This window comes from Malania oleifera, chromosome 9, assembly GCF_029873635.1.
Source record: "Malania oleifera isolate guangnan ecotype guangnan chromosome 9, ASM2987363v1, whole genome shotgun sequence".
Classification (NCBI taxonomy): domain Eukaryota; kingdom Viridiplantae; phylum Streptophyta; class Magnoliopsida; order Santalales; family Ximeniaceae; genus Malania; species Malania oleifera.
In genome coordinates, this window is record NC_080425.1 from 38,744,894 (window position 1) to 38,889,072 (window position 144,179).

Genomic DNA, 144,179 nt, shown 5'->3' on the forward strand with positions numbered 1-144,179 from the left:
TTTCATTTTATTTTTTTTTTATTTCTATTTTACTTCTGGATGATTCCTTGTACACTAGTATCTGTTTTTTATTTACTAGCCTAGAGGTGACATCTAGTGGTGAGATAGAAACCTAGGTCTTGTAGCCTACTCAAGATGTGAAGGCTGAGCCACCCATAGAAATAGACTTAATTTATGGACCACTGTTCGAGCTTAATTCTCATTGATGGTATGAAGATAACAAAAGAAGGGTAATAATTGTCCTAATTGACCAAGAAAAGATAGAAATTGAAGAATGAGCAGAAGAAAGAATAAGAAATAGAAATGAACATGAAATAAAATGCTAATGCTTGCTCCACAAAAATATCGCAAAAAAGTCAAGGACATGACACATGTTCTCCACATATAAAGATTCTTCAACTGATTAGTGTCTCGGATGTATTAATGACAAGTTTGTGAATAAGTTAATCTAGGGTGGTCTCAGTTGGACATGGCGAGTAGGTGAGAAGATGCTAGGGTGAAGGACCCGACACCTCATAGATAGGCTAGATCTTTCTCAAACTAATCCACTACATACACTTAGCATTTGTTCCTTTCAATATGTGGGATGTATAATCGTGACACTCCTCCTCACATATGACGAGTGAACCTATTCTTTTTGAGTGTTTTTTAGGGTATACCAGTTAGGCTGAGTCAAAACGACCGTTCTATAGGTGTCCACTGGTATCCCAAATGTAATGAGTCACATACATCACACACACCTCGAGATTTCACCTATTTATACTCGAACTTATATGACCACATTAATTCTGAATTGTACCACTGGTTAACTTCATATGAGTATACTATTCTTAATTGCTATATAAACGATGAAACTTGCATGAGTGACGTGCTTCGAAGTTGTGTGCATTGAATATGAATGAGCTTGTGTGAAATTCAGTTGTATTCCTGTATGCGAAATGGTATGGTTGTGTTGCATAGGCATTAATTTCATGTTTGCTGAAGTTAGTAATTGTGGATACCACCCTTAAAATTCATTCACGTTATTTGCTAGAGACTAGCAAAACGTTTGTTAGCGGGTGTGATTACGCGCTTCAAATGTGTACTTAGGTGTTTTAATCCGAGCATTAGGGCTTATATTTTTAATTAAATACCTAATTACTCTCAATATTTTAACAAGGTGTCTATTTATTATCTTTGGGTTTTATTGAGCAATTTATGAATTTTTGGCATTTTTTTTTATCATAAAAAAACTATCGGGAGCTAAAACCGGTATTAGTTCATAATTTGCACATAACTTTTTCGTCCGAGTTCCGATCGAGACAATTTGAAATTCTGGAGAAGGATGAGAAAAAAATCTACAACTTTTGTGTTTTTAGCTTTGAGAGAAATGGGCTCTAGAAGGGTCAAAATTGGCCTCGTTCGCGAAGAGAAAAATGAGAAAAAAAAAAAGGAAAAGAAAAAAAATAATAATACACATGTAAATTTGATGTGACCTGGCCATACAGGCCGGGTTGGGTTGTCTTTGACGGGCCTTTCTCACAGGTCGTAGGGTAGGTCTCTCCCCCCCTCCCTTTATATCCCTTCTTTTCTCACACAACTCCAGCAAACCCTCGGGGCTCTCTTCCCTGCCTTCCCTGCTTCCCTGCCTCTCCTGCCCCACAGCCCCTCTATTCTCCTTCCCTACTCCAACCCTCTCACCCTCTCTACACTTCCCTCTCTAGTTCTCTTTATTCTTCCTTTTTCCCAGCTCCTTCTCTTGGCCCTCTCTCCCTTTCTCTTCTTTTTTTCTTGCATTCTCCTCCAGTTCATCTCCTCTTCCTCTCTCTTATCCTCTTCTCTTCTCTCTCTCCTTTTCCCTTCCTTGTTTTCCATCTTGCTATCCTTCAAAAGCCATTGCAGCCACCCTGCTCTTGGTTGCTATCCAGAAGCTGCAGTTGCCACCACTTTACCATGAAGTTTCCCCTCCACTCCGGCCGTCATTCCAGCACTGCTCCACAGGCCGAGACCTCCTTCCTCCTTGCTGATGTACCGAGAAGGCCAGAGCACCCTAAGTTGCTGCTGTTTGTTACTGCTACCGCTCCACAGGCCGAGACTTCTGCAACTCCTTCCTTCAGACCACTAGCACCACCCCGAGAAAGGCTACTCCACCACCTTGTTGCCATGCACCAGCCAAGCCACACTCGAAGTCAACCTCCTGCTGCAACTCCAAGCTACCAAGCACAAATCCATCATCCACCATAGCTTTTCTCTCTCTCTCTCTCTCTCCTCTTTTCTCTTTTTCTTTATTGTTGGTTGAATTTTTTTTTATTGAAGTTGATTTGAATTTTTAGATGTTGAATATTATTTAAGGTGTTTAATTATTGTTAAGGTTATTTATTTAATTATTTTCTCTCAATTAGTGGTAGATTTAATTAGTAGGTTGAGCTATTTAATCAATTAAACTAAGTCCGTTTTGGTTCTAAAAAAAAGAATAAAATATAAAAAGAAAAAATTTATTTTTTGTTTTTAGAAATTAAATTAGTTGTCTTTCTTTTTTAAAATTTAATTTTTGTATTTAAGCTCGATTTAGTTTAGGGCTCATCTTATTAAAGTTCGTATTTTTATCGTGTTTGGTTATTGTTTAAGTTGTTAAGGCGTTAAATTTTTGTTAAGTTCGTGTTTGCGTTTAAATTTTGATTTTGATTCAAATTCTTGATTTTGTTAAAGGTTTGGTTTTTATCATTCACATTTGTGTTTGACTGAGTTTCCATTATTGCATGTTTTAATTACGTGTTAAAGTTACCGTCTTTTCTATTTCGAAGTTTAGCGTGTGTTTCAATATCTGCCTGGTTACACGTAGGGTTTCCGTTCTTGTTATTTAATTTGGTGCATGTTAGGATTAGGGTTTAATTTGTGTGTTCGTTTAATTTGTCAAAAGAAATCTCAAACAATCTTGAAAACCCCGAATCTGAACTAAGTTCAATAACCTTTTAATTTTGATTGGAAAAACGTAAAATTTAAGATTAAACTGCATTCCCTAAGGAGACGATCTAACCTTTATGCTGAATATTACACGACAGAACTCCTATACTTAGGATAGCTTCCGAGCTGCTCATTTTTCGAGTGAGTCAAGGAGCACCGTCATGTAAGGTGTATTGGTTGTGGCTCAGCCCTATAATTTGAGCTGGGGAGTGTCCGCCCCGTAAGGATAGTGTAAGTGGCGTCGCTCCACCTGATTAAAGTGAGCACTTAGTGAATCTTTGGGCTACTGGCTTAAGGCAGTGACATAGGCTGGTTTGGCCGAACCTTGATAACAACTTTGGTGTTCTTTCTCTTCCCTATACTCTTTACATTCTAGCACGTGCATGTTTATGTTTAAATTTATTATGCATGGTTTAAATATTCGCATATTCTTAATACCTATAAAATTGGTAAATGCTTAGAAAGACCCTAAGTATTGCTATACTGATTGTGATTTGAAGTCGACCTAGGAAGAAATTTTTAAATACCCAATTCACTCCCCTATTGAGAATACACCATTCCTATCATATCAAGTACTTGGTCTTTTGTTTTCAAGGCATAAACCTAAAGTTTTCTTGAATGGTCATCAATAAAAGTCAAGAAATAAAGTGCACCACTATGTGACCTTACCTTCAAAGGACCACAAACATCAAAATGTACCTACTCTAGAAAATATGATTTTCTTGAAGGAGGGTGACTCTTGAATGAGATTCTTTTATGTTTTCCAACCAAGCAATGAGCATAGTTCTTTAGTGTAGCACTCTTCAAACCAAAAAGTTGATTCTTCCTCACTAAATAGTTAAGCCCCTTTTCACTCATGTGATTAAACTATTTATGCCATAACTCAGTTGAGTTTTCATTTTCTATCACATTAACAATGCCTCTGTATGTTGAGGCATGCATCAAATATAGATTTGAACGCTTGTTTCCTCGAGTTATAACCAAGTAGCCTTAGTCAATTTCCATTGACCCTCACCGAAGATGTTAGAAAATCCCTCATCATGCATCGAGCTTTCTTGCTAAAACCAAATTCAAACAAATATTTGGTACGTGCCAAACATTTCTAAGCTTCAGCTTTGTTCCATTGTTAGTCTCCAAACTGACATTTCCCATGCCAACAACTTGGGACAAGTCGTCATTGTAACGACCCCAAAAATAATATGTGTGTAAGAGTAATCCTAAAAAAAATTAAATAATAATAATAATAATAAATTAAATTAATAATTAATTAATTAATTAATAAGAATTATTAATTTAATAATATAATATATTAGTATATTAATATAATATAATATAATATAATATAATAATAATAATAATAATAATAATTATTATTATTATTATTATTATTATTATTATATATAAGTAAGGATACTTCCAGAAGTATCCTATTTCAAATTCAAGATTTCAATTAAAGATTCATATAACCCCCCCCCCCCACAGTTCTCTCTCTCTCTCTCTCTCTCTCTCTCTCTCTCTCTCCTCATTCTCTCTCCTCTCTAGCTTTCTCCTCCCTCTCTCCATCGAATCAAAAAACGAACAACATATCCGGGTCCCAGCTCGACTCCTGAATACTTTAACCGGAGTGGATTCGTCGCTGGGACGTCATAGATACCACTCTAGGGTTAAGGTAAGGAGAATAAATTATGTCAGCTTATTTTGTAATTTAATAAATTAAAACTAAGATTACAAATACAGAAATGACATATATGATTTTCTGAATGATTTAGGCATATGGAAATTGATTATTATTTATGTAATTGGGAATTTAATTAGCTTTATGTTAATTAAAATACGCCTGAATTAAATTAAATTGTCGGGATTTGATTATATCATATTTTTGGGAATATTGTGGAGTTAAATTAAACTATAGGGATTTGATTATATTATATTTTTGGGAATATTTTGGAATTAAATCAAACTACGCGAATTTGATTATATCAGGTTTTTTGAATTATTCAGGCATATGGAAATGATGTTTCGTTTAGTTATTATATATGTATTTGGGAAAACCAAAGAGAGTAGGGTAATCATCTCATTTTCCAGAAAAATGTATATTATGTGTTTAAGTAAAATTGTGGAGATGATTATACCCTTGTTTTCAACAAATGTATTTTTCTCGGGCAATTATCAAATTATGATTTAAGCGTTTAAAATGTGTGACATGAGAATAAATGGTCATAGTTACATAAACAAATTAACTGGAATATCTTGTGTGAAATAATATAGATAAGATGTGATTGTTACTGTAATGTGATTTTATACTGAGTTTTAATTATTTGCAAAGTTGAGAATTTATAGTGAGATGAAATTATGTACAAAAATGTAATTGTTATACCAAGTTATGATAATGACAATTTGATACCGAGTTATGGATTTGTTAGTTTGATACAATTACGTGGATGATTAAAAATTGTGGAAATACTGATATTGTTAAAGTAATAAGGTAAAGGGGGATGGAAAAACAAAACGCACTAATAATTTATAGAAAAAGGTAAGGGGGAACAGCGAAACGAAACGCCCTGATAATTATAGAGAAAGGCAAAAGGGGACGGCAACATGAAACACCCCAATCCTCGGGATTTTTGTCCGAGGGCTTGCTACTTGGGGGACGGCGATACGAAATGCCTCTTAGCGAGCGCTTGTTATGAATGGCTGAATGGGGGGATGGCGGCACGAGACGCATCAATTTCAGCGAATATTAGTTATGTATAGATGATGTGAAGTGTAGATTCATGTGGATAGGGCTTTTGAGCCAAATAATGAACCGAAATGATATATATGTGTTATGCAATTATATAGGTGAGAACACAGCTTATAAATGTTATCTCATTTACAGTTAATTAAGGAATGTATAATGTTACATGATAACTCATTTGCCACACCCTGATAATAATTTATTTCTTCTTACTAAGAGGTGTCTCACCCCATGATTATCTAATATTTTTCAGATGTCATATGGAGTATAACAATGATCAAAGTAGCGCAGTGAAGCGTGGGTGGGATAGAAGGTTGTGTTTAGAATTATATTATTTTATTTATGTTTTAATGAGTTCAGATATTTATTGTGATAATGGGATTGATATTGTTATATTGGGATAGTTTAGTACTCTGGTAATTTACATTTAAGGTCTTCCGTTGTCTGCATCAGTGAGTATTATAATATGAAATATTCATGTTATTACAGGGGGTATCATAGAAACTAAACGAAATTTTTCAGGTCACCACAGTTGGTATTAGAGCTTAGGATATAGATTTTATAGACTCTAGGGATGATTATTACCAGAATATAGGTATGAAGTGGGATAGGGATAGGAATAGGTAGGCTAGGTATGGTAAGAGCGATCGGATATAAGATGCGTAGCGGAGTAAAATACATCAAGCAATTGGGACTTTGGAGTTTTGTCTCGCAGCTGAAAGCAGAAATTCATCGAGAGTTTTCTATGATTTTTCTGGAACAGCTGGTAGTTTCGGAAAAGTTACAGCAAATCATTGACGTTTTTCTTCCAGAATGCTATACTATGATCTTGTCTTGTGTAAATAGTCACTGCAAGGAATAAGCCACCATTTTCAGTACTAGAATATTTGAAATAAAATTTTGTGCATTTTTGGAATGTGCACACCTTTGCACATTAGAGTATACTCCTAGCTCTCTATGGTTCCTTTATGGTTTAGTGTGTGTGGATCTAAGAGCAACTGAAAGAATATTAGTGGTTATCCTCAGATTTAGATGCTTAGAAATCTCAGGGGTTCTTTAATGGTAATGGTAAAGTTCTTGGGGATACTGGTTATTCTAAGGTTTAATGAAAAGTTATAATTCTTTGGTGTATGTTATTCTCTCTCATATTTCTTGTGCTTAAAGGAAAATATTCAATATTTCCATATTTCCATAAGTCAACCATGGGACTTTGGATCACTTCCTAAGGAAAGTATAGGGTCAAAACTCAATTCCAGTCTTTAATAAAAATGTCACAAAAGTAAATGTAGATTTTGTTCAAATAAAAGAGGAATAGAAAATATTTTTACAGCCCATAAGTCAAGAATTCAATGAATTTAGAATTTCAAAGAGTAAGGATCTCTTTAATTGGTTAAAAAATGGATAAATTTAAATTAAATGGGGCCACACACAAAAGGATATGGAAATAATTAATTCAGGTGAGTGTGAGAAGATCTTGTAATAAGAAATCATATTACTAGCCCTTAAAGATGTATGCAACACCCAAGGGAATATCAGCATGTAAAAAGAAACTGTGATGCATAAGGTGTCTTAAGATCGTCCCATGATCAGTCAGGCCAGTCATCTCAGATTTGGAAGTTATGATTCTTGCATCTATTTAATAAGATAATCTGGTATATTAAGTTGGTGAGCTAAGGAAAAATTTAGTTGGAAACTATCAAAGTTCTTTAATGCATGGAATTAGATTTCAAATAAACGAGCGCACATATATAGTATGGAAGGGAAACTTCTACAGAATAGTGTCAGATTGAAAGAGAACCTTTAAGTTGCAAATGGATGTTTTATTTGCTTGGAGGAGAAAACCCAGAATTGTGGCTAATGGAGTTAGATTCCCTTATTTGACGGTTAGATGGATTTGGGAATGTTTGCTTTCACTTTTGAAAATTGAAGCAAAGTACTCATTACAAAAAAGATAGCAAGATAAAGATTTGGATGGGGACAAAAGAAAATTAGAATGGTGAGTTTATAGAGTTGGGTTTACAAATGAATAACAAACATTCTTGCAATAGTAGCAGGTGATGGTGGGTTTGGAGAAGACGAGTGTAGTTATGCCTCAATTCGCAAAACAGTTATTTCGAGGTTGGAAGAAGGTCATATCCAGTTGTTTAAATTTAGTGAATGGTGGGAGGCAAAGTGGAAGTTTCAGTGGTTCTGACTGTGTATTGTTCTATATGATGAAACATTGTTTGTTAGAAGAGAAGTATTCCTTTCGGTTTATTCAAAGAGAGGTCAACCAATGAAAAAATGTTAGTTGAGGATGTTCCTACTGAAATTGTTGAACCACTGCATTTGGGGCTCAACCCACAGTATGTTGTGTTAGTTGAGGAAGAAAATAGCGGTGGTCTCCTTCAAGTTATTCGTGGTCTTCGTTCTTCATCTTTTGCATTTTTACAATTTGAGGTTGAATTCTTTCTAATAGTGGAGAAATAATGTGGTTTGTTACCAAGAGATTATTTTTTAACTTACAAATGTTAACGGTATATTTTTGCTCATTTATTTATGATGATTTCATTGGGGGAAAATCTTCGAAATTCTAGGATACTATTGCTTAGGAAGCAAGATTTTAGGTTATTTAGGAAATTGGTATTTTTGTTTAATTGGGTTTCTTAATTTAGTTTCCTTGTCTTCTAAGAATAAGTCTATGAAGGCCCACATATACTAGTTTTGAGGAATTGTAATGAAGAATTAAAGTTACTGGATAATGATCCTATATCATTGCATGTAGGAAAGTTTCTTTACCTTATAGTTATGTTTTCGTACGAGGGGTTTTCAAAATCTTTAGTGAGGTGATGCAAGATAACGAAGGCTTCGTTTACCTTAGTTTTGGGAAGTTTTCTTTTCATATATCCTTAAATCTAATATTACAAAATGAAGCATCTATTATGAGGGTCGTGGAAGTGCACCATTTTCTTGTGTTTCAGAAGTTGAATTAGAAGTCAATGATAAGGTCTTGGCTAAAAGTCATTTTGCATATCAACCAATTGTACTGGGGAAATATTTGACAACTTTTGTTTAAGTTTTGGAGGTCACTTAAGTTGGGTTTGGCCTATTGTATAGGGCTTCCACCCATAACAGGGTCAAGAAAAGTGGATGTACTGAGCTTATGGTTGTTTGAGGTTTGGACTCATGTAGTATGTGTAATGAGATTTTGGTGATGTATTTCAATGAGTAGTAGAGTCAAAGATGCATGTGCATAGAATAAATGAAAACGTCCATGTTAGGTTGTGAATTATGATCTAATCCTATAAATGGAGTGGTAATCTATTTATTATACACTTAGTTGATTGTTTCTAAAAGAAAGTAGTACTTGGAGATCCAAATGGAGTGATGGTTTCTTTCTAACTAACAAGCTCTCATGTCTGATATCTCAAGTGCTTGTGAAAAGGATGGAATTGGGCACATGTCTGGGGTTTGTAACAACAATGAAAGAAAATACACGAGTTAAAGAAACCCAAACTTCTTTACCTATAGGTGATGAATTTCTAGATATTTTTCTAGATGATTTATTGGGGCTACCTTCAAAAGGAGATTGAATTTAATATTGATTTTGTGCTAGGAACAGAGCCTATATCGAGTGTTTTATATAGAATGACATTAGCTGAACTAAGACAACCTAAAGTGCAACTAGAAGATCTCCTTGACAAGGAATTTATTCGATCTAGTGTATCACCATGGGTTACACCCGTGTTATTTGCTAATAAATATAAGGGGTCCTTGAGGCTATGCATTGATTATTAAAAGTTGAATCGAGTTACATTAAGAATTGGTATCGACTTCCAATAATTGGTGGACCATTTGATCAATTGGCAAAATCCCAAAATTTCAGAAGATTGGCTTACAATCAAGTTATCACCAATTGAGATTTAGGAATTAAACGTTCCAAAGACGGACATTAGTACATAATATGATCACTATAAGTTTCTTGTGTTACCATTTGGAGTTACCAATACACCTTACATTTTCATGGATATAATGAATCAAGTCATTCAATCATGCTATGATCAATTTATTATAGTTTTTATAGATGATTTTTTATGTATTTAAAGACTCAAGAAGAGCATGAACAACATTGATAATTAACTTTACAGACATTACGGGAGAATTAGTTATATGCTAAACAAGAAATGTGAGTTCTGGACAACTAGTGCGAAATTTTTGGGTCATGTCATAATCAAATAATGGTTATCTATTGATCTCCTCTAATGATGATGATGTATTGAGTTGGGAACCCCCTAAAAATGTGGCTTAAATTCATAACTTCCTGGGTTTGGAAAGGTATTATCGTAGGTTTGTGCGGAATTTTTCTAGAATGATGGTGCCACTGGTTAAGTTGACAAGGAAAGGAAAGAAATTTGTGTGGAGTGAAGAATGAGAATGAGAGTTTTAGTAATTAAAGATATAATCAAATTCCCGCAGTTTGATTTAATTCCAAAATATTCCCAAAAATACAATATAATCAAATCCCTGCAATTTAATTTAATTTCACATTACTCCCAAAAATATGATATAATCAAATCTCGGTAACTTAATTTTACTCAGACATATTTTAATTAACATAAAGCTAATTAAATTCATGTACTTAAATTTAATCGGAAGTATTTTAAAATAAACTGACATAATACACATTTTTCAAGAAAATGAAATAATTACCCTACTCATTTAGTTTTTCCCAATTACATAAATAATAATCAATTTCCATATGCCTAAATCATTCAAAAAATCATATACGTCATTTCTATACTCGTAATCTTAGTTTTAATCGGTTAAATTACAAAATAAGCTAACATAATTTATTTCCCTTACTTTAGCCTCAGAGTTGTGCCTACGATGTCCCAACGATGAATCCACTTCGGTTAAAGTGCTTAAGAGCCGAGCTAGGACCCGGATATGATGTTCGTTTTCGATTTGGCGGAGAGACGGAGGAGAAAGCTAGAGAGAGAGAGAGAGAGAGAACCGTGGGGGGTTCTCTCAATCTTCATTTTATTATATTAAAATATTATAATATTATTAATTGAAATCTCTAGAAGTATTCTTACTTATATATATAATATTATAATGTTATATTATATTATTATACTAATATATTATATTATTAAATTAATAATTTTTATTTATTAATTATTTATTTATTTATTTATTTTAATTATTATTATTATTATTATTATTATTATTTAGGATTACACTTACACACATATTATTTTTGCGGTTGTTACATTCTCCCCTCCTTATAAAAATTTCATTCTCAAAATTTGCTAAACATAACTCCAAATAGAACCTTTGTAAACCTAACAAGTTTGAGTTGAACCCTTAAATATTTCTATTAAAATCTGGTAACCAACACAAAGCAATGGGTTACTTATCCTATCTTAATACCCCTTGTCTCAGCACCAACACTCAACAACTTTAATTTTTATTTTCAATTCCCCAAAAATCTAACACTGACATAAAATTTCTCTCTCAACAGATTATATATTCTGGATCCTTCTTTGACAATGATACCTACAAAATTCAGTAACCAAATTGCAATACAGTTAAGATCCGTAGTAATCACTCCCTTATCATCCTCGAACTCCAAAATAAAATTCCTCCTGAATAAAGAGGTATTTAAGGCTTTTATCATCCAAATTTGTTTCCATATAAGTATGAACGATATAATTTTATTGCAAACATAACAACAACTAATTCCAAGTCATGGGTCAGATAATTGCACTTGTGAGGCTTTAAGTGTCATGATCCCTAGGCAACCACCTTTCCTTTTGCATCAATACACATCTCAATCTATTCAAGGAAGCATCTATAAATACAACATAACAATCCTTATTATTTGGAAGAGTTACTGTTGGAACTATTATTAATTGATGGAAACGATGTTCTGTTTAGTTATTATATATGTATTTGGGAAAAACCAAAGTGAGTAGGGTAATCATCTCATTTTCTTGAAAAATGTATATTATGTGTTTAAGTAAAATTGTGGAGATGATTATACCCTTGTTTTCAACAAATATATTTTTCCCGAGCAGTTACCAGATTATGATTTAAGCATTTAAAATGTGTGGCATGAGAATAAATGGTCATAGTTGCATAAACAAATTAGTTGGAATATCTTGTGTGAAATAATATAGATAAGGTGTGATTGTTACTGTAATGTGATTTTATATTGAGTTATGATTATGTGCAAAGTTAAGAATTTCTACTGAGATTATGTACAGAAATTTAATTGTTATACCAAGTTATGATAGTGATGATTTGATACCAAGTTATGGATTTGTTAGTTTGATACGATTACGTGGATGATTAGAAATTGTGGAAATACTGATGTTGTTAAAGTAATGAGGTAAAGGGGGACGGCAAAACGAAACGCCCCAATAATTTATAGAGAAAGGTAAAGGGGGATGGCGAAATGAAATGCCCTGATAATTATAGAGAAAGCCAATGGGGGACAGCGACATGAAACACCCCGATCCTTGGGATTTTTGTCTGAGGACTTGCTGTTTGGGGGATGGCGATACGGAATGCCTCTCAGCGAGTACTTATTATGAATGGCTGAATTAGGGCACAGCAGCATGAGACGCCTCAATTTCAGCGAATATTAGTTATGTATAGATTATGTGAAGTGTAGATTCATATGAATGGGGCTTTTGAGCCAAATAATGAACTGAAATGATATATATGTGTTATGCAATTATATAGGTGAGAACACATTTTATAAATGCTATCTCATTTAAAGTTAATTAAGGAATGTATAATGTTAGATGATAATTCATTTGCCACACACTGATAATAATTTATTTCGTCTTACTAAGAGGCGTCTCATCCCATGCTTATCTAATATTTTTCAAATGTCATATGGAGTACAACAATGATCAGAGTAGTGCAGTGAAGCATGGGTGGGATAGAAGGTTGTGTTTAGAATTATATTATTTTATTTATGTTTTAATGAGTTCAGATCTTTATTGTGATAATGAGATTGATATTGTTATATTGGGATAGTTTAGTACTCTGGTAATTTGCATTTAAGGTCTTCTACTGTCTGTATCAATGAGTATTATAATATGAAATATTCAGGTTATTACAAGTGGTATCAGAGAAATTGAATGGAATTTTTCGGGTTGCCATAATCATAGCCCATCTTTAATACCCAAAATTACCAGGTGTATAAGATGTGAAGAATTCCTTCCGTGAGTGGCATGAAGTGATGAACTTGTATCTATCACCCAACTTATCTCATCGCAAGCTAGGTTGATCATATTATCATCATAAACAACCATGAGATCATCAGAGGTAGCAATAGCAACACAATCAGTACTTTTGGAATATTTCTTCTCCTATTTAACACTATCACCCTTGTTTTCTCTCCTCCATTTGTAACACTATTTCTTGATATGCCCATTTTGCCACAATAATGACACTCAAGATTTTTTTTATCTTGATCTCAACTTACTTCGACTTCTATCTCAATCCTTTTCACTTTTGTATTTACTTCTCCCCCTATTTACAGTAACTAGAACCTCAGACGGTGATAAAGAACCTTGAGACCTCCTTCTCATATTTTCATTCAACACACCATTCTTGGCAAATTCCATAGTCACAACACCATTGAGAGCAAAATTGATAAGTGAAATCGAAAATGTTTCTGAAGAATCTGGTACGTTAGCAAGCCACCAAAGCTTTATAATTTCATCATCAAAATTAATGTCCATACCAAGCATTTGATTCATGACTCCTTGAAAATCATTCAGATGATCAGCCACATGTGTCCCTTTTTTACATTTCAATTAATTGCACCATATTTTTAAGTAAGAATAACTTATTATTTTCAGTCTTTGAAGCATATAATTTTTCAAGTTTGCTCCACAGAGTGCGTGCATGTGTCTCTTGATCAATGTGATTGTAAACATTTTCCTCAATGAATTGGCTGAATAAAACCACACACTTGTCGATGCTCAAACTCCCATTCCTCATCAATCTTAGATTCAAGCTTTTGAGTAGCAAAAATAGGAAGATGCAAAACCTTCACAAATAGAAGGTCTTTCATTTTATTCTGCCACGGTTGATAATTTGTGCCATTTAAAGGAATCATCCCACTTGTACTAACATCCATATATAATAACACAAGAACACCAAACCTTGCTCTGATACCAGTGTCTTGGGAAGAAACAAGACTTACCAAAAATTCACGGAAGCACAAGAGGAAGTTCTTTCACTCTAAATTAACAAAATCAGTTCTTATTATGACACTATTATAAAAATATATATATATTTTTAGTAGCACAAAATTAGCCCAAAAATAATCACAATCACACAAGACACAATTTTACATAGAAAACCCCTTTAAATCAAAGGACAAAAACTACGAGACTTGAGAGTCCACTCAAAAACTTCACTATGATTAAAGTGTGGGTACAAGATCTCAATTTTTCAGCTATCACAATGAGTACATAACTCTATTTTTAGCTAATATCATAAGTTCTTAAAAATCAAAAAGGCAAAGTTGAGAATTTCACTAAAAATGTTATTATTGTTCAAACCCAATATCTAATGATACAATGTTTGGAGGACCAATCCAACCACTCAAAATCAGCGTCTATGAGTCTTATACCTACTAATAAAAAATCAGTTTGATCGGACCACGGACGGCCCTCCAATCATCGGTTGATCAAAATTATACACTATTGCAAAAATTCATATTTTCTCAATATGATTAATGTTCAAAAGCCGATATTTGATGCTATAATGCTTGGACAACCAATACAACCACTCAAAATTAGTGTCTATGAGTCCTCTATTTACTGACAAATAATCAGCTCGATCAAACCACAGATGGCCCTCCAATCTTTGGTTGATCAAATATGCATATTATTGCAAAAGCTCAGATTTTCTCATCATGATTACTAATCAAAAGCCATATCAAATGCTAGAGTGCTTAGATGACAAATCTGACCATTGAAAGTCAGCATCTATGACTATGGATGGCCCTCCAATCAGCAATTGATAAAAAATGTATACTATAGCAAAACCCAGGTTTTCTCTTTTGCTTCTCCCTCTTTCTACTGCACACTTTTCTCTCACTTTTTTAATGGAATTTTGCACTGTCAATCATAATTTTCTTTACTTGAATGAAGTGTAAAAAGGTTTCTAGAAAAGCTCAATAAAGAGTCTAAAGAAAATGGGCTAAAGGGTTGAATGGGTTTCTCCGTATAGAAGGGATACCCAAACCAAATAAGGAAAACATAAACCACTTTATATTTTCATGTTTAGCTCCCAAGATAGTAAGAAGAAAAATAAATTATATAGTAAATTAATGAATAAATTTTAAATTTTACACATGATTAACATTTTATTTTTCTTAAATTTTAATCATATTATAATACATTTTTATTTTTCAGAGAGAAAATATATAAAAGATATATTTCCTTCCTATTTTCTCTTCCCTTTTTTTCCCCCTCAAATGAAATTCTTGATTCATTATTTTTAATTTCTTTACATTGGAGGTTTGTATGAGTTTATATTGATGAGACTCCAAGTGATTAATAAGAAAGGGTACAAAAGAATATACATTATATATATATATATATATATATATATATATATATATATATATATATATATACACACACATATATGTGTGTGTGTGTGTGTGTTTGTGCGCGCGCGATGCTGATGGCGTAGGGGTGCATGGTAAAGAGGCGGAAGAAATCAAATGATCCTTAGTTCAATTCAGATTTCAGTGTATGGAGAAATTTACGGGCATGGACGAGATTTAAGAGAGAGTAAAGTAACTCCCTAAAATGGCAAATGGAAGAACAAATTAAATTCGCTATTTTTTGAATTTGTGAGTGGAAGAATAATGGGTGATCAATAAAATTTACTGGTTGTTAAACACAATCTCCAGTCTGTCAGGCGCAGAGTTAATTAAGTTAAATTCCCAAATAAGAAAAATAACAACCACTGCCTTCCTATAAATTTTCCTTACCATTGAACGAATTACACGTCGGGGAGCCCTCTTTCTATATAAAGCTTTACCACAGAGTCCTCATTCGTTCTCCTCCCGAATTCCAATCCATCTATTCAAGTTGATAGCCTTTCCTTCAATTTCTTCGATCTTTCTCTAGCTCCCTATTCCATATAGAGAGAGAGAAAGAGAGAAGATTCCTTGAGATTACAGATCCATCGGATTGAGAAATGGGTAACTGTGCAAGCGAGCCCAAGGTGCTGAAAGGTGGCAATGCCGATGCAGTGCCACCAGAACCCATTAAGGAGACGGTGAAGGCTGTTGCAGAGGCCAATACCCCCGAGGAGGTGAAGGTGGAAGAGAAAGAAGACGAGAGCAAGGCTGCCGTTGGCGGGGATGAAAACGTTGAGAAGACCAAGGCGGAGGAAGAAAAGGAGGAAGTAACTGCTTCTGATCTCGACAAGCAGCAATCCCTCGGGTCGTTGCTCAACGAGGTAGATTAATTTACGTTCATTCATACGTACTTACTCCCTTAACTATTAATTATATATGAGAATGGATATTTTAATCAATTCATTTGATATTATTGTTACCTCTAGCAACCTACCTGATCTATGCGAATAATGTATCTATATATGCCATGGCATTGCATGGCATGGCTTGCAGGCTGGGGAGGAAGTGAAGGAAGATAAGGAGGCCGCAACCAGTGCAGAAGAGACTCCATCAGAGCCCGCAACTGTAGTCAGTCTAGAGAAAGAACCAACTGCAGCAGGGACAGCTGATGTAAATCCCGTTGTTGCGAAAGCTGCCGAGGATGAGAAGAAGACTTCCCAAGAGGATTTTGCAGCAGCACCAGCAGCCGAAGAAGAAGGAAAATCTGGTTCTGCGCCGGAGAAGGCAGAAACTAATTAAATTCCGCCATGCAATGCAATGCAGTGCATAGGCTTTGAGGATGTTGTTTAACAAATGGCTTCCAATCCAATACGTACACTATACTAGTAGAAATTAAAATTAAGTTAATTAAAAAGTCCTTCCTAACTATTGATAGTTTAATTTCTTTGCAGTGTTTACGTCTTCTTCTTTTTTTTTTCTAGCTTGGGAGCGGAGTCCATTTTTAGTTCTTGATTGGTGAATCAATTCTTTCCAACTAAGGACTTGTTTGTATTGTATCCACCCCTGCTTTTGATTGGAGCCGATTCGGGTTCTTTTTTTTGTGTCTCTTTTTTCCCTGATTATTTAATTAAAGATTTATTTGTGTTTGTAATGTTTATCCAATTAAGGTTTATTTAATTAAGGATTTGTTTATATATACTTTGTTGAATCTTGATATATGTCTAAAAATTTCTTGGATAGATTAAGCTCCATCAATCGAACTCCACTTGATGCTCAAATTTTAACGTTAAACATACAACATTTGTATGAATTAAAGGTTATGTATAATACAAGTTCAGCTACATAATCAACTTAAGAAGAGTTTATATGGTTCAAAGAAAACCCAAATAAGTTTTTTTTTTTTTTTTTTGTAAGAGTATATCAGCAAAAAATTGTAATTCGAAAGCTTTTAGTGATTAATCCCAGCATCCACCTATTTGTCAAAGGCATGTTAAAAAAAAAGGCATATTCTTAAAGAGATTTATTTAATTATAAATAAATAATGAATTAGTCATAAACAAAAATAAAATAAAATATTAAACTCTATTTATCAATGTGAAATCGTGGCATGGAAACAATTTAATTAGCCATAGTTACAGAAATTTCAGCAGGATCTCCTTTATTTTTATACTTAGTATTAATAATGGAGAATTGTATATGCTTATATTGCAATTAGACCTTTTTATCTTAGTTTTAGAGAAATCTGAACAAGCCAAGTCCTTAAATTTGTGCATGTAAAAAAGTCCCTCCTGTCAAAAGGAGATTCATCAAATGGCTTGCATGTTGTAAGAAAATTAATTATAACATGTTGGAAATTTCATAAAAGACTTTTTTATATTATAAAATATCTATTTTTCAATGATCTTTTATACTAATTAATTTATGTTTTTCATGTACTCTAACACACATGCACACATGTTTCAATTACTTTACATTTAACATCAAGATTTTTCATTCTAAAATGACATATATCGATTTACATGAATGAAAACAACTAATATATTAATCAAAAAATCTTTTAACATAACTGTCACCAATATAAATCAAATACTTGTGACATTACAAATCTGTTTAACCTCAGTCAATAATGCTGAAAAATTCACTATTTGAAATTACAAAATCTTTTAAATTATTGTCACGAATACACAAGTCAAAACAAGCTATCTCATAAGGAAAATGAAATGGTCGTTTCACTAATCCACGAAAGTTGTCAGGTGATTTCACTACAAAAAGCTACTTTCCGTTCCATTGGTCAAAATATTGTAAATCACTTTTTGCAAGGGCTAGCGGACACTATTCCGCAATATTGTAGAAATACCCTCTTTTTCATAGCACTTATTAAACACTACTATGTGCATGTTGTATAAAACTTTGCTATGACATTTAATAATTATCATAATTATATAATGATATGTTGTAATATACTTAATTATAACATTCTGGAAACATTAAAAAAGATGTTTGAAACTGTGGTAAAATACATATTCTCTAGTGACGTTTTTATGACATTCAAAAAAATATTATAAAAACATGTTTGATATTCTTGTAAATTAACCATTTTATAACTTTTTTCAAACATTATGAAAATCCGTTTGATATTGTTTTAAAATACCTATCCTCCAAGAACCTTTTATAACATTTTGAAAATGTTATAAAAAGCTATTTGAGGTTGTTATAAAATATCTATTCTCTAATTATCTTTTCTGCTATTTTGTTCCTGCACATACACATATTTCAATTACATTACATCTAATATCGAGATTCCATTCCATGATAACATAAATATTATTGCACATTAATGATAGCAACTAATTTATTAATCTCATGAATATATATACCAAAACACAAGGTAGTTTTGGTGGCCATTGCACATTACAAAATATTTTGAACATAATTGTCGCACCCCGAACCAGATAGGGTATGAGGTGCGACTTTCTGTAGATATTTCACAGGTGACGTAATAAATGATAACGGGTGAAGGAAATAAAACCTCAAATACTTTTATACTAGACTACTAAATAACTATATTACAGGGGTATCTCCAAATAAATAAATTTACATTCTGGAAAATATAAAAACATATCCAACTGGTATTATACTAATATTTATTCTAAACTAATTTCTCTAATCCTGCCAGCGTGCTTGCTATGCCTACTTCCAGTACGTTCTGCAAAGCTATCTATAAGGTGGAATAATAATTTGGGTGAGACGATGTTTAGTAAGTATGAAAGATTATATCAGTGTGTAGCTTAAGATGAGTTTTACAGTATCAAAATTCATTAATAAATATTTAATACTGTAACTTTAAAACTATATTTTAACAACTATAAAACATTTATAAATAAAATTATTTTGATAAAATATAATTGTAAAAATTATAGCCGTATATTGTAACTGTATATATATACATATATATATATATATATATGTATGTATGTATAAGTATATGTATACACTTTTTTCTGTAAATCATCACTTAGACCTTCTAACACACACACACACACACACACACACACACACACACATATATATATATATATTTTTCCTTAGGCCTTCGAAACATGACCCTATTCACATATATAAATATATAAATATATATACATACATATATATATATATATATTTACTTATTCAGTAAAAACATCCATTATATCTATTAACTGTAAGTCATGTTTACCCCAATAACTAGGTTGTGCAGATTAAAAACTGGACTTAGTTGGTTGGCCGACCAAATTAAATAAAATCGTAACTTTAATTATAAGTGAGATTTTCCCCATTAAGTTTTAGTCCGAAACTAGGTGTGCACTCAGGAGAAACCACTACTGTGTAAATAATGTGGGCGCACTCTGTAAATTGTAAATTGTAAATTGTAAGTTACGATGCCTAACATCTGTAATTTTGTAATCTCTCAGTTATAAGGATTTTTAAAACATACTAATATTTTATGCAATAAAATAACATCATAAAAATCTCATCATTTCTCATTATGAAACATGTAATAAAATAGTATTATAAAAATCTCATCTTTATTCATTATAAAACATGTAATAAATATAACATCATAAAAATCTCATCCTTACTCATTTATTTAATATGTAATAAAATAAGCTCATGTCACACGATTTGGGTGCTAATAATTATTTATTTTTAATAGAATATTATAATGTTGTAAATTACCCAAGAGAATTATAATATTTCTTTAACAAAATAAACTCAAGTATACTCATAAAAAACTGAAATAATCAAATCAACGTACTTTAATTTAACTCAAGTATATTTAATAAAAAGCAGATATAATCAAATCCACGTACTTTAATTTAACTCAGGTAAATTTAATAAAAAGCGGATATAATCAGTCCACACACTTTAATTTAACTCCGGTATATTTAATAAAAAACGGATATATTTATAAAAAGCCGATATAATCCAACCCACATACACTGATCTACTCCTTTAAAATGTTTAAAGATGAATTTTTATCTTTAAAAATAAGATTACAAAAAGTGGGAGAGTGAGAATTTTAAGTGTATAAAAATTCTCTTTCCATCACAAAATCTTTCTCTCACTTTTCCTTCACTTCCTCTTTGAAGATTTTTTATGAAAATGAATTGGGAAACTCTCCTATTTATAGACAATTGGGAGAGGGGTATTATTCTAATTTTGTAAGGGACGTATGAAATTTCTTGCTTAAACTTTAATTTGAAGGGGGGTTGCCAATTTGATTTTGATTTACTGGTCAAAATTTAATAAAAAGGTGAGGGTAACCAGAATTGGTGGGAGGGGTGAAGATGATTATCAAATTTGAAATTGAATAAGGGAGGGAGTACGTGGATGCATGCATGCAAGTAGGGAGAGAGATTTTATCTTTTTTATAGTTAAAATTAATTAGGGGGATACTTTAGTGGAATTTGAAAAAGGGTGGGGAGAAGGAGAAGCAATTTGGATTTGAAATGGGGAATTCAATTTGTGAAATTGAATTGGGGATGATTTGTCAGCTTGCTGCCAACATCCCATCCATATATATATATATATATATATATATATATATATATATATATATATATATATAAAATATATTTATTATATTATTCATTTATTTATTATTATTATTATATTGTTTTCATTTATTTATTTATTTATTTATATTTTATTTTATTTCTTATTTTTGAATTATTACATCTTCCCCTCCTTATAACAATTTTGTCCTCAAATTTTACTAAATATAATTCTAATTAAAATATATTGATTAAGTACATTGTATAGTGTCAAGCTTAAATCTGGCCTCCCAACGTTGAAAAGATGAGAGTATTTCTGACGTATTTTCTCTTCTAGTTCCCACGATGCTTCCTCAATAACATGGTTGCGTTTGAGCACTTTTAAAAATGAATTTTCTTGGTACGCAATTCATGAACTTTGCTGTCTAAAATCTGGACTGGTTATTCTTCATATGATAAAATGTCGTTGACTTCTAATGACTCATAACTTATAACATGAGAAGAGTCTAGAGTATATTTCTTTAGCATTGAAATGTGAAACACATCATCAATTTCTTGGCTCCATGGGTCACACCCAGTTTTGATAATGACAAATACTCTTGGTATTTAACGTTTGCCAAAGTTTGTGTACAGGACCATATTAGGAAGATCAAATTGATGACACATGAAAGCAAAACATGAAGACCCTGAAGACTTTAAATTGTATTGTCAATTTATTTTATGTAATATGGGTCTGTAATAGTAATTAGGTATACGGTCTGTAATAATCTTTGCATGTCATGCATGTAGGTCTTGTAAGCTCAAATGACTGTAGAATGACCATAGGGGCTGAATGACTCTAGGGTACCATTCGGTCAACCGACACCGGATTTTTGGGATTATCTCAAAATGACCTCGATAAAGACCCTAGTATGACCTTAGGTCCCAACACTCACACAATATCATATAATATATAGGAGTGTTTTCTATGCTGAAATTGAACATAATTAGGAAAATTGAGAGAGCTCAGGCGACCGAACCCTTGGAGTACAAAACTCCTCGGACGCCCGAATGTTGACAAGTCAACATGTTGACCAAGCTTTCGGACATCTGAATTAAAATGTGCTTATCTTCCTCAGGCGCCCAAATGCCTTGAAAGGAACTTTTCACCAACTTGGGCGATTGACCCTTTTTAGTTCAAAAAGAGCCCCCTAGGACTAGGCACCTGAAGTCTTGAACAAAGGCTACTGACTTTGATTCGGGTTGCCAAATCATAACTCGAGCAACCGAACCTATTTAAAACGCTTTTATAAATGTTTCTATTCAGGCGACCGAACCAAGGTTCAGCACCCGAATCTTGCCAAGTTAAAATTAATTTAACTGAGGTAAAATTAGGTTAAGTTGGGTTAAATGTGCTTAAGCCTTTTTGAAATTTTCTAATAATACCCAATAGGTCCCAAATAGTTATATTTTTTACCTTGTTTATAAATTGGGGTTCATTTGTGAGGATTAGAGAGAGATTAGCCAAAATAATTAGCAAAAATCTTCTCTATCTCAAAATCCCATTTTGCTCAAAATACTCTCAAATATTTATTCCTTTGATACATCTTGATATTGTGAGAGTTAATTGAGTGGTCTTGTGTTTATTAGATAGTGCTAATACTCCCATTTGATTGATTGATTGTTATACTTTTCTTGGGGAGTTTTAGCTTAAGTTTGTCCCACAGATTTTGATATTATAAATCTTGTGCTGGGATAAACTAAGTAAGCTTAGGATATTTGCATTATTATTGCAAGTGTCCAATAGTTTGGATTTTTGTTGTGCAAATATTTCTCAAACAAGCAAAACATTTTCAAACTAGTATTGTGCGCATTTCATTGAGGAAAATCTACTTGAACTAGTTTGATTATCATTTTCATATCTTAGAAATATTGATTTTCTACTGAACTGTGCTTTGTTTAGATTCCAAGATACTGCTTGTTTTGAATACTCTTGAGCATATCATTGATTATACCATATTGAGTGTTGTTAGCACAACCATTTGCATGACTGAGCTAACATGACCTACATTGTTGATGTGTATGTGATTGATTGAGTATACTGCGCGTATTTGGGTACATATCTACTTTACATGAAAGTATAATCACTTTACCATCTGATTGAGTAATTACAGTTGTATTTCCAGGCGTGGCCTGAGGGGGTTTGATCTAACTCAGAAGGATCTGGTTGGGGTCAACCCTGTGAATTTGACCTAGGGCCTTCTTCACCCCGCAAGGAGAGTTTGTAAAGGTTGAGGTCAACCTTATGCTAATTGACTTGGCTATAATCGGTGCCACTTCAACCTTTAAGTGAGCAATTAGTGGAATCCTCAGGCTTGTGAGTTAGAGGCGGGGTCGTAGGCACAGTTGGTCGAACCCCGATAACATATCGTCTGTGCATTTATTTTCGCAATTTACATTTCTGTACGTGTATGTTATAATGTAAATGTTGCGTATGATTTAATTTTCACGTTATATTTATCTACGCATATTGGAACTGCATAGACAGACCCTAGGTTGTGAATGTACTGTTGCTATTTAGGTTAAACCTAGGAATAAGTTTTAAAATTCCAATTCACCCCCCCCTCTTAGGAATACACCAAAGCTAACACAATTTTTGATAATGTAGGAGGTAGGGCTACTCTGTAAGTGACTAGACCAATCCTTTCCAGTATCTCAAATGAAACGATATACTTGAGGCTTAACTTATCCTTCTTCCCAAACCTCATAATTCCTTTCATTAGAGCAATCTTTAGAAATATATTATCCCCCACTTCAAGCTCTAACTCTCGTCGACGAGTATCAGCATAACTTTTTTTTTTTTTTTCAACTTTGAGCTGTTATTATTTTATCCCATATGAGTTTAATCTTCTTAGAGGTTCTCTGTATAATCTCTAGCCCCAAAAGTCGTCGTTCACCAACCTTATCCCAATATAATGGGGATTGGCACTTCTAACCATATAATGCTTCATAAGGTGTTATTTATATACTTGATTGATAGCTGTTATTGTAGGCAAACTCAATCAAAGGCAAGTACTAAATCCAACTTCCTTTGAAATCCAACACACATGCTCTTAGCATATCCTCCAATATCTGAATTGTTTTCTCCGATTGTCGATGTCTTTGAGGATAAAATGTTGTACTAAAAGTAAGTCAAGATCCCAAAGCTTTTTGTAAACTCTTCCAAAATTAAGATGTGAATCGTGGATCTCAGTCTGATACGATGGATATTGGTGCGCCATGCATTCTAACTACCTCTTAAACAAATAACTCTGTAAGCTTATTCATAAAGTAGTTAATGTTAATTGGAATAAAATGAGCAGTTTTTGTTAAATGATCAACAACTACCCAAATGACAATTTGCCCATTGAGTGTTGGCGGTAACCCTATCATAAAATCCATAGAAATGTGCTCTCATTTCCACTCAAGAATGTGGAGTCTACTGGTCTCTAATGTTCAGACTTCACTTGTTGACAAGTAAGAGACCATTCTATGAATTGTGTAATCTCTCATTTCATGTTATTCCACCATAAAGATTCTTGCAAGTCCCGATGCATCTTTGTGCTTCCCAGATGCACCGTATAAAGAAATCGATGAGCTTATTCCAAAATTGTTCTTTTAATATCTTCATCATTGGACACACACAATCTGGTTTAAAATCTCAAAACCTCATCATCTAAAATATCAAAATTCGCATTCAGTTCATTTTGTACCTTACCTATAATCTTCATCAATTCTGCATCTTTCATCTGTGTAGCCTTAATTTTTTCTAGTAAGGTCGGTTGGATTACTAGACTAGCAATGAGAGTCTGATGATTTCTCTCCACTATTTTAACACCAAAATTTTCAAGATCTTATGATTTAATGTTGAGTCATCATTGCTGAGATTGATGTATTCAATGACTTCCGACTTAAGGCATTTGTTACCACGTTGACTTTTCCAAGGTGGTAGTTGATAATGCAATTAAAGTTTTTGATAAGTTCTAACCATCTCTTTTGTAAACTTTTATGGTTTGTAAAAATCTCGCATCTTTCACCATATAAATAATGTCTCCAGATCTTTAGTGCAAACACCACAACTGCCAGTTCCAAATCGTGCGTAGGATAATTCTTCTTGTACTCCTTGAGTTGTCGAGAAGCATATGCAATGGCCTTTCCATATTGCATTAATATGCACCCAAGCCCTTTCCAAGAGGTATCACTGTAAATCACAAAACCACCTCCTCCTAAAGGAATTGTCAGCACTAGCGTGGTGATGAGCCATTGCTTAAATTCCTAAAAGCTTCTCTTACATTCATCAATCCATTCGAACTTAACATTATTTCTTGTCAACGTCGTTAGTGGGACTGACCTAAGAAACTCCTCATCTCGTGAATATTCTTTGGTCTCGCTTAATCTACTATGTCTTTATCTTACTTAGATCCACATAAATGCCATATTTGGATACCGCGTGTCCTAAGAATGCAACTTTCTCCAGTTAGAACTCACATTTCTTAAGTTTGGCATATAATTTCTTTTCTCTTAGAACTTGGAGTATTAGCCTCAAATGGTTCTCATATTCCTCTGGACTCTTTGAATAAATCAAGATATTATCAATAAAGACCATAACAAATTGATCTAGATATTCATAAAAGACCCTGTTCATAAGGTCCATAAATGCAATAGGGGCATTGGTCAATTCGAATGGCGTGACTAAGAATTCGTAATGGCTATATCTAGCTCTAAATGCAATTTTTGGAACATCCTTTGACTTGATTTTCAATTGATGGTACCCTGATCGAAGATCGATCTTAGAAAAGACTTGTGTTCTTTGGAGTTGATCAAACAAGTCATCTATGTGAAGTAGTGAGTACTTATTCTTAATCGTCACATTGTTTATCTCCCAATAATCAATACACATCCTCATCAACTCGTCTTTCTTTTTAATAAATAGAACTAGTGCTCCCTATTGTGACACACTGGGTCTAATGAAACCTTTATCCAACAACTCCTGTAATTGCTCTTTCAATTTTTTTAATTCTACTATTGTCATTCTATATGGAGTTTTAGAAATCGGTACCGTTCCTGGAAGTAGGTCAATAACTAATTCAATTTCGTGATCGGGGGATAACCCAGGTAAGTCATCAGGAAATACATCCGAGAATTCTCTTACTATTGGGATATCCTCAAGTTTTAATTCTTTCTTTGGTGCCTCTATTACATATGTTAGGTATTCCTGACATCCATCCAAAAATAACCTCAATGCTAGACAATATGGAGAGAGTTATAAATTATTTGGAGAATGAGAATTGTAAAAGGTTAGAAGACTATTGATATTATACACTAATCAAGTGAAATGTCAAGAAATGACATTCAATTTTGGCTTTTTTGGGATGAATGTGAAATTACAAATTTTGAGAATGTATTTTAAAACTATCATGATATTATCTTTAATGCTTTAGAGCAATAATTTAATTTAATTTAGCGTCCTGGTGATAGATGAACAGTTTTTTTAAATATATTTTTCATGGAAAAATTATTTCTCTCTGTTTTTAAAAATTAACTTGTGGTGTGGGTAATGCTCCTATTAAGGAAAGAGAAGTATGTGTCCTCCATCGACGTTTGTAAGCACAGTGCGCCTTCCGCCACTAGTTTTATTCCGCTTCCTGTGAAGTGCTCACCCACTGGGTTTCTCGAAACTCGAAAGCTCGAAGATTGGCGAAGCCCGCATGTTGAAAAGAAAACGTATGTCAGAGCTCTCCATGCCTGTGACCTCAGACAACGAGCAGATCTAGATCCCTCCGTGAGCTCTCAAGAATCGCAGCCTCTATCTTCGTCTCAGGTAGCTTTCCTACAACTTCTCGCATTTCTTTTCGTGAACCTCTTCGCTTTCGTCTCGTCTTTCTATGCCATCTTCTCTCCATTCATTAACGGTATCATTTTTTTCATATTGAGGATGTTGCCAAAACTTGATGCGGCTACCAGAATGCCCTTTCTTTTTGTGTGCTTGATTGAATTTTTAGTTTTTTGCAGTTCTCTTTCTCAATTCCATTTGGTTGGATTAGCGCTAATTACTGCTGCAACATATTGATTTGGTGATTGTTCGCCAAAATTTTCTTTGTATGTGGACCTTACTTCAAGCATTGTTCATTAGTTTGTGCAAGTTCCCATGTTCAATTAGTAGTTACCGGAAAGGGAAACGGCCAAAATGTTTTAGCGGAATGGCGAGGCTGGTATACACGGGGTTATGATTGCTGTTACTTTGTCATGGTCAGAAACAGATATTGGATTCTACCAGTTCTGGTTTCTTCTAAGCAATATTACTTCACTGAGCTGTGTGGTGGTTTTGCTAGTGATGTTTAGTAGGTTAGATTGGTTGTTGTTAGTTGACTCTGTGTTGGTTATTGTTAGTTGTTGCTAGTTACTCTGTTTCTTATAAAAGGAAGAGGATAGAGGAGTAAGGACGGTTGGTCCATTTCCATTTGCACTACTTGAACTTTGCATGGGAATAGCAGACGAGGTACTGTGTGAGAGATTGATGTTGTCATCAACCCCTTCGTCATCTATGGGACTGTTGTATTCCGTCTCCATTTGCACTACTTGAACTCTGCATGGGAGTAACAGATGAGGTATTGTAGATTAATGTTGTCATCAACCCCTTCATCATCTGTGGGGGTTTCAGGTTCTAGCTAGGCAGAGCAGGCACATAATCTACTTCATACATATAATCTAGAAGATCTAGGTTTAAAGCAGATGAAGATCCGGGATAAGAGTTGAGGGATGGGGATAGAGCACTCTCCACCATCAAATGGTTTATAGACTTTAGAACCAGTAGAAATGGATATGTCATCTTTTCCAAAGATGATCTAATTCAAGCAAAAGATCCTCCTGCAGGGGCAGCTTCTAAGGTGCCCTTGATTGTTTGAAGGCCATGGAAGGCTATGTTACCCTCTGCTCCGGTCTAGGTACTAGTTGACAAATCCTTAAGGTAGCTGTACTGGTGTGCTCTTTGTGCATCATCTAAATTATTTTAATTCTCTTTCATCTCTGGGGACACAATTGGTGCCCATGTGACTGCTTTAGAGATCAAGATGAGGGCATGATGAAGAATGGGCTGAAAGATTTTAATCATTGCCCTTTGGAAGATGGACGAGGCCACACAGAAGCGGTGAAATCACTTAAAAGGATGGCCATATGATTAATCATCCATTATGATGGCAAGTGTTGATCTTGGTGCTTCTTCTTGATGTTGACATAGAAAGCCTTGCAAGCCCATTGTGACTAGTATAATTCTCGATTGAATTTTTTGCTCTTTTTCTTCTTTTCCTCCATATTCATCTCACTCATACTTGATTATGTTTCACTGGAAATGGGACATTTAATGGCAAAAGGCACAAGATTCAAGGTTCTAAAGGCGTAATCAAGAAGCCTAAATCTAGCTTTCAGGAAATATTTCATCTGCAATTTGAAACCATAACAAAGTTTTATGAGTTCAAAAAATTTCAGGATGAAAGTATTAAATGAATTGAGGAATTGTTTGATGTGATAAGAGATGGATTCAGATAGGATGGTTTCCAATTTTTGTCAAAATAAATTAGTAATGGAGGGCAATGTTCAAATCAAGAAAAGGGATTGGTGCCCAATCCTAAAGAGCTCAAAGCAGGAGAGACTAAATTGGGAGGTTCTTTGAAGCCCATAGGTGGATTCTTATGTTTTTGAAGAAGAAAATCCAAGGTGATGTGTTAAAAAATGTCAAAAATATTGCCTAATCAATTACGTTCTTGAGAATGGAAAAGTAGGAATTGTTAGAAGGAAGATAAGATATTTGGTATCCAGGGTTCATGATAGATAAATCTCTATGTTCTTTGGATGAATTTATAGCACCAATTTTGTAAAAGGGTTGAGCAAACTGATTATGAAGACATGGTATTGGAATTCAATAAACTGCTATAAGCTGACACTGTTGTAAGTTATCAAGAAAGATTTGAAGAGCTGAAATCCTTGACGATCATTACAAATCCAAGTTTGTCAAAATATTATTTTGTATTAAGTTTATTGAGTGGATTTAAGGAGCAAATTAGGCACATGATATGTATGTGCGGTGAACATTTCTACATGAACTATTGACTAGCTATTGAAATTTCCCATGTACAAGAATCAACTTTAGAAGCTATGTCAAAAAAGGTTAATCTAACCGTAGAAACCTTGTTAATTCCTCATTTCCTGCTACTTCAAACCCATCTAAAAAAGTTTCAAATGTCAGGATTTCCATTTTCCTCAAATGCTCCACAGACTCAGCTGCATCCTCAACCATAGGTTGCATTAGAAACATAGAGGAGAACCAAATTCTATGATTATTCAAAGTTAAATCCTCTAATTCTATGGTCAATACAACTGAATCTCAGATTAAAAGGCAACTAGGATTGTATTTAATATGTGGGGATAAGCATGTACTCGGTCACATGTGCAAAAATCGACTGTTAAACAATTTTTCTGCTAATAAAATGAACATTTAGGAAAAACATTTTAGGAGAACCTGGAAAAGTTTGGAGCAGAGGAAATGGAAAGAAATTTGAGTTTTTTTGATTTGTGCTTTAGCTGGATGAGTGACTCAGAAATTTGAAAGTAGGAGGATTATTAAAAGAGGGCCTATTTCAATTTTTCTTGTCAGTGGCTGTACGCACAGTTTCTTAGACCCAACTTACCAAACTGAACCATCAACTCCACTCAAGGTGATTCTAGCTCATGGAAATACTATCCATTGTTGTGCTAAGTGCCAATTGGCCTGTTTGAACATGGAAACAATGGACATCATAATTGATATCATGATTCTTCAACTAGATAATGTGACGTGCAAGAATATCACGCATGCTAGTACATGCTGCTGAAATAAACAAATACACATGTGCAAATCAGGATTCAACCATGTTCGATTACAAAATTGATGTATATAAGAACTATGAGTTGATTTTTGTAACCTAGTCGATTTTCTTTAGTCTTTTCTAATTGCACAAGCGCTCAACCTTAAAGTGTATCTATATGGGGCAATGACAACCAAAGAAGTTCTCTTGAACGCACAGTCCACTCATAGTCCTGGAGGTGCTATGGGGTGCTGAACTAGCGCTAGCTCATGGCCATCTCATGTGGGCTTTATAATGACGAGAGAGAAAGAGAGAGACAGCAAATGGGTGGTCCCGCCCTTGGTCCTCATTGACCCTGATTCTCCTCAAGATTTCACATCTTCTCCTTATTTCTTACTTTATGCATCTCATGTGTGCTTTTTTTTTTTTTTTTGGATAAAGAAAAGCAAAATTATGAAAAGAGACAAAGAGTTTGCCACCTAAAGGAGCGAAAAAATCCTCAAAAAGAGGAAAAAACCAACAAAAGGAAAAACAAAGGAAAAAAAGTAAAATTTAATAAGAATACCCCATTTTAACCCTTTCATGGAATTAGCAGAAAACTGCAAATTTGCTAGTTCTTGTTGGCCTTTCTTCCCCTTTCTTTTTTACCACCATTCAACTGAACTTCTTTTCTTCTTGTGTTGGACAGCCAAAAGCTCATCTTGTGCATCTATTCTTGAGATTCTAAATCCTTCTCATTATCTCCTCTATAGGTGAGGGCAAAATCCTTGCCTCACGCACTGCCCTTTATGCATACTGTCTTCTTTAAAAATAGGAACACCCTCCGAGCTTTCAATCAGAGATGGTGGCAAAGAAAATATGTCCCCAAGTAAGTTGAATGAATCATAAGCATATTTATATTATGAACCTCGTCCATAAACCATTGTCACAAGCAAATGCATAGCACCAGGACTCCCATCATGCAACACATTGCCCATTTCTTTATTTCATGAGGACAACCACCACTCTTGCTAACCTTCTCATTTGAATTGAACTTTTGAACAGTCAGAGATTTGACAATATACAAATTCCTTTTAGCATTTCTTAAAGATTTTTGTCAACATCCCATCATAATTATGTTGTTTCTTTTAAAAAAATTCATTGCAGTGCCCATTATACTCTAATATGATGAGATTAGAGCTTTTACCCTTACCACTAGCCTTACCACTATCCTTGCATCATGGTCGCCTGCGTTTCTGGATACAACTTTGAAGCGTAAGCTAAATTGCCAAAATTACCTAGAGTGCCAATGCCTTTTACCAAATCCTGCCCATCCAGGCCCACTTGATAGAGGTGCACCCAACCTCTCCTCTAGCTGTGAATCAACCGTTGTACGAAGACATGATTGCCCGATTGCCTGCTTGCCTTTGAACTTTGTTTTTTAGCCTAATTTTTGTCATTAGAAACCTCATCACGAGAACGGGCCTCTCCACCATTATAGACCCCCAATCCCTTTCCTTAGCCCTCATTCAATTTCTCACCTATTGGTTGGGCTTGTTTTGGCTGTAATGAGTTGACTAAAGAATTGGGCTGCTCATCAATCTATCCTTCATTACTGAAAACCTGACCCAAGTGCAGAATAATGTTAATTATCCTTGGTCTAGCCTGCTCTAAGGCTGGTCCAACTCCCTTCGTTTGGGAATCCCCAATTTCGCCCAACACTATCATATACTAAGCTAGAGGCCCATGAATCTCAGGTCCATCTATAGGTTTTTTCATAGATGATTTGCTCGTAGATAAATCAACCTCAAAATGAGCGGTCACCATCACTTTTTTGCTTTGATCACATGAAGTGGTGGTTAACATTGATCATATTAGGGGTTTTCTCAACTTACTCGCCAAATGTCAGAACATCAAGCCATCAATGACCCTCTATATTAGACGTTGACTAGATTTCCAATTTTTGAATTTCCTTCCAATCCACAATTGATCTAAGATTGCTAGAAAGCACATATACTAATACAAGACACGATACCAACATGTTGATACGACAATTTCAAAAAAAAAAAAAAAAATGAGGATATGATGTGGCAAGCATATGTTAATTAATATAGATTATTTATTTAGGCATGCTTTTCCCTTTAGATGACAAATAATGTGGTAGTTTTAATTTAAAATGAAATATGAGCACCATTTATACAAAATTATCAATTACACATTTTATGAACTACACTTACACAATCATCAACTACATTTGTATTATAAAGTATTAGTCCAACGAAAAAAAAACTAAGGGCATAGCTAATGGCGGGCAATGGGCATGGCTCATCAAGATTTTTTTTCAAAAAACAAAACAAACATAAATTAAGGATGTTTAACTTGTGATGGCTAAAGAGAGAGGGAATTTTGAGGGCTGGGGGATCTAGCGGTGCTTTACAAGGCTGGCGCAATGGCACTAGGGCTCCAAAGTCCAACCACTCCATTGTCAAAGAACCTCGACTCTCAATTTCTCGACTTCTCCAAATTTTTGTTTTTGGGATCTTGTTAACAGAATTGAAGGGGGCAACAAAGCACATTGTTTGGTGCAAGAAGTGTGCTGTAGGTGTCCTTGCCATTTCAGGAAGTGTCTCAGCCATGTCCAAAAGTTAAAATAAATTAATTAATCTCTGACATGTGTCAAATACATGTCGGGGAGTGTTGGGCAGGTGTCAGTATCTGAAACGTGTCATACACTGACTCTTTATGCTTCCAGTAGTGTTTGTGTTTCCTAATTTGAGAATTATGAATTGAAACCTAACTTTTGCCATCTAAGCACTTCAAATAAAAAATAGAATAACACTTCCCATTTACCTGTAGACTTGCATCAAGAACCTACTCACCCAAGTGGGCTGAACCATTGCACAATAATGGGATCATAGTTGACCTACTCACAGGAGTAGGTTGAACCATCATGCAATGATGGATCATGGTTTTAAATAGCACACATTGCGTATTGGTTGCGAGTTTTATGGGAAGAAAAAGTTGCGAAATGTTACATGGCGGGAAGCGGTTGTTGGCCTGCAGTACCTATATTGTACAAGAAGCATATGATCTTCTCAAATATGATTTTCAATGTATTTTGAATCACTTTATTCTACCTATAAACACTCTTTAGTTGGAAAAATAAATTTTATATTAACTTCAGTGTAATGCTTGTAGAATATATATATATATATATATATATATATATATATATTTGATTTTCACTACTTTAGAGACCGAAATGTTTAGAAATACAATTAAAAATTTAAAATTTGAAATTAATTAATTAGGGACATGGCACAATTGGATTAAAATATATTAAAAATTTGAATTACAAAACATATATTTTGTTTAAGTATAGTAGTAAATTTCAAAGGTGAAAAATGATATGTATTAATTACTACTTACTAAATATATTATTATTTAAAAATTACAAAACACATATATTGTTTAAATATAATGGTAAAGTTTAAAGGTTAAAATTGATACTTGTCAATTACTACTTTCTAAATATATCAATTACTTAAAAGAGAGCAGAGCCCGTTTTCTTTAACATTATTGGAATCATGGATGTTGAGCCACATGAAGAGTTGAACCATCAAGACCCACACAACTACTCCAAGACTCAAGCCAAGACACACGGAGATGATGCATTGCCGCTGTTCAGTTGCAGGCTTGCAGCGATGAAGTGAAGATTATGAGACCCATGACCCATAAAGGATGGCCAATCAGTGGCCTTGCATGGAGTTAGAAACAGAGGTGAATAAAACATGGATAACTGTGGAGTATTCTACAAGCTTTTTCATGAAGCAATTTCTGGTGTACCTGGCCGGTTTGTGAGGCTACTGCAACAAGCCACGGGTCTATTCTCATCCTTGTATTACTGCCTTATAGAGGATTTCATGCTATGTTTGTAGAACCTAAGGATTTGCCACTTCCTAGAAGTCATGACCATAAGATAACATTAATTACTCAAGGTAAACCTGTTAAAAAAAAGAAAAAGAAAAAAATGAGATTGAAGATGTTAAAGAGATTTTAGACTCTAGAATAATAAGGCAGAGCAACAGCCCATTTGTCTCTCCCCTTATGTTAGTGAAGAAGAAGTAACTGCTGGATTGATTACCATCAAGGCATCAATAAGTGATAGCACAATTACTGTAACTTCTAGATGAGTTGCATGGTGCCGACTTATTTTCTAAGATTGATTTGTGGTCTGGCTGCCACTAATCAGAGTTAAAGAAGAGGATGTATGCAAAACTGCTTTTAGGACACACCAAAGCCTTTACGAGTTCAAAGCAATGCCATTTGGTTTGATCAACACACCTGCCTCAATCCGACCACTCATGAATGATATTTCTTTAACCTTCGGAAAATTGTGTTAATATTTTTCAATGACATATTGGTCTACGGCTTTACGTTGGAAAAACACTTATAGCACCTCAGGGCAGATTTTGTGGTATTGGGGGCAATTGTTCTTTTTGCCAAACCATCCAACTGTGCCTTTGGGGCAGCAGCATATTGAATATCTAGGTCATTTGATCCCTGCTAAAATTGAAAGCGTGATTTTTATTGGCGTAGACCATATACTGCGAAATCTCTGGAGGGTTCTGGCCTTAATTGGATATTCCAGAAGATTTAACAGGGGCTACGATTCCAACACAAAACCTTTTCACAAATCTCTTGAAGCAAGAAATTTTCATCAGACATCAACAGCAAATGTAGCCATGGAAGCTCTTAAATAGGCCACAACAACAGTACCTGTGCTGGCCCTTCCCCGTTTGCAGTGTCTTTTATGGTGGAGACTGATGCCTGTAGTAAATGTAGTCTTTGAAGCTCTTAGAAAGGCCATGACAACAGTACCGGTACTGGGCCTTCCCATTTTCAGTGTCTTTTGTAGGCTGATGCCTGTAGTAAAGGGGTTGGGACACTTTCATTACAGCAGCGCATGCCTTTGCTTATCTCCATTTTAAACTTTTGTTTCTGTTACAAAGTGGAGACTTTGCTTTCTTGGCCATCAGCTTATCATTTGAACAGATCGGCGAAGTTTAAAGTACTTTGGAGCAGAAAGCTGCCATAGAGCAGAAATGGTTAACAAAACTTCTGGGCTACAACTACACCATGGAGTGCAAAAAAGGTTGTGATAATAGGGTAGCACATGTTTTGTCTAGGACTGAGGAGGAAAGGAAGGCTCCTGTTCTGCCATATTGTTCTTAATACAGTCAATGTGGGTCGCTGAGATCTTTTATGGATAATAGAAATGTACAAGAACTCGTTATTTCATTGTTGATTGATTCTATTTCAGTTATTCCTTGACATATCAACATGGTTTCTTAAGGCACGAGGGCGGACTTTATATTGGGGGTTCATGGAGATTTAAGGAGTAAGTTACTTTCTGAAATTCATTCTCTTTCTATGGGAGGATATTTAGGGATTCAAGCAATTTATAAACAAGGTTCAAGTTTATTTTATTGGCCTAATGTAAAATTTGATGTCCATTCTTTTGTTTTGACTAGTGACATTTTTTAATGCTTATTTAGTCATTTAGCATTATTATTATTATGTGGTAAGAGTTATGACTGTGAGTTAGTAAGGGTGTTATGATCATTGGCATTGTACTTGACATATATTATAAGTAGAGGGAGAGACCTATCATTGAAGTTAGGTCTTCCATTTTACCCTTTTATTCAACATGGTATCAAAGCAAGATTTGACCCAAACACTAATTGCATGACCACTACTAAATCAAACCCTAAACATCATATTACCATGCAACCTGCTTGCTGTAGAAGGGTTATCAGCGTCACCAAAGTCCAGGAGCAGGTGCAGCAGTTGCTGGAAAAAAATTGCAGTCACTGGAAAAATCCTGGATGCTGCTGTCCTCTTCAACACCTCAAGGAATACCTCATATTTTGCCAAACTAATCACATAGCAAGCCGCAGAACCTGCTGATCTTCAAGCCCTCAAAATTTCACAGCCAGAGGAGCCGCCGCGCACTGGCTGAAAGCCAGTAGTGCTGACCCCATGTGCCAGCATGTGAGACACATATGAGCAGCCACTTTGCTGTGATTTCCTCCCAATCTTGAATCCTTCCTTACACCATAATACCAAATTGTTTGTCATCTTTTTCGTCCAAAGGTAGCACCTTTTTAGTTGCGTATGTGTGGCTTTCCGGGAATGATTGCTTGCTAGTGCCTGAAGCTGTTGGTCAATAATTATAGACTTCATAGAGGCCTGAAACAGTGGTATATCTGTGTTCTTGATTTGTTTTTATCTTTATTTCTTGTTCATTGTGTGCTGGTGGTTTGCTCCAGTTGTCGAATGTTTTGTTGGGACGGCATTGATAAATTCCAGGAGGAAGTTGTTCGCTGTGTACTTCAGATTTTCTACTATATAGAGGCTGATTGGTACTGTTAGATCTGTGTGTTGGTTTCTTGGGCTGTGTCTAAGTCTCTTGGAGCAGTGGCTGCATTTCTATATTGATTTTGTAGGGTTGTGGCAGTGCTATGTCCAGTTGTTGGTGATTCGTTGTTGGTTGAATCAGCGGTTGACTCGTTTGTGTTTGGTTTGGTTGGTTTGGAAGTTTATTTTTGCTTGTTTTGGTTGGTCCAGAAGTTCACTCTTGGAATTCCAAGAGCATTTGTTTGCTGCTGTATTGAGGTTGTATGTGTAAATTAGGATGGCGCCCTCAAATTCCAAAAGTATGTTTCCATTGTCATGCATTTGTTTTAGTGAACAACGTACTATAACTATCTCGGGAGGAAAATTATTCATGGTTCCTTTAATATATTAAACATCCCAACAGACATATCATCACGTTGCATCTTATGCTCAGAAGGATAATCCTAGAGTTTGTATGTCATTTGGTATCTCTCCCACTAGGCCTTACTCCTTGGATTATCGACTCTGTTATTACTAGTCAAGTGTCAGGTGTAGTCAACTTCTTTTTTGCCCTCTAGTATCCTAAAAAATCTACCTCAAGTTACCCTTGCTAATAGGTTGACAATTACAGTTAAAGGGATAGGAACAATAAATCCTACTCCTTCCATTTCTCTTTCTTCTGTTTTATACATTCCTAAGCCCCCCTTTCAATCTCATGTTAGTTAATAAGCTTACAAAGGCACTAAATTGTTTTGTAACCTTCTTTCCTAATTCTATGATTATTCAAGATTTGAAGACGAGGAAGACAACTGGCACTGTATGTGAGGCTCGTGGACTTTACTACTTTGAGTCACTCTCTCGTCTCTTATTTCCTGCATAGCTGCTGCTACACCGCTTCAAATCCATTGTAGCCTTGGTCATCTGTCCTTGGACAAATTAAAATAACTAGTTCCTACCTTGATTTTTGTGTTTAGTCTTGAGTGTGAACCTTGTCAGTTGGCAAAACATCATCGAGTTCCCTTTGCTTCCTGAGTCAACAAACGGGTAGATAGTCCTTTCATGCTCATCCATTATGATGTTTGGGGTCCGAGTTTTGTCATGTTGAAATAGGGGTTTCGGTACTTTGTTACATTTGTTGATGACTACTCCAGGATGACTTGGTTGTTGTGTTTAATGAAAAATCATTATGAGTTGTTTAATATCTTTTGTGCTTTTTGTTCTCAAACAAAGACTCAGTTTGATATGCCAATCAAGATATTTCATAGTGATACTGCGAGGGAGTACTTTCGTATCCAATTCAATGCCGATATGACTAATTCTGGTATGATCCATTAGTCATTTTGTGCCCACACTCCACAACAAAATGAAGTTGCAAAATGGAAAAACAAACATATTCTTGAAGTCACTTGTACCCTATTGTATCAGAATGTCCCCAACGTTTTTTGGAGTGATATTGTGCTCCCTGCTTGCTCTCTTATTAGTAATATGCCTTCCTCTGTCCTTGGTGGTAAAATCCCATATTCATTTATCTTCTCGAAGGCCCCTTTGTCCATTAGTTAACTCCAAGAACAGATAAGTTGGATCCTTGTGCTATCAAATGTATTTTTCTAGGGTATTCTTATACTTAAAAGGGATATTGATGATATAGCCCTACTTTATATCGATTCTTTGTCTGTGTTGATGTCACCTTTTTTGAGTCTACACGATACTACTTTGATTCCTTAAGTTCTGTTGACCTTAGTGAGTTCCTTCCTCTGCTCTATCTTCCAAATCCTAACCTAATATTTGTGCCCAATCCTCCAACATCTTCATCCAGTTTGAGTCCTTCTAATCCCTTGGATCATCCCAACTTGAAGGTATATGCACAAAGATTCAAGGAAGGAGAGCCTCCTCTAGCTCCCACTTCTATGCCTTCAGTTTCCTTCTTAGATGATCTTATTTCCCGAGGTGTTGATCTGCTCATTGCTATTTGAAAAGGTAATCATATTAGTACCCAATATCCAATATCTAATTTTGTTTGTTATGATTTCTTGTCACCCTCATATTACTGGTTTGTTACTTTGTCTTCTGTTGCTCTTCCAAAATCTATTTCTGAAGCCCCGTCCCATAGTGGGTGGAGGAATGCAATGATAGAAGAGATGCATGCTCTACAGGATAATGATACTTAGGACTTGGCATGTCTTCCTCTTGATAAGTATGTGGTTGATTGTCGTTGGGTGTACACTATGAAGGTTAATTCAGATGGTTCCTTGGCTTGATTGAAGGCCCGCATTGTTGCTAAAGGATATACTCAGGTATATGGTCTGGACTATGTAGACACATTATCCCTTGTAGCCAAACTCGCCTTAGTACGTTTGTTCATCTCCTTAGCCACCACCTATCACTGGCCTTTACACTTGTTAGACGTAAAGAATGCTTTCCTACATGGTGATCTTTAGGAGGAGCTCTATATGGAGCAACTACTTGGGTTTGTTGCTCAAGGGGGAGTTAGGCTTAGTGTGTCGGCTCAAGAGGTCACTATATTTAATCTAGTAGTGGAGAGAAGATTAAACTTGATTATCAAGAGATTAATTACAAAAATAGATTAAGATATCTTGGATCTATTATGGATGCGGAAGGGGAAATTGAAGATGTAGTACATGCAAGGTCTTAAATTTTGATTTCGAAACAAATTTCAAAGCTCCAAAAGTACGGGAATTCCGAAGAAAATTTTGATTTTGATGTCAATTTCGATTTCAATTTGAAAAAATAATTGAAATCAATAGTGAAACATGGAATTCTTTTATGAAGCTTTTGAAATGATTAAGAGACATTATAATGTAAGTTTTAGGACTAATACATTACAAGTAAATACATCTATGCTGTGTATAAGGTGGGGAAGTTGTAATATAATATGTGCAACTGCGTCAAAAATATTTGTAAGATAATGTACATTAAACATATTCAGTGAATCAGTTAATACAAATGAAATTCGTAAATCCTTTAAATATTATTTATTATACAAATAATGATAATTTAGAAATGAATGGTTAAATAAATTGTTGTTGTAAGTTTATTTTTTCATATAATTTCAAAAAGCACTTGTAATAATCATTTGTTTCGATAAAAATAAATAAAATAAATTAAAAGAGAAATTTCATTTCACTCCTAAATCCCTCATTTGAATTTCGAGGAAATTTCATTGCATAGTTCAAATTTTGAAAAGTTTCTCTAAAATTTCAAGATTTCCATAAATTTCGGATGATTTGTTGACATTTCGACAAAAATTATGCAAGACAGAAATTGACTACCATTTTCGGATGATTTGTTGACATTTCGACAAAAATTATGCAAGACAGAAATTGACTACCATTTTGATTTCGAGGGTGATGAAAATCGGAAATTTCGATGGAAAGTTTGACAATTTCGTGGAAATTTAAGATCATGAGTACATGGAATTAAAATAGGTTGGGTAAAACGGAGGAGTGTGTTAGGTGTGTTGTATGATCGTAGAATATGATTAAAATTAAAAGGAAAGTTTTATTAGACGGCTATAAGGCTGACTATGCTTTATGGTTTAAAATGTTGGACAACTAAGAAACAACATGTACCAAGATTAGAAGTTGCTAAAATGTGAATGTTAAGGTGGATGAGTGGTGTAACATTAAAAGATAAAGTAAGAAACAAGCATACACATAGAAATTTAGGCCTAGCACTGGTTGAAGACAAGATTAGGGAGGGGCGGCCTAGATGGTTTGGGCATTTGAAATGCAAGCCTAGTAGAGCACTTGTGAGAAGGAGTGAGTTAGTGAAGAAGGATTCAATAGCCCTTAATCTAATAGAGGAAAACACTTTTGATCGGGTGAATTGACAAAAAAGGATTCATGTAGCCGACCCCTCCCAGTGAGACTTAAGGCTTCTTGGTGTTGTTGTTGTTGTACTCCATCTGAAAGGATTCTTCTTATAGCGTGTGTGGATGATCAAGGTATTCAAAGAATAAAGCATTTCTTGCAGACTAAGTTTTAGACAAAGGACTTGAGGCCATTGAAGTACTTCTTGGGTGTAGAAGTATTAAGATCTAAAACAAGAACTGCTTTGTCATAGAGGAAGTACGTTCTTGATCTTTTAGATGAGACAGGGCTGTTAGGATCCAAACCTGTTGATAAATCCATGGATCCTAATAGTAAGTTAATGCTAGATATGGGTGATTTGTTGCCTAACCTAAAACGGTACCAGACTTTTGTTGGAAAGTTGAATTATCTTATAGTCACTCGACTAGATATGTCTTTTGCAACAAGTGCTGCGAGTCTATTTCTCGATTCCCTGAGAATAAGTCACTAGGATGCAGTAATTCACATTTTGAGATATCTAAAAGGGCACTAGGGGGAGGTCTATTATATCAGGATCGGGAACACACTCATATTTAGGGATATAAAATGCAGATTGGGCTAGGTTTCCTTTTGACTGAAGATCCACAATTGGGTACTGTATCTTTGTCGGTGGTAATTTGGTGTCTTGGAAGAGTAAGAAACAAATTGTGGTGGCCAAGTCAAGTGTTGAGTTAGAATATAGGGTTATGACGCACACTACATTTGAACTTGTTTGGTTGAAGAACATGTTGAAAGAACTAGGTTTTCCACATTCTTAGCCTATGGAGTTGACGTGTGGTGATCGAGCTGTTATTCGTATTGCCTCCAACCCACTCTTTCATGAGCAGAAAAAGGACATTGAAGCTGATTGCCACTTTATTCGAGAGAAACTTGTATAGAACCTCATTGCAACCACTCATGTGAAGTCTGAGTTTTAGCTTGCTGATTTGTTCATTGAAGCCTTGGGAGGTGCTCGTGTGAAATTCATTTGTAACAATCTAGGAGCATATGATATATATGCTTCAGCTTGAGGGGGAGTGTTATTGATTATTTAGTCATTTAGCATTATTATCATGTGTTAGTTATGTTAATTAGTGTGAGTTAGTAAGGGTATTATGGTCATTGGAATTGTGCTTGACATATATTATAAATAGAGGGAGAGACCTATTATTGAAGTTAGGTCTTCTATTTTACCCAATTATTCAACAACATTTATTGGCAGAAATAAAATAGGAGTGTGAAATTGTAGACTACCCTGGTGATGCAGGAGCATGGAGGAATTTATTTCTATTTTCATCTTTTGATTTAGGTTAATTTATTTAGGTAATTTCCTTCAGATTCTTGGATATTCTCTTAAGATTTTTAGGGTATTATTATTTATGATATTATTATTTTTGTGTATTTAAGTTTTCTTAGTTAATTTCCTTATCTTCTAAGCGATGTAAGGTATAAGCAAGCTGCTATTAGTGCTAACCAGATTGGAATTGAGAATTAAAGTTGTTGGGTGTTGGTCCTATGTCAAGTGGTATCAGAGCAGGCTTTGATCTGACATGGCTGTCAGTGTTATTTGACACAGGGTTTTTGATTTTAAAATTGCCATCCGCCACTGCTGCTTCCACTACTGCCCTATCTCCACTCAATCCACATTCATGACAACACGAATCACCCAAAAGAGAAAAAAATAGTGCAAATATGAGTTCTGCAATCCATAAGCAACCCAACATCCCTAGCCTGTATTCTCCAGGCCAAAAGCCCACTGCTTAGAGTCCTATGGGCGTTGGCAGCCATACCTTCCAAATTGACACAGAAAAGAGGCTTCATCCTCATTTTAATTTAATCTCCGAATCCCAACTGAATCCTACTTCAGCCCCAAATTCGATCATTTTATCCAATTGAAGCGGAGTCCATTTTCACTAGAGCCTCCATTTGTCAACTAGGTGTGGTGGCTGTCATCCTGACTTTGCAGCATACAAAATTGCAGCATATCCGGAGTTCATTGACTGTTGAACCACTGCAGGGTCTTAGAAGTCTGTTCCCCACCATTGGTTGCTCCCTTTTATTCTGGCATTGTGCTACTACCAGGTCTGCAAGGGCTTGATGACGAAGGGAGGTCCAGATTTTCTGTGGCTTATAATGACATCTCCCATCACCAGATGTGCATGGGCTTGAAATGAAGTGGTGTTGGAGCAACCTACCTTGGTCGAAGAAGCTGGCCCTAGTTCTGACCACAGGAGGCTGTAAATTCTAACTCATTCACTTTGGTTACCAGAACTGGTTCATTCAAACTGGGCCAGTCTGAATTGGTTCACTTTTTCTGGGCAGACTGGTTCACTTATGCTGGTGTGAACTGGTTCAATCAAGCCAGACCAATCCAAAGGGACCAGACAGGAGAAAAACAAAAGAAAAGGTGACAAAGGACCAATTTGATTCGGTTGCTCACAAGGTGACTCAAATGTATGAGTGGAAAGCAAAATCAGGAATATTGACCACTCAGGTAGCTTCTTTCAATTCTCAAGTTGTTATTTTCAATAATCAGATTGTCTCTAAATTTGAGTAGATGTTCGATGCTATTGAGTCCGCAATTTCTACTCTCTTGTCCTTTATTGATCCAACTCTAAATAAAAAGGATAGCAGTTTGAATGTTGTTTGTGCCCATAGTACTTTGCTTTCTGGTGCAAGCTCCTAGCAAGACGGGTTATGGAATCAGGTTTGCTTTGCTTCTCATCGGAAAAGTAACCCAAGCTACTTTTTGAATGGTTCCCAAGTTGAAAGCAGATTCACTGAATATAGCTATTTTATACTCCTGTTTGAATGCTCATCCATATTCTGTTAAAACAGTGGCAGCTGCTTTCCTAGATTACAGCTGCAGGCCTCATGGACATCCAAATTCCATTATTTCGTATAGGGATGAGATGTTTTTCAGTGTTTTCTTGCTGGAGTTGTTAAGGTTCTTTGGTGCTCACCGTCATATGAGTACTGCATATCGCGCTGAATCCTATGGCCAAATAGAGATGATAAATTGGTGCATTGAAAATTTCTTATGGTGTATGTGTGGTGAGAACCCAAGAATCTAGTGCAGTTGGTTTCTCTTGCCGAATAGTTGTATAACAGCAATTTTTGTACTTCATTGAAAATCACTCCTTTTCGAAGCCTTATATGGTTATTCACATTTACAGCTGGTTCTTGAACCCTATCTCCCTGTTTCTACTGCAACCTTAGATGATTTTATTTTGCAAAGACACTGAATGATTTGAAGAAGCACAATTTACAGCTTGCTCAAAATTACAGATGAAGCAATTTGTAGAAAAGAATTCAAATGAATGAGAATTTAATGTGGGAGAAATCTATTGTCAATTGTTTGTCGCAATAAGTAAGAATCTGAAGCTCATTGCCTGGTATTTTGGACCTTATAAGATTCCCAAGTGCATTGGATCTGTTGCTTATTGTTTTCAATTTCCACCAGGGTCCTTAGTTCATCCAATTTTCAATGTTTCTTTGTTGAAATGAGAAGTGGATACTTGCATGTTCTTCATGTCTCCCCATCATTGATCCCAGCAGTCAATTTCATGCAAAGGTGCATAATACACTGTCTCTCTCAAAGTCCTTGTTCAATGGTTTAATTCATTAGTGGAAGAGACTGCGTGGGAAGATTGATGCTTCTCTCGTCAGGGATTCAATTCTACCTGTTCTGTTTCATTTGAAATAGTATTGTTCTGCTGAGCTGTGTAAGGTTTTTGTTAGTAACAGTTAGATTTGTTATTGTTAGTTGTTGATAGTTACTCTAGGTTGGTTATTGTTTGTTGTTGGTAATTACTCTGCTCTTATAAACAGAAGAGGATAGTAATAAGAACCACAATGTATCAGTTATAATTGATCCTGTTTCCCTGGGGTTGGGACATGACATGCTTTTCATTGAGAAGATCTTGAATTTAGCTTTCCCCCCCTTAAAATTTACAAGATAATAGAACCTAGAAGTTGTTATCATTTATTTTTAATTCCATTTTCTTTAATTTCAAGTTAGTGGGCGTGATATGTGATGAATATGGAAGAATGTATGCTTATGGTAATATTAAGTGAAAAGTAAGATGTAGTCCCAAGAGGGGTTGAGGGGGTTTGAATTGGTTTTTTAAAAAAATTTATTTGAACTCTTTTTATAAATTCCTAACTTATTGTAAGTTTAGTAATCACACAAGGATGATTTGAATTACAATATCAGCTAGGAATCAATATTCACTTTTAAAACTTTATGAATGAGTATATTGATCTTGCAGCAATTTTAACTTAATACACAAATAATAAGCCAATCTCAATTCACAAGTTAGTCAATTAAATGAAGTATGAATTTCAATTACAATATCAGCTGAAAACCAAATTTACTTTTAAATCTTAATTAGAAAGTATATTAACTTGACCTTGTAGCAATTTAAATCCACACCCAATCAATGAATCAATCAATAAGCCAACACAATCCACAAGTTATTTAAATAATATATGAATTGCAGCAGCGCTTGGGTGATAACGGAATTATATGGTTAACTAATTTATTTAATACAATTGTAAAAACTAAGAAAATGTCAGATGAATGGAGGAAAAACACTTTAATACCTATATACAAAAATAAAGGAGATATTCAAAATTGTAATAACTATCGTGGAATTAAACTTACGAGTCATATGATGAAACTATGAGAAAGAGTAGTTGAACAAAAATTAAGGTTAAAAACGAAGATCTCAAAAAATCAATTTGGTTTTATGCCTGGGAGATCTACCACAAAAATTATTTATCTTTTAAGAAGATTAATGGAAAAGTTTAGGGAAAAGAAGAGGGACTTGTATATGATATTTATTGACCTTGAGAAAGCATATGATAGAATACCTAGGGAAGTTCTATGGTGGGTTTTAGAAAAAAAGGGTGTATGTTGTAGGTATACCGATGTCATTAAGGATATGTACGATGGAGTAATGACTAGTGTAAGGACAATAGATGGAGAAACTAGAGAATTTCCAATTACCATAGGTGTACATCAAGGATTTGCTTTGAGTCCTTATCTTTTTGCTTTAGTGATGTACCAATTGACTAAAAGTATTCAAAAGGAGGTTCCATGGTATATGTTGTTTGCAGATGATATTGTATTAATTGACGAAACTAGGAACGGAGTAGGGCTGAGTTAGAATTATGGAGAGAAGTTTTGGAATCTAGAGGCTTTAGGATAAGTAGAAATAAAACAGAATATATGAAATGTAATTTTAGTAAGGATAGGAGGAATATTGGAGACAAAGTTAAACTTGATGATGAAGAAATAAATAGCACTTGTAGATTTCGATACCTTGGATCTATTATGCAAGTTGAAGGAGAAATTGAAGATGATGTAATGCATAGAGTTAAAGTAGGTTGGGTAAAATAGAGAAGTGCTTCAAGTATGCTATGTAATCGTAGAATACCCTTGAAAGGGAAGTTTTATAGGACAGCTATAAGACCAGCTATGCTATATGGATCGGAATGTGGCCGACAAAGAAACATAATATCCAAAAAGTAAAAGTTGCCGAGATGAGAATGCTTAGATGGATGAGTGGTATAACATTGAAAGATAAATTAAGGAATGAACATATTTGTGGTAAGTTAGGTGTAGCTCCTATAGAAGATAAGATAAGGGAGGGACGACTCAGATGGTATGAATACTTGCAACGTAGGTCTTATAGTGCACCTGTGAGGAAGAGTGACTTAGTTACTGTGGGGGGCAGTAGAAGGGGTAGAGGTAGACCTAAAATAATTTGGGAGGAGATAGTGAGGAAGGATTTAATATCCTTGAATCTATCTAAAGAAATGGTCCATGATTGCATAAATTGGAGGAAAATGATTCATGTATCCGACCTCACTTAGTGGGACTAAGGCTTGGTTTTGTTGTTGTTTTTGTTATGAATTGCAGCAGTGCTTTCAAGATTCAAACTTTGTTATCAATTAGGTTTCTTGATCAATGTTCTTCCTTTAATCAAGGTTTCCAGAAATGATTAATCAACTTACTTATTTTAAGGTTTCCGCAAAAGATCAATCAATGTACTCCCTTTATTTAAAAGTTTTCCTCAATCTCAATATCAATTTAATTTCTAGCACTTAAATAAACATCCACGCAATTTATATATGCAAAAAAATGAAAGAGTAGGGAAGAGAGTGAGACCGAGTTTTTTACGAGGTTCAGCTATACCCACCTACATCCTTGCCTTAGGCAACACACCTAAGGATTCCACTATGCCACTCCTTTACGAGTAAGAGTAACCTTACAACACTCTTTCAATATGTTGGAGCCCTCTTCTCCAAGCGATACCTAACGCTCAGTACAATGATTCAATAGCCCTGAACCGTCAAGAAAACAAGAAAATAAGAAAGAAATTCTTGCGTACAAGAATTACTCTAAAAAAGAGCAGATTAGTACAAGTTATAGCACAACTAAGAATACTTCAATTTAAATATCAATGAAGAATAGAATTGAAGCTCAAAGATTATATCATCGGGATCTTTCTTTGGGTTGATCAAACTCTAAGTTTTATGCTCAAAGATCGGTGAAAAATAGCCCAGCAAATCTCAGTAAAACTCCAGCAAGTACGTGAGCAAGAGAGCTTTTGGAAGAGTATGAAAGTTGTATGCTTGATTGTTGTTATGAATTCTTGGTAAGATTTGATTTGTGAAATCATGTATTTATAGGCTTAAAAAGTCATATTTTCGTGTTGCCCAAGTTACTTGGAGTGTTTCCCAAGTTTTTACAAAGTTTGGGGCACAAGCAACTTAATTTGGAAACATTTAAAAGCTGTTTTAAAATAGCCGTTACAAAGTTCAGGTGCCTGACCTCATCGAGGTCAGTCGCCTAGACTTTAAATACAACGTATTATCACAATTAGAACAGGGTTAGGCGCCTGAACTCACAGAGGTCAGTTGCTTGTGCCTATACTGTCTTCCCATTTTAATTCAGCAAAATTGTCAGTCGCCTGACCAGACAAGGGCTGGTCGCCGGGGCAGTTAAAACATTGTTTTTTAAACCTTGTTTCCAAAAACTCTTGCCAACTTGTTTTGATACTTTTGAAAGATATTTTCAAGGATTCTCAAAATAAGGTCTCTAGGTCCATGATTAACCCTAATGAGCTTCAAAGCATTCATTTTGATACTTAGTTGAAGTAATTACACAAGACTTCCTTAAGACTTTAAAACTTTCTAAACTTGAAGTCTTCATTTATATGTTTGCTTTGAGTCCATTTTGTCTTAAGCTTCAATATCCTTTATGCTTCCATAAGATTTGTCTGTTTTTGACCTTTTAAGCTTCCTTTTGTTCACTTGTTGTTGGAGTATGAGCTTTTAATAATCACTTGTGATCTTGGATTCTTAATACTTGAACTTTTGATCTTCATATACTTGATTTCTTGAAACATCATTACTTAAACCACAATATGTTAAATTTACCTTGATTTGTTATCATCAAAATAAGATTTGAAAGCCATGTTAGGCCAACGTTAAGGTTATGTTTGGTTTGTGGAATGCCTATTTTCAAGAATTGATTAGTTATAGTAGGTTGGTTACAATTAGTTTGGCAAATAATGTTGTTATCATAAAGCAGATAACAAAGTGAACTTTTTATAAATCCATAACAAGGAATAGACAAGGAATAGTTGTTCCCTAATTTTACCATGAGAATATCTTTTCTTTTCTTATTACATGTTGGATGAAATAATAAGGAATATACAAGGAATAGCTATTACCTCTATTCCCAAATTTTTCATTGTTTTCCATCTTATTCCAAGGAATAGCTATTCGCAAACCAAACGTAACCTATGTAAAGCCACCTTCTGGTTTCAAGGATTTATATGCTTTTTGTATTGAAATATCATTTTCCCAAAATTTTAGGGCGTACTTTTGATTTTACTAACACTTATTTAAATTTTGTGGATATGTGATCCTTTTTATCTCCCACTGTATTTTAGACAATCTATCCTCTCTATTCTAGGTTTTCTTGTAGCTATTGTTAGAAATCTGTTAGTGTTATACTAGTGATGCATGGCTAGGAATTTCCAAGTTAGTATATGAACCCATTGTGAATTTGTCTTTAATTATGTTGGTTTTCTAATTCTGTTCGCCTTTCATTGACTTTATGTTACATTTTTATCAGCTATGTATATATTTGCTTTAGTTTTGTTTGAGAATGGTATAGGGAAAAACTGTTGCCTCTCTTTCTTCCCTTGAATACAAATGTTCTCCCTCTCCCCCCTTCTCAAATTAAACTAATACTAAGTTTTTCAGGTCCACAACTATCATATAATCATGGCAAGGAGGCAAGTAAATCCTGCTCGGCGTATTGGTGATGGTGGAAGCATTCCATTTGCTGGAACACTACATTCCAAATCACGCCCATCACCTTTACTTTCGATTGGTCTTGTGCTAGTGGTACTTTCATTTCAATTTTTGTTTTCCCCTTCAATTTCTCACTTTCCGCTTATTACTATTTTCTCTTATTATTCTCATTTCTAACAATCATCAATCCTCCCTGGAAATAATGAAGAAAAGTGGCTAAAAATATCTTCTTACTCTTTTCACTGGTCGCCTTTCACGAATTCACCGAGTTCTTGAGCATAATTACACAAGCAGGCCTAGTTTAAACAGGAAACATACTGATTACATTGTTCTGTACTTTTTAGGGTGCATTCCTTCTTATTGCGTATTCTTATAGTGGTTCAGGTTTGTATTTTATTTTTCTACTTTACACATTTTAATCAATATCCTTTTTTTTCGTTTTCAGCATTGTGCTAGTTGATTTTTTTCCCTTGTTGTAGGTAGCCAGGCTGAATTGGAGAAAAGTGTTCTTGTTTTACTACTGGATTGTGTGGTATGTTCTGCACTTAATTTTGCTATGCAATTTGAAATTAAAATTTTCCTGTTGCAGGTGGATCTAGCGCTGATAAAGAGAGTTTAAGTAAAGTTGATGGTAAATCTCTAATATGTCTTGTATGTTACTAGCACTTTATTATCATATATTTCAATGTGATTGTCAAGTGTAGGGGCGTATGTAAGAGTGCTTGGCTATTACTTGTTTTGGCAATATGATTGCTGACTTAATACTGTTGGTTTACTATTATGAATAACATACATAATGTATGTGTGGGTTCTATGGAACCGTAATGTGACCACATGAAACTAGTGGCATAATTAGTGGCATTCTCTCTCCATCTCTCTCATATAAATGTTCTCTTTTTTCTCAAGCCTATAAATGAGTGGAGGGGGGATAATATGCCTGTACTGTTGTTATACATGCCCAAGAATTGATGGAGCAAAGGATAAACAACATAATACTTGGCTGAGCTTGTATTGACTTATTGTGACAAATTAATTAAACTGAGATTGCCTGTCTTTGCCCTGAGTCTCTTTCTTCCTCTAGGAGGTCTTCTAGTATCTTATTCTAGTTGTAGACGACTTCAAAGACAGAGCTTGTGGTGGAAAGATCCTGGGCAGGAATCTCCTTCGGAATATAGTTTTTCATGCTATTATGCCGATAGTTTGGTGGGAGAGGAATTATAGAACTTCCAAAGGGGGTTGAATCTTCATCTGAGAAACTTTAAGGGGTGTTTGGTTCTCGCCTTAAGCAATATTCCCATGGAATGATGTTCCTGGCAATCTCATTGCTGGGAATGGGATGCTTGTGTTGTGGGAGTATTTTTGTTTCGTTCATGTTGTAAAATTCCTGGCAATGTACACGGGATTGCATTTCAAGAAGATGATGTTATACCTTGACATGAGTATAAGCAATGTATGAGAAGCCTTATCTAGTAAAATAATTTTGTATCATTGAAACACATTTTCCTAACCAACATTTATTGATTAAGTTGGTTGGAATCAAAAGATGCTCCCATTAGTAATCTGAAATTATGAACATAATACAAAAAAAAAGAGAAAAATTGAGAATTATCAGCACTAATGTGCATTACAAAGCTTCCTGGGTTACTAACTAGGAGAAAATTCATGATGCTGTTTGACGACGCCTCCCTTCGCTGACTAACCTTGCTGCTTTCCATCATTGCTTCCCTTTGTCAACGTCAATGGAGGTACCTTTCTTGTGATTTGACCTATGCAGGAGATTCCACTTGACCTCTCCTTTTCTCCCGCTCAAGCTGTCCTCTCCTTGTTTTCTTGCCTTAAGCCCTAGTTCGCATCCCCTCTCCTTTCTCCTGCTCGACCATTCTTCTTCTTCTCTCTTCCTCAGCCCTCTTCTCCTTCCCTACCTTTGGCGTTGTTTGTCACATTCTGGGCTGTCTTCTCCGACATTTTCCTCGACTTTTCTCTCTGTTTTTTGGTGTTCGCATACTTCCTTTAGTTTGAAGCTGCCCTCTGTTTGTTTGCTGTAAGGAAAAATCCATTCTCTTGAAGGATTGGCTCGAGTTTTCATCTCTCATGGACCCTCCACTCCTCCACTAATTGGTGACTGCCTTTGACAAGATGTCAATGGATGCGAAGCGTATTGTGGTGTTTAAAAAATGTTCTTTGACTTGATCATTGAAGGGGGAAGTTCTGACGCCCTTAGAATCATTGAATACCATAAGGGAAGAAGGATTTCCATCTACTTGGAGATGGGGAGTTCAGATGGTTCCTTCAATCTTAGGAGGATTTCTGGGCATTGAAAAAAGCTGCCCAGGCAACTTCATGGTTTCGTTGAACAAGGAACAAGGACTAAACTCTTACTTTGTATTTGAACTTGAACAAATTTGGGAACTACCTTGCCCTTATGAAGACCAACAATGGTGGTTGGAGAACCCTTGCATTTTTGGAGAGGTATGAATCCAAGGGCTGGATGAGGATGTCCTCCTTGGCAGCTGAGTTGGGCCACCGACTTTTTCCTCCCGCCAAGAAGGGTATAACATCTTTATTTGTTCAGCAGTTGGAGAAGAAGCCTACAGCCTCCCTAGTGGAAATGAATGCATTCCTCAACCGATCAGCTCCTTTATGCCCTTTCCCTCATTGTGGATAGCCTTTGATTCTATTGTTGAGTGGTGGTTGACACCCAACTCATAGGGGGTGGGGAAGACGAGTGGTCTCATGTGCTCTTTTGCAAGCGTTGTGGGGAAGAAGGGCAGTCCTACAGACGGTTTATTTGATTTCCCTAAGTAGGATAAAGGTAGACCCAAAGCTTTTTGACTTGTTTGAGGATGTCAGAGTCGGCCTTAACTTATGTGTTGGAGCTGCAATACGGGTATTTTTTCGGCCCAGCAATCTCACTTGACAACTCAATGCCCCAACCGAGGCCTTTCTCTCCATTTTAAGCTTCATGACGGTCCTTTTGAAGCTGCTTACAGATAGTATACTTTGGGAAGGTTGTCCCCCTTCAAGATCTCCTCTTACCGATATTTTTGTTTTCTTTTTTATATTGAAAAAGAAAGAAAAAGAAATAAGAATAGCTGCAATTCAAGAGGAGTCCGTTTTGTTACAGGAACCCCCTAAATTGATGCTGAAAGATTAGCCCTTGTTCCAGCCCCTAGCGCTAGCTATGACACTTTGTGTGCCAATTTCTACTTTGAGGATTTGATTGATAGGCCCAATTTTGATACATTGGATGACTTGACTCAAACAACACTCATTTCAAGAATCAGGTATCTATTTGGGTTCTTCGGTAGTTAAAATTGGTAAGCAAAACCATAGGTGTGTCTTTTGAAGGATTTGAAGATTGAGCCTTGCAATTGTTTGAGGATATTGAAAGAAAGAGGAGAGGAGATGGGAAGTAATCTCAAAGAAACCATTGAGAAGTATCAGAAAGTTGGATACCAATAGGGAATTAAAATGCTTTGAATGCACGCTGAATTATGGAAAAATAGATGGATGCTCAGAAATGTCAGAGGCATGCTCCTAGAGCCCTTGTGTTAAGTCATGTTAAGGAAGATCATTTCCTGGAATGTGAGGGGTCTTAACAACAAATCCAAGAGGAGTGTAATTAAGTCATTCCTTAAGGACTGAAGGGGCGATGTAGTGTGCTTACAAAAAAACTAAGGCGAAGTTCGTGGAGTTGCTCTTGATCGAAGACCTTTGGGGCCAAGACGCATGTGATTGGATATCTCTTGGAGCAGTAGGCAACTTAGGGGGTTTTCTTGTCTTGTAGAAGCCTAGTGTTGTGGAATTGTTGGACCGCTCTGTTAGTTCCTTCTCATTCTCTTGTTTGTTCAAAACATGAATGATGTCTTTCGGTGGATTTTCATAGGGGTTTACGGGCTAGGTGAAGGACCCTCCAGATCTCCTTTTTGGAATGATCACTTTGAGATTAGGTGTAGATGGGATGCTCCTTGGATCATTGGAGGTGATTTCAACATGATTGTTTATTTGCATGAAAGAAGTGGCGGCAGCCATGAGACCAATTGCTTCAGAGAATTTCTTGACTTTATCGACGTGAACACCCTCATTGATCTCCTCCTTATTGGCGGCAATTTCACTCGGTCTAACTCCAAGGAGCTGCCTTCCTTTTCAAGTATCGATAGGTGTCTAATTTTAGTAGACTTGGAACTTCGCTTTCCCCACATGATTTAGAGTCTACTTCCTAGGCCCATCTTAGATCACTTCCCTATCACCCTTGACACCGGGGGAGTTAAATGGGGGCCGACCCCCTTTCACTTCAAGAATATGTGGTTAAAGCATGATGGTTTTGATGAGTTAGTGAAAACTTGATGAATAGAGATGATCCTCTATTCATGTCATGGAGAAGGCTAGTTTTGTGCTTGCCTCAAAATTGAAAGGATTAAAAGAAAAGCTAAAGATATGGGATAGAAACACCTTTGGAAATGTCCAAGCGAAGAACACTACTATCCTTAATGGCATCAAAGAACTTGAGGAGCAGGAGATAATCTGGGGTCTTGATGATGAACAGAGGGCCAAAAGAGCTCTACTTAAGAAGGAATTGAACAATATTATTAATAGTAAAGAAATATGTTGGAGGCAGAAGAGCTTTATGGCTTAAGGAGGAGGACCGTAATACAAAATTCTTCATTGGACAGCAAACGCTTATCGCAGATGTAACACCTTATCAAACATTGAAATTGGGGGAATCACCTTAACCAGGGAAGAGGATTTTTAAAAAGGTATTTGTGATTTTTATGAAGACCTTTACACTGAAACTGAGATTTGGAGACCTATATTGGATGGTATCAATTTCAGATCTCTTCGTTCCTATACCGTGGGGTGGCTTGAGAGACCCTTTTAATAAAGCCCTCCTTGGGAAGTGGTTATGGAGGTTCATGAAGGAGAAGGACCACTTGTGGGATCTTATTGTTTCTAAATATGGGCTGAAGCATAATGTTTGGTTAAGACACAAAGGAGGGGACCATATGGAGTGGGAGTTTGGAAATTCATCAGGAAAGGATGGGATGATCTTTTCCAATTTGTGAGATTTCAAGTGGGAAATGGGTCAAAGTTTACTTTTGGCATGATGTGTGGTTTGCGAACAATAATATTAGAGCTGCCTTTCCTTCCATCTACAGCTTGGTTTCTGACAACAATGCCCTTATCAGTCTAATCACTGATCCGGGAATTTTCTGGAATATTCCTTTTACTACAAATGTGGCAGATTGAGAACTTCATGCACTCTTTGACTTTTACAAAAATCTCAATAATTTCCATTACCAAAACATCCCCATCGAACCAAAATGGGCTTTAGACAAAAATGGTGTTTTCACTATTAAATCTTTCTACAAGAAGCTCTCCTCGATGGGAACAAATTGCAACAAATCCATTGGATTCATGTTTGGAGGACAGCAGCCCCTTCATAGGTTGCCTTTTGTGTTTGGAGTTGAAACATGGAAATATTTTAACCCTTGACAATCTGCAGAAAGGGGCTTACAGTCACAAATAGATATTTTCTTTGTATGGCTGATGCAGAATGAGTCAAAGGCTGTGAATCTCATCCCTCACGCCATCTTTTGGTGTGCTTGGAAAAAAAGAAATAGGAGAGCCTTAAAAAGTACAATTACTCCACTTCAGATCTGCAAAGAGCAGTGGATTGCTGTTGTTTCCAGCTGGCTTGGTGGGAAAATTGTTAATGATCTTAATGTAATATTTGATGTTGGTGACACCCTACCGAGTGGTTGATGTTTTGTACCTCGAGATGGCATCCCCTTGATGCCCGGCTAATATAAATTTTTCTTTATATGTGTGTGTGTGTGTGAAGGACAGTGGATAGGGGTGTGGTAAAAGGCTGGCTGTGGGGAGATAGGGAGTGATGGTCTCACACCTTTAGTTTGCTGATTGACACCATTTTCATTTTAGATAACTATAGTCCTTTTATGAGTGTTTTCGGTATTTTCTATGTTTTTGAGAGTGTGTAGGTTTGGGCTTAAGATTAACATGGGGAAGAGTGGTGTAGCTGCTGTTAATGTGCCAAGTGAGTGTTTAGATGCTTAGAAGGGGACACTTTTCTTTCTTGGGGATAGAATCACTCTTATTCAGGTGAATCACTAGTATTTGGTTATATTACTTGTCAATTTTTAAGATTGTTGTGGGGACTGCCAGTAAGATTGAGAAAATTATGAGAGATTTCTTGTAGTCTGGAGTTGGGGGTCATAGGGATCACTTGGCAAGTTGTAACATGGTGTGCAGGTCAAAGTGGAGGCTGGGTTGGGTCTTGGAAAGTTGTTGTCTAAAAACACTGCTCTCTTAGCTAAATGGCTTTGGTGTTTTCCGCTTGAGGAATATTTCCTTTGGCATAGAGTCATTGGAAGCAAGTTTGGGTTGAATTAGAATGGGCAGGATATGAACTTTAGGTTTTTCTTTGAAGAGCTTGTGAGGTCTCTCTCTCAAATTTACCCCTTATTCATTCCCCATGCTAAATTTGTGGTGGTAAAGGGTTCTCGGATTTGCTTTTGGGAAGATTTTTGGTTGGGGAATGCTGTTTTATCCACCTCTTTCCTCGTCTCTTCCATTTGAGCTAGGGCAGAATAGCATTATTTCTTATTTTGCTGTTGTTTTGGGTAGTCCTTTGGCTTCTCAGGATTTTCATTTAAGGAGATCTTTTAATGATAGAGGGAGTGTATGTTGATTTTGTTGAATAATTGTCATATTTCTTTGGGAATGGATTCTTGTTCTTGGTCCTTGGATCTTTCAAGGGTGGATTCATGTAAATCATTCTAGGATTTCTTGACTTATTCTAATTCTTCTTTTTCTCTTTCTTCTATTTTTTTGGAAGGAGAAAGTCCCCCCAAAAGCAAGGCTTTTATCTGCTTGGTCATGCTTAATTGAACTAACACCATTAACTTGTTGCAGATTAGGAGACCATGGAAGGCGTTTTCTCCAAATTTTTATGCTCTTTGTTATAATAATTTGGAAATAATATCTCATCTCTTTCTGCATTGTGATTTTGCTTGGAGAGCGTGGAACAAGTTATTTAGTATTTTGGGTGAAAGTTGGGTTTGTCCCGAATTGGTGGAGCATTTTTTGGCTATTTTATTTATGGGTTTTGGAGGGAGAAAGGATGGGGCTGCCTTATGGAAAAGTGGTCTTTAATTTAATTTAATTAATTATTTATTTATTTTGCAGTGTTGTGGGGATTATGTTTGGAACGGAATGAATATATCTTTTTGAGGAAGAAGTTGAATGGTATTCTGATTTGGGAAAAAAAATTCACTATATGGCATTGTTTTGGTGTATTTGTTAAGAGCATTTCAAAGGAGTGAGCTTTTTGGATGTTCAGTGACGTTAGTGCAATCTGAAAGCTTGATTATGGGAGATGTGGTTTTTTCTTGCTTCTTTTTTCTTTCTTTTCCGGTTTCTCCCAGATTTCCTATAGGGAGATGTCATATTCTCCTTTATGTAAATTCTTAATCTATCAATGAAATTTATTCTTTCGAAAAATATATGAAGAATATTTATATTTTTGACATAAAAACCTGCTAAGAGTATGTACTTAATTAAATCCATGTACTAAAATTTTCGACAATCATAAATTTAAAAAGTTCAACACTTATATAGTCCAATTAACCTAAATAAATGATGGCAATTTGGTCTCTAAATATTAACTATAACGCAATAGTAATATTACTTTCATTTTATTAATTTTTTATTATTTTAAATATAATAATAGTGTGTAATAATACTATATTATAGGGGCATTGATGTCTAACCGGCTAAATAGTGAAGGCAATTATGTCCCAAAAGTAGGATTCCCTTGCAACTTACCCATGGGGGAGGATGGGAATGGGACACCCATCTTTTATGAGAATCTTTTCATTCCTAGGAATATTAGATGCCCGCCATGTAGGATTCTAGTGCCAAAACAAATGTGGGGATGAGATGCCATGGGCATCACATTTCTGGGAAATGTTGAAAGATGCTGCAAACTAAATACCCCCTAAGAGGTATGCATCAGGAGAATTTTTTGCATGAAGTGGTTTATATGCTTACTGAGAGTTTTTGGATGATTTTTTGGGAGAGGAATTTACAGCTTTTGAAGTGGTGGAGTCTTTGGTTGAGAATCATAAGGGATGGATCAGGACAAAATGTTTGGATGGATGAGTATATGCTCCCTAAAGCCTTCCTGCAGTTTGTAGGTACTCTGATTCTTTGAGGCTGTATTTTTATTTTTAGATTTTTCTTTGCCTTTGGTGTACAAAGACATGTACATTTTTTTTTATTTGTTTTTTGTGGGTTGGGGGAGATGGGAGGATATGTCATTGGGTTTGTGGGCGGGTGAACAAATTTCTATCTATCTAAAATTACTGTTTCCTCTGTCCCTTTTCCTTAGAAAAAATAGCTTGGGTGTTTCTGTATTTCTGTTCAGGACCAGTATAGTAGAGTATACATAATCTTATTGAGTACCTAGTGACGAGGGCAGAAGATTTTTGGAACACATATTGTTTATTTGTTTGTTTGAATTGACTTTAAGAGTCAGCAGAAAAGGGCAGCATTCTTAATCTTATAGTGTAAATCTCCAAATATTAAGCACTAAGTTTCTCCTTTGGATGCTTGTTCTAGGATGCCAATTTTTTGATTTTGGCATCGTCTTGTTGAGTATGCAATGAGATGAAAGCAACATTTCCCTGGAATGAATATCTCTATATGTTTATGCAGGTAGTATTTCATGTACATTAGAAGTTCAAAGAGCATTGCCCATTTTAAAGAAAGTGTATGGTGACAGCATGCATAAAGTATTGCATGTAGGCCCAGATACTTGTTCCGTGGTGTCAAAATTATTGAAAGAAGAGGATACTGAGCCATGGGGTGTGGAACCATATGAAATAGACGATGCTGATAGCAATTGCAAGAGCCTTGTGCGCAAAGGCATAGTACGTGTGGCTGATATAAAATTTCCTCTTCCCTATCGGGCAAAATCGTTTTCTCTCATCATTGTCTCAGATGCATTGGATTACTTGTCTCCAAAATATCTCAACAAAACTCTTCCTGAACTGGCAAGGGTATCTGCTGATGGTTTTATTATTTTTGCTGGTAAATAACCTCTTTATTTTTTTGTCTTTTCATTTCATATTTTGGATGGTTTAGTTATTCTTGCTAGTAAATAATCTATAGAAAAAATTCATGTTTTTTCATAGTCTAGATTTTCTTTTGGCATGTGTATCACTGAAGCCTCAAAGCCAAAGTAGAAGTGGACTAGGGCAAGGGTTTTGTTGGGTGAACTCTGGTGCACGACTGTGGATTGGGTTCATCTAATGATAAATGATATTGAAATCAGATCGGCGTCAGGAGTCTGTAGAGTGAGAAAACCCCAACCTGTCCTGCCATATTGTCTTGGTTCTGGGTGTTCATTCTTAAGAAATGAAACTGTAAAGAAAGAATGTGTGACAGCTTGGGTTTATCATCTCTGGTCTTCCTTTCTCCTCCCTTTTTTCTTCCTTCTGTTTCTTTCTTCCCTTTCTATTCTTCTCTGATCTTCCATCTTTCTGCTGCATCCCCTTGCCTTTCTTTTATCCTTCTTTGCTTCTTCTTACCTTCGGTTCTTTTTCCATAGGATTCTTGCTTAGTGGTGAATCTCCTAACACCACCCCCCCCCCCCCCCCCCGCCCCCAAAAAAAAACGGTCTATTCTGTAATTTGTATACTATCCTTATTAATGTCCTGCAGCCTCTTGGTCATTGGTCAGTGACTTCACAGCTTCTGTGTCTGCTTGAAAAATACATTAGTGTGTGGAAATGGGAGCGAAAATCAGCTTAATACCTTTTTGGAGTTCATCTCTGTGTCAGTTTGTGTACACATGCCTCGTGTGTGCTTCACACCCCCCCCCCCCCACCCAAAACAAAAATAATTGAATTCCCCTGATATTCTTCCCAATTTTCTGTTCATAGTCAGTGATTATAAGTCAATGCAACTGCTCACAAATTTAAAAGAAAAAAAATTACATCCTTAATTCTTTTTTTAAATCTGAAGGAAATTTGTTTTTTTACAGTTCTTTCTTATTTATTGATTTTGTATTCAGGATATCCAGGTCAGCACAGAGCTAAAGTTGCTGAGCTATCCAAATTTGGTCGTCCAGTAAGTGATTTGTCTTTTCTTGAGCTCAAATTGTTTTGAGTTACTACTGATCTTTACAATGTCACTTAGAAGCTATATTAATTATGATCATTCTAATAATATTTCTTTATTAATGTTGAAACATTGAATCTATTTAAGATGTGTAAACCTAAATGAGTCAATAGGGTTTTTCACCCGAGGGGGGACTGTAGTGATAAAGGGAATAGAGTTGTGAGAAGGCTAGGGGCAGTAAGGCCTATTCTTCTCAAGTAGATCAGGTGGTTGTTAATGTCCAAAGGGGGATATGGATGAAAAGTTGATAAAGGGAAAGGAGAAAAAGCAATAGGGATATGTGTAAGATGATGCGAGTGATGCTGCCAGTGAGTTTGATTGGATGACTTTTGTGAACAATATGGGTATGTGATCTTCTGATGTACTTGGGGTCTCCGATGGAAAATTTGGTTTGAGAAAGATGGACTGGGTAATGAGCAGTGATGTATGGATGGGATTTTGTCTATTCATGTGGAGGAGATTAACAGGAAGGATGTAGAGGCCGAACAACTATTGGATAAGATGCGATTATGGCTGTCTGGTCCTGGAGGAAATGAAGTTTGTCTAGATGGAGGCTCAATAAAAGTGGAGAAAGGACGGGAACTAGCAAACTTGCATTGTTGTGTGAATTAGGACACTCTTTTTCCTCTTTTGTTTTAGTTGTTTTTTTATTTTTTTATTTTTCTATTTCTTTTTGAGGATCTCTTGTCCTCTATATAAGGTTGTAGTCTCTTCATTCTTCTTCCTCAAATCGTTTTCTTTTACTATAAAAAGTTAGATATATGAAATGTTTTTAGAAAATTCCACGATTTGTTCAAATGAAGAGAAAAGAAGAGAGAAGGGAAAAGTAAGAGAGAGGAGAGAAAATGGATATGAGAGTTTAATATTCATCAAAATTATCTAACGAACAAGTAGGTGCATCCATTTGTAGTCCCTTATAATGGTATTACTAAAAAAAGCCCAAATATGTAAAATGACCAAAACACTTAAATTAATCTAAAAAAAAATTAAAAACTGATAAGTCAGCTCGACACTTACATTAGATCTTCTACATTCCAGCTGAAAGAAAAGCGAGGATCAAGGTATTGGACCAATAATGCGGAATCCATATGTCAAAACTCCTCAGGAAGCCAGCGATATCCATCCCATCCTATTATTAAACAAGGAATTGGTGAGAATGCTAGCAGGAGAGAGGACGCTCTCCACATCAATCATATTGGCAGTCTGTTAGAAATTGGCTTGGGCGCGGACAGAATAGGAACTGTCACAATAGAACTCAGAAGCTTGACTTAAAGAACTTGCTGACAAAGTGGGAGGCTTGAATGTGCTGCTATACGGTAACAAATCCTTGACATTGAAAATCAGGCTAAAATGCATATTAGAAGCATGCCAAACAAGCATTTGGGCCCAACTTGTGAAGGATACAATGGGTAACCAATGCTGCATGTAATTTTTTGAATGAATGGCGAATGTAGTGCTTAGGCTCAGACCATCCACAAAGGTTTCCCCTCTCCCTCCATTAAATGCAATACCTTTATGATGCATTGGTTACCAGTTTGTAATCTACATTAATTTGTGCAAGTTTGCACTGGACAGTTGCACTTACATGACAAACATGCTGGACAAAATCCTAAGTAGACTTAAGGGTATGCATCAATGTATGGGAGAATAAGGTCAATAGGCTTCTGGGCATATCCCTTCATAAATTGAGCTAGGTTCATACCAGTACACAGCAACTAACAAACTATTATATGCAAACTCTAGTAAGGGAATTAGGTAGTCATAATTGCCCTGACGCTAACCAACAAAGACAGCGAAGCATGTTGCCAAGGGTGCAATTGACAATTTTAGTGTTCAAGGATTGGAAAAAAAAAACACAAGATGTGTGTCAAACAATAGCTAAAACATCTTTTAAAAAAAACTAATGAACTTGCATCCCTATTAGTCACAATGGATGTGAGTAGTTGTCATAAGACAAGCTTGTTCAAGGCATTATACTTGACCGTGACCTTTTGTCAAACACATGCGATGGGTAACCATTACGTAAATGCTAGCTTAGGTTTTATTCTGAGTAGGATAATGCCTTAGTGTAAAAGGGGAGTATGACTCCCCTCGGTCACATTAATGTTTCCTAGCTAGAGTTAGAATAGCGTAGAAATCTCTGTTGGGAAGGGTGAGTGTTCATCAATAATTGTAAAATTCACTACCTATTGTAAACATGTTTAGCCTACTTGCCTATGGAGGTGTTATAAATGAATTACGTGGCTTTATAGTTTTGCATGTCACTTGTGTTTGCTTTCATGTTTGTTTGTTGCTTCCACTTTATTTATATTCCATTGTTGTGGATTTGTGCTGCATGGCTGTTCACATGGCATGAAGCGTTCAACTTGGACAAGGTCGGCCATGAATGCAAACAACTTCACAAAAACTAGCTTAGTCGTGTGAAAGATATCACGATCCTACATCAAGCCTGTGCTAGTGAGATCTAGGCCATATAAAGATGATTTAGGCTATCGTGACTATCATCTTTTATGAGGCAAAACCATGAGGGCCCAATTGGCCAAAGTGGAAATTACTTCTCTAGAGTTGGTTGAGACTTTTACACAAGGCATCCCTGTTTGATTGCAAGGAACCAAGTGATATCTTTGGAAAGCCATTAACAGATTCCATAATTGAATGGTGGTCCCTAATAGTACAAGTTAATCGGAGAACGAAATCCATACTCACTCCTCTCTAGGGTTGATGTGGCGCCGACAAAGGAGCATAGAAATTATTATTATTATTATTATTTCATTTTAAAACTTTAGTAGTCTAACAAGTTAACTTTGAGACACGATCCTAGCAACATGCTTCCTTGTTCACTACAAGAGCAACGGTTTATCACTAGTGAAGCTGTGAGCATGTAGTCCCCACCAAAAAATCTCAAACATAAGTGTGGGGAATGCACAATTGAGTTCCATTGAAGAAGACCTGTCTTGGAAGACAGTCCGCAAGCAGGTGACACATATTGTTCTAGCCCTTAATAAATGAGACTAAAATTTGGGCTAGTAGGATATGCATACCAAAACCTCTTAAAACTAGTGACATGGACATTGAGTTTTTTCCCGGTTTATCCTTTTTTTTAAAAAAAAAATATTAAATAATACTTTTTTTGGGAAAATAATTCCCGGAATGACTCTGACGTAATCTCACTACTTGAATAAAGATTTGCCACGTGTCATTCCGGGAATTATTTCCCAAAAGAGTTATTATTTAATATATTTTTAAAAAAATGATAAATTAGGAAATAAATTCTTGTGCGTAATAAATTCTTCTGTGTAATAAATCGGGAAATAAATTCTTTTATGGTAGCGAGATTTGGCACGTGTCATTCCGGGAATTATTTTCCCAAAAAAAAATATTATTTAATATATTTAAAAAAAAAAATGATAAATCGGGAAATAAATTTAATAAATATATACTATACAATATAATTTTTCTCCACGAGAATCATAGAATAAATTTTAATTGATATTTATCAAAATTATAGAAATATATATACCGTGTTACATTTTTGTTTACATATAGCCTCACGCACAATATGCCATGTAAACCACGAAGCCTGTGTGTGGAGGTCAGGAATGGGGTTGAGGTCGTCGTCCTCGGAAGAGCATCGGCGTGCATGAGCATGACATGCATGCCACCAGCTTCTGGGTTTCCACCATAGTCATCAAGTGTCAGCCTTCGACCATCACATTATCCGGAAGAAAAAAACAAGAGTGGGAGAGAGAAAATAAAAAAAAGAACTCGCGGATTGATTTATATACTCGTAAAAACTGTCCATAGTTTGTGAGATGATACAATAAAAAAAATGTCAAATATAAGTCGAAACATAATGAATGAATTTGAGTTTTAAACTTTGATAATAGATAATGATTATAAGATAATTCAAATATTAAGATCAATTATAACAATACAAAATTAAAAGAATATATTATTTTAATATGAAACTGAATATAAATACAACCTTATTATTAATAAAAAAATGTGCGTAGGAAAACCATATTTGGAATTCACTATTTCATTAAACATTACCATTAAAACATATAATATAAATAATATTTTGGTGTAACTTTTTTATGTGTTTTTACTAAGATTAATTGTCATCTATATGTAGTTCAATGATTAGTTTTAACAATAATATCACAATTTAGCACATTATCTTATATTATTTGTTCAGTATAATTGACAACTATTGATATATTCATATGAATAATATAATATTTATAAAAATTGCATGTTGTATAAAAAATTTCAATAATATTATGAACATGTACATATGATATAAATTTATTTGCAACTGAAAAATAACAACTTACTTATAATATATGTAAACAAAAATGTAACGCGGTATATATATTTCTATAATTTTGATAAATATCAATTAAAATTAATTCTATGATTCTCGTGGAGAAAAATTATATTGTATAGTAGATATTTATTAAATTTTAAAAATAGATCCAATCATTTTTGCCCATGACTGATTGTTGGGGTAATTTATTACGTAGAAGAATTTATTTCCCAATTTATCATTTTTTTAAAAAATATATTAAATAATATCTTTTTTGGGAAATAATTCTCGGAATGACACATGGCAAATCTCGCTACTTGAAGTAGCGATATTACGTCAGAGTCATTTCGGGAATTATTTTCCCAAAAAAGGTATTATTTAATATATATATTTTTTTAAAAAGGATAAATCGGGAAAAAACTCCATGGACATTAATGGATTGTAGAGCTAAAACGATTTGGCTCAAGGCATTAGCCACTTTGTTTCTCAAACCCTTGCCTTTTTCCTTGTGTTTGAGAGCTAAAGTAAGCTCCTAAGCCCCAAGTGGCATGATGAGGATTTCTTGTGTTTGTGGGAATGAAGGTGTTCAGAGCCTAGCAATAAAAATATTTGGAAAATTTCTTGGGCGCTAAGGATATTATTGTTGGCTAAAGATAGTTTATGTTAGTGCCACAAATCTCTAACTAATTCACTCTTTATGATTGGTAGAATTTTTCATCCTTGACTCACTTATGTTGAAAGTGAGAGGATGACCTGCCTGAACAAATTCAAACACCAACTCTTGAGGCATCATGCACAATCACAATGAGTCCTGAAAAATCAGGGTGGCATAACATAGGAGTCTCAATCATCTTTTGCTTGATTGTATAAAGACCTGAGTAGTAGTAGATGTTCACTGGAAAACACCTTCTTTATGTTTTTAGTAATAGGGTCCATGGGGGCATTAAAAACCTTCAATAATTGTTGTTACTTGTTAGAAGGTGGCCAGCCTATGAAAACTACGTGCCCTAGATATCATCTTATGCTTGGCCCACTCACTAATAACATTGACCTTTTCAGGATGTAGTTTTAAAAAAATCATTGCATAACAATTGTTTTTACATAATGGTGTCGGTGGCTTTCTAGATTGTCACATGGTGTTATCTTGGGGGTCGTCTGTCTGTTACGATATTGAAATTGTAATAGACCATTAGGGCCAGTTATGATACCTAACAAAGGCGTTATAGACTTTTAAAAGTTGCAACAATGTCAGACTGGCTATGAATGACTAGAATAGGTTTTAAGCCCTATTTTTTGTATTTTTCCCTCTCTTTTCCATTTATTGAAGCTTAGAAACTTAGTTTTAAATTTTAAGTTGCTTTATTTTAGTCAATAATTTTTTTATATAAAAAAATTTCATTTTTGGGTTTATTTTCCTTGACATTTACTATTCTTTTAACTTTTTTTTTTTTTTATAATTTTTTAAATAACTAGCATTCAAATAAACCTATCTTTTTCTCTCATTAAAATTACATATATTCTAAGTTCTTTAATTTTATTTTTTTCTTTTTTATGTTTTTATTGCACCTAATTTGGAGAGAAAAATACATTCTATTGCTATGCATTTTAGTTCTTGTCTAACATATGAACATTTTATATTTTATTTTTTGAATAACTAAAATTTGATTTAAGACTAAAAAAGTACAAAAGATGGCACTCTACAACAACAAGACCAACAACAACAAACCCAGCCTCGAGTCTCAATGTGGGGTCGGTTACATGAATCCTTTTATGCCATTGTATGCAATCATGGGCAATTTCCTCTGACAAATTCAGGATTATTAAATCCTTACTCATTCGTAGTTATTTCCCCTACCCATTCTACTATTGCTCATAGTAGCTAGCTTGCTCCTCCTCAATGACGCTTTATTTGGCCTACATCGCAGATACCCAAACCATTTGAGTCACCCCTTCCCTATCTTATCTTCTACAGGAGTTTCGCCCAACTTTCTGCGAATATGTTCATTCCTTAGTTTATCTTTTAATGTTATACCACTCATCCACCTAGCATTCCTATCTCAGAAACTTTTAATTTTTTGATATGTTGTTTCTTAGTTGCCCAACATTTTGATCCATATAGCATAACTAGTCTTATGGTCTTCTTATAAAACTTCATTTTTAATTTTAAGGGTGTTCTATGATCATACAGCACACTCGAAGCACTTCTCCATTTTACCCAACCTGCTTTAACTCTATGCATTACATCTTCTTCAATTTGTCCTTCAACTTGCATAATGAATCTAAGGTATCAAACTCTGCTAGTGTTATTGATTTCTTGACAATCAAGTTTAAACTTTTTCCCAATATTTCTCCCACTATGGTTGAAATTACATTTTGTATATTTTTTCTTATTTCTACTTATCTTTAAACCTTTAGATTCTAATGCTCTTCTCCATAATTCTAACTTTGATTCTATTCCACCCTAGTTTCATTAATCAAGACAATACCACCTACAAACAACATACACCATGGAACCTTATTTTGGATCTCCAAGTAAGTTCATCCATCACTAGAGCAAAAAGATTAAAGGTGAAACCAGATCCTTGATGAACACCTATTGTGATTGGAAATTCCCTAGCCTCTCGACTTGTAGTCCTAATGCTAGTCATTACTCCATCATACATTTCCGTTTTTATTTATTTATTTTTATTTTTCTGAAACCCACCATAGAACATCCCTAAGTACCCTATCATATGCTTTCTCTAAGTCAATAAAAACCATATGCAAGTCCCTTTACTTTTTCCTAAACAACAACAAGCATTAAGTCCTACTAGATGGGGTCGGCTACATGAACCCTTTCGTGCCAATTCACCTGATCCAAAGTATTTTCCTCTATTAGATTAAGGGTTATTAAATCCTTCCTCACTACATCAACGAGATCAATCCAAGTTACTTTTTCCTAAACTTTCTCATTAATCTTCTTAAAAGATATATCGATTTTCTCTATTTTATATAATCTTTATATTTATGAATTATTAGTTTAAACTTCCCTTATAATCAATAAAGTGGCAAAAATTAGCAAATGCATGCTTCTTGCCAATAGCAACTAAAGCAAGCAAGGTGACTTCCAATATTTGTACTATATTTAAATTGATTAAAATTTACTAAAAATCATTTATAACATTAGTTCATAGATTTTGGGTCAAAACAGGTGAATTTATATGTTTTTAACAAGTTCGTTAATGCAAAATTCAATTTCAATTTGTAAAAAACCATGGAAATTAGTAGTAAAGAATGAAATTCTTTTCTTAAACTTTATAAATGGTTGATAGACATATAAAGTTTAAGGACTATATATTGTAAATGAAATATATCTATGTTGTGTATGAGGTGCAATAGTTGTATTATAATATGTATATTAAACATATTTGTAAAATACATGTGCATTAAACATATTCAGTTTATATAAATGAAATTCATAAATCAATTCAGTATTATTTGTTATAAAAATAAATATAATTTAGACATGATTGGTTAAATAAAATGTTGTTATGAGTTTAATTTTTCATATAATTTTGAAATCTCTCGTAATAATCTTCCCTTTCAATAAAAATAAGATAAATGATGAGAAAAATTTCACTTTGCATCGAAAAATCTCATATTTGAATCCCAATTCTATGGCTAAAATTTCGATCGGTTTCGCTAAAATTTCGAGATTTTGATAAATTTAGGATGATTCGCTGTAATTTTGAAAGAATTTATGTAAGCAGGAAAGCGATTGCCATTTCGATTTCGAGGGTGATGGAAAGCGGAAATTTTGACAATTTTGTGGAAGTTTAAGACCATGACCGTTACACAGACCATTACCATGTTTTAAAACCCTGCTTCAGAGTCAGTAACAACTCCATAAGCAGAAGCATTGAAATCTTAGAAGGAAAACTGAAATTGTATGAAAGAAAACTTCTTCAAATGGACCTATGTCTGTTGTCCAAGCCTGAAGGGAGGCCAAAACCATCTGGATGTGTTGTAGATGCTCTGCTGGGGTCTTACTATAAACGAGAATATTGTCAAAGTAGACCATGAAGGTAACGTTTGGTTGGTGGAGTTTCTATTCCTAGGAGTAGATGGTTTGTTTCCTTTGCCTTGACGAAGTGGATTCTGTGGATCACATCCTCCTTCACTGCCCTTGGATCAGGAATCTCTGGAGCTTATTCGTTTCCATGATTAGTCAGAATTGGGTCATTGGAGCTTCTGTTAAAGGTGAGTTTTGGGCTTGGAAAGGTATCCTCTCCAACGAGTTCAAAAGGAGAGCACTTTCCCTTATTCCTCTTGCTATTTTTTGGGCAGTTTGCAAAGAATGAAACAGAAGGGATTTCAATGGGACAGCTTCCTCTCTGCAGGCTGTCAATGACAACTGGATTTCTATGATCTCTAGTTGGCATCGTGGGATATTTGAGAGGGACTCCTCTATAATTCTGGATTTGCTCAATGTACTTAAGTGATTGGTGTTTTGTTTTTCTTTGTTGTTATCTTTGTACCTGATGGGCATTTTCTTGATTCCTTGTTTTTTTCTAATAAATTCTTTGCTGATAAAGAAAAATGGGATTTGATAGTTTATCTAAAGATATTGTGTTGTTTCCATAATGAAATAACAATGCGAAAACTTTTCATGACCCATAGAACAGACAAGGAATAATGATTCCCAAATTTCACCATGGGAATGGCTACTCCTTTCTTATTCCATGTTGGATGGAATAAAACAAACTTTTGCATGAGTGGCTTCTTTCTAAATAATTATATCCCTACACAATTTTCATTACATTCTTGTTGTATTCATCCTATTCCTAGGAATAGCCATTCCATAAACCACTAAAAATTTACCAATGGAGGCTTTTAACAGTTCATCCACAGCATGCAAAAATGTGCTAGGAGTATTGGACAATCCAAAAGGGATAATTGACCACTCATGCAGCACATCAAGAGTTTGAAAATCAATTTTCCAGTCATACCCCATACCCTAGCTTGATATGGATTTGGTAGCCATTGCAAAGATCAACCTTAGTCTAGCATGAGCTCAAGATGGGGATGTGGTTTATTGAGAGTATGATTGTGAACATAGATATGTCAAGATCCATTCTCTTGTTTTTAGGCTAGGGGGTGTGGGATGGGTTTAAGAACAAGACAAGGGTTACTACTTTCGTTAATAGTCTCTATATCTGGGGTTACTCCTCTTGTCTCCAACTACTCCCCTTAATAATCTCTATATCCAGGGTTCCTCCTCTTGTCTCCATAGCTTATCGTGCCAATTGAGTTCATCCTATAATGGTCCGGGTTGGGTAAGGGAGAAGTAGGCATCAAGTTAGTAGCATATTGGATGTCATTGCAAAGGGGTAAGCCATCATGAAGGTCATCGGACATGAAATTGGGGACTTATCTAGGGGAATAGTTGGCACAGGCTTAGTGTCCATGTCTACCGCCAATAAATCCCTGAACACTAAAGCTAGCTTGAGTGTGACTCTCCATCCAAAACCTCTTTAGAATGGCTCAAAAGTTGAATATTAAGGGTTCTAAATGTATCTTGAGGAGTAGGCCTGTGCAAAGAAGCAAGGGTAGTGGAGGACTTAGGAATGCGTTCTCTAGGTTTCACATGGTCAAGATTGTGAATCTCTATCATAAAGCCATAGTCAGCCTAACTAAACATAGGTGACATACTTGGGAAGAACATTGCACCAAATATCCTCGGAGTATCGATGCATCTAAAGAGGGACTAAGAATCTCTGATTAATTCGGGAATTTCGGCCACAATTTTGTATATATTGGACAAAATTTTGGGAATTTAAAATAAACTGAAAAGGAGCAAAATTTGAGGTTTCATTTTGTTTCTAAATTATTCGCAATCATTTATTCTAATATTTCCCAAAATTTCATTCATAATTTTCATAATTTATTACAAGTTTTCTGTGTTTCTTTGAATTGAATGTAATTTTTTTGTAAAATACGACCCTCAAACGTTCATGTTATTTTATTCAACACGGAACATAGTGAAAATTGGGAATAGTCATTCCTCATCTATTTCAAGTTATGGATTAATAAGAATTTGTGGATTGTGATTCTTTATGATGGCAATACATTTTATTTTTTTGTAAACTATGGAATCCTTATCTTATGACCATTCTATTCCTAGAAATAGTTATTTCGTGATATGTAAAAAAAATCCTACAACTAGAATACTATAAAGACATCAACATCCGACCAACTGTCAAAAGTAGGACATCCCTGTCCATGATTGTGTCAACCCTGACATCATCAAAAGACTCGTACTAAGGTTGTGCTTGCTAAAGCTTGAGTGAGGAGGTAGTCTATGTGGGCAGAGGAATGGGAGAGTGCTGACTAGAACCATGTGGGAGTCCCAAAATTTTCTGGATTGCTTGCCAGTTGATTCTATGGAATGGAGTTGGACACAACTAGCAGGAACAAGTGAGGGTAGGGAACATGGGGCGATTCCTAGTCAAGATATAGGGGCTTCTCTCCTCAGGATATTTTTGCTTGAAGGTCATGCCTACACAAGTGCTTCTGAAGTTGTTTTATCGCCTATTGAAAATGTTCATGCTATTTGTGAATGTCCCAATATTTTTTTCAATAGATGAAGGGGTGAAGCCTGATGGTCATCCTTGGTTGTACCATTGGCTGTGACAGAATAATGACGGGACATGGAAGGAAGGGTGTAGAGCTATGGCCTTAAATAGCGGTAGTGGGTGGCATAGTGTAATGGTAATGGATGTAATGGAAGCTGAAGAAGTGGATGTAACATAGTGGGAAGCTGGGGTAATGGTCGTGAATTTTTTTAAAGCACATACAACCTTATTGTCTATATACCATATCTGCACCTTTTGGATCCTTTGGTTCAACTTATTAACATTTTTAATTTTGATACTAAATTTTATATTGGTTTTTAACTGCTATTATCAGATATATATATATATATATATATATATTTCATTTTCAGTAATCATATGCGTGATAAATAAATTAGTGAAACAAAATGCATTAGTTTATATAATATGATCCGTTAATCTATTAAAATCATGCAATGTATTAAACAGGTTCTATTATTTTATTTGATATAGTAATAATAAAATCTAATAAATTCAGACCAACAGCAACAAGTAAAAGTTACAAGTTGCACTGAAGTGCTTGTGAAAAAAAGGGATTGTGATGGGGCAGGGAGATGAGATTTAGAAATGAGTGGTGGGGTCAAAGTGCACACAAAATGCAATTGAAGGGCAAAGATCTAATTAATGACAACAGAAAACTCAATAGGAGGTGTACCTTATTTTGGAGCAAATTGAGCCACCTACTAGCCTAGAGAAACTCCAGAGTCTATCTGTAAGTCTTAGCAGGGCAGCCTTGTTTTTCCAATTTCCCTTTTTGGAGACTGCTTGGGCCAGCTTCATTCAGATAGATTGGTTTGGATCAGTAATGGACAAGTTGGGTAGGCTGGGGCAGAGCAGTTGGGCTTTTTTGAGCTAATCTGGTGCCACCGGACCAGAGCAGAGTGAGAGGACTAGGATCTTTTCTCATTTTATGTTTGAGAGGCCAAGCTAGGATGTGGCATTCATTCTTCAGATGGACATAGAATAGGACAATGGTGCATTGGTGTGATACTGGAATGCTAGGAGTTGTACATGGAAGAGAATTGGCGGTTGGGGCATCAGATTATCAAAGGTTGCTGCTGTTTGACGGCGAGGCAAGTTGAGGCTGTGAAGCTTTGGTTCTAGTGACTAGCTGTGGGTGTCAATAGAAGGCCATAAATTATGCCTTGTTAATCGCTATTAATCTAGGCTGTACATACTTTCATAAATAGGAGAGGAGATTTAGCTTACCATGTATAGCTTCCTAAAATCACTCTATGTAAATTAGCTGGCTTACTGTATATAGCTTCCTAAGATCACTCTGTGTAATTAGCATGTACAGATTTAAGTTTCCTTGTATAACTGGCACTCTTGCCTATATAATGAAAGACCTTCTCAAAAGAGAGGACAATTCGAACCATTCTGTTATGGTATCAGAGCTATTCTCTAAGAAATCTCAGTCCTAGTTTTCTCAGTCATAGCCTCTGCACTTATGGAGAAGTCAGATAATGTTTGTGTCAAATTCACTGGCAACAATTATACTGTTTGGGAGTTTTAATTGGAGACCTTTCTCAAGCGTAAAGAGCTGTGGGGACATATAGATGGCAGCAGCAAAGGGGAATCTACTGCAGAAAGGTCTGTGGCCAACAAGGCAGCTTGGGATGCCAATGATAATCAAATCGTGTCCTGTATTCTTGATTCTATGGAGCCACATCTGATTCTTTCTCTGCGTCCTCATAGGTCTGCAAAGGCTATGAGGAATTATCTCAAGCAAGTTTACAACCAAGACAACAATGCTAGGCGCTTCCAGCTTGAGTTGGCCATTGCTAACTATACTCAAGGGGATCTATCAGTTCGAGACTACTACTCTGGTTATCTGATTTTGTGGAATGATTATTACGACCTTGTTACAGCCAGAGTCTCTGCAGAAGGATTGGAGGCAGGATTGGCGACAGTACAACACATACACAAAACCAGCCAAAGAGACAAATTTCTAATGAAATTGAGGCCTGAGTTTGAATCTATTCGTGCCTCTTGAGTAAGTAGAGGTCCTGTTCTGACTTTGGAGGCCTGTTTTGGAGAACTCTTGCATGAGGAACAACGCCTCAATACTCGGAATATTATGGAGAAGTCTCGTGTTGCTTCTAATACTGTCTTAGTTGCCTATGCTGCTCATGGCAAGGGGAAGGGTCGTGACATGAGCACCACACAGTGCTATAGTTGCAAGAAATATGGCCATATGGCCCCTAACTGTCCTCAGAAATTTTGTAATTACTGCAAGCAGCCAGGGCACATTATTAAGAACTGTACTAGTCGTCCTTCACGCTCCAATAAGGTCTATCATGTTGTTACTGGTGACTTTCAGTCAGCTATGCCTGCTGCTACTGCTGCAACTTCTGCTGTTGCTTTACTGCCTCCAGCACCTTTTCTAACTCGAGAAACGGTGCAAGAAATGATTGTGAGTGCATTTTCAGCAGTGGGTCTTTAAGGTACTGGTTCTTCATGTCCCTCTTGGATCTTAGACTCGGGTGCTTCTCTAATCATATGACTAATTCTCTCCATGGTTTAAGTATTGTCAGAGAATATTGTGGCTCTTCACATATTCAAATAGCTAATGGTAGTGCTCTACCCATTGTGGCTGTTGGTGATGTATCTTCTTCCTTTAAGGATGTTCTTGTATCACCTAATCTCTCTGTGAATTTAGTTTTTGTTGGCCAGCTTGTGGACCAAAATTATGATGTACATTTTACTCATGGTGGTTGTGTTGTGCAGGATCAGATGTTAGGGCAGTTAATAGTGAAGGGGCCTAAGCATGGACGTATCTTTTCTCTACAACTACTTGTTCCATGAAGCTTACCTTCTTTCTCTGTATTGTCTTTACTTTGTAATAAGTCTAGAGTGTCAAATGAAGTCTGGCATAAGCGCCTTGGTCATCCTAATTCTAGGGTTCTATCGTATTTGTTGAAATCTGGTCTATTGAATAATAAAGAGCATTTTTCTTCCACTATGTTTCCTGATTGTGTAACTTGTAAACTTGGCAAAAGTAAGACTTTACTCTTTCCTTCTAAAGGAAGTTGAGCCACCCCCAGTTTTGAGATCGTTCATAGTGATGTCTGGCGTATTAGTCCTATTATTTCTCATGCCCAATACAAATATTTTGTGACATTTATCAATGACTACAGCAGATATACATGGGTGTATTTCTTGCGGCACAAATCAGAAGTTTTTCATATGTTCAAACTGTTCTTAGCTCTTGTTGACACTCAATTTTCAGCTGGTGTTAAAATTCTTTGGTTCGACCCCGGTGGGGAATATATGTCTCATGAGTTCCAATATTTCTTGCAATATAAAGGTTTTATCTCTCAACGTTCTTGTCCATATACTCCACAACAAGATGGAGTAGCTGAACAAAAGAATCATCATCTTTTAGATGTTGTCCGTACCATGCTCATTAAGTCCTCGGTTCCTCCTACGTTTTGGGTAGAAGCACTTACCACAGTGACCTTTCTTATAAATAGACTTCCTTCCCAAGTTTTGGATTTCGAGTCTCCATATTTCGGGCTTTATCATCACAATCCTACCTAGACAAATCTTCACATTTTTGGGTGTGTATGCTTTATGCATCTTCCCCCACTGGACATAGGTAAGCTTTCTGCCCAATCCATCCGTTGTGTCTTCTTGGGATATAGTGTCACACAAGGGTTATTTATGCTATGATCCAAACTCTAATTGGGTTCTTGTTTCAAGGAATGTGCTCTTTTTTGAAAATCAATGGTTCTTTCCTATGTCTTCCTCACCGGAGTCTTCCGTTGCTTTCTCACCTTCTTTTAATGACACTTTTAGTGCTCCTAGTACTCATGTTGAAAGGTTCTGGCCAGGCATGGTATACCGGTAGAGACCTCCAGTGCTGCCCCCGTCTGCTCCTGTCTTGCCATCTGCTCCTTTGCGCCACTCCTCTGGAGTATCTGGTCCTCCTGACCGTTATGGATTCTTGTCACATATGGCAAGTACTACTACTTCTGCACTGTCTGCCACTCTATCTTCTATTGCTATTCCTACTGGTTACTCACAGGCAGTCAATGCTGGCAGCAGGCCATGCAGGAGGAACTATGTGCTCTTGACGCTAATAAGACTTGGGAAGTGGTGGATTGTCCTGCAGATGTGACTCCGCTTGGTTGTAAGTGGGTCTATTCTATTAAGGTTAAGTCTGATGGTAGTTTGGACAGGTATAAAGCCCGCTTAGTAGCTCTTGGAAATAACCAAGAATATGGAGTAAATTGCGAGGAAACTTTTGCTTCGGTGGCCAAAATGACCACCATCCACACAATTTTGGCTATTTCCGCTTCTCAAAATTGGGGTTTGCACAAAATGGATGTGAAGAATGCCTTTCTCATGGGGATCTCAAGGAAGATGTTTATATGCATCCTCCTGCAGGTTTACTTTCCACCCCTACTTCAGCAGTGTGCAAGTTGCGTTGCTTTGTATGGTCTCAAAAGGCCCCTTGTGCATGGTATGAGAAATTTACTTCTACCCTACTCAAGTTTGCTTTTCTCAAGAGCAAGTATGATTCATCTTTGTTTCTTCACAAAACTGAGATTGGTGTTGTCATTCTCTTGGTGTATGTTGACAACATAATCATCATGGGTACTGATTTGGTTCTGATCTTCCAATTAAAGCAGTATTTACATGACTCTTTTCACATGAAGGGTCTGGGATCTCTTATGTATTTTCTTGGTCTAGAAATTACTGCTGGTTCACATGGTATTTTTCTGTCACAGCACAAGTATGCCCAGGATTTGGTGGCTGCTGCTGGTCTCTAGGACTCTACCCCTCTTGTTACTCTCATGGAATTTAATCTCAAGCTGCGCAAAGAAGAGGGTTACTTGTTATTAGACCCTATAGCCTATTGTACGTTGGTTGGTCAGTTCATGGCTTCTCCTCGGCACTTTCATATGGCCGCAGTTCGATGAATCATTCACTATGTCCATGGCACAGCTTTGTGGGGACTTTTCTATCCTGCTAGTACTTCACTTGATCTTGTAGCGTATAATGATGCTGATTATGCCGGGTGTAGTGGCACTCGACGTTCTACACCAGGTTGGTGTATGTTTCTTGGTCCGGCTCTATTTTCTTGGGAAAGCAAGAAACATGACCATGATTCTAAGTCCTCTACTGAGTCTAAATATAGGGCCATGTCCCAAGCTTGCGTTGAGATACATTGGCTGCAAGGGCTATTGGCTGAACTCTGCTTCTCTCCAAGTGGTCCTACTTATCTTCATGCAGATAATACTAGTGCCATTCACATTTCAGCCAATCCCATCTTCCATGAACGCACTAGACTTATCGAGGTTGATTGCCACGTCATCCATGAGGTGTTTGAAGCTTAGACTATTTCTCTTCCTCATGTATCTAGCAAACTTCAAGTGGCATATATTTCACCAAGGCTCTCACACGGCAACAAAATAATTTTCTTACAAACAAATTGATGCTTATGGATAACCCGCATCAATTTGAGGGGGGATGTCAATAGAAGGCCATAAATTATGCCTTGTTAATGGCTATTAATCTTGGCTGTATATACTTTCATAAATATGAGAGGAGATTTAGCTTACCAAGTATAGCTTCCTAAAATCACTCTATGTAAATTTGATTAGCTAGCTTACGATATATAGCTTCCTAAGATCACTCTGTGTAATTAGCATGTACAGATTTAAGTTTAAGTTTCCTTGTATAACTGGCAATCTTGCCTATATAATGAAAGACCTTCTCAAAAGAGAGGATAATTTGAACCATTTAGTTAGTGGGATGATTAGAGGTTTTGGATGGTGGTGGTAGTGCCAATGCAGTCAAGGACTGGATGGCTGCGTCAATTTGATGATCAGTGGCCAAATAAATTGAGGATTGATGGTTCTAATGGTGGACTTGACTATCTGTGATGGCGGACAAGCATGGTTGAAATGGCGGTGATGGCAGGAGCTTGAGAAAGACTATGGAGACTTAGTGGGAGGGGTGTTGCTGATGATGGTGGTGGCATTCCAAAAGATGTGCAAAAGGTTTTTTCCTCAGAATTTTCAGAGGTTCTGCAAGGCTTTGTGTCACGAGCTAAGCTTGTTCAGGGCATTATGCTTGCCTGTGACCGCTTGTCTCGCGTGCTTGGAATGGGTTTTCATCATGTAAATACTAATGTAGGGTTATTTTCTGCTAGTAGTGTCTTTGTATGCCAAATAAGGCAGTATGACTCCTCGGTCACTTTGATGTTTCCTAGTGCTAGAGTGGGAATGGCCTAGAAAGCTCTTTAGGGGGAGGGTGAGTGTTCATCAGTCATTGTAAAACTCACTAGCTATTATCATCGTGTTTAGCCTACTTGCCTCCCTTTCTAAACACACAATGCCAACAGAGGTGGTGTTGATGAATTTCGTAGATTCAATGTTTACTGCTTGCTTGCCACGGATTTCATGAATGCTTACTGTTTCCGCTGCCATTTGATTGAATGCTAATGAAAATGTTTCATGGATGAATGTTGGCAAACGATAGGCTAGCTAGTTAAACAAGAGTGCTTTAGCTAGCGCCGCACGGTCTTTTCACAACGATGTGAAAATAGTTGGATTGTGACACTTGGTATCAGAGCCAAGGCTTAGTTGCTACAAGAATTCAGTTACTTTTGTTGTGGGATTTGGAAAGCTTTGGTAAATGACCATGACATCAAACAATGCTGAGAGGATTAGCATGCTGGAGGCACAACTTGAGGCAACAACCAACAGTGTGGCCGCGGAGGTGGCCCAGATGAGAGAACTTATTGATGAAATGATGAGATCACAAAAGCATCAAGCAAGTTTGCTAGGTGAGATGTAAGAGGACTTTCGCCATACAGTGGAAACTTTGTAATATCGGATGGTGGATCTAGATGCAAAGCTATATTTGATGGTTCTTGCTATGGGGAACTCCAACACTGTGAGAGTTAGCAAGACCAAGGTACCAGAACCTATGACGTATGGGGGTGCTCGAGATGCCAAAGGGTTAGAGAACTTTTTGTTTGATGTGGAGCAGTACTTTCGCGTTATGAGGATGGCCTTAGAACAGACAAAGGTGGATACTGCGACCATGTACTTGGTTGGTGACGCCAAATTGTGGTGGCGTACCAAGTACAAAGATATTGAAAATGGAAGTTGTGTAATTGATAGTTGGGCAGACTTGAAGAGAGAGCTCAAGGCCCAATTCTTTCCTAAGAATGCTGAGTATAATGCAAGAAAAAAAGCTGAGAGACCTTGAGCAAGGTGGGCCAATCAGGGAATATGTGAAACAATTTTCTGCTTTGATGTTGGATATTCGGAATTATCGGAGAAGGACAAGTTGTTCTATTTCTAGAGGGGATGAAACCATGGGCAAGAACTGAACTTCTTAGGCAAAGAGTTCAAGACTTTTTTATTGCACAAGCTGCTGCGGAATGCTTGACTGACTACGTTGGTGATGATGCCGCTTCGTCCAAACAGTTTGGCGGAGAGGGAAATGGTGGAAAGTCTTTCAAGAAAGGCAAACCCAAGAGTAGGGGAGCCGACTCTAAATCATCAGCCGCAAAGGAAGCTTCGTCATCTCAAGGATTCAACACACCCAATGGAAAGGGGAAGAGTAAAATTTTGTGCTACTTGTGTGGTGGATCTCATAGAGTGAGTGAGTGTCAACACAAGGGATTACTCAATGCCTTACAAGCTTCTACTTCGGGACAAGTGGTGGAAAGAGAGGAGGAAGAGGATGATGCCCCGATGGTAGGTGCAATGCCTTAGGTGAACGCATTGGAAAAGTAGGCAAAAGCACCAAAAGTTACATGAGCAAAAGGGTTAATGTTTGTGGACTTGAGGATCAATAGGAAGAGTACCCGTGCTATGGTGGATACGGGGGCTACTCATAATTTTGTTTCACAGTTGGAAGCATGGAGACTTAACTTATCCTTAGAGAGGAATACAGGATACATAAAAGCAGTTAACTCTGTAGCCCAACCTACTCTAGGAGTAGCCAAGCAAGTGGTTGTAAAGCTTGGACAGTGGGAAGGTCATGTGAATTTCACAGCGGTGTCATTGGATGACTTTCCAGTCATTCTAGGAATGGAGTTCCTAAGGGGGATGAGGGCAATGCTGATGGATTCGATTGGTTCCCTATGTCTGATGGGAGATCACTCGTGCATGGTGCAAGTCGTTGCGATGAAAGGAGAAGACGGGGAGCCCCTTTCAGCTATACAACTCAATGAGGTATAGGGTCAAGGTGAGTAGACACGTCTAACCACAATGGTGGTAGACAAAGAAGTAGGCCAAGAACTGGTGCCTACGACGATCCAAGCAGTGTTGGATGAGTACAAGGAGGTGTTGTCGGATATGCTGCCTCACAATTTGCTTTCACGACGGACTGTGGAGCCTGAGTTCGCGTTGTTGTCAGGAGTGGAACCACCTGCTAAAGGGCCATATAGGATGGCGCCTCCAGAGATAGTAGAGTTGTTGAAACAACTTGATGAATTGGAAGCGGGATGTGTTCGCCCTTCCAAAACACTGTTGGGAGCATCGGTGTTGTTTCACAGGAAACATGAAGAGCATCTATGAAAGGTGTTCGACAAGCTGAGGGGAAACAATCTGTATAGGAAGAAAATTAAATGCTCTTTCGCTCAGTGGAGCAACAAATTCTTTGGTCATGTGGTTGAACAAGGTCGTATCCGGAGAGGTATGGAGAAGGTAAGGAAAATTCAAGAATGGAAGATCCCCACGATAGTGAAGGAGTTGCGTTCCTTTCTTGGCCTTGCTAGCTATCACAGTAAGTTTTTTGAGGGGTATTCGTGGAGGATGACTCCAATGACAAGACTACTGAGGAAGAGGTATTGTTGGCCGCACGTGTGGGATGATGTCATTGATTATACTCAGACTTGTCTCATTTGCCAACAAGACAAGGGGGAGCGAAGGAAGTTTGGTACGTTCATGGCCGCACCAAAGTATTGTTCGGCAAAGGAGATGACACAATTGTTCTTTGTGACTGTTGTGAAACATTGGGGTGTTCCCCAAGTTATTGTTTGTGACCGAGACTTAATGTTCATTGACAACTTCTTGACATAACTTTTCAAGATATTCAAGTCACACCTTAACATCTCTTTGAGTTATCACTAACAGACAAATGAAGAGATTCAGAGAGCTACTGGAAGAGTACTTGTGCCATTTTGTCAACGACAACCAGAAGAATGGTGTGCAACTACTTGATGTGGCTCTGTTTTGCGGCAATGCCCAAAGGAGCTCAACAACCAAAAAGAGCCCTTTTGAGCTTGTTACAAGCCAGCAACCATTGTTACCTCACACAGTGGGCAAGCCATGCAGACGAAAGAGTCCCAGGGCGTACATCTTCTCCAGAAAATGGAGATAGAATGCAGAGTTTGCCCGAGCCTATCTGGAGAAAGTTTTTGAGCAGATGAAGAAGTGGGCAGATCAGGGGAGAAGACCGCAGTTTCATGTTAGCTGCCTCAAGCCGTTCAACACTGACACCGATGATCTGAGCAAAAGTTAGCCCAATAGAGCAAAGTTGAAGAAAGTGCGACCTAATAGATGTGAAGTTGAAGAGATCCTTGCTGATAGAAAGTTTATATCCGCAAAAAAGAAGCTGCAGAAGTTCCTAGTGAAGTGGAAATGCCTTGATGACAAAGGAATCAGCTAGATTTTTGCGGAAGATATGAAGCCGTTCGTGAACAAAGTTAAAGTGTACCTAGCGCCAAAGTCTACGAGGACGTCAACCACATAAGTGGGGGAGAATGTCACGAGCTAAGCTTGTTCAGGGCATTATGCTTGCCTGTGACTGCTTGTCTCATGTGCTTGGGATGGGTTTTTATCGTGTAAATACTAGTGTAGGGTTATTTTTTGCTAGTAGTGTCTTTGTATGCCAAATAAGGCAGTATGACTCCTTGGTCACTTTGATGTTTCCTAATGCTAGAGTGGGAATGGCCTAGAAAGCTCTTTAGGGGGAGGGTGAGTGTTCATCAGTCATTATAAAACTCACTAACTATGTCGACGTGTTTAGTCTACTTGCCTCCCTTGCTAAACACACAATGTCAACGAAGGTGGTGTTAATGAATTTCGTAGATTCAATGTTTACTTCTTGCTTGCCACGACTTTCATGAATGTTTACTATTTCCGCTACCATTTGATTGAATGCTAATGAAAGTGTTTCGTGGATGAATGTTGGTAAACGATAGCCTGACTAGTTAAACAAGAGTGCTTAGCTAGCATCGCACGGCCCTTTCACAAAGGTGTGAAAATAGTTAGACGGTGACACTTTGCACTGTAATATGTTTCTTTTCATGGAAAGAAGGGAATAGGATAAAGGCTGTAAAGCAGCAACTGAGTGGTGGACTTGATTGAGGGACAAAAGGGGGGGAGGGGGTGAGTTGGGGTTGCTATTTGAACTTGAGGAAATTTTAAAAATCATTGAATAGCAATGGTTGTTGTGGAGAACACATGGGCAGATATTGCTTTGATACCACTTGGATGTAGCACAGCAGAGAGGAAAAGGAGCAAAAGGGAAACTGAAAGAGGAGAGAGTAGATATTAGGTTTTAATATTCATTAAACCTATCGAACACAGGTAGGAGCCACTATTTATAGTCTCTTACAATTCCACCCAAAATAAACCCAAATATGCCTAACTGCCTGAAAAACACCCATTTAATATGAAAATAAATTAGGTTTGCTGATTCTGCTTCATCCCTATTGGAGTAGATGTTAGGGTGTGCAGATGATCTCCATCATTGCTGCTACTATTATGCTTTTGTTGCTACATCTATGGAAATAATGCAGATTAAGCAACAGCCTTGTCTTCGATTTTTTATGTTCTCCCATGGGATTTTTTCCCCCAAGGTTGGGGGGTGGGGAGGGGTATTGGTGGTGTTTGAGGTTGACTGTCTTACAGTTGCAATTTATTTTGAAAAATGTGTCTTGGCTCAGCTCAACTCAACAAAGCCTTACCCAATTATTTGGATTGGGATATAAGAAAATTTATTGTAAAATATGAGAGGTTCAGTTAACTATTTTTTTGATATTTTAGATTTGGTTTTTTGAAAGTGTTGCTTGCTCTTTTCCACGAGAACTGGAACACTTACCTTAGTTTTGCTATTGTGCAGTTGCAAAGTTGCGAGCCCACGCTGACTTGAATTTCCCCCACTCAAATCTTATAAGTCCTTTGGTTATATTTACCACTTATATAAGAGCTGTTTAAGAGCAACACATTTTGACCCACTAGCCAAAGGGGATACAGGTTTAATATATTAATACATCAATAACTTTGAGAAATGTGTCTTAGAAAAACTATGACTTAGTAATTAAAATATTTAGTTTTTAAAACCAATCTAAGTTTCTATCACTGTTAAATTTTATAAGATCTACTCACAATTTTTAACTGTATGTTTTTTAAAATAAAATATTTAGTTTTTAAAACCAATCTAAGTTCCTATCACTGTTAAATTTTATAAGATCTACTCACAATTTTTAACTGTATGTTTTTTAAAAGATTAACATACTAAATATTTGTATTGAAAATTATTGTTTATACATTTTTTACCCTTACTAATTGAAGTTCCAGGTTTCCTTGCTTATTATTGTGTGTATTACGTTGCATGTCAAGAAGCCATTAGAAAATTGAACCATCGTTTTTGAAGTCTTTGAATCTGAGCATTAGTGTGCTTGATATCATGGATTAATTTAATATTTTAGATTTTAGAGTTCAATAGTAAGTTTAGGTGACTTGTGTGCTTTTCTTTTCTCAGTGAGCAACTATGTGGTTTATAAAGAAAGGAAACATTCATCCTAATAAAGTGGAAATATAGGTTATGGATTCATAATAGATTAGTGCACGTTATGGTTGTCAAGGAGACATCATCTAATTTGGTTTGTTACGAGTGTTATAGGATTTGAGATTACTCCATACGATTGGTGAGAAGATGGTAGGTTGAGAGAAATTTTGGATTCAACTATTTGAGGATTTGTTTGACATCATTTTTGTTTTTATTTCATATTTTTTGTGTCTGTACAGTGAAGAAGTAAAACATGAAAACACATTTTTTACATTGTTAGTTTTTTGTTTTCATTGTTGGTTTTTAGTTGTTTGTGAAAGAATTAAAAATCAAAATTTATGGTTTTCAATTATTTTGGCAACTTCTTGTTAGAATGTTTTAATATCCGGAATTAACTTTTGAGCACAAAAGACACTGACCTTCCCAGAGGTTTTGTCACAAAAGACAAGAATCATTCCTAAGGTTTTAAAAACTTCAGAGACAATGTTAGAGACATCCCTTGAGGTTTCAAGAATCCAGGGACCTCCCACGAGTTTTGTCAAAAAAGACACAAACCTCTCCTTGTATTTTGTAAAAAGACAAGTCTTTTGAGGGGTGGTGGTTTGTATCTTTTTGATAAATTTTAGGAGAGGTTTGTGATATTTTTGAAACCTTAACAGAGATCAATGAGATTTTAGAAACCTTTGGAGAGGTCTCTGCCCTTTTGCCAAACCTTAAGAGAGGTTCGTGTCTTTTGTCCTTAACTTTTTTCTTGACAAAATCATTCATTTTATATAAACTTTTTTTAAAAAATTAAGATAAAATGATCACATGAATTTAAAATATAATTAAAATAAAAATGAGTATAAATTTATTTTTTATTTTTTTTAAAAAACCATTTACAAAATATATTTACAATTTTTTAATTGTCATGTGCAATAAGATTCTTCTTGTAAAGTGAATTTTGTAATATAATAAAGTAATATAATTGTAATAATTTTAAATTGCACTTTTTAATTTGTATTAATTTGTACTTGATTCAAGGACATAAATAATCATGTATTGGAATAATTTTAAAAATGTACTCTTATTGGAAACCAAATGAAGTTTAAATGCAGAGCTAGGCTAAAATCATCAAATGAAGTAAATTGTTTTAGCCAAAGTGTGACAGATGCATGATAATCAAGGGCAAACAAAATAAAGGCAATTTGTTCTGGTTTGACAGAAAAAGAGTGGCATCCTGGATTTCTATTTGTACTTTTAATTTATTTTTTAATATTTTTTTGAAGGCCAAACTGCGGAGCTCATCTTGGTGGATAAGGTATTTTGTCCAGACCAGGCTAGAAGAGAATGAAACTGCCATGAAGAAGTTTGAACAGGCTTCATCCAAGAGGTCGTACAAGCCTGCGTGCCAAGTTTTCCACCTCAAGTCTTCCTCCTGAAATCTCAGCATCATGATCTGTGCTTCAGCTCCATGGCTAAAATTATGCCTACAGTGCCTTCGACTCCCATGGAGTGTTCTTTGTTTGATGGGAATCTCCTCAGCTCATTTTCTCTTCCAATCAGTGACAGATGAAAGTAGATATATTTGTTGATTGAAAATTGATTGGATAAGTTCTCGGGGAATTGCCTCTGCTCTGTTTTTATTTTTTAATTTTTTCTTTTAGAATTTAGGTTCTTGTTCTCAATGCTGTTGCTAGTAGCTGCAATGAGACTCCTGCTAGAATTTTTAGACCCATTTTAAATATTTTATTTTATTTATCTTTTGTATTGTTATTTCGCTCTGGATGGCTCCCAGGAGAGTGGACTGTCACTCTTTAGAGTGCCTGGGAGAACCAGCAAACCCCTTCTAAGCTCTAATTAACAGGTTGGAATGTCTTCTTTATACTCTGGCAAGAGGAACTCTGTTATTTTCTGGCTGATACTCAAATTCTTTGCTTTTAAAATTAGGAGTATATTTAAACTGGATGAATGAAAATTTTAATTTTCATTAGAAGTCGGATATTGAGGTTATATTTAGTTCAGGGAACTCTTATTCTCAAGAATGGAACAATCATGATACAAGGAGTTAAAATGAATTATTGTCATAAAGTAAATAATTATGTGAACTTTTTATCAGTTTATAATATGGGATAAATTAGGAATGATGGCATAAATTGAAGTGTGTACAAGATTCCTATGGTTACCTTGTTTGGAAAAGATCCAATCTAGAAAAAGACTAGTTGGGAGTTTATCTTTTTGGAAATCTTAGTGCTCATTTGGTTGTGGAAAATAATTTTTATTTATAATATTTTAAATAATTATAGAAGTATTACTTTATTTTCTAACTTTCTAACTTATAGAAAAATTTGAAAAAATATTTTATTATTTTTGAGATTTCTTTTTTCCTACTGTGCATTTGGAAACCATGAAATTCACATGTCGGGTTTGACATAAAATATAGTTGTATTGAGTTTCTTTCAAACATTGAATACCTTTAGTTCATGTGACCTCTAATGCATATGCTCATACTTGGTCACCTAAGACTCTAGGAGGAGCTCCAATAGCTCTTCTCGAGGTAGTTATCTTGGGATATGGACATGGTTTGGGACAAGAGTAGTATCATAATTAACAAGGAGAGCATCTTGATTTTCTTGAGAAGTTGTTAGATCAAAGGAATGGTTTTAGATTCTATAGACCATTTGTTATCCATCACTAGAGTCTCTAGTAATTGATATGGAACAGGAATACTTTGATTGATTTTGTGTCTTATTTTACAAGATGGACAAGAGATCTATTCATTCTTAGGTTGTGAGAGGGGATTTTGAATGTGTCAATCAAGAAGTCATGTCCTCTAGAGTTGTGATAACTCCATCCCCATCCTTCAAGTCTTTCCCCGAAACTTCATCTGCATTCAACCTAGATCGTCTTAATCATATGCATAAAGTAGACTATGTACCAAAATATGACCTTATCCCTCAAACCAAGAGTCCCCAAATTACAAACTCGTACTGTCTATGACCAAACCAAGTATCCTTTAAATCTTCAAAAGAAAATCACTGGCAAAATAGTTGTGTCGAGAGGCGTTAAAGAGATTATCGAGACTTCTCCTTTCAATTCTCACCAACTCTTGGATACTAAAGTAGAACAGTTTGTTACACTAAAGTTCTCCCCCGATCTTCCCCCGAAGTATCTCAACTAGGGATTCACCCATATCCATATTGGTGCAGTTGAGCTGCACCTTACCTTCCACAGGAGGAAAGGTCTTCCTCTTTGCTCCAAGATTGCTCTCTTTGATTCAAAGCTCTATAAATATGAGCATGCTTGTATTGCCACTATACAGACAATTTTGAATGCGGGGACGGTCAACTTTACGGTCTTCCCCAACTTCTGCTTACACTTATCTGATCTCAATATGAGAACTGCTCTGAAAGTCCAAATCCAGATTGTTGGAGCTCCCTAGATCTCTAATTCCATAGCAATTACTCTCCACCATCAAATGATTTATAGACTCTAAAACCATTCCTTTGATCTGGCAACCCCTCGGGAAAATCAAGAAGCTCTCTTTGTCAATTATGATACTACTTTTGTCTTGAGTCATGTCTATATCCCAAGACAACTACCTCAAGAAGAGCTCTTGGAGCTCTTCCCAGAGTCTTGGGTGACAAAGTATGAGTAGATGCATCAAATCCCCAAGCCAGTCATCCTCCATGATATAGTCTATAAAACTATGAAGAATAGTGACATCCATATTTCCTTCCCTAAGGATTGGGAATCTCTGACAAGCTCATTCTCGCAGCATGTCTTTCCCACCATGATGATTCAACCACATCAGGAGTCACAGACACTTTTGAAAGATTAGAGGATCATGATTAGATCACCAGCTATTTCCATCGACCAGACTAATCAAGCATCTCTATGATCTCTGGTCTCAATCCCATATTTCAAGCGAGATGGCTTTCTAGTTTACCAACTCGTAACCAAATCCACCCACAAATGGTTTGACATTGACTATACTTGTAATGGATGCCTTAATGATCCAATGTATGAATCTGATGAAGAAAAATTTCAAGATAAGAAAAATAAGGCAACTGCCAGTGGGAACTCAAAAAGAAATATGAAGACGGAGATCCAAAAGTCGGCATGTTGGGAGAACCATTAGGAAAATTTGACTACTATGTCAAATATGAAGGAAAGAAGGATGGACTGGAGGCCTTGTATCATCTTGGTATTTCTCTTTTCAATGGTGTGGTAGAGAATATTATTCTGGATATCATTGGGGAGACTTTGGATTCTTTTTGTGGAGGTGGATGAGCTTGAAGATGAGGATGCCATGATGAAAAGAACTTGGAGGTTTGTTGGTCTTGAAAGGAAGTCACTAAGGATGTTGTGCTTTCCTTTGATGTGCTTCACCTCAAATTTATACTGTGAGAACTAGTTAGCCCATCTAAGAAGTTGTCCTTGTAAAAGGATCTCTTTCTTGAATTGTATCATCTTTGGAAAAGATGACATTTCCATTTCAATTGTACATATGCTCGATTAGATGGAACTCAAAATTTTCATTCCCCTTTTCACTACCAAGATCTCTTTGAATGTGGAGTGATAGTGCAATTCAGATTCTTTGAATGCTCCAATTTTGTATCTGCAAATGTGACTAGTCCTATATATTTTTCTTTAACTGAGGTTGTACCCTAATATTTGTCATTTGCATCGATTTGCAGGATTCTTTTTCCTTTATCATGAATTTGAAGAGGTGGCAATTGCATGGCCATATCGTTAAGCGACCTTATCACTTCAACGTGTTTGGATTCCTATAGGGGCACATCTTTCTTTTTCAAAAATTGATGTAGTGGTGTCATATAGATTGCTAGCTTTGGAACAAAGTCTGTCATGTCATTGACAATACCAAGAAATTGTTGCAGCTATTTTATCGTCATCTGTGTGTCTAGAAAAGTGTTGAGTTGTGTTGCAATGTGTTGCTACAGTTTGTACTTTACTTGGCTTATCTTCATCCCAAGGAAATCAATTGTTTCGACACCAATTATCATCTTCTTTTTTGATAGCACGATTCCATATCATGCAACAATATCCATGAATTGATTTAGTAACTTAGCATGGGATGCTGTATCTTTTGAAAACAACAGAATATTATTAATATATATCAGGGCATGGTGGAGAATGGGTTGGAAGCTCTTAATCATTGCCCTTTGGAAGATGGATGGGGCCACCTTAAGCCCAAATGGCATAATAGTCCATTGGTAGTGGAAATTGGGTATACAAAAAGATGTCTTGGGTCTATCATATGGATGGATGCCCAATTTCTAGAAAGGTTACCCTCTCTTAGGATTGCACATAAATAAACATTTGGTATCAGAGCAAGGTTACCCTAGACTTAAATTGTCTTTTCTTTTCTTTCCTTTTTTTTTTTTTTGTAAAAGATCACGATGGCACACATTGGTGTAACCTCATTCAGTGAAGGACACTCATCCACATGACCACCCATTTTTTTGTGGTGTCAACTACACATATTGAAAAAAAGAATGCGAATCTTTCTTCAAAATGCTGATCGGAAAGTATGGAAAGTTGTTTCTAGAGGAAATCACATTCCTATGAAAATTGTGGATAAGGAAAATATACCTAAGACTGAGGATGAGCACATAAATGAAGACATGAAAGCTTTTCAAATAAATACTACTGCAATGAATTTGCTTTATTGTGCTTTAGACGTAATGAATTTAATAGGGTCATGACATGCTCTTGGTAAAACTTACCCCATTTATGAAAAGATCAGGAAAATTCTTAGGGGATTACCACCAGTGTGGGAGGCAAAGGCTACAGCCATAGTAGAAGGGCGAAACGTGAAAGCAATGACACTTGATGAGTTGATCGGTTTTCTCATCACATACAAGCTGACAATAATGAAAGACTGAGTGAGCAGAATAAAACTAAGAAAGTAACAACCCTCAAAGCATTATCCAGCAATTCTAGTGAAGAGAGTTGTTTAGGATCAGAAGATAACATGACTCTTTTAACTAAGAAGTTTGGAAAGTTTCTAAAAAAGAACAGGAAGTATACCAGAAAAATTTAGAACTCAAAAACAGAAAAAGGAGAGTCAAGTAGAAGGAAGCAAAAGGATGATCCTCCTATGTGCTACAACTGCAATGAAGTTGGGCACATCAAGCCAAAATGTCCACATCTAAAGAAAGTGTCCAAAAAGAAGAAAAAGGCACTAAAGGTTGGTTGGGACACTCACAGTACTAGTAGTTCAGACTTTGAATCTAGCGACGATCAAATTGCAAATTTGTGTCTGATGGCTCACGAAGAACACGAGGTACAATCTTTTTGTTCAGCTTCTTCATATTATTCTAGTGACTCTGATAATGATGATAGCATGATGTCGTATGATGAATTGCAACAGGAATATCTGTATACTCTTAAAATGCTTGAGAAAATGACTCAAAAAAATTCTAATTTGAAATTAAAACTAAAGGAATTTTCAAAGTTGTTGGAAAGACAAAATGAATCTTATACCTCATTAATAAAAGACAAGGATTTGAAAATTGTTGTGTTAGAAAGAAATTTGGAAGACAAATCTAAAATAATTTATAAATTCACAAAGGGTTAAAATAATTTTGAAAGACTTCTTGGAGCTCAAAGAGATTCCCTAGATAAGGAAGGTCTTGGTTTTAATGGAAAAGAAAACCTTAAACGGAAACACCTTTACATGGGCCACTTTGTAAGAGAGTCAAAATTTTATGTTCCAACTATAGATTCTTATAGATATATTACATGTTTCAAATGTAAGAGATTAGATCACATAAAATTTGATTGTCCATTTAAAAATAAAGATGTTAAAATTAAGAAGGTGTGAAAAGTTAAAGGAGAGTCTAGCACTAACCCCTATGGATCTAAGAAAATATGGGTACCAAAATTAGTCAATTGAATGTCCATTACAGGTATGCTTGAGATCATCCTCTTCAAAGGATAGATGGTATATGGATAGTGGATGTTCTCGACATATGACCGGAGATAAAGCCAAATTTGCGTCCATCACACCTAAGGATGGAGGATTCGTCACCTTCAATGACAATGCAAAAGGTAGAATTGTTGGAGTTGGTAAGGTTGGTAAGGAACCTTCCCTTGTTATTAATAATGTTTTATTAGTAGATTGTCTAAAACATAACATATTAAGTATAAGTCAATTGTGTGATAAAGGTTATAGAGTTTCTTTTGAACATGAAAAATGCACTGTAGAGGATAAATCTGAAAACAAAATATTGTTTACTGCTGATCGTCATGAATGTCTACACCACTAGCTTTGATAATCTTGCCTCTCAATATGTAACTTGCTTTTCTGCAATAAATGAAGATAGTTGGCTATGACATAGGAGATTAGGACATGCAAACATGAACTTATTATCCAAACTAGTTAAAGGAGAATTAATTAACTAAGAAAAAATTGCTAAAGATAAAATATGTGATGCATGTCAACTAGGAAAACAAATAAAATCTAGCTTTAAGAAGAAGAAAACTATCTCCACCACTAGACCACTTCAAATGTTGCACTTAGATCTATTTGGTCCTAATCCAACTCAAAGTCTAGGTGGTAAATTATATGCTTTCTTCATTGTTGACGATTATTCAAGGTTCACATGAGTACTATTTCTTACACATAAAGATGAAACTTGTGAACAATTTACTAGACTTTGCATAAATATCCAAAATGAAAAGGGATACAAAATTACCCACATTAGAAGTGATAAGGGAACATAATTTAAAAAGAATGGTATAGAGAACTACTATAACATAGAGGGTATATCTCATAACTTCTCAGCACCTAGAACTCCACAAAAAATGGGGTAGTTGAGTGAAAGAATAAATCTTTACAGGAAATGGCTAGAACCATGCTTAATGAACATAAGCCACTTAAGTACTTCTGGGCTAAGGCAGTGAACACCGCTTGCTATGTATTGAATAGAGTTCTGATTAGACCCACTCTAAATAAAACTCCCTATGAATTGTGGAGTGACCATAGACCAAATATTTCATATTTTTCATGTCTTTGGCTGCAAATGTTTTGTTCTTAGAGATAATGAACACCTAGGAAAATTTAATGTGAAATCTGATGAAGGTATCTTTCTAGGTTATGCCTTAGATAGTAAAGCCTACAGGGTGTATAATAAAAGAATGTTGACAGTAATTGAATCCATCCATGTAGTGTTTGATGAGTCCAATCCCTTTTTCAAAAAGCCATGAGGATGAGATTGAGACAAGTAACGGATTAGAAAAACTATATATTGAAAATAATGTAGATAAGAACGTTGAAGTTAACGAAACATCTTCTAAAGATAATCAAGTAGAAAGAGAGGGTTATGAGCTACCTAGGGAATGGAAATATGTAAGGAATCACCCCATTGATCAAATCATAGGTGAACCATCACGTGGAATAACTACACGATCATCACTTATAATATAGTTAGTCACTTTGCATTCTTATCACAAGAAGAACCTAAGAAAGTGAGTGAGGCAATTGAGGATGAATCATGGGTGATATCTATGCAAGAAGAATTAAATCAATTTGAGAGAAATAGAAGCTAGACGTTAGTTCCTAGACCCGATAATCATACAGTTATTGGAACAAAATAGACATAAGAACAAGAAAGATGAAAATGGAATTGTAGTTAGAAACAAAGCTAAACTAGTAGCTCAAGGATATAACCAGGAGGAAGACATAGATTTTAAGCATTTGCTCCCGTAGCTAGGATGGAAGCCATTCGGATGTTATTGGCATATGCTGCTTTTAAGAATTTTAAATTATATCAAACGGATGTGAAAAACGCATTCCTAAATGGCTATATTAATGAGGAAGTCTATGTTGAACAACTCATAGGGTTTGAAAACCACAAATTTCCAAATCATGAATATAAATTGACTAAAACCTTGTATGGATTGAAGCAAGCTCCTAGAGCTTGGTATGAAAGGTTTAGTGGTTTTCTTCTAGATAATGAGTTTATTAGAGGGAAGATTGATACAATACTTTTCATAAAGGCTAAAAATGAAAATTTACTCCTAGTTCCAATTTACGTAGATGATATCATTTTTAGAGCAACCAATGAAAATTTATGTAATGAGTTTGTTAGATGCATGCGAAGTGAATTTGAAATGAGTATGATAGGTGAACTTAACTTCTTTTTAGGACTTCAGATCAAACAGGTTCATTGAACATATTACATACACTTAACTGAGCTTCAAGTTATATCATCTGAGTATGTATTAGGATTTCATTTGTACTCATTAGCTTGTTAAGAAGCATTTGAGTTTTTTAGAAAATTGTAATCTTATTATTGTATTAACGGTTCGGGTTGTGAACCGGAGTGAGGAGGAAACTACGCCATTTGTAAGCAGCGAACTGTAATGGGAAGCTCCGTCCCAGATAAAGGAGTGGGATTAGTGGAATCCTTGAGTGAATTGCTCAAGGCAAGGACGTAGGCCGAGTTGGCTAAACCTCGTATAAACTATGTTTGCATCTCTCTTTCCTTATCTCCTTTTAATTTCCACTTGCGTTTAAATTGTCAATCTTATATGTATGTATGTTGTTAAATATCACGTGCACTTGAGAATAATTGGGTATCACTGATTTTATTAAGATATTAATTTTGATTAATTTTATTAGCTAGTTTAATAAATTGAAATTTAAGTATTCCCTAACTTGTGATTATTCTGTTAAATGTAAAGTTAGGGATTAACTAAGAAATATTCTTAAGTAATTTTTTAAAATACCCAATTCACCCCCTCTTGTGATTACACCTAAATTAACATTTGATATCAGAGCGAGGTTACACTAGATTTAAAATTTTTTTTTTTTTTTTTTTTGTAAAAGATTATGAAGGCACACATTAGTGTAACCCCATTCGGTGAGGGACACTCATCCACACAACCACCCATTTTTTTGTGGTGTCAACTATATATATTGGAAACAAAGAATGCGAATCTTTCTTCAAAACGTTAATTGGAAAGTATACCTAAGACTGAAGGAAATCATATTCCTATGAAAATTGTGGATAAATAAAATATACCTAAGACTGAAGATGAATACATAGATGAAGACATGAAAGCTCTTCAAATAAATGCTACTGCAATGAATTTGCTTTATTATGCTTTAGATGTAAATGAATTTAATAGGGTCATGGCATGTACCTATGCTAAAGAAATATGGGATAAATTAGAAGTCACATGTTGACTTTAGTGTAATCCCAAGAGGGGGGTGAATTGGATATTTAAAATTTTTCTGCCTAGGTCAACTAACCAGCAACAGTATTTCACAAACCTTGGGTCAATCTAAAGCATATATGAAATAAACAAATAGATGCAAATGCAATTGATTTGCTTTAGATAAATTTAAACGAGCAAGCACAATATAGTAAAGCAAATAAAGTAAAGATGACATTAGATGTGTTATTGGGGTTCGAAAAATGTGCCTACGTCCCTGCCTCAGCTTGCAAGCCCGAGCATTCAACTAAAGCTCACTTCACGGGTGGAGCGACACCAAATACAAAACCAGGTCAAATTACCAGGGCTGACCTCAACCTTTATAACCAATCCTTACGGGCTATATCAATACCCCCTCAAGCCACGCCTGGAATACAACAGATAATCAAAATAAATTTTGCATACAATATCAATGCTTCTCTAATAAGAGTGTATGTACCAATACAATCAATGCACTTCAATATGATAGGATATATAAGCTCAGTGAAGTCTAATATAACCACTCTCAAGATAATGTAAATATAGCAATCAGTATGTGAGTGTTGTGAATGAATCTTTGAGTCAAGATATGCATGAATGTAACAATCACAAGTTGTAAACTCAAAGATCTCAAGAGCACAAGCAAATATCTCAAAAATAAATTTTCATATATCAAGTGTGAGAGATATTTGGATTTTAGCTTGTCAAAAATGTTTTTCACAAACAAACACAATACGAGCTTTTAGTTTTGCAATAATAATGCAAGACTCACAAGTCCTAGAGAGTTTTCCTAAAGAAGACTTATGAACTAAATCACAAAGGAAAACTCGAGCTTACTGTCAATAAAAATCAATATCTATAAGAGAATATGAGAGTGTAAGCTTATGGATGATTTCAAGAAACTCTCACCAGAGGAATATACTAGCTTTACCATGATCCCAAGAGGTGGGGTGAATTGGTACTTTTAAAATTTAATCCCTAGGTCAATCTCCTAATAGCAGTATTTTCACAACCCTATGGTCAATCTAGTGCAAGTAATGTAAATCAGTTGTAATATGTACCAGTAATCAAATAAAGCAATCTAATTAACAACACAAGCACCAGAAAGCAGTAAAGTAAGAGTGACACGCAGAAATGTTATCGAGGTTCGGCTAATTGCCTACGTCCCCGCCTTGGCTAACAAGCACAAGGATTACCACTATAATTGCTCACTTAAGCGTGTGGAGCAGCACCTATTACAAACCAGGTCAATTAGCACAGGGCTGACCTCAATCTTTACAACCAATCCTTACCGGACTGGATTACCATCCCCTTCAGGCCATGCTTGGAAATACAAAGGTATTCTCTCAAACAAATGGTACAGAAATAGTGCTTTCACGTAAAGCCGATATGTACCCAAATACGCACATTCACATACACATCAATAACATGGATATAGTGTGATCTCAGTGATGCAAGTTTTGTGCAATCTATACTTAACACAAAATAATCAGTATGATGCTCAAGAGTGTTCAACATAAGCAATATCTTGGAATCAAAAACAAAGTATTTCAATAGCACATCAATATTCCAAGTATACGAATCAGATAATCAAACTAGTTCAAAAAGAGTTTTCCTCAATGAAAGATGCACAACACTAGTTTGAAAATAGTTGCTTGTTTGAGAAATCTTTGCACACCAAAAATCAAGCTATTGGACACTTGCAACAAATATGCAAATATCCTTAGGTTGCAAACTTTCCTAACTTGTAAAACAAATATGCGAAATTTGTTGCAAACTTTCCTAACTTGTAAAACAAACCTTGTAAATCCTAGAGCTTATAAGTATTTGCTACGAACACAAGCTTTGAGTTCCTCTTTGGTCTCTCTTAAGTTAGTGACATACCTAGGATGTCATTGAGAGCCAAGTTAGATTAGGAGTAATGTAGATTTCTAGTCTATGCATGAAGTGTCCAACAACCTGTGATAACCGGCAGCGTTTGTGTGTTTTCCAATGTATATTACACAATCTTTTTTTGTACTTTCTGGAGTTAGTGACAGATGTGATGAATGCAAAGGGATGATCTTTTTACATGCTTTCATTTTACTTGCTTTCATTTATAGCTTTCCTGTACTGCTTTCATTTATGGTTTAGACTGTGATGATGTTTAGTGACAAGTTTAGCACCTCTATTGCTTCAGTCAGGTACATGTATTAGGCTACAATCTCCCATAGAGGTTCTCATAATCATTTGTGATAGAGTATACTCTGGTTTCCGACCATACTCCGGACAGCTGGTGCACCCTTGCTACTCTATGCCATCGAACGACTCCTTAGATTGTTTAGCCGAGTTCCAATTAGTTTAGTACGGTAAACTCACTGAACTTAGAGTACGCAGAACAACATCTTAAACGATACTCATGTCTAAACACTGCTTTGTAGGAGTAGGGTTAACTTAGATTTACTTGCTTTCTTTTATATGCTTTCTAGTAGATTGTTAGACTTCAACCATTAAAAAATACCATCTTTTTACTTCTTTTTTTTATACAAGGTTGTAGTAAACTAATTTGGAAGTAGCTTACTAACTGCACTTCAAGTCCTTGATGATCGACATCCAACTTCCCCACTTTCTACTGAACTTGGGATAGTTAGGTTGTATAAATTTTATCTTTGGTAGTTAAGGATCCAAGTCTTGGCGAGCCTACCATTTATCGTAAAAAGAAATTACAACATGTTTGTTTGCATTGTTAGTCTTATGGTTATATTGTCCGTTTTCAAGTATTTTTTAAAAATTGAAAACAAGATTTACGGCTTTGAATTATTTTGACAACTCATTGTCACAATACTCTAATATGCATAACTAACTTTAAAGGATTAAATAACTCTTTTTATACATACTTTCTAATTAAAATTAAATAAAATGGCCACTTAAATTAATATGTAAGTAAAATAAAAATATCCAAAGGATTTTTTTGTCTATTTTTACTATTTTTCAATTATAATGTATAATATGGTTTTCTAGCACTAAAAATTAAGCTTTTAAATATAATTCACTAAAATAATTATAATAATGTCTACTTCTATTTTAATTATTTTTTATTTTCTGTATTTTAATTATTTTAATCATATATTTAAATGTCATTTAATTTCAAAATGAACTTTATTCAACCAAAGTTTAATATATTTTATTTTTATTATTTTAATCATAGTTTTAAATGCCATTTAATTTAACAAAATGATCCATTGTTCAATTGATTTTAATGTATTTTAATTTCAAGAATATTAACTAGTTTCATGGCTTTTGTTTCAGATGTTTAGTTTTCATTTTTAATTTTTATTTTCATAATTTTTTATAATAATATCAAATGGCCAATAGCCCCTAAAGTTAAGCTTGTTGGTCACAATATCAATTTCTAAATATATATAATATAATGACAATAGAAGTATTATTGCAAAATTTAAAAAAAAAAAATGCGAAGTTTTTTAGTCATGTCTTAAGTTTTCTAAATATAACACTCCACCTCCTAAATTTTTAAAAAACTATTCCAAAATATATAGTTTAAATTTATTAACAAAATGAACCTACAATTAATCAACTATTAAGTATGTGAAAAAATGAATTTACTTTTAATATAATGATAATTTTACCTTTTTTCTTCAATTTTGAAAAGATAACTTAAGAAAATAACATTAATTTAATAAATTAAGTTTAAAAATTGTTCAATTAAGTTGAATTTATTTTACCAATTAATATATGCAGACAACATAATTAAACTATCATTTTTAAAAAATTAAATATTTTTAAAAAAAGATAATAATTAGGAAAAGTACTTAGATAATCATATTGTTCCAAATTATTTGTTGTATACAATTTTCATGCAAATTAAATAATTAAATATACCTTTAAAAATAAAATATAGTTCAAAAATCATTCCAGGATTGGTTGCTTTCTGGCCCTAATTAAATCTCATATATAATAAAATAACAACTTGAATAAAATCAGCAAATTGACTTGATCAAAAATCAACCAATTAACATAAATTTAAATTTCCTCATCCATTTAACATTCATATTTTACAAACAGAAAAAGTGTTGATCGATTTTACATCTTTTTTTTTTTTAAAAAAAAATTGATTCATAACACAGAATCAGTTGCCACTTCTAAATTTTCCCGAAACATATTACATTTCGTTTCCCATATTTATTGCATTCTACTCCATTGAATAGATATTTTGCAACCAAACCTAGCAAAAACACAAATAAAACCCAAACCTCAGTGGCACACTACCAGGCTTTCTGAATATATCTAAATTTGGCGGCGATACTCAATAAGAAAAGTTAATAAATTACAAATAATCTTCACTGTAACTCATTGTGGAATAACAGTGCACCAAGGTGTCCATTACCATGCCAATGCCATCATTAACGTCGCTTTTTTTTTTTGTTTTTTTCCTTCTCTGTTTTGTTGGCCTGGCCAAATACAATTATCAGAGTATAAAAAATTATGGCCAAAATTTCTGGGCTGCGATCCTCAACGTATATCTCCTCCCCTTATTATGAAAGCAATCCTCAAATATATCAAGTTAAATTGAAACAATATTTCGAAGCCTTCCATAAATAGTGGAAGACCTACCGTGGTAGTTTACCTGCACACTCCAGTACCCTTCTTACACGGTCATCTTACATCCCCGGATCAAAGGACTGCTGCCACTGCCAATTTGATGAGACATCAAAACAGGCCAAACCCAACAGAGTCTCCTCACTACTCCCATAAATTATGGCAAACTACCATGAATGTATTTACAGAAGTTTGGCAACTGCAGAAACCATTATGCTGCAAATGAAGAGGCCAAACTTAAAAGAGGATGGAAAAAGAATGCCCATTTGGGAATTGTTACCATGAGCAGCACAAGGCAGCCCTAGAAGACAGATGGCATTCCTTCCTCGATTGCACCTCCAAAACATATTCAAATGTCAAATGCAGGCATTGAAAACTGAGTCGCAAAATTTTCGACTCGGGTACGGAGCTCAACAATATCCTTGTTGTTATGAAGACCCTTCAGAAAACCCTTCAGTACCATCCCATGCTCTCTCTGTACCCTGCTTGCAATCTGTGCGGCTCTGAGAAGAAAATCAGCAATTATCTCAAAATCGGACTCCAAACAACCTCTTGATGTCATAGCAGGTGTACCTACAAATACACACATGAACGCCTATTAACAATAGCACAAAATCTCTCTAAAGAAAGAAAGATGTTTTCTTGACTCGCAAAATCGATATGTGATGAGGTTTCACTTACCAATCCTTACACCTCCAGGAATGATGGTTCCATTATCACCAAATATAGCAATTTTATTAAGTGTAATGTGACACACCTCACAGACCTTCTCATAATTCTTACCTAGAAACACAATAAATAAATAAGATGAAAAGAAATAAGTAAAATAAGAAAATGGGGAAGGAATAGGCATGCTCCACATAAAAGCTACAAGATATAAACAATTCAAACGTACATGGAATCACATATGCAGCATCAGCATGCGTGTGTGTGCGTGTTGATTAAAAAAGAGCATACATAAGACAAAGAAAGAGAAGGCAGAACAAAGAGGATAAGGAATCTTCAAACCAAAAGGATAAAGTAAAAGACAACCAACTCAACAGAAGCTTCCAATAGTGCTTAAAATCCTCAAAATAATTTTGCAGTACCAGTACCCATCATGATAAAATGTGTGCATAGGTGCACGCACGAGCATGCATTGAACCAACCCTACCTAGTGTAACTTAAGGCTTGATGATTATGATGATGGTGATGGTGATCAGGCATCAGGACGTGTCTCCATCTTTTCAACGGCAAAGCCAGCAATTTATATTTGGGGGGCTTCGGTATAAATATAATTTCCTTAAGGGGTTTATAAATCTTTGGGAAAGCCCACATATTTGCAAAGAGAACATTTTAAAACATGAAAATATTTTACACAATGTAGCTCCACAGCATCATTTTAATGAAAACTACAATGAAAAATAAAGTGATGCTGAAAATTCGGAGGCTTCATTAGAAAGTATAACGTATCATTTTCTTTGTTCCTTAGTAAAAGATCCTATACACAACATAGTATCTCTACAACCCATTCCATACATCATAAAAAAGAAAGTGCCTCATTTCAAAACATAACTTATATGAAAGGAGATGGCGGCTTTCCTGAGCAAGTCCTATTTGCTCAATAAAATAATGCCATTCAGATTGCAGGACAGAAGCGATTGCAACAAATCTGTGATGGATTTAGTCATTCCTATTTGCAGAAATATAATGCCAATGATGCAGGACATGAAGCTGAAAATTGGATCAATTGATTTGACCCCATTCAGAAGCTGAATTCAAAAAATATGGTCAGGCCAAAACGTCTCTGGTTTAAATTAATTAAAAAGTGATATTATGTGGGGATTTGTTTGCCAGTATGTTTGTCTCGGGGGTTTGAAATTTTCTTAATTTTATTTTTGCAATATATTATTATGCAGCAACACCGTAAATTGGATTGGTTATTTTAATTGAAATGGCTGTTTCCCACCAAAATCTCCCACTCTCCCTTACATTCAACCTCCATCCCCTCCTCTCCTCATCTTGGTGGCAATAACACAGCAGCCATCACCAGCCTTTCACTTTTCTAATACTGTATCCTTTAATTTTCTCAGCTATAATTTCATGCAAATAAAGCACACACAGAACCATGTCCAGCATCTAAATTAGGATTATGTCCAACATCTAAATTCTAGAGGGTTGCCAAGCTTAATACTGTGCATTAAATACATGTACACCCCTGCCCACAGCATACATAACACAATATCGACACCCAATATGCGTGTTTGCATTAGTGGAAACTTAAAACATAACACATCCTTGGTATAAGAACACAACCACTCCCATATCATATACAAATCATAAGCTACAAATAATTTACCAGTTGGTGAAACCTCAACATATTGAACAAAAAACTCAAATCAAATAATTTGCACAATATCAATGATTTGATTAGAAGAGGAAAGCTACCCCACAAACATGTCAACCATGGAAATTCAAAGTTCAAACATCACCTATCTGAAGATTGTCGACACTAACATGAAAAGATTTTAATCTCAACATCCATTCAAAGCAACCAAACCATGGATTTAGATATTTGTGATTTCCATATAGTCCTGGACTCCTGGTCATTGGTTTTTCCTATAAAGCAGCAAATATAAAAAAATAAAATATTGATACTTGTTACAAGATAAGATGCAAAGAACCTATAACTTCCTCTGAAATTAATTCAAGTGAAAACTTCAAAAGTAGTATCGTATCATGGCTTGGAAAAATAGTAGCGGTCGATGTAACAGTAACTGTTGCTGCATAATGACTGCATACATTGCAGATGTTGCATAACAGGTAACAGTTACCTTGTCCATGAATTCATTTTTCAGATTAACAAACTCATCAAAAACATATATAATCATATATTTTGATCCTCAAATCCTACACACAAATGCTTTCTAAATGATTTTTAGTAAAATTTAATTACACATAGCAATGGTATTGAATGATATCCTGCTTTCTTTAGTCACTACTGAAGGAAAGGGAGGGGGAGAGGGAGGATTTGCTACTTTTAACAACTTTTGGTGGCTATAAATGGAATTTAAATAAGAAATCATAAATATAGTAATACATAAAAACATAGAATGTTCAAATTTCAAACAAGCACAAAATGCATTCTGCATAGTTATAGAATGTCTTTTTGATTCCAAATTAATTGGAAGAAAAATTATTTTAAAAATTGAAGCAACTTAAAATAAAAATATCCATTCTTTTGGCAAGGAAAATGGATTTATTTTGGGCTAGTTATCAAAGAAATATAAACCAAATAGAGTAGATCACTAATTTAAAATGGCAAACTTAAAATTGAGCTTCTATGCTTTAGTATAGGAAAAATGGTGAGAAAAAAAATGCAATGACATGGCTTAAAATTCAATTATGGGAATCCACAGCCAATTTGACAGCCTAGCAGCCTGTAATAGTGCACATAGTCGAAAAAAGCTCTTACCGTACCACAATGGACCATAGCAACAAACACGGTTATAAACCAAGAGGCCTCCAAATAGCAATGTAACAGTCTCGGAGGCTACCAAGAACCCTATACAGCCACTTCACACTGAATTTTAAAACTATAATTTTTAAACAATATAGGTCTCAATTTTAAACCATCATACTTGAGCTGTAACTTTTAAGTTTTGAACTTCGTCAAATTCATTCCATTACCATAAAAGGACAAAGTTTGCTCTCCGAATAATATTGCAACTACCTATTGCGGCATAAATTTTTTTGTTAGAAAAAAGAAACATAAACTAAGTTTATATTTTAGAGCCCAAAAATCTAAAGCATCCAAGACACACCTATGTCTGTAGTGCTTAGCAAACAAACAGATAAGTAGTTTCTCTTCATCTATCATTATAATAATGAGTTGCAGCGATGATCTTCGAAAAAGCAATCATAATCCTACTGAATTTTGATTAAAAAGCTACAGGCGGGATTTCGGTCTTCTCTCAGCACATGTTAACTATCCTCAGGCGTTACCTATACCAGTTCTTGATTCATTTCAAGTCAATCTTGGATTGTTCACAGTTTTCTTGATTGTTTCTGAAGAATTTGATCTACTTCATTGTAATTCAATCTTGAATTGTTTCCCTTGTCATGGAAGAAATTTTTGGGCAATCGCTTGAAGAAAGGGATATGAGCCTATGAGGTAATTGATCTTGAATATAATTGGAAACCAGTAAGTTGCAACAGGTGTTTTTTGTTTGGTCACAATGGGAACCAAAACAAAGGAAAGGAACTCTGAATTAAAGAAAAAAGTGGCATCTGACATTCCTTTATCAATAACTACGCTGCTTTTGACAGATGAGAATGTGAAAAAGGTGAAAGTGATGATGATATGAGCATGGAGAATGATGATAATGGTCATGAACTGGTACTGGAGAGCCTTCCAAAAAGTGAAAATTCATGCAAAGGTGCTTCATCTTCTGGAAAATTTTGCAATATTACTATCAAATCCACAAGATTAAATGCTGGTCTTTTAAGAAAACCCCATACTGGTAGCAAGAATAACAACAAAGTTTCAGGTGTTGCAAATATTCTTGTTTCTGCAGCTTCTAAAGCTGTAATTCCTGACACTGCTGTTAAGATGCAAGGTAGCAGTTCAAACATCTACATACCTCTGGGGTGAAAAATCCTCAAAATCCTTGTGCAAAAAATAAAGATAGTATCTCTATTGATATAAATACTTGCCAAATATTCGCTGGGGCATCCCATACGAGCGACACGTTACACTTATACCACCCGGGTGTAGCAAAAAAATGGGCAAAGATGGGCCAGGTCGTTCCCTCAAAGCAACGCGCCGTGTCGGCACCCAGGTATGGTGTCAAATATATGAGGGTTCCCGCATCATTCTAGACGTGAGCGGGTAAAGAAATTAGTTTAGAAGACTAGGATTAGACTAGCAACATGGAATATAGGGACACTTAAAAGCATGGAAATTGTGGACACAATGATGAAAAATTATTTTAATCTGCCTTGAAGAAACTAAATGGGTGGGGGGGAAGCTAGAGAAATTAATAAATCAAGATTTAAACTTTGGTACACTAGAAAACGAAAATATAAGAATGGGTAATAATTATTGTAGAGAAAAATTTAAAAGATAGCTTTGTAGATGTCAAAAGAGTATGGGGTAGATTTATAAAAATTAAGATGGACTTAAGCCAAGAGATAATAAATATCATTAGTACTTATGTTTCTCAAGTAGGCTTCACAGAAAACCTTAAAGAGACAATTTTAGGAAGATACGGATAGTATTATACAAGAACTACAAGGGATTGAGAAACTATTCATAGGAACAGAGCTAAATGGATACATTGGAAGGGATAATAAAGGTTATGAGAGAATACATAGAGGATATGGATATGGAGACAAAAATGAGTCTGGGAAGATAATCATGGACTTTGCTACGCCATATGATTTTATACAATGAATACTTGCTTTAAGAAAAGAGAAGAACACTTAATAACCTTCAAAAGTGGACAAAATAAAAGTCAAAGATTTTTTCTTAACTAGGAGGGCAAATCGTTTATCGTGCAAAGATTGTAACGTTATCCCAGATGAAAGCTTAACCACATTGTAAAGTTTAAGTACTAGATATATGCATTAAAAAAAATGGAACAGAAATAATAAAATAAATCATAAAAGAACTAGGTGGTGGAACCTAAAAAGAGAAAATATAATTAAATTTAAAGATAAAATGATCAAAGATGGTGGCTATAGAGGACGGTGTAGACATAAACACTCTTTGGAGCAGGATAGCTAGCTCTATTAAAAAAATAACAAAAGAGATTTTAGGTGAATCGAGATGAAGATTCTCGAATAGCAAATAAAGTTGGCAATGGGTTCAAGATGTCCAAAACTTGTTAAAGCAAAAAAAAATTGGTATAAAAATGGCAAAAATATAGAAACATGGATAATTTGAAAAGTATAAAGAGGCAAGAAAAAATGCAAAAAAGGTTATTAGTAAAGCTAAACATAGATCATTTAAAAATTTGTATGCTACATTGGATACAAAAGGAGAGAGATATATGTAAAATTGTTCGAGCGAGAGAAATAAATAGTTTAGACTCAGGTAATGTAAAATGTATAAAAACTAAGGATGATATTGTCTAGGTTAAGGAAGAAGACAAAAGAAAGATAGCGAAGTTATTTTAGTAAGCAATTTAATAAAAATCAAGTAAAAGGCTTAAACTTAGAATTGATAAATAAGGAAAATACTAAAAATATAAGATTTATTCACAAGATTAGAGTTAACAAAGTTAAGATTGCACTAAAAAAGATGAAAAAATGGAGAAACTATAGGACTGAATAACATCCCAATTGAAGTTTGGAAATGCTTAGGTAATAACAAAATTATAATGTTAACTAATTTATTTAACATAATCATAAAAACTAAAAAAAGGTCAAACAAATAGAGGAAAAACACTTTAATATTTATATACAAAAACAAAGGAGATATTCAAAATTATAGTAACTATCATGGAATTTAACTTATAAGTCATACAATTAAACTATGGGAAAGGATAGTTGAAAAGAGATTAAAGCTAGAAACAAAGTTTCGGAAAATCAATTTGATTTTATGCTTGGGCAATCTACTACAGAAGCAATATATCTTTTAAGAAGATTAATGGAAAAATTTAGGAAAAAGAAGAGGGACCCACATATAATATTTATTGACTTAGAGAAATCGTATGATAGGGTACCTAAGGAAGTTCTATGGTGGGTTTTAGGGAAATAAAAGGTGTTATGTAAGTGTTAAGTCTATCGGTGGAGAGACTAGAGAATTTCCAATCAAAATAGATGTACATCAAGGATCCGCTTTGAGCCCTTATCTTTTTGTTTTAGTGACGGATCAACTGACTAGGAGTATCCAAAATGAGGTTCCATGGTGTATGTTGTTTTAAGATGATACTGCCTTGATTGATGAAACTAGGGGTGGAGTAGAGTCCAAGTTAAAATTATAGAGAGAAGTTTTAGAATCTAGAAGCTTTAGGATAAGCATAAATAATATAGAATATATGAAATGTAATTTTGGTAATAGTAGGAGGAATATTGGGAACAAAATTAAACTTGATAATGAAGAAATCAATAGCACTAGTAGATTTTGATACCTTGGATCTATTAAGCAAGCTGAGGGAGAAATTGAAGAGGATGTAATGCATAAAGTTAAAGTAGGTTGAATAAAATGGAGAAGTACTTCAAGTGTGTTTTGTAAACGTAGAATATCCTTAAAATTAAAAAGTGAGTTTTATAGGACAGCTGTAAGACCAGCTATGTTATATGGATTAAAATGTTGGGCAACTTAAGAAACAACATATCCAAAAAATAAAAATTTTCAAGATGAGAATGTGTATATCGATGAGTGGTATAACATTAAAAGATAAATTAAGAAATAAACATATTTGCAATAAGTTAGGCGTAGCTCCTGTAGAAGATAAGATAAGGGAGGGATGACTCAATTGATTTGAAAACTTGCAGTGTAGGCCACATAGTGTGCAAGTGAGGAAGAGTGACTTAGTTACTTTGAGGGGCAGTAGAAAGGGTAGGGGTTAACCTAAAATAACTTGGAATAAAATAGTAAGGATTTAATAGCCCTGAATTTGTTGAAAGAAATTGTTAATGATCACATAAATTGGCAGAAAAGAATTCATGTAGCCGACCCCACCTAGTGAGACTTAAGGCTAGGTTTCTTCGTGTTGTTTGTTGTATCTCTGTTGATGGGGGGGAAAATCAGTCTAAGACTGCAGACAGTGAAAAAAAAAATCTATTAATACCACATGAATTCTCTAATCCTATGTTTGGGAGAGGCCTTGAATTTGGATTTGGGAGGATTTGGACAATATTCAATATAAAATTGTATTGAATTTTGTCCAAATCCAAGGCCAAAATCCATACTCCCAAATGCAGCTTGAATATTGGATGCTGAAATATAGGAGGGCTGAATGACCCTCTGACACACAAGGAAGTCAAAGGATTAATAAAAGACAAGGCACTCAGTATGTATGGTTTATGTAAAACAAATATAAAGCCCCAAGACAGAAAACTTCTATAGAGAGCAGTTGGCTTACTTTTGTCTATCAATCGGTAAGTGTAAGATAAAATGTGATGATATATGTTGGATTACTTTTGTTTATGCTTTGAGTTGTGTTCCAGACAGAACACTTCTATGGAAAGATCTGGTTGGTTTTGTCAATGAGATTTGAGGACTTCCCTTTTTGGATGGTTCTTGGTGACTTCAATACTGTTAAAAATATTTCTGAAAATAATGGACCTATTTCAAATATTGGTTTGAATGGCTCAAGACGATTTAAAGCAGTTCCTAATTCACACAGGATTGGATGATGTCCTTTTGATGGACCAATCCTCACTTGGTCAAACAAAAGGAAGGACAGTAATATTTTTTGAAAATTGGATAGAGTTGTCACATCTCCAAGTATGAACCAGTCCTTTCCCAACCTTATGGTTGACTTTAGCTCACCTGGTGTTTCAGATCATTGTCCTCTTATTATAAGGTTTGTAACCAAAGCAGCAGCAGCAGAGGTAAAAATTTCCCATTTAAGTTTCTTAATTGTTGGACAATCACCATGCTTTCTCGGACTCTATCAGGAATAACTGGAATTCCTTATATCCTTTGAAAGCTCCCCCATGTTTGTATTTTGTCAGAAGCTGAAAGCTACTAAAAGAAAGCTCTGAGAATTTCATTAAGTTCATATTTCTAAGATTGATGAAAGGATCAGTGTTGCAAAATCTGAACTGGACCAAAATGCATATTGATGTGATGTACAGCTCAAACAGCCATAATGTTTCAATGGTGAGTCAAGCATCCAGGAAGTACGACAATCTTGTGATGGCTGAGGAACCTATTCTTAAGCAAAGATCCAGAATCAGCTGGCCAAATCTGGGTGATCAGAACAATAAATCTTTCTCTGAAGCTGTTAATGCCAGATCAACTTATTCACAAATCAAATTCTTGACTGGTGAAAATGGGGAGAAAGTAAGTTCTTTTGAAGGCATCAAAGAGAATTTCCTGACCACCTACTCTGGGGTGCACAGTTCTAGTAATTAAATTGCAATGTTCATTTTTTTGAGAGTATCTTGGATTTGAAATGGTCTGAAGACCGTGTGTCTATGCTGGGCAATCTGACTCAAAAGGAGGAATTAAGAGAGCTGTATTCTCATTTTCAGATGACAAAGCTCCTGGACCAGGCTTAACTGGAATGTTTTTATCGATCTTGTTGGAGCATTATTGGAAAAGACTCAAGTTTCAACAGATGCAGTTTGTTCCCTCTTCAATGATTCTAAGCTTCTAAAGCAGATTAATGCAACTTGTTAACTTTGGTGCCTAAGCCTAAAGTCAAGAAACCCACAAATCCCAGTGAATTCAGACCATTTTCATGCAACAATCTTCTCTATAAATTCATTGCAAAGATCTCGCCCACTAGACTTCAAATATGACTGCTTTGCTTTATCAATAATAACCAAGCTTCTTTCATAAAAAGGAGATCTATTCAGGATAACATTCTTCTCAAGAACTTTTACATAACTATCACTTCAACTTAGGCTCTCCCAAAATTGGCTCTAAATGTAGATCTCAGGAAAGCTTTTGATTCAATAAATTGGAATTTTATCATCATGGTTTTACAGGCAATTGGTACTCCCAATAATCTTGTGGACTGGATTAGAGAATGTATCTCAATACCCAATTTTTCTCTTTGTAATAATGGCTCTACTAAAGGCTTTTTCAAGGGTAAGAAAGGAAACAGACAAAGAGACCCTATATCACCTTATTTGTTTGTTATGGCAATGGAGGTGCTAACAAGGATCCTTCAAAGAACTGCTTCCAAGGAAGGTCTCAGCTATCACAGTAAATGCCAAAGGATAAAGCTTACAAGCCTCTGCTTCGCAGATGATCAAATTATTTCCTCTTAGGACAACACTAAGCAAAAAGTATTAAGAATTCCCTTCTCCTTTTTCATGCTCTTTTCAGGGCTACAAACCAATCCCTCTAAATCTGAGCGTTTTACTTAGCTGTTAAAAACACATAAGAGGGGGAGATTCTTCAAATTTTGGGGATTCAAGAAGGTAAACTGCCTGTTAAATACTTAGGCCTTTGTTCGGTAACTAAAAGGGTGAATAAGATGGGCTGCATTATACTTCTCTAGAAAATTTCAGCAAGACTAAACAGCTGGACCTGTAAGTTCCTGTCATATGCAGGAAGATTGAAACTCAAGTCTGTCTTGCTAAGGATTCAGGCATACTGGGGCTCTTTTTTTCTGCCTTCCTAAATCTGTGGTCAAAGAGCTAAACGAGAGGCTAAAGCCTTTCCTTTGGCAAGGAAATGATTGGAAAACTACCAGCTGCAAGGTAAAATGAGCAAATATCTGTAAGCTATTCTGAAGGAGTGTTAAATTTATTTGAAACTTCAGAATGAAGTTGCTTGATTCTTTCCATGCTCATTTGGTTAAGACGGAAGGGTTTGGAGTTTAGATCCCTCTAGGGAATTGTCTTGTAAATCCTTTTTCTCCTACTTGACTTGTGACCCTGATGCAGATCCTTTTGGTTTGTGTTCTTTGATCTAGAAAGCTAAGGATCCCCCCAAAAATAAAAGCTATCATTCAGACTGCAGTTCTTGAAAGAACTAATACTAATGATTTGCTTCAGAAGAGAAGACCTAATAAGGCCCTCTCTCTGGATGTTTGTGCCCTTTGTTTGAGGAGTGGTGAGACCATCTGTTTCTTTACTACCCTTTTACTAGGTTTGTCTAAGAATAAATTTTTTGGTATTTTTGGTGAAGACTGGGTTTGTCCCTCCACCTTGAAGGCCTTTTTGTATTATCACATTTCGGGGTTTTGGTAAAGGGAAAGACATGATAATGTAAAGACCCGGAAATTTAAAAGGATTAAAATAATTTAGAAAAAAAAAAATATAAATAAAATAACAGATAAATAAATAAAAGCAATGGTGTGGGAAAAGAAAAAAAAATTTTAAATTAAAGAAATTAAATTAAATTAAGATAAATTAAATAATTAAATAATTAGTTATTAAATTAAATATTTTTACATTGGATTTAAAATAATAATAATAATAATTAAAATGATATCTATAAGTAAGTTATTATAATATATATATATGATAAGTATAAGTTAAAATAATATATATATATATATATATATAAGATAAGTATAAGATAAATATATATATGTAAAGTGAAAGAAGAAGGAAGAAGAAGAAAGAAGAAGGAAGAAGAAAGAAGAAGATGTCAGGCACCCCCCTGCAAACTTTCCTGCGTTCAGTACGCGCAGCCACTCCTCCGTCTCTGCTTTTCTCCTTCTCTCAATTACTCGGCAAGTTTGCGACGGATCAAGAAACGGAAGGTGCCGTTAGAATCCTAGTTCCGCTGCCAACATTTCTACTAAAGCAAATTTGTCGTGGGAACAACTTAGGCACTGCTCTTGGGAAAAAGTAATTTTTCCCCAATTTCTCAATTTCTGGTTAAATTTACTGTTAAATCGACGAACGGACACCACCACAGGGTCCTAGTCGTCGTCGTCGTCATTCTGACATAGGTAATTATTCAATTGGGGTTTTCTAGACCCTACTCCAAAGCGAGAGTGGAAGTTGAGAAATTTGACAATTTGGCTAAATTTAAGGATATTATTATTTATTTAGGAATTATGGCCCTAGGAAGTATTAAATTAATATTTTATTCATGAATAATTTATTGGAACCAAGAATTTAATTTCAGGATCCAGGTGAGCGCCACAGGTATTTTTTAGAGTCCCTGTTGGCGTAGTTCAAGAAACCACGTAAAGAAAAAAATATATATTAAATCAGAATTTTTATGAATTTAATGAAAAAATAAATTGTGTTATATGTACGTATATATGTTTCAATATGGGTAAAATGTCAACTGTTTAAATTATATTTTTTTCGAACTTAGGGCTGTTTATTAGATATGTATATGCAAAAATGAATTGATGAAAGTGAGAAATATTTTTAGGATAATTAAGTAAGAAATGAAAAGTATTTTCAGTATATAAACATTAAATATTGGTTGGCTTATTTTACAGGCAGTGTATGAATTTTACTATTAAATTGTGTGGCATGAGAATCTGTGCAAATATATGTTAAATGTACGAGATGTAGATTAAGTAAAACAATGAAAATAAAATATGACATGGACAATGTTGCCTGTGTGTGTTAATGCAACCATGTAAACAACTGAAAAATGCTGGGTAAACAGCTGAAATATGCTGGGTAAAACAGGTAAAAGTGGCTGGGTAAATGTGAAACAGCTAAAAGTGGCTGGGTAAATGTGTCACAGCTGAAAGTGGCTGAGTAAATGTGTCACAGCTGAAAGTGGTTGGGTAAATGTATGACAGCTGAAAAATGCTAGATAAAACAGCTAAAAGATGTTGGGTATGAAATGAAATGAAATGAAAAGGGAAATAAATGAAATGGAAATGAAATGTGAAATGTGAACAATGTAAAATGGGAAAAAGTCACTTAAAATGAAATACAATGCAATGTTAAGCCATGAATATAAACAGAAGTGTATGATTAAATAATGATAAAAAAGAATAATGTATTATGATACTAGAAGTATGTATGTACGTAGAACATGTTACGATTGGGCGAGGCGTACCTTTCGTTTGAGGGCTTGCTAAGTAAGGCGAGTGCACTAGTAGCTACAGATGTGACAGTAGCCGCATAACGTACTAGGGCAGAGGGAACCTACTTGTATGGGCGGGTAGATTTCCCTATCCTTAGGGCCTTTCCCAGTAAACTTTTGTATGAACTGTGTGAGTACGAGATTAATTTATCACTTGAGAGCTTACTGAGTAAGGTGAGTGCCCTAGTACGCTTTAATTGCGACCTTAAAGTTACCTAAGTATCAGAGCAGAGGGGTGCTACTTGTATGGGCGAGTAATCACCCCTATCCTCAGGTAATCTCGTGGGTTAAACATTTGCATGTGTTTGATTAGGATCAGAAAATGACTTTCAGTATTATGTTAATGATTTGCAAATATTATAAAATGATATGTATAATCTCATGATGGTCACACGCTGAGTTTAATATATTGTTTCTTCCCTTACTAAGATGTGTCTCACCCGAATATGAATTCATCTTTTTCAGGATTTCTCAGGATCGAGCTTTGAGAGTTCGAAATTTTATAACATTTTTTGGAAGATATAAGAAAAAATAGTATATTTTTCTGTTAACTTTGATATGTATATTTTATGTTTTATAATTTATGTTTTAAGTTTTATAAGATATGGATGGTTGTGAAACATACTGGTATTAGTGGATAATATTTTGGAGACATGTATATATTTGAATACTGGTGGATGATTAATTTATTATGGTTGGTAGTTAGAATTAGTAAACTCTGGTACTATGTTATATGGAGATTATGGTTATATTTCCGTTGCGTATATTATGGAAGAGAGATTTTATCAGGTATAACGCGTCGGACCCGGGTTTAAGGTTTCGGGGCGTTACAATAGACTTGTGGCAATGCGCTGTTACAGCTATTATTTGGTGTGTCTGTTTGGAGAGGAACGCTAGAATTTTCTAAGGGTTAGCTACTGCTAATAACTTGCTTTGGAGTAGAGTGGCATATTTTAAGTCGCTGTGTGCATCAGCTCACGGGTTTTTTCATCATGTTTCTTTGGAAGATCTGCAACAGGACTAGTTGGCTCTGCTTCATTGAGTTGGCTTTCAGCTTATTATGAATTTTCATTGTAATTTGTTGTTATTGATGTAAAGGGAGGATTTATTATTCTCCCTGTTTTTTGTCATCTTTTCTTTTCTCCTCATTTTTTCTGATTACATCCTTTTATCTTCTAATAAATTCTTTGTTTATCAAAAATAAAAATAAATACAATTCCAGGTTTTTCCAATGTTTGGGTCAACCGAACTCAACCCAGCTCCCCCAACCAGAAAAAAGCAGGGGAATAATAAACAACAATAACAATAAACCAAGCCTCAAGTCTCACTAGGTGGGGTCAGCTACATGAATATTTTTCCACCAATTTACTCGATCATGATCAATTTCCTCCAACAAATTCAGGGGAATAATAAACGAAAAGGGGAAAATCGTTCAAGAAAAATAGCTGTCTCATAAACATAAGTAGTTTTCTGCACTTGGACTATTTTTCTGCTGAATTCCAAACAGATAACTTCAACAGTTCTGCCCATACAACATAAAACTGGTTTTTTGGTCCCCCACCCCACAAAAAAAATAAATAAATAAATAAATAACAGAACCTAACTTAATGTAAGTTTCTTTTGATGAAAAAGTCAAATCCACATCATTAGATTCTATAGGTTTCAAAAACATAAAAATACAGTGTGAACCATGAAGTACAATAACAGAACCTAAACAAATGTAAGCTTCCTTCGATGAAAAAGTCAAAACCACACACATTAGATTCTATAGGTTTCAAAATTATAAAAAATACACAATGAACAATGAAGTTCAGCTAGATTGTTACAATAAATTAAATGAAATTTCAAGTTCCTAGAACAATGACTAAGACAATGTTTCCTGAAGTATCATTCATCGATAGTTTAAATTCCTTTTAAGTCACACGTTGCAATTGCGAAACACGAAAGAGAATAATTCAACTTGTTAACTGAAAAAATCATATATCAAGAGTCCAAATAGCAGAAACATCAACCTCTGTCAAACAATGTTTTTAATCAAGAGAGACTAGCTCAAGCGAAGAACAAAATCAAAACCCATTTTAGTTCAAAAATTATAAGCCATGCAGGGTAAAAAAAAAGGAAGGTATCTAAGTCATTCTGCAAACAAAAATAAAAATAAAAGAGAAGCAAATATAAAAATGAACATGAACATAAAATAATACCTGTCAATCCCAATGTTCTCAAATCCCAGAGCAGCAAATGGTTGTCTGTGCCTCCAGTTACCAGTCTGCATTTTCTTCTCAATAGGGCAGTCGCTAAAGCCTGAGCATTTTTTTTTACTTGTTGCATATATGCTTTGTACTCCGGAGTCGCTACTTGCTTTAAGGCTATAGCAAGTGCAGCAATATGGTTATTGTGAGGCCCACCTTGTAAGGATGGAAAAACAGCAAAGTTTATCTTGTCCTCAAAATCATATTGGTCACTATCATCACCTTGACCTGGAACCATGCCTCTCTTCCTCAACTTTTTACCCTTTCTGTAAAAAATTATTCCTCCTCTGGGACCTCGAAGACTTTTGTGAGTTGTTGAAGTAACAATATCACAATATTCAAATGGATTTACACATTCCTGTTAAATAATAAACCATCATATCAAAAAATTTGTGGTTAAATCAAATCTGAAAGTTTTAAATGAGTAAGTTCGGTCAACTAAAGTTATCTTTCACACTGTTTGGTTTGAAGGAAAGATGAAGAAGGAGAGCATGACTGGAAAATCGATTTCCCCACATCCAATATGGTAGCAAATTAGGAAAGAGAACTGATGAAATGGGCATTCCTCTCCTCTCAAAATCAATCCCTCCAATAGTAGTAGGAAATGGATGGAAAAAACCTACTCAATATGAGTGACGAGCATTTTTTTTCCCTTCCATTTTCTTTTGCTTAAGCAACAAAAAGGAAAGGTAAGCACATTCTTTCTTTCCCTTTTATATCCTCTACACCTTTTTTCCTTTCCAGCCCTTTTCTATTCTCCCAAACACTATTAATTCTCCATTGTTGAAACTAACCTTTACATGAAATGAGAAAAGATATTAAAGCTTAAAACCATGGGAAAGATTAATTTATTCAATACAACCTAGCCGTTAACAGCCAAATTAAGTTTGCATAGTTACCCTGCACCAAAGAAACAGTATAAATTGGAGCAAAAAAAAAACAAACAAACAAAAACAGAAACAAAACAAAAAATATATATATAAAACTGTGACCAAGAGGACACCATATCTTATTGTCGTGCACAATAAATATTTTCTCAAGAAAGAAGATAAACATGAAGTAAATATAAAAAAAAAAATTTTAAAATCATTTTCCAAATTTTCTTCTTACATATAAAATTCACACTTTCTTAATGTAGCAATGAGGAACAAATGTTTTCTCTTGCCCTGTTGTAAGTTATAATATCATAAATACATAAAATTTGGAAAATAATGTATCTTAGTGAGAGCGTTGAGCTCTGGATCCCAAAACAAATGGTAAGATTAAAGAGGTGGTTTTGAAAAAAGCTTCAATTGATTTGATAATGCTAAGAAAATCCAAATTACAGGAGGTAGATGGTTCGATGACTAGGAGTGTTTCAGAATCTAGGAGTGTTTCAGAATCTAGGTTTAGGCATTGGCATGGCTGGTGGTTTATCTAGGGATACTATTGTTGTCTAGGATACTAGGTTTGTTACAAAGGTTGATTAGGTGAGTTCTGTCTGTTTGTGGTCCTAACTGTCCCAGGCTTAGGAGTTTATTTTGGGAGTTGTCTGGACAGTATGGTTTATGTTCCCTTGATTGGTGCGTAGAAGGTGATTTCAATGCATTAGGTTTCCTTATGAGAAATTGGGTGGCTCTAAGGTCATCAACAGCATGAGAGGTTTTGATAGTTTCATTAGATATTGTGAATTCTATATTATTTAGTTATACGTGTAGTTCACATGGTTTGCAGCTGGCCAGTGTATACACACTCTAGTTGACAAATTCTTGTTTGCCAATTCTTCCCCCCGACTTCCTTAAGAGGTGCTTCCAATGAGAAGCTTCTGATCATTGTCCTATAATTTTTCAGTCCAATCCTGTTAGATGGGAGCCCACACCTTTGAGGTTCAAAAATATGTCACTATCTCCTTTCGGTTTAGCAGAGTTGTTGAAGTACTGTTTTTTTAAAACAAAAAAAAAAGGGTTTTGGGAGGCCTGGGGGGGTTGCAAGATTATTTTAAGGTGAATTGTGATAGTTCATTGCTTCATTGGGTGACCAGGGGTTTGTGGAGGAACATCTTTATTTTATTTTTTATTTCTTTTTTTATAGTAAAAATGGTAAGTAGGGGAAGAGCTTTATTAATGAATCAGAGTTCAAGAATCACGGGGATTGTGGAGGGAGATTTTTACAGGACTCTTTATTCGGAGGAGGATGTTGATAGACCAGTAGATTGGTGTCCAATTAATGATGTTATTTCTTTGATGCAAGAAAGTTTGAGAACAAACATGGGATCGGGCAGAATGAGCAGATGCTAGAGGTAGTACCAATTCTCACCATGCAAATCCCTAAAAATTTGTCTCAACTCTCGTCTTTTTACCTGCATGAGGTATAAAATTGGGCATGGTGAGAGGGTTCAATTCTGTGACGATCATTGGGTTGGGGATGCTCCTTCTATTCATGTTTTTCACCATTTTTATCATCTTTCTGTTCTTCATGATTCTCCTATTGCTAAATTTTCCCTTGACCATAAGATTGGAATTCTTGGAATTTTCATTTTCCTAAAAATATGAGTCAAATTGAGACTGATTATCTTGTTAGATTGTTGAATCTTGTTAGAATCTTTCTGTTCTCCTTGATTCCTTGCTCTTTTTTCTTTCTTTTTTTTTTTTTTCATTTTTGTGGAGAGTGATGGAAGGTGGTAGTTTTTAGACTCTTTAAATTACTTTTCTTGTTAGTCTGTCTTTGTCCAAATGAGGAGAGAACTTCTCATTTATTCTTTCAATGTCCTTTCTCACAGGGACTCAGAATTAGAATAATTCACTAGTTTCTGGTGAGCACTGTGTTTGCCCTTCCTCTTTGTAGGGCATACAATCTCTCACTTATAGGGGCTTTTGTATATTGGAGAGAGAAGCAAAGTGCAAGAGTGCTGTGGTTGCAGTGCTTTGGTGCATCTGATTAGAGCATAATGCAAAACTCTCCGCATTCTGCAACTCCAACTAAACAAATGTGGTATAAAATAGTATTTTAGACTTATCTTGGGTGTTTCATCAACAGCTTTCTTGAAGAGTTTCATTGTCTAATGAGCAGAGGGACTGGCATTCTGTGCTCGACAAGTTGTTGTATACTTTTTATTTTTTCAGGTGCTTTCTTAACAAGAACCCAAAAAATAAATAAATAAATAAATAAATAAGATGCCATAACAACTAAAATCAAAAAAATAGAATTCTTCAAGCAGCCAAGAGTATAGAATAAAGATTCTTCAATCTTAAACAAAATACAACTATCAAAATCGTACCTTGGCCGCAATAAGACCACTAATTTGAGCCATATCACACATTAACACAGCTCCACACTTATCAGCAATCAGTCTAAACCTCGCATAATCCCACTCACGAGGGTACGAGCTCCCACCACAGATAAGTATCTTGGGACGAAAATCAATTGCCCTCTCCTCAAGTTTATCATAATCGATATACCCAGTTTGTGGATTCACTTTATATGGTAAGCTCTCAAAAAATATAGAAGCCCCGGACACTTTTCTCCCGTTTGGCGTATAATACCCATGACTAGTGTTTCCTCCAGATGGAGTATCCAAACCCATGATTCGATCTCCGGGGAGGAGAAGCCCCGTGTAAACAGCAAAATTTGCCGATGTACATGAATAAGGCTGAACATTCACACCCCAGCAATCCGGATCAAGATTAAAAGCAGCCAAAGCACGCTCGCAACAGAGCATTTCAATCTCATCGATGTGCTGATTGCCACAGTAGTAACGGGCACCAGGCATTCCTTCCGAGTACTTGTTCGTCAAATGGCTTCCGAGTGCTTCCATCACAGCCCGACACACAAAATTTTCTGATGCAATCAGCTCAATTCCCGTGAATTGCCTTCGCTTTTCCTTCTCCATAATCCCGAACACATCCGGGTCAGCAATGTGGAGCGGCTGACTTCCCCAAGCCCTCACTGCAACCCTACGTGACTCGAGACTCAGAGAAGATGACGATTCAGTATCCCTTTTCCGCTTCAAGCACATGGAATGGCCCAAAATTCTGAACTCCTCCATATCTGATCTGTCATCTTCGCTACACACTTTCTCCTCGCTTGCGTTCTCGATTTTGTGGTCCTGATCGTTTGCCTGCTGCTCCAGCAGCTGCAGGGGAATGGAGGGCATCGGGTGCGCTGGATCGCGGAAGCTCGAATCTATCTGAAACGAAATGGAATCGTCGGCAATTTGGGTTCTCGGAGGCGGGGAGGAGTGGGACAGAAACCCTAGAGAGAAATTGGACTGCGAGCGAGTCAAATCCATGGACGAGGACGAGAAAACACTTCTACCACTCTGACGAAAGCTTTTTCAGGGTTTAGTAGAACAACAATAAGAGCAGCAGAAACTGCGACAAGAGAGTTTATTGAAGGTGCAGTAGCAGTGGCGGAATAGTGATCGGAAGGAGTTTGAATAGGAAGCTGCTGCTGAAGCTTCCATAGAAGCTGAAATTTTCAGCAAAAAATTCTCAGAGCAGAAAACCTAACCCTAATCGTAACCCGAGACTTACACCGAGAGACGAGAGCGAGAAGGACAGGGAGCGTAGCTTTGACGGTGTGGGGGAGATTCCAAGACAATGAACCTGGACGCGTTTATGGGGTGATTTATGGGGTGACTGGGTTCACCAGTCACCGGTCTTGACGACAAAGTTTTCACTCCATCTGGTGGTGCCCCACAGGGCGCCAATCACAAATGTTTCATCGCGGCGCTACCGTAGGACACGTTGGCCGGACTCATCACGTGCTATTAATTAATTCGGAGTTTTTTTCTAATTTAATTTTATTTTAATTTAAAATATTTAAGAAAAGCTCAAAAAAATTTCCGCAATTAATAAGTTTATAAAAACGCTAGATGGTCCATTTTTTTTTAAGATAAAAAACAGTTTCATCATCCAACATCTTTTATTAAAAAAATATTACACTAAGTAGTGTTTTTAATTAAAAAATATTATTTAGACTAGCGCTTTTTGCATGACTCATGCACACACCACCCAACCTTCAATAATTGAAATATTTTTATTATATTAGGGATTTTTGAAAATTATAATTGTTTAATTTTAACTTTTAAATTTTTTTATCACTTTCAATAGCAATGAGTGTCTAAAGTTTGTATAATAAAATTTTAAAAATGAGTCATTTATGAACTCGTTATCTAGAACTCTTTTGTTATGTTTAGTTTAAAGAAAAAAACGAAATAGTAAAAAAATGAAATAAAAATTTAAATGAAAAGTATAACAGAATAAAGTGATAAATTTGATCTCATTGTTCTTAATTCCATTATATTCCTACGCACTGAAGGTGCAATTTTAGCTTATAGTAGATAAGGATAATAAAGATTGTCATGAACTAAAAGGGGCAATAGAAGGGTATGGGTAGACTTAAAATAATTTAAGAGGAGATAGTGAGTAAGAATTTAATATCCCTGAATCTGTCAAAAGAAATGGTTTATGATCGCATAAATTAGTGAAATAGGATTCATATAGCCGACCCCATATAGTGGGACTTAAGGTTTTGTTTTGTTGTTGTTGTTGTTTTAAACTACCAAAATATGGAGGGAAATAATCATAGAGAAGAGTCCACCAAAATTTATTTAAAAAAAAACTCAAACTACATACACAAAAGGAAAAATGTAAAAACCTAACAATCTTAAATCAACAAAAATAACTAGTTGTTGCAGTGGTAGAAAAAGATTCATGTAATCGATCCAGCCTACTAGGATTTAAGGTTTGGTTGTTTTTTATTATTATTGTTGGTGGTGGTGGTGGTGGTGGTGGTGGTGGTGTTTTAGACAAAAAGCGGAGCTTCCAAACTAGTTACTTATAAATAATCTTCAAAAATGAATATTTAATATTGGTTATAATTTTTTTGTCATTTTAATCAAGAGTAAGGCAACAAAGAGTTAGCAAGAATTAGCTATTTCGAAGTGATCAATTAGTTATGATAGGAATGGGTTAATAAATGATCTTTTGACTCGATTGTCTTGTGTTCTTTCTATTTAGTTTCCTTCTATTTTTGGATTTTTTCAAGCAAGGACTTAGTGTCCTCCTAATTGTACTTCTTTTTTCTCTCTTTCTTAGTAAATTCCTTTTTTTATATAAAAAATTTCATTTTATATAATGAATGACAAAAAAAAGGGAATGCAATGGAAGCACAAGGAGTCATTCAACTAAAATCTCTATTGGTGAAAAACTCAACTCAGTATGCATAGGTGTATGGCTTAGTGGATAGTACCCAAAAAAAAAAAGTGCAAGTGAATAAAAGGAATGACTTTGCATTATTAGCTAGAAACAACTTTCACGGGCAAACTGTAGACCTTATGGGTCATACCCTATTTTGATTATGACAAATATTTTGATATTTAATATCTATCAAGTTTGTGTGCAAGATAATACTAGCAAGATCATATTGATGACATGCAACAACTTGAAGAAGAATGAAGATTCTAGCATATTTAATTGTTGTATTTTCATATTCAGGCCTGTAATATTTAAATTCAAAAAAGTCTGTAATAATTTGCATATCATGCATGTAAGACTATAAACTCAAGACCTTAGGGATCACCCTTTGGTCGACCGACGCCAGATTTTCTAACCTAAGTAAAAAGACCTTAAAAAAGATCCTACGTCCTTGCACTAACACTTAGAAAAGTCCTCAAAATCACATATACTATCAGGGGAAACTTTTAATTTAAATTTGGACTGAAATGCACATTTTTAGTGTTCAGTCGACCGGACCCTAACGCACATAGACCTTCGGTCGACTGAACCTCCCTAGGGTCAAAGGTTTGAACCTTCGATTGACCGACTACAAAATGAGCTGCAATGCGCTAGTCGACTGAACGCACCTGTGGGAAGCCCCAACTCCTTGGTCGACCAAACTTGAAGAAGAAAAATGGCCCGGTCGACCAAATGTTCAACGTTAGTCAACCGAACTTGGCCTGGTCGACCGAACCTCGGAGGTTTTAAAATTGCCTCAAGACCAATCGACCGAAGTCACAATTCAAAAATGTCTCGGTCGACCGAACCTAGCAATTGGGTCGACTGAACCTTAAGTACAGTCAACTGAACCTTTCGAGTTGGTCCAAATTTTATCATTGTTAAATTGGGTTAATTTTTGCTAAACACAATTAATCTTTTTCCAAAATTCCAAGCGTGTCTCTAATGGCTATAATTTACCCCTTGCTTATATATACGTCCTCATTTGTTCAATTAAGGGGTGATTAGCACTTTTGATTAAACAAAAATTCTCTAATTTTTTCCTAGACCATTCCTCAAGCTTAAAGCCTATATACTCTCATACTACTTCCCTTTTGCTAATCCAAGCCTTGTGAGAGTACCTAGAGAAATTATACTTCATTCCACTGTGCTTAAAACTCTCATTATATTATTTGTTGATTAATTTTGATATTGAGAGTTAAACATAAGTTTTCCCACTGATTTAATCTAATAAATCTTATGTGGGGAAAACTTAGTGCTTGTGGGTCTTTGCATTGATATTGTAAGATACCTTAGCCCATATTTTTCTATGTACAAAAATATTTTACAAGTTTGATTTCAAACAACTCTTGTGTTTACTATATTGAGAAAATATTGTTGAATTTGTTTGAACATTATTGCTTGCATCTTTGAAACACTAATCTGACATTGAGATTTGGTATACTTGGTTTTCAAAGAATAGCTTGTTTGAACACTCTTGTGCATATTTGAGATTATATATTATACTGAGTGTTGCTTGCACATATACACCCTTGAGCTTATAGTTCCTACATTATTGGTGTGCATTGATTATATTATGCGTAGTGGTACATATCTACTTGTGTAAGAAGCATTTTCATGTATGTAAATTATTCATATATTTTGTATTCCAGTCATGGGTCTAAAGGGGGAGACTAGCCTTATTGAATAGTCTTGAATTGGTTTAGACCTGGTTAGGAAAGATAGGTGCTCCATCCTAATAAGATGCGGTTATAGGTTGAGGTCAGACCCGTGAATTAACTTGGTTGCAACCAGTGCCGCTCCACCCGTTAAGTGAGTAATAGTGGTAATCCTTGGGCTTGCAAGCTGAGGCGGGAACGCACGCAATATTGGCTGAACCTCGATAATATATCATGTGTCTATTTTACATTATCGCAATTTATTTACCACACGTGTATGTTATATTGTGAATGCTACGCATGATTTAATTTCCGCACGTTATATTTATCTGGGCATTTGGAATTGTATAGACAAACCCTAGGTTGTGGGTATATTGTTGTTATTTGGTTTAACTGAGGAAGAAATTTTAAATACCCAATTTACCTCCCCTCTTGGGAATACACCATTTATAACACAAACAGTGACAGTATTTTCACAACTTTCATACACAGTTGTATACAATCACACTACATCGAACTTGTGTAAAAAATTCGGTTGTCTCCTCTTAAAATCGAGTATACCCATCCATGCTTGCACCTGTTCAAAGAAAACCATTTTCATCGACAATCAATCATAGTGTTTTCACAACTTTGATACTTAGTTGTATACATTCATACTACATCGAACTTATGTAAAAAAAATTCAGCAGTGGAAGGAACATCAAATGGACGTAATTGCTCGACTCATCGCAAAAAATTGTCACACATTTCAAGCACAAAATGCGGGCTTATGTGAAGAAAATGACTGTCTGATTATCCGCATCCACTAGTAAATGACTAAACTAATCCTACATATATCTTATCTGGATAAGGGAACCAAGTGTCGTAGTGTCAAGATGGCACAACTCCTAACAACCGGTGGCATATACGACGCAGTGCTACTTGTCCTTGGTCGTCTGCCTCATCGTCTACTGGTCCGCAAGTATGATCAATGGCAGGCCTTCCATCAATGGGCAGTCCAAACAAAATGGCGACATCATGTAATGTGATCATCACCTCACCACGCGGTAGGTGGAAGATATGTGTCTCTGGCTTCCAGCGCTCCACGAAGGCCATCACCAAATGCCAATCTAGTGGGACATGGCTGATTCGGTAGATACCGTAGAATCCAACAATCCGAATCAAAGAAATGATGCGATCAACCACATCAAAGAAGTCCTCTAAAAACTGAATCCACCTTTGGCACTATAAGGGCTCGGTATAACCTTCAGTCCAAGCTCGGTGAACCGGTGTTGATCAAACAATGTAAGAACTGAATGATCACTTGGCCCTAGATCGATTCTGCAAAAAGGAAAAGTTGAATATAGTTACTAACTAAATGAAATAATAGAATGTAATAACATATTCTATATAATTAGGTTTGTCTATATGAACTTCTCGACTATCTTATACTGAGTTTCCCGATTTTAATTCGTCCATGGACGACATGATCACTTAATGCGATGAGTCAGATCCATCCCCTAGTAACGTCCTCCTCGGACACCTTGTGCGGTTATGTCCTTGTTCATAGCATATGTTGCACATGTTCTTCTTCCTACCTTCCCTTACGTCAATCTCATTACGTAGATGTGAACTCTTAGGACAACCTTTGTGCCAAGCTAACGCAGGATTTGCGTATATTTTTGGGAATGAGTGTAACACCCCGAACTCTTAAACTCGGGTCCGATGCGTTATACCTGATAATATCTTAATAAATCATAATCCATAACATATGCAACGGAAAACATAATCGTAATCTCCATAAACATAGTTCTACAATACCAACATTCCATAATACCAGAGTTTGCTATAGCCTATCTAGAAATCCATAAAATTTATCCATCACTTGCATTTTCCATAGATACATACATCTCCAACACATTTCAGTATATTCACAACCATTTCTCTCACAACATCCTTAAAATATAACGGCATAAAACATAAAACATAAATATTTACATCCCCAAAATAGTATCAACATATACCCTATTTTTAATATTCCTCAAAACTAAGTACCCTCGAGCTCCCTAAGACCGACCTTGAGGATGTCCTAAAAAAGAAACATTCATATTCGGGTGAGACCCAACTCAGTAAGGGAAGAAGTATACATATTAAAACAACATGTGGCTAACATGAGGTAAATATATATCATTTTAATTACATTTGCAAATCATCACATAACATTGAAATCATTTTTTGAACCTAATCAAACATATGCAGAGATTTAGCCCGCAAGATTGCCCGAGGATAGGGGTGATTATCCGCCCATACAAGTAGCACCTCTCTGCTCTGATACTTAGGTAACCCTAAGGTCACAACTAAAGCATACCAGGGCACTCACCTTACTCAGTAAGCCCTCAAGTGTTAACTTGATCTCATACTCACGCTTTCAACAATAGTTTACCGGCAAAGGCCCTAAGGATAGGGAAATCTACCCGCCCATACAAGTAGGTTCCTTCCGCCTTAACACGTTATGCAGCTACTGCCACATCTGAAACTACTAGTGCACTCGCCTTTCTCAGCAAGCCCTCAGGCGAAGAGTTTGCCTCGCCCAATCGTAACATGTTCTACATACATAAATACTTCTAATATCATAATACTTTATTCCTTTCAGTCATTATTCATTCATACACATATGTTCATGTTCATAGCTTAAACATTGATTTCGTTTCACTTTAAGTGACTCTTTCTCATTTACTTCGTTCACATTTGTCATTTCATTCCATGATCACTCCATTGTCATTTTATTACATAACATTTTCATTCACTTGCTTCGTACTACAACCACTCTTTAGCCATCATCAGTTAGTCCATATAGAAATTGCGATACCCCATGGATGAAAGACTTAAAAAGGATTAGATGTTACTATCCATATCAACAAGGTGCACCTTTCTTTTCGGGAGCTTTCCCATAAGAACTTCATAGTTAAGTGTGCTTGGCTTAGAACAATCTTGGAATAGGTGACCACCTGGGAAGTTTTCTCAGGAAGTGTGTGAGTGAGGAAAAAACACACTGAAAAGGGCACATGTTGATTTGTGGGGCCAGTTATTAGTCCGATAAGACCCACCCCCTGTTGTCTGGTCCAGGTGGAAGAGGAGAGACACAATGCTCCCTAGCAGACCCAGGTTGGGGCGTTACAGGTGATATTAGAGCAAAGGAGTAGTTACCCCCGATCCTCGAGAACTCTCGCTTATGAATGATTGTGGTGAAGTAAGACTCTCCGCCCGGGGGCTTGTTGAATTGAGGGACGGTGATACGTAACGCCTCAATCTCAGTGAGTGCTCTCATAGGCACCCGTTGTTGCCACGGGCACAAGGCCCCTAAGGAAAAGTGAGAACGCCTGAAAGGGGGACATTACATTGTGGTATCAGAGCAAAGGGGTAGTTACCCCCAATCCTCGGGAACTCTTGCTTATGAATGATTGTGGTGAAGTAAGACTCTCCGCTTGGGGGCTTACTGAATTAAGGGACGGCGATATGTAACGCCTCAATCTTAGTGAGTGCTCTGATAGGTACCCGTTGTTGCCACGGGCGCAAGGCCCCTAAGGGAAAGTGACAACGCCCGAAAGGGGGGTCGTTACAAATGGTATCAGAGCCAACACCCAGCCGGAAGTGTGATGAGATTCACATTACCTGGGTTTGGAAATGTGAGTTCACAATAAGGACGTTGCTTTCTATAAGTGGGGGAGAATGTGATACCCCATGGATGAAAGACTTAAAAAGGATTAGATGTTACTACCCATATCAGTAAGGTGCACCTTTCTTTTTCGGGAGTTTTTCTATAAGAACTTCATAGTTAAGCGTGCTTGGCTTAAAACAATCTTGGGATGGGTGACCACCTAGGAAGTTTTCTCAAGAAGTATGTGAATGAGGACAAAACACACTGAAAAGGACACGTGTTGATTTGTGAGGCCAGTCATTAGTCTGATAAGGCCCGCCCCCTGTTGTCTGGTTCAGGTAGAGGAGGAGAGACGCAATGCTCCTGGCAGACCCAGGTTGGGGCGTTATAGAAATGCACTAGAATCTGCTACAGTTAGTCCACATAGAAATGCACTAGAATCAGTTAACATGGCTTTCAACTGTCATACATTTACATGGTTGCATTTAACATACACAAGCAACATAGTCCATGTCATATTCTATTCATAATCTTTTACTTACTTAACCTGCATCTCATACATTTAACATATATTTGCACAAAATCTCATGCTACACAATTTAACAATAAAATTCATACATATTCCTGCAAAAATAGGTCAACCCATATTTAACATTTATATGATGAAAATACATTTCATTTCTTACATAATTCCTTAGAAAATTCCTTTCACTTTCATTCGTTTACTTTCACATATACATAGCTATATAAACAACGTTAGGCTCAGAAATCATAATTTTACATGGTTGGCATTTTATACCCATTTAAAAACATATATACATAAATAACACATAATTCAAACTACGCTGGCAGGATCCTCGAACTGATACCCGCAGTGTTCACTTGGATCCTTAATCCAAAAATCTTAACTTAATTAAAATAAATTTCAATTAACTTAAATCTTAAGAAAAATACTTATTTACTATTTCCTAGGCTCCATACAACATTATTCATTAAGAAAATCCCAAAATAATTCACTTACCCTGATTTTGGGATGTTTCCCAAACCTCTCAAACCAACTATCAGCTCCTACAGTCTTGCAGAGAACGATCCTACGAACCTCGTGGTGGTTCCGGATCATCAAACCGGGTCAAATCCGGCCCGACATCGAAGAGAGAAGGTAGGAAAACAGTTTTTAGAGAGAGAGAGAGAGAGTGAAGAAGGTTCATGAATTACGCTGAAAAATGAAGAACAACCTATTTATAGACAGGGTTTCGTCGACGAGACACATGGATTCGTCGACGAGGCACTGTAGAGACTTCGTCGATGAGAAGATACCTTTGTCGCTAAAATTCAGAATTTCAAAATATACTCTCTCGAGATTCCTTCGTCGACGAGGAACTGGATTCGTCGACGAACTTTAGAAGGACACTCCTCGACGAGGACAAGACATTCGTTGATGAGGTCTACTATTCCTTCTAAAAATCCTTTTTTCCCTTTATTATCCATTAATTCATTTCATTTATTATATATTCTAATTATTTAAATTCCCGAGTCATTACTGTAACGCCCCAACTTGGGTCTGCCAGGGAGCACTGCATCTCTCCTTCTCTACCTAGACTAGACAATAGGGGGCAGGCCTTATCGAACTAATGACCCACAAATCAACACGTGTCCTTTTCAATGTGTTTTGTCCTTACTCACACACTTCTTGAGATAACTTCTCAGGTGGTCACCCATCCCAAGATTGTTCTAAGCCAAACACGCTTAACTATGAAGTTCTTATGGGAAAGCTCCAAAAAAGAAAGGTGTACCTTGTTGATATGGGTAGTAACACCTAATCCTTTTTAAGTCTTTCATCCATGGGGTATCACAATTACAATGAGGATGCTGGTCAATAGTCCTCATGCCTAAACATGTTAAAATATGTTGCGTATTTCGCATAGTGTTTGGCAATGTTGTAGCATGGGTCAACAAATTTGACAGCGTTCAATCGTGTCTCAGCACATGCAGCTAACAGGTGGAAGCAGGGAAAGTATAAATCTTGCAACTTCCCACATGAGCATTGGCATCCACTGATGCTCAAAGTTTGAATATTATTTCCTTTATGTGGCCCTTGTTGCACCATTGTTATGCTAAAGGTACCATTGAATTTGTTAAACGTCGTGACTTGATTTTCAATGGCTTTAAACTTCCCTCTTTCCATGTATAATAGTATGTGTGGAGTAAATTCATTTTCCTCTAGCACTTGCCTTACGAGCTGCCTCCCATCGGCCATTGAAATAATGTGCATTGTGACAAAAATGTCAGCTACATAAGGGTCGTTATTGACAGACTACGCACTCTTTTAAGAACGGCGTTGAAACACTCGACAAGGCTAATGGTCATATTTCCATACCTTTGTCCACCGTCGTGGCACTAAGCCCACATATAAGGAGGGATCTGGTCAAAAAATGACTTTGCTAGTTCTCCACCTTCGGCAATTATCCTCTTCATCCACTTGTCAAATTTTCTAACTTGGTGCTCCTTCCCCACTCACTCTGCCATACACTTTATATTAAAATTTTTGACTTTAGTATTGAAGTTTTTTATCACATTCCGAAGGAAAAATCAGTGGTGGGCATGTGGTGGTTGTCAATCACGATTTTGTTGCACGATATCCAGGATGCTCACATGCCTATATGATATTAGGCAAATGTCGTCTTTATCAGTAACATAATGAAAACAACGTAAAAACCAATTCCATGTGTCAAAGTTTTCCTTTTGGACAATGGTGAATGCAAGGGGAAATATTTACCTATTTGCATTCGGAGATGTAGCAATAAGAAGTTTACCTTTATACATCCCATAAAGGTGTGTCCCATCTATTCATATAACAAGTGGGCAATGACGAAAACCCTCAATGGACTCTGCAAATAACCAAAATACAGATACTAACATTGCAGAATTTTCATATTCTAGAATAGTAGTCCACCTCCGCTTTACAACAGTACTAGGATTGTATGGGCACATCGCTTCTATACTCTTCGACAAGGTTTGATACGGGATATCCCAATCACCGAAGACTTGAGCAATGACCTTCTATTTGCCCAACCACACCTTTTTATACGATATAGAATAGCCGAAGCAACAATTTATGAATTCTTTCAATATAGCAATTGATGTAGACGCATCTCTTACTCACTCTAAAAACGTTTAGAGAATGACTCCCAAGTAGAGGAGTGTCACAAAGTAGTATTAGGGGAGTCCCTAAGTCATTTCCTCAAGGAACAGTTTGTGTCAATCCCAAATTTACCTACTATCAAAAGTAAAGGAGAATTATGTGCTACTACTAATTACACTGTTATTCACAATGAACTTGGATTTTTGGGCATAACCAAAAATGGTTTGTTCTTCTTTTGTATGAAATGGTAAAATGAATACTAAGTGAGCTAAAAGAAATTTAAATGCAGCATGTTAATGAACTCGATGTAGAATTGGAAAATAACTATGTAACAAGTTAGGCATCAACATCATCTAATCCAACTATTCCCAACAATAAACAAAAAATTATAATATTTATACTCCAAGGGACATTTTTTTCAAACATCTTGTGCACACTTTGAAACTAAGTTAGGTTCCATTCTATTGATTTTCAAAACAACTAGACCTGGCAAAGCGGATCGAGTCGGTTTATCCGTGATGGATAAGGCGGATTATCGGGTGAAAAAATCATAATCCATATTTGACTCGTTTAAGTGGCGGATTAGGCGGTGTCGGGTCGGATAATTCATGGCGGATGGGCGGATAATCCGCCATTCTTAAATATAATTTTATTAATAATTTATTTTTGTCATAATAATTTAAATTGTATATGATAACTTGCAATTAGTTTGTGTATTAACTTTTTTAGTAACTACATCAATCATTCAATCATTTATACTAATTAACAACTCCTAATTCATGCAAGTAAAACTATAAGCAATAAAACATAATAAATTAATCTCAATCCAACTCAAAATAAAAACTCAAACTGTGTGACTCGTGTGAGTCTAAAATCTAAACATTATAATTGTTCTTACAGCATGTGAGTTTCTTTAAATACAACTATTGTCAAATCGTGTGAATCTCCCAAAATAAAACAATCAACAAACAAAAAAAAATCTCATTCCATCCTTCAAATAACTTCAAAATCATTTGAATGCCTTGAATTAATTGAAATGCTTTCATTTGTGACATCAAAGCTTTCATCTTCTTCTCCTCGTGTGCCTATCATGAAAGAATTCAAAATATAATTTAAGTTATGAATCAAATAACATAAATTGAACTTATTAATTAGCATCTCAAAAGTTACAAGTTATCAAATTGGGAAAAAAATTTACAAATAATTTATTCAACACTACAAGTTAAAACAACAAACAAACAATAATTTATTGACTACATAATTTTCAAAGATAAATAGAAGCACTAGCTGCACAACTTGTGCTAGTGTAGTAATATTCAAATAAAGTCAAATAGAGTAAGATGATACACTAGATGAGGTACGACCTACTCTTTCAGCTTGAGCAATATCTTCAGCAAGTTCTTCCTTATCTACAAAATCTTCAACTGCATTCAAAATTCAAAATATAAATAAATAAATAAATATTGCATAATACATAGTAATTATAATATAATTAAATAAGCATACATCCTCGACTATACAGCCAATCACGAGTTAAAATGATAATTTCAGCATTATCAGGTGTAAGAGAACTACGTGACATATTTATCACTTTTCCTCCAATACTAAATGTTGATTCCGATGCAACAGTTGATATTGGAATTGATAAGATATCTCTTGCCATTCGATAAAGAATTGGATACCTATATTCATGACTCCTCCAAAAGTCCAAAATATCCAATTCTTTATCACAATCTACCATCCTCTCTCTAAAAACCATTTCTAGTTCTGACATTGGAGCTTCTTCATCTTCTTTAGCAAAAGCTTTAAAACCCTAAAAACAAGTATATAACAATAGAAATATAAAAATTCTATAGATGTATAATAAAAGTAAAATAAAATTTGTACTTAAAAAAAAAATCTTACTTTTAGTGTCATATCAACTGATATTGCAATAGGTGTCATATGACCACGATCATGACTAATAGTTGCTTCAAAGGAAGGCATTTTCTTAGAAGTTGAAGGGGAGTGGTGCTTCACATACTCATCAAAAAGTGAATGCATATCACGCTGGATGTTGTTTACTCGATCTTTCCAAGACATTGGTTGCACTTCTTTTAAACAAAAAAGATACAAATTGTATCTTGAAACGAGGATCCAAAATAACAGCCATTGCCAAAATTTTACTATAATCTGACCAGTATTTGTCAAATTTCCCTTGCATTTGAGTAGCCATATTCCTTAAAAAGACATCATCACCCAATGCCGCATTAAGTAAAGTTACTTGTACCTTCCATACTCCTTGAAAGTATAAATTTGCAGTTTGATAAGATGTCCCAGAAAAAAGATTTGTCAAGTCATAAAAAACCTTCAAGAAACTAGCAATTTTCTTAATTTCCTTCCATTCATTATCGTTTGGGCAAAACTTGAAATTCTCCTCACTAAACCTAAATTGGGAAATAGCATCTCTATAGTATAAAGCACTTTCAAGTATCATATAAGTAGAATTCCACCTAGTAGGACAATCTTGGCGAAATCCTCTCACACGTGGCACTCTCACCTTTTCACAACATTCATGAAATCTAAACTTTCGATGTTGTGAATGCTTCACATATTTGACATAATCTTGTATTTTGTCCACAGCGAAATGAGATAATTTTAGGCCATCTTGGACAATGAGATTCAATATGTGAGTGCAACAGCAAACATGAAAAAATTTTCCTTCCCTTACCAAAGCATTTTTCAAGTTTAGATTAGACTTCAAATACTCTACAAAACAATCATTGGATGTAGCATTGTCCAATGTTATGGAAAATAGTTTCTTGTCTATACCCCAATTCACCAATAAGTCCATGACTTTGTTACTAAGTGCTAGACCAATGTGTGGAGGAGGCATGCTTGAAAAACCCAATACTTTCTTCTGAAACTTCCAATTTTTATCCACAAAATGTGCAGTTAAACATAAATAGCCATCAGTATTTAACGAAGTCCATAAGTCCGAAGTAAGAGAAATTCTACTAGAATTATTCAATAAAAGCTCATGAATGTGCTCTTTTTCCTAGAAAAAAACCCTCATAACATAAGCTTTTGCAGTATTTCGTATCACAAATTTTGTCTCTGGATTTAATTCTAAAGCCCATTCATGAATTCCTTCATACTCAACAAAAGAAAATGGCAAATTGTGTCTCACAATTGCCATTGCCAACTTCCTATGTTGTACAACTTGATCAAGTTTTCATGTATGCAGAGACAATTTTCTATCACCTTGACTCATTAGCATTTGTTTCAGATCATTATTTTTCTTTCCCATGCATTTTTTTGTATGACAATATAAGTTTGATATCCCAGAGTTCTTACTATGGTAGAAATATTTCTTAGGACAATACTTACATTGGGCATATTGTTTATCTCCACTTTCAATCAACTCAAAATCTGTCCAAATACTAGATGTTTTTTTCCTAGCTCTTTTTACCTGTGGAGTTGTTTCTTTTGTAGGTTTTGTGTTTGATGAATCTGGCAACTGAACTTCTTCTTCACTCATTTCATCATTTTGATCAATTGAATTCGCTATTGACTGAGACATTTTTTTCCCAAATCCTTGTAATGCACTACAAAAAATTATGAAATGGGATTAAATGTTTTAGTTGACACTAAAACTTTTCAGTTAAGAAATAATGCTAAACTTTTAATGAAATTAACCATGCACATGGTACCAAAATTTTTGGACAAAATTACCTTTAGATGTCAATTAATCAAAGTTGGTAAGCTTGCCCTTTCATAAATATATAAATTAAGTTTCTAACAAACTCAAATCTTCGTAGATATATGTCAACTATCCAACAATCAAATTTTTTTTTAAAAAAAGAAAAGATTAGGCTTTAATAAATCTTTAAAAAAATGTGCCAATTAAATTCCCACGAATTTATCTTACGTTTGAGACTATGAGTTTCGGGTCTTAGATTTGAATTTGTATAAATTTAGACAAAATATAATGCAAAATTGTATTAAATTTCTTACAAATCAACACAAATTCAAATTCAAGCCTAGAAATATATGCTCCCAAAAACTATTGATATCTAAAATTATATTCACTTATTCAAGTATTCAACCCTTGGGGTTTATTATTAACGCATTTTAAGTTGGATTTGTTTTTAAGAAAGAAAAGAAAATATAATTTTTAACTCATTAACTTGATCTCAAAAACTCTTATAAGGCACTTGTTGTTTATTTCACCCTTACCTGCTAAAATTCAAATAAGTATATTTTTCATTCTAAAGGTCACTAATTGATAATTACCTATATGACATATAAATGCAATTCATACATATTTGTGCATTTATTAGTGAGTGCATCAAAGAATTTTTAAATTTTTTTTATTGGATCATATCATGCAAGATATTAATCTTTAGTACCTGCAAGCCGAAAGGGGACGACTGGGCGAGGCCTGCAAGTGCAAACTGTAAAGGAAGACTGGGGCCTAGGCAAGGGGCAGGGCTGAGGCCGAGTGGCCGCTGGTGAGAGACGAAGATAACTGGACGTCGGTGAGGCCGCGAGTGTGAGGGAATGGTGGCTCTAGACCTGGTCTACACCGCTCGTGACTCGTGGCCGTGGCTCAGCTGTGGGTGGCAGTCAGCGACGGCAATGGGAATCACCGTCGACTCGACGTCGTGGGATCACCGATCACTGGGATGTGGCTGCGTCCTGCGTAGCTGGAAATGGAAAGGATGAAAATGAAACCCTAATCAGGTGAGGATTTGAGACTTGGGAGGGGCAAGGCCGCGAGGGGGGCAGGGGTTGGCAGGGCTGCTTGTGGCCGTGTGGTGTGGGCCGTGTGGCTGGCGTGTGGGCTTCTGCAGTTCTGCCGCTTCTCCGTGCGTGTCTGGTGAGCGTAGGCCGGGTCGTGGGCACTGCTTTTATGGGCTGCTGGGCTTGAGCCTTGAGGCTTTTATGGGTTAATAATTAGTTATGAAATTTTAAACGGTTTGGCGGATATCCGCTGGATAAAACCGACCCGACTCGCTAAGGAGGCGGATATGAAAATTAAAAACCATATTCGACTCATTTAGCAAGCGATTGATGATAAGTCGGTTAAAATGGATTGGATGCGGGTCGGATTAACGGATTTTTATCCATTTTGCCAGGTCTAAAAGCAACCTAGCAACATTACTCAATTCAAAAATTGAAAGAAATAACAAGTGTGGAAGAATGAACCAAAAGTTATTGAAACAAAATTCAGCAACGTCCACAATCATAAATCTCAAAATAAACACAAAGAAATTGCAAACATCTAAGCTGTCAAAGTAAGAGTTAGCAAATCAAACATAGCATAGATTGGGCTCAGATTCAGCCAGCAGTTCTTGATTCTGAACAGAAATTAAAAACCAAAATTAGGAGGAAGAAGATGAAATTGGGGGGCCTCAGGTTTCTGTTGTTTTGCAAGAAGCAAGATGCAAGGTGGACTCTTGGGTGATGCTGTTTTCGGTTGGGGAGAATCCGTGAAGAGAGGAAAGAAGCCTACGAGCACTGCTATTTGGCTGGAGCAGTCTACGAACAAGGGCTCTCGGCAGCTGTTGTTTGATGGGCAAACCGCGAACCACCAGGGCTTCGGGTTGATGTTGTTCCTGCAACCCAAAAACAGGTTTGAACCCAAAATATAAATCAAAATAGAAAGAAGGAGAGGTAAAGAGGCTTCGGCATTGCTATATATTGAATCCAAAACCAGATTGAAACCAAAATAAAATGAAATAAAAATGAAAGATTAAAGGAAAAAGAAGGAGTGGGTGCTGCTATTTGGCTGGATGAGTCTGCGAACCAGCAAAAACCAATCAAATATGCTGCTTCCCTCTCATTTTCTCCCCCTCCAGCCTAATCCCACAATCGAATGGCACATGATTCCCACACTTCTCTCCTCTCCCTCAGCGCCGAGATTCTTCCCAATATGTTAGGGGCACATGCACACAACCTAAAACACCCATTCCATTGAATGGGTCCTCCTTACTTTGTGTGTGCGTGTGTGAAAATAAATTCTTGAACTTTGGAAAAGATTCATAAATTAGGTTACGTAGAAATGCATACACTCATGCAAATAGTGAAACAAATGAAAGGGAATTTGGTTTTTTTTGTTTGGTATGACTAAATATACCAAGTAGATTGCCTGCATACCTTTAAAAAGGAATCAAGTCATTTTGTACTTCAAAAACCTTGTTTCAAAAAAAAAAAAAAAAAACTTTGAAAAGAAACCATTTGAGTGATCTTTTGCAAAATCATTGTTGAAAAACACTTGAAATCTTTAACATATCTTGAAATGTTCATTGAAAAAACCTTTAATTCTAGATTAGAAAACGAAATTTTCAATGGATTCCCTGTAAAATAAAGATTGAAAACAAGTTTTATATTTGAAAAAAAAAAACTATTTTTTCCATCCTCAAGCCACTTCATTAGTGATTGTGTTTAAAATAATTTTTACTTTATAAGAACCTGAAAATGTTATGGATTTTTAGAAGGAGAACCACAACCCAAATTGAAATCTCAATTGAAAACTTGTAGAATGACCAAAAGCCGCATCATGGGTGTATGAATCCAAGGTTTCAAAGAAAACTTTAAAAACTTTGATTGCTTTGAAAGAAAATGAATGATCATGTTTGATTTCATAAGAACTTGATTTTTTTGTAGAAAAAAAATCATAAAAACTCTAAATCGAACATAAGACTCAACCAACCACACAAAGGTGATTGTAGAAATTCAAAACAAGGCCAAATTTAGGAGAAAAGTATGAAACAGGTGTAAAATGGAACCTTTTGGGATTTGGTGGTCAACAGCCCAGTGAAAAATTTAGAGGGTTAGTCGACTGTATGTAGCCCAATGGCTATAATTTCAAAAATGTGCTAGTCGGTTGATCGCTTGTAGTGTATTTGTGACGTCCTAATTTTTTGTACAATTTTTTTTTCCAACAATAAATGAATTTTCACTCATCATCCACAATATCCATAAATTGGCCACATCAACAACCCTATTACCATTCATATGACCCAACCCGCATTGGGTACCGGGTAAAAAGTTATTTTATCTATAAAACCTAACAGCAAAAGACAGTATATTCATATCATCTAGAATACAATATCCAGATTACTAACATACATATTTACACAATACTATCTCATACCCAAAAATGATACAACCCTAGGGAATCACACCTCCCTAATCCAAACTCACCTTGTATATCAGGGTTCCGCTCCCTACTATCATAAAGCTCTATCACCTAATAGATCTCTGTTTCCTTAAAAAATTAGATAAATTGGGTGAGACACATCTTAGTAAGAAGGAATAAATTATTTACAGTGTGTGGCCATATGAGTTCAGTTATAACATGCTTTACTTTTTTTTCAAAACAACATTTTATCTGAGAAAATACACTGATATTCACATTCTTATAATCATATAGATATAAAACACAAGCTTTTATAAGCTTTAAAATCATTTCTCAAGTTTATTCATTTCCAACACACATAATTACCCTCGAAGTTCCTGATAATAGGGAAGATTGTCTGCCCGTACAGGTAGCTTCCTTCTGCCCTAACAGGTTATACTGTTAGGAATGGCCACATCTGATACCTATCAGGGCACTCACCTTACTCAGTTAGCCCTCAGACGGAGAGTTTCACTTCGCCTCAATTATTTATTTTATAAAACACACACTCTTTCATTTTTCATAATCATTTCCCATTTTAACTCATTACATATCTATGTATACATAAATTCACATTTATGTACTTTACATAATACATTAGATCACATAATTCCAATTCTCAACACATTCACGATTTCCATACTAAGCATACCTCCCCAACGGCATCAGTAGGAATCTCACAACACAACTTCCATATTGAGCATACCTCCCCAGCGGCATCAGTAGGAATTTTACAACACAATTTCCATCTTGAGCATACCTCCCCAACGGCATCAGTAGGAACTTCACCACACAATTTCCATACTGAGCATACCTCCCCAATGGCATCAGTAGGAACTTCACACATATAATCTCCTTGCTGAGCATACCTCCCCAATGGCATGAGTAGAAACTTCACACACACACACACAGTCTCCATGCTGAGCATACCTCCCCAATGATATCAGTAGGAACTTCACACACACACATACACAGGGTCTCCATACTGAGCATACCTCACCAACGACATTAGTAGGAACTTCACACACACACATATAGTCTCCATACTGAGCAGACCTCCCCAACGGCATCAGTAGGAGCTTCACACACACACACACACACACACACACACATTATCTATACTGAGCATACCTCCTTAACGGTATCAGTAGGAACTTCACACAGACACACACACACACAGTCTCCATATTAAGCATATCTCCCCAACGACATCAGTAGGAAAGGAATACCACCCACCTGCAATTATTGTGCGATATTGGCATATCATCAATCATATTTCAGTATATTTCAATTCAATTTAATATAAATATTCTCATCATTTTCTATGCACATTTCTTCATCTCATAATAATATATATCATATTTCACATATTTCCACATTTCCAAAAATACTCATTTTTCATGCAAATAATTTCTACTCACGTATAAATATCACATCAATCATTCTCATTTCAATATTTTTTCAGAAAATATATATCATTATATTTCACATTTTTCAACACATGTCATGTGCCACACAATTTTCATCTAATATTCATAATATGTTAATTTCACACTGCAAAGCATCACGATTTAATATTACTCAAATGCCACACAATTTATCTAATATTTATATCATAATAAATTTTCAAGCAAAATACCATATGTTCATTTTCACATATTAATTCACACAATAATTCTAAAAATACTGTTATAATTTATTTCCCTTACCTGACTTACTGAGAGACTCGTTAACACCCAGACTCTACGCCCTTGGCGCCCAAAACTTAAATCTTGAAATTTACATTTTTCTCAGATTAATTAACTCATTTTCCTCAAAACAATCCTCGAATAACCTTCCCTAAGCTCTCTATACCCCAAATTATCACTTAAACTATTATTTAACACCCCCATTTAATTTCTGAATTTTACCTACGGGTCCCAAAATTACACATGTGGTGCTCACCCGGGTCCTAAATTTCAGAAATCCTACTTCAACCCTAGATGCTCAACATTTTAACATTTCTAAATTAATCCTAATTAATTAAAAATAAGCCCCTTAATAACCCCCTACCTCAAATTTGGGGTTTTGCCCACGACGATCCCACGAGAATTTCGTCCCGCTAGACTTGTAGAGAATCATCCCTAGATTCTCATGATGGTGTCCGTTCGTCGATTGGACTTATAATTTGCAAGAAATTAAAGAAAATGAGAAAATTGGCTTACCCCAAGAGATACGTTTACGCCGCTCCTACCACCGATCCACTCTGGTAGAAATGACGGCAACGGAGAATGGAGTCCCACGGTATCTTCCATTTTTTGATTGGAAAAAAATCCGCCACGAAATCAAGGAGAGAGAATGAGAGGCGAGAGAGAGAGTCCGCTGTGCGCAGGAAAAGGAAGAAGAAGAAACAAATGAAAATAAAATAAAATAAATAAAAAATTCAAAACTCCCGAAGCTTCTAGCTTCAGGAGTGTTATAATAATAATAATAATAATAATAATAATAATATAATTAATTAATATTAATAGTAATATATTTTATTAATAAAATAAAAATAAATTTTAATTATTTTTTTTCTTTTTTTAATAAAAAAATTTGATTAATTAATTAATTAAATTTTTTTTTAAATCACTCCACTAATCTTCTATATCCCTTTTTGGGGTTATTACAATATTTTTGTTTTTTTTTTTTTGCTCATGCATGAACATACACATCTTAAAGGTAAATTACATCACTACAAAATGACATATAAAACAACATAAAAACATGGATAAAACAAAAGGGATCGCATACAAATTCTAAAACTTGCTTCTAGGAAACAATGCATGTCATACATGAAAAAATGAGTGAAATTACATTAGAGGAAGGGTTAGACACTGACCTTGTAATGCACTTTCACTTTGTAGACAAGTAAGGGTCTCTCTTTAGAAGATCCCTCCGTAAATGTCCCTTGAACAACTTGAAGGAATAAAGTGTCGTTTTTTTTTTCTTTCAAACAAAACCATCTATTTTGAACCCTTTTCTTCACAGCATTCTTCACCTTGCCCTTACTTAGATACACATTAAACTCTCCTCAAGAAGGTCTTTTTATAGACTTCTTATGGAGTAAAGGGAAATTCCTTTTGAATTTGAATTTTCAAGTTAACCACCAATAACACCAACCATTAGCTGTCATGACTAGCAATTGACACTTGGCATCAAAGGAGCGCATGACATGCCCAAAACCTCCAGCCAATCAGAGATTAACAACTAAAATTTCAAATTTTAGGCAGATTAATTAACCGCTTAAAGGGGCCAATCAACCACTTACTTGGTCATAAATATTTACCTTATTTTCTTTATCCTTATCAACTACATTATGAATTATCTTTTGCCTACTTCCTTTTGTCACATGTTTCATCATTCACAACTACTACTTTCGTACTAGTAAAAGATGTCTCTATCCTCTTACTCAAAGCTATCAATTTCTTTAAATGCATATACACGTAAATTCTTTATTCTTATTGATTCTCTATCTTCTACCTCTTGTTTTTAATATGCTATTATCTTTAGGGACCCTTTCTTACAATAAGAAACACTGAAATCTAGCATTGTTCAAGTAGTATAATCAACTGCTTGAAAATTTTATCATTTTAACGTCCATTAATGTATGGAATGGTTTATCATTATGGTCAATCCTAACATATATTAGTAACCCGTTTTCACAATTACAAGTGTAGATGTTGATAGTCATTTTCTACCTTCCAAAACAAGGACCAATTTAAGTATATGAAAAGTTAAGGCAAGATGGAAAAAAAAAAAAAAAAAAATCTCCAAAGGCAGTCGACCAATCCATTCGGGCGGTCGACCCGCCATTGTAGGTGGTTGACTAACCTTACCAATATTTAAATTTTTGAGTTATTTTTGTTTGACTAGTTGGGATTTTGAGCTTGCCACGTGGCCCTTTGATGACACTTATCAACTTTCAATAACGGTAGTTGATAGTTGATAATTTTTTGTGGTTAGTTTTTGAATTTGAATTTTCAAAATCCAAATTTTAAGAGATTTCCTCCTTTTTATGGGAGGTTTATAAAAAGACCTATTGTGGGATACTTCAATGTACATAAGTGAGTGCAAGGTTGAGATTTTCTAAGTAAAAGGGAGAAGGGTCTTCATGTGATTTATATAGTGGTCTTACATCTCAAGGTCAGTGTCTAATACTTCTCTTTGTCAAATTTCATTTATTTATATGAGTTTAGTATACATTATGCTTAAAGGAATATATTTGGTTTTTTATGCGATTTATTCTGCTTTTCATGTGTTTTCATGTTGTAATTTATTTCATGTTATTGGTTAGATGTTTATTTTTTTGATGTGAGGAAAGAAACATACAAAAAGTGTCAAAAATGACACGAATAGAAGGTTTACAGTTCAGGCAATCGACTATCCTATGTAATTGGTCGATCGACTTTCGTTGCTTCTAAAAAGGTTGTCGTTGGCTACTTGACAGTTGACTGACCCTCTGAAAACAGCCAATCGCTAAATCTCAAAAGGTGCTTTTTAACGCCTTTTCTTTGTTTTTCTTTATTATTGATATTATGTACGTTTTTGAGGTTTTGCCTATAAAACCAAGTTTTCACATGATTTAAACAAGTTTATCCATTTTTTAAAAAAATGCTAATGTTTTTCATCAAATTTTCTAAAAAATCCTTTAAGTCATACACCCATGATACGACTTTTGAGTGCTCTCCAAGTTTCAAAAAAAAAATTTCAAGGCTAGGTTTTGGTTCTCCACAAAAAATTCACAAAACATTGTAAGTTTTTTTTTCTTCTTTTTTTCAAGTTAAATCATTTTTCAAAGCATTCACCTATGAAGTGGTTTAAGGGTGGAAAATAGTTTTTTAAAAGTATAAAACTTGTTTTCATTCTCGATTTAATAGAGTATCCATTGAGAAATCAATTTTCTAATCAAAGAATGGAAGGCTACTCAATGAAGGCTTCAAGTAATCCCAAAAGTTTTCAAGTGTTTATAAAGGAACTTTCGCAAGTTTTCCACTAAAAATGTTCTCCAAACTTGTTTTGAAAAATATTTTTGGAACTATAAGTGGCTTGACTCCTCTATTGGAGGATATATATATATATATATATATATATATATAGGCAATCTTCATTAGTAGATTCAACCATAATTCAAAAATCTCTTTTTTTCTTCTCTTATGTTGTGTTATCTTATTTTGTTTGTTTATTTTTCGTGCCATTTGTGGGCACAAAGTAGTGAAACTTGCCTTTGAATGAGTTTCATGAAAGCTCTCACAAATTACGAAGAAATGAGAGATTAAACTAAAACTCCTCAGTCGACCAGTCTTTTAAAATTGCTCGTGCTTTGAAGCCTCAGTCGACCGCCCTTTGTGTTTCAAATTTGGCCAACCAACTGGCCTTGTTCACTCAGCAGACCGAGGCTTAGGCCAGCCGACCAAACTTACGAAGATTTGGAAATTGCCTTGGCTAGCCTATCGACACCTTTCATGGCCAACTGAACCCCTAAATAAATTTCAACTTTATGTGTGAGGTCAGTCAATCGGCGTTGGCTCCTATTGACCGAACCTCTCAGGTTCCGACTATGTTTTAGCACTAATTACATTTAAATCTTAATTAAACAATTTTAAAAATGACCAGCGTGTCCCTAATGATCAAAAATCCTAAAAAATCTATAAATAGCCCATTTGTAAGCACAATTAGTGATATTGATTAGCAAAAATTCTCTCTAAAATTATTTGTGCTATTATTGCTTATACACTTTCATATTCAAGTATGTTTTTCTCTTTCTCTCTCATTTTACTTTGCAAAAATCATTCTAAGAGGAGAGCATTGTTGTCATCCTCTTCATTTGCAAACTCATTACAATTTGAAGAGTGATTGATACTCATTCTTGTGGGCTTATCCATTACATTTTTTAAAGCTAATACTCTCTTATTCATTCATTGCTTTAAAATCTCATGAGAGTAACCTTTGAGTTCTTCCAACAATACTTGTTGATAAATATTTTCTTAGGAGAACTTTTCTATAGCTTGTGAGTCTAGGCATTTTTATTGCAAGATTCAAAGGCTTTTTTTGTGCATATTGAAAAATATCTTTTGTAAAGCTAATCTTCATCATCTCCTTTACTTTGTTATTAAAAAAATATTTTTAGAGACAATATTATTTAAGGTTTAGATCTTTGAAAAGCACTCACTCATTGTTTTTTATATATTGGAATCAAATATCGTTTTCCTCCATCATCTCTCATACTACCGTTTAGATCTTTAAAAAGCACTCACAGTTTTTTATATATTGATCAAATATCGTTTTCCTCCATCATCTCTCATATTACTTGATAAATACATTTTTGGGAGATAAACTTGAAATACTCTACTGAGCATTAATTCTTATCATACAAGAGTGCATTTGAGCTTAAATTTATACATCATTTGCTTAGTGTAGAAGAACATTGTTTGTACACAAATTTTACCATTGTTGTATTCCCAAAGTGTGATCGTCGGAAGAGGATTGTACTGTCAGGTAAAGTGCACTAGATGGGCTCAGAGCCGGTTAGGAAAGTTAGGAGCACCATCCTGTAAGGTGTGGTTGTAGGTTATGGCTCAGCCTCGAAATTTGAGCTCTGGTGTACCTCGCCCGGTAAGGAGAGGTTGTAATGGTGTCACTCCACCCAATAAGTGAGCAAAGGTAGTAGAATCTTCTAAGCGGGGTTGGCTTGAGGCGGGGATGTAAGCACTGTTGGCCGAACCTTGATAACATATCTTGTGTCACTCCTTCTTTACACTCTTTACATTCCAATATTTGCATGATTATATTTATCTGCTGATATTATTGCTAGTGCATTTTAGATATTAATTTGTGATTGATTGGGAAATACTAGAACCGTGATACGTGTGTAAATTATTTAAACATTTCTATACATTTGCTAAATTGATATTTGATTTGACAGACCAAAGGTTGCATTATACTGATTGTGGATATAAAAATAGGACACTTGACCTAAAAATTTTTTAAATATCCAATTCACCCCCCCCCCTCTCTTGGGATCACACCATAATTCTCAGTCCATCATAGAATAAATTCCACTTGGCCAGTTACACTGCTTAATTGAAAGAATTGTTCAAAACATAAATAAGAATGCTTTCATATGCCCAACATTTTTGTCAAATGGAGGGGGGGGGGGGTTCTCTTTTAAGTTAAGTATTTTTTAAAATACTCAAATTATCTTATACTTAGTTTAGCCCTTTTGCTAATGCCAAAAAGGGGGAGAGATGCTTAAGCAAAATATTGTCTAATCTTTTATACTCCCTGCATTTTCATTGTTAAATGGGATGAGTACCTGAGCTTCATTGTCAAAACTTAATGCATAATTAATTTAAAATGTCCTCTTTCTTAAGATATGCTTGAATTATACTATTTATTTTTAAAGTATGCATATTGTAAGGGGGAGCCTTTTCAAGCTAAATGTAGTGACCCGAAGAATAATGGTATTTAAATAATAAAGAGGGAGGGAAATGGAAACAGAAACATAAGGAAGCAGCAGGCTTCGTTGACGAAAGCTTCACATTCGTTGACGACGTTGCACGTTGGGTGTAATAACCCAGGAATTTAATCAAGGACTCGTCGACAAATACAGGGGATTCGTTGACAAGGATAACATAAGGTCTCATTGACGAGGGTATGTTTCGTTGACGCGAAGATACAGAGAAGCTGTTTTCTAAATTCTGAAATTTGCCGACAAGGAGATGGTGTTCGTCGACGAACCTTCTTCGTGACCTCATTGACGAGATGATGCGGCTCGTCGATGAAGGCCACAATGTAAATAGTGTTAAATGAGGATTTTTACACATAAATTAAGTGGAATTCTCTCTCTCTCTCTCTCTCCTCCCTACGGTTCCTCTTCCTTCTCTCTTCGATTTCGGTCCTGTCGTTCACCGGAGCGAAAATCTGAGGCCACCACAAAGCTTTTGGAGAAGTTCTCCTTAAGTTTGCTAGTGCAGATCATCGGTGGGACGGAGTTACATTTCATCCCAGATTCAGGGTAAGGTCCTTTTGTCAAAGTTTGGCTTTCTAGCAGTTGTAGAAAATGTAGTATGCAAGGAAATAGTGATATTTTGTTCTGAAATATTTGATTTTCATGGTGTTGAGTGGGGAGCCCAGCGGGTGTAGGAACCGTCATAGTAGGGGATTTTAGCAGGAATTGGGTAAGGGAAATATGCTATGCTAGGCAAACCTATTATGATTCAGTATAAATTATATGTTTTCAACAAATTATTATTCAGATTATTTATGCGATTTCAGAACCTGATAATGTTAATGTTTAATGGTGTGGTATGAGTTTGTTATTAGCCCAGTACAAGGTTTCCATAATTTTCAGAATACCATGATTTTCAGCACACGCACAGAAACTCGTATTTTACAGTATTTCTTAGAATATTATGATATAGCCATTTCAAAACCATAACGTTCAGTTTATACAGTTAATCAGAAAATTCAGTTATTCAGTTATGCAGACATACTAGATATCCAGTTGTTACAGTTTATTCAGCTCAGTACATATTATGTTATGGTTATTTCAGCTATTACAAAATCATGGTAAAAATAATATTTTAGAAATATCAATTATGTATATAATATCAAACCCAGATGGACCATATTCAGCAACAGAGCACGGTACCGTAGCTATTTTCAGTTCGGAGTGCAACCCCTATTCAGATAATAGGTGGTATTCAGAATCGATCATGTATATGTTGTGGACATGCTCCCCATCAGATATGGGTTGAGGGGGCCGATCTAACTGTCGAAGTTCAGTTGACTTACCCTCGTCGGCCAGCCAAGTTAGGTCCTGGCTTTGGGCCGCACAACCCTGTTATGAGGGGTAAATTCATGACTTCATTTATCCATCCAGGGAATTTTCACAGTTATTATTTATATATACCATGATCATATTCACAGACAACAGTTATACTTATAAGTATTAGCAGTATTATGAATAGAACATTCTGAATAATCAGTTTATGTTAAGCTACTTAAGCATGTTTTATATGATAATAGGTATTCAAGTTTTTCTCATTGATATTTTTCAAGTGATCCAGCTAGGTGAGCGGATCAAGCTTGCAGGTAGAGGGGCTACAATGCTACCCTACCAGAAGGGTGAGCATTTTTGGGAAAGAGGGTATTTTGTGTAGCCCTTGTTCAGTTATGTATTTATATGTTGGGAGTATTTAGCACTCTGGTATTGTATTGTATATGAATATGATTGTGGATACTTGAATTCAACTTCTCGCTGCTTAGGTTGATGGTTTTATATTAATTAGAAAATAACGGAGCAGTGGAATTTCATAGTATTTATTAGTTAAAAAAAAAAAAATTTAGCTGGACGTCACAATTTTGTATCAGAGCCTAGGTTGCTAGGTTCTGTAGACTTTAGAATGCAGCAGAAGCAATACCAGAGTATAGGAAATGATTTGAGGTTTGTTCTGTAGTCTGAGTATAGAACTTTCCGTGGTGGTTTCTGTGTTTTTCCTAGGATGACAATTTGAGGAAAACCATAGTAAACTATTATCGGGTCATGTGTCTAGGTTGCAGAACTGGATTCTGAATTAAGATCAGGGAAGGTAGTTAGTTATGAATATGGGATTTGAGTGGAATAAAATAGATTCGGTTTGTGCAACAAATAAGATTCTTAAAGTGTGTTCTTTATTTTCAGGATGGACCCAAGAAGTAGTGGCACGAATGCTGGGGGAGACAGTTCAGGACCTTCCAACATAGGAGGTGGAGATACTGATTTCGTACTACGCAGCATCACCCAACAGGTGATGGTTGAGATAGCCAGGAGCTCAGGGGAGCGTAGCTGCATGATTGAGCAGTTAACGCGGATGAAGCCCCCATCCTTTGCTAGAGGAGATCACCCGATTGCAGCTGAGAATTGGGTCAAGGACATCGAAAAGATGTTGGCAGTGCCTTCTTGTTCGGATGAGCAGAAGGTAGTATTTGGAGCATTTAAACTAACAAGGGAGGCGAAGCGCTGGTGGAGATCAGCGTGACTAATAGAGGAGCAAAGGCCAATTTCAGTACTAGTGACATAGGATCAATTCAAGGGGTTGTTCTTCGAGCGATATTTTCCTTCTGTCATTCAGAGCACGAAGGTAGCAGAGTTTATGCACCTGGCATAAGGCAGATGAACGTATCTCAGTACGCAGCTCGGTTTATCGAGTTGTTGCGTTTTGCTCCACATCTAGCACCTAATGAAGAGAAAAAGGTAAGAAAGTTTGAAGATGGACTGAGGTAGAATTTGTTTAAACAGGTGATTGGTTTTAGGGCTGAGACATTTACGGAGGTTGTAGATAGAGCTGCGATCATTTAGAGTGGTATTCAGAGGGGTTTAGCAACTCAGAGTCAGAGGAAGTGGCCGACGCCTTAGGGTTTTCAGGTAGGCTCTAGTAGGGGTCTATGGAGAGGAGTCGAGATAGGGGAGATCAGTGGCAAACGACAGGACCTCGCAAAAATAAGGGTACGCCGACTTTCCTAGTATGTCAGATGTGCGGGAGACGTCATTTGGGGGAGTGCCGGGCAGGGAGAGATGTGTGCTATCGTTGTGGGAGATCCAGCTACATAGCATGTGCATGACCAAGTTTGCCAAACTAGATCCTAGCTCCCAGGTCCTATCGGGGAGGTTAGTAGGTGGCTCGGGGGGGTCAGCAGAGGAATGTGGCCCCGACGAGAATTTACGCTTTGACGCCTGGTGATGCTGAGGCTGCCACAGATGTGGTGATAGGTACTTTTACTGTGTTATCATATCCAGTTATTGTCTTATTTGATTAAGGTGCTACTTACTCCTTTGTCTCTGCATCCTATGTTAAATTATCTGGAAGTGAAACCCAATCATTAGACATAGAATTATCAGTAGCTACACCGTCAGGGTCAGTAATGCGGTGTCAGAGGGTGCTGAGGGGCTATCTAATAGAAATTCAAGGAACAGTGCTACCGGCAAACCTGATTGTGTTTGAAATGTGCCGGTTTGATGTAATACTGGGAATGGATTGGTTGGGAATTAATCATGCCAGTATTGATTGCCATCAGAAGGAAGTAATTTTCAGACCCCCTAGTGAGCAAGAATTTAGGCTTGTTTGTTCATGTGTACATGCTCCATTGTAGATAGTATCAGCCATACAAGCAAGCAGACTACTCCGGGACAGAAGTAAAGGGTTTATGACTATGTAAAGGAAGCATCAAAGAGTGAATCGAAGCTTGACAGTACCCCGGTCATACGAGAATTTCCAGATGTTTTTCCAGATGAACTACCAAGGTTGCCTCCCAAACGCGAGGTGAATTTTTATAAAGATTTACCTTTAGGAACGGCACCGATTTCTAAGGTTCCTTATCGTATGGCTCCAGCTGAATTAGGAGAATTGAAGAATCAGTTGCAAGACTTGCTGAATAGGGGATTTATACAACCTAGTGTATCGTCAT

General features: G+C 35.6%; 2 protein-coding genes across 2 annotated transcripts; one reads left to right on the top strand and one right to left on the bottom strand.

Moving 5' to 3' along the window:
* The first annotated feature begins 26,357 nt into the window (after nt 1-26,357).
* On the top strand, nt 26,358-83,030 carry LOC131164041 (probable pectin methylesterase CGR2). The gene is made up of 7 exons (XM_058120960.1): nt 26,358-26,657; nt 48,186-48,329; nt 48,581-48,620; nt 48,826-48,867; nt 56,973-57,347; nt 58,332-58,387; nt 82,435-83,030. The coding sequence occupies exons 1-7, from the start codon at nt 26,394-26,396 to the stop codon at nt 82,585-82,587; spliced, it is 1,074 nt and encodes a 357-aa protein (XP_057976943.1). The 5' UTR covers nt 26,358-26,393; the 3' UTR covers nt 82,588-83,030.
* Nucleotides 83,031-95,643: 12,613 nt separating this feature from the next.
* On the bottom strand, nt 95,644-115,473 carry LOC131164002 (serine hydroxymethyltransferase 7-like). The gene is made up of 4 exons (XM_058120881.1): nt 114,150-115,473; nt 110,846-111,251; nt 96,650-96,751; nt 95,644-96,541 (listed from the first exon to the last, which is right to left on the bottom strand). The coding sequence occupies exons 1-4, from the start codon at nt 115,158-115,160 to the stop codon at nt 96,318-96,320; spliced, it is 1,743 nt and encodes a 580-aa protein (XP_057976864.1). The 5' UTR covers nt 115,161-115,473; the 3' UTR covers nt 95,644-96,317.
* Nucleotides 115,474-144,179: the final 28,706 nt, after the last annotated feature.

Bases quoted from the DNA above. Each gene is read 5' to 3' on its own strand.
- LOC131164041 (XM_058120960.1), top strand. From the start codon at position 26,394: ATGCTCCTATTAAGGAAAGAGAAGTATGTGTCCTCCATCGACGTTTGT. The intron at 26,658-48,185 runs GTAGCTTTCCTA...TAAGTTTTTCAG, and splicing joins AGCCTCTATCTTCGTCTCAG to GTCCACAACTATCATATAAT. The intron at 48,868-56,972 runs GTAAATCTCTAA...ATGTTTATGCAG, and splicing joins GAGTTTAAGTAAAGTTGATG to GTAGTATTTCATGTACATTA.
- LOC131164002 (XM_058120881.1), bottom strand. From the start codon at position 115,160: ATGGATTTGACTCGCTCGCAGTCCAATTTCTCTCTAGGGTTTCTGTCC. The intron at 111,252-114,149 runs GTACGATTTTGA...ATTATTTAACAG, and splicing joins GTGGTCTTATTGCGGCCAAG to GAATGTGTAAATCCATTTGA. The intron at 96,752-110,845 runs GTATTATTTTAT...TTGTGTTTCTAG, and splicing joins GAGAACATTGGGATTGACAG to GTAAGAATTATGAGAAGGTC.